Source organism: Carassius auratus, unplaced genomic scaffold (assembly GCF_003368295.1).
Source record: "Carassius auratus strain Wakin unplaced genomic scaffold, ASM336829v1 scaf_tig00001753, whole genome shotgun sequence".
NCBI lineage: Eukaryota > Metazoa > Chordata > Actinopteri > Cypriniformes > Cyprinidae > Carassius > Carassius auratus.
The window spans coordinates 1,497,717-1,641,895 of record NW_020523394.1 but is presented as its reverse complement, the minus strand read 5'-3'; positions in this window follow the sequence as shown (position 1 = coordinate 1,641,895).

Below are 144,179 nucleotides of genomic sequence, written 5' to 3'. Positions count from 1 at the left end.
CATTTCACAGGCCAGAATCAACAACCTGATCAACTCCAGCCAAAGAAGGTGTGTTGCACTGCGTGAGGCAAATGGTGGTCACACAAAATACTAACTGGTTTCCCTCAAATACACTATAAAAACTTCACATTTTATAGTGGCCATTTATTGTGGCCAGCCTAAGGCACACCTGAGCAATAATCATGCTGTCAAATCAGCATCTTGATATGCCACACCTGTGAGGTGGATGGATTGTCTCACCGAAAGAGAAGTGCTCACCAACACAGATTTAGACAGATTTGTGAACAATATTTGAGAGAAATAGGCCTTTTATGTGTATAGAAAAAAAAAAAAAACATCTTACATCTTTGAGTTTAGCTCATGAAAATTGGGGACAAAAACAAAAGTGTTGTTTATAATTGTGTTGAGTGTATGTAATAAATCTTCATTATTTGGTCTGTTGCTGCTTGCTTTCACAAAGGGCATTGACAGGTTTACTATTTTACTATTGCATTGCAGCTGTGGCTAGACTTTCCCTACTGTCTTCATTTACAGGCAACAGTATTGAATATAGTATTAAACTAATAGTAAATCTCAATTGAGCGGCTGAATTGTGGTGATAGAAAAACAGGAATAACTCCTCCAGGTGGCTCGAGTTACTAAAATGAGCACCACAGTGTCTTACATGACAACCAAATGTAGATTATTACATTATAAACATGTAGGGGTAGGATGAATTAATGTTAGCATATGGATATTATGTTGGGAGTAATTAGGGGCACATTTCCTTACAGGAGTGCATTTGCCCTTTGAATTGTTTTCATTCACACACCCAAATGGAGCTGTTCATAATAAATTAATGAATTAATTAATAAATAATAAATCTTGTGAACGTGCACCTTTCTATGTAATTAACCACAGTCTCTTGAGGTGGGAGCATGTGTGGAAGATGAACATAGGTGAATCAAGGATGAAAAATGAATTCATTACTGAATAAACTTAGATCTGTTCATATTTTTTAAAGCCTGAATATAAATGCCACAAACGGACAGTTAATCAAAATGATCAATCTTGCATTACTGACAATATGTAAATATATGTATTATTATTTATTTTTATTTTTTGACACTGTAAAGCTGCTCTGACACAAAGAGTATTGTATAAAACACTATACAAATAAAGGTAACAACTTGAAATGTAACGGGCTTAAAATCATCGATGGGATAAAACACCCTCTGTGCAGTTATTTAGGATGTGGAAGCAGTAACGAGATTCTGAAATGATACAGAAACATAGACTGAAAAACATGTTGAGTTTGGGTGTTTTGCTTAAATATGTACACTGCTTGCACAAGTAACAAGATGAAAGGCATCTGTTGTTTCTATAACAAAGAGGAAACAGCTGATCTTTTTCACACTCAGTTAAACCATTTAATGCCCTTGTCATATAAAATAGATTTTAATAATCACTCCAAAATGGGCCTGCTATATGGCAGGGGTTTTCAAAGGTGGGGTCTGAGGGCAAGGCAGGTAGATATCTTTAAGTTAGTATATTGGTCAGAAATCATGAGAATAATCACTTTTTTTTAAGTAGTCTAATGGTGTGAATAAACAAATAGCTTCAACCTATTTATTTTACAATTATACTCATGTGATATATTTATGAAATTTATTTATATATGAGAAGATATAGATGCCTATATCTACACTGCTGTTAATAAGTTTGGGGTTATTATTTAATTTTATATTTTAAATTAATACTTTTATTTAATCAAGGACATTTTTAAATAATCACCATTATGTTCTTCTACCCTGCATCCCAGTGTTCATACTATCCATCCTAAATAGCAAAAGTGGCAAAAGCATACACATCCTTCACTCAAGTAGAAGTACAGTCCCACCCAAATAGAAGTACACTCCTCCACCGGCCATTCCCGGGGCAAGTAAGCTGGCCGTTCCCGTGTTAGACCCGCTGGCTGTACTGTTGTCATGCCCGCCCTCCACCGCAATGACAATTTCCCAATTCACCCGTAACCAAGGGAGGAGGATGAAGAGGAAAATAATGTTTACATCCCTTATCCCAGCCCCAGAGCTCACTCCAGTGTCAGCTCCAGATCCCCAGTTAAGCCCACAGAGGGCTCCAGTTCCCAAATATAGCCCAGTGAGGGCTCCTGTCCCTGAGTTTAACCAGGTGAGGGCTTCGGTTCCAGAGTTTAGCCCATATGTCCTTGGATGTGGTGACTGAGCTGCTTAAGGTCACAGAGGATCCTCCATGGCAGCCTGAACTGCCTGTTCCACCATGGCCTCCTGAGTTTGTGAACCGTCCTGGAGGCTATCCTGGAGACCATCCACATCTGGAAGGGGGCTGATCTGTCATGTGTATGTTCCTGTTTGCCCTTATTTGGCCCTCCATGTACCTGTCCTTATTGTGTGTATTTGTCTCCAGCTGTGTTTGACTAATTCGTTTAGTTGCTCCCAGGTGTTTCCCATTGGTGTCATTGTATTTAAAGGGTTCTCAGTTCCCAGTTATTTGGTTGCTATTAAATGTCTTGTGTGTTTCTGTGTTTTCCCCATTGTTGATTCCATTAAATTCCATGTTGAAGTATTCTTCTGTGTCTCTTCCTTCCCCAAGTTTATCGTGACATACAGATACTAATGTTTAAAAAGACACTAGTAAAAGTTGAAGTACTGACTACAAATTTTTACTCAAGTTAAAAAAACAATACTTCTACCTGTTTTAGTGTTAAATTGGACATATTAATAGATTAATACAAAATAAATTACAAGTAAAATTTTGTTAGCTAATGAATTATCCAGGTTGAACAGCTGCCATGTAGAGTACAAGCAGAGAAAAGACTAAGATGTCAAGAGAGAGAGATAGAAACACTGTTTGCCATCACCTAGGCCACATCCTAGATTGTAGGGTGATTCTGCCTTTTGCCTTTGGAAGCAACCCACAATTATGAAATTTAATAGTGATTTTAAATATGAAATTTTATCATAAGCTTGGCAAACAGTTTTGGAGGATTTGATGATTCCCCATTCAAAGACACAGGAGCTGAACTTTCATGCCCAAGAGATGTTTCAAAGATGGCCACCGAGTGAAATGACTTCCCTTACTCTTTCTAGTCTCTAGATTCATTCTCATAATATTTCTGATATTATATATCAAACTAGTTTATAACCGGTGCGGTGGATAAGCATTACGCTTGCCTGTTAGCTTGTCATTCGTGCCTACTGTTTCTTTTATGAGGGACTCTGCTTCTTTACGTTCTCTTGCTGTTTGTCAAGAGTTCATAAAACGACTGCAAAAAGTCTAAATCATTAAAGTAAAGGGTCCCACTCTTGTTATTGACATTTGAACTGCTTGCCACATATATAATGTATCTTTCTCTGTCAGCAGTGAGGTTTTCACATGTGATAAATGCAGGGGGGGAAAATTAGGCTGATAAAGACGATTTTGGATATGCTTCGGATGCAACTAGCTTATAGAGTCTTGTACATAAGTCGGTCATGGTTGCAGAGCTCCCACAGCAGGGTGACTGGGTGACTGTGAAGGAGCATAGCTTTGGGACAAAGCATCGCTTCCATTCCATTTAAAACATTAAACAGGTTCTCACCACTCAGTGATGCACCCACTGAGAAACCTAATGAAACCAAATTATTGTACAGATCATGCAAACAGAGACACCAGTCACCATAGTCCAATGTTTATCAGAAGCCAGAATGCCTGACATCTTGGCAAATAAAAAAGTTCTGGCTAATGCTACATGTAAATTCATTAAGATTGTTATTCACATAGGCACTAATGATGTTTGACTTTGCCAGTCAGATGGTTCCTTACCACTGTCAGCTATGGCTTGCTTAGTTGAGGACACAATTTCTTGTATCTCTGTTAACTTGGCTGCACAGGCACTATTGAAAGAGAACTGAACTAAGCTGGATGACATCGCTGAATTAACTGCAAAGCTACTTTGATAGAATCTGTATTGTATAAAGCACTATATAAAGGTTACAACTTGAAAAAAAAAAAAAAAAAAAAAAAAACCTTGTCCAAATGCACACACTTGCAGTATTAGCACTTGACTACTTATATGATGCATTTCCTGCATTTGTCCCAAGTGTTCAAATGAGCATAAAGACCACAAGTATGTGTATAGCTTTTCATTACCTGATGGGACACACTTAGCTTGGCTACGTCAGACTTTGTACTTCCGCTCAATTTCAGTTCACTTCTGTACTCAGTCTGAAATAGCAACCATCTCCCAGTTTACCTCCGTCTCCAAACCAGCCGGCCAATCAACGAACAGAGGGCGGGCTGAGAGCCGTGACATAGACACTAAACTAAGAGTAAGAGCCGAATTTAAGATTTTAGTTTAGGTTAGGGAAATTGAAAATGACAGCGAACATGGAGACACGGGATGCTATTCGCTCTGTTGTGGAGAATATTCACGGCATTTGCCAACCGAAGCTGGAACAAGAAGAGTGTTTGATTCACATTTTTAATGGAGGTGATGTTGTGGCCCTACTACCGACAGGTTTTGGGAAAAGATTAATTTATTAAATCTGTAACCTCTCACATGATCTTGGCTCTGGAGCAGTCTTGTGGACTTACTTCCTGTCACGTGGATCCACTCTCAAGTGGCCAAGACCGCAAGTGTGGGTTTTTGGACAAGGGGAAAATCACTGAGTTGGAAAAAGGATCACCCCCTCCTAAAAATGGCTTGTAAACTCAATCAGATATAGCTAATCACCTTCTCAGTGGCACACAGCCATTGGACATTCAACTGTGATCAGCTGTGCTCATTTTGATTAGCTCAGCATGAAAATAGATATCCTGGAACATTTCAGTCCTTGGTAGTGCCACTGTCAATCAGCTCTGGGTTAAAGTTGCGAACAGGCACAAGTCAGGAGATTGACACAAAAAACAAACAAACAAACAAACAAAAAACAAAACAAAGGCTTTATCAATAAATAGTATTTTTTATTAAGAAGTGGAAGGTATTTGGTACAACAGAGACCCTCCATGGATCAGGATGTCGGTCCAAACTGGATGAAGGAGTCAGGAGGAAACTGGTCAGAGAGGCAATCAAGAGACCAATAGCAACTCTGAAGCATTTGCAGGAATTTATGACAAAAATAGTGGTCATTGTGTGCATGTGACAACAATATCACAAATTGTCCACTAAAGTGGCTTGTGTGGGAGGGTTGCGAGTAAATAGCCTCTCCTCAAGAAAGGCCAAATGCAATCGTGGGTGAGCTTTGCCAAAATGCACCTTCATCAAATTGAACTGAACTTGAGCAGTTCTGCAAAAAATAGTGGGCAAATACTGCAAATTCTAGAGGTGCAAAGATAATGGAGACAAATCCCAGCAGGCTAAAGGCTGTAATTAAATACTTACACAAGAAGGTGACACTTTTTTCTACTTATATGATTTTTTTGACATGATGGTTTTATATATTTCAATTGGTTGTTCACCCAAAAATTTACATTTGTCCTTGTTCTACTCACCCTCGAAGCATCAGTGTATTTGACTTTCTTTTTTTCGAAACAATCTAATCGGAGTTACATAAAAAATGCCCTTGCTCTTCCAAGCCTTTCAATAGGGTATAAGAGAATGTTTGTTGCCAACAGTTCAGAAGACTTGAAATAAAGTGCACGTATCTGTAATAAAACGTCCCTCACATGGGGGCTGGGGGGAATAAAGACCCACTATCTGAATAAAGACCCACTATACCGAATACATGTGTTTTTGTAAGATAAATATCCAGATTTCAAACATAACAAACACTTTTTTTCTCACATCTGCTGACTGTGGTATGCAGAAGACGTGCAGGCAGAAAATGAAAGGCGTATGTGTCGCGTGCGCTCGCCTCTGGGAAATGTAGGAGCAAACAAAACAAAGTTTTCTTACTTTAGCTAAGAAAAGCCAGTCTCTGCTTGGCTTATTTCAAAATCCTCAGACGTTTTTCTTTACAAATCCTTGTTCTGTGCTTCTTAATCATGTCTGCCATTTTGTTTTGTTCTCTCTCCACACTCGTCACTAACCATGCACTAACTAGTACGATACTGTGCCACTGTATAACAAGCACACTCACGCCTTAAGGAGAGCACCTGGAAAACAGAGCGGAGCTAGAACAACAGCAACAACAACAACAACAACAGCAAAAAAAAAAAAAAAAAAAAAGATTCATTTTATATTGTATGTAGGGAAGGTACTTCTACTTAAAGAACTGCTATAAAACTGCTAGATCTGCTTACTTTTAGCCTCTTTTAGAATTAAATAAATAAATATATATATATATATATATATATATATATATATATATATATATATATATATATATATATATATATATATATATATATATATATATATATATTTTTTTTTTTTTTTTTATATATATATATATTAAGCATTAACAGGTATAGACATTTCTCAACAGCACAACAGTAATGTCTTTATGAACTTTACTTCAAGATTAATACTATTAGACACATTTCTAACCATGCATCTGTCAGCAAGGGTATTCCATCACAGAGTTCCCTACAGATCCCCTGAGGGACAATTGAACTCATTCTCTGCTATAGAAGAGGAAGCATTTTTTTTTTCTGTAAACTTGTGCAATCATCAATAAGAACATGTATGTTAGACCCTATTCCATCTAAGCTTCTAAAAGAGGTGCTTCCAGAAGCCATATTTCCTCTTCTGAATATTATTAATCTATCATGCTTAATAAATAAAGCTTTTCCAAAATGCAGTAGCTAGAGTTCTTACTAGAACCAGGAAGTATGACCATATTAGCCCGGTACTAACAACACTGTACTGGCTCCATATTAAACATCATATACATTTTAAAACTTGCTAAATACTTATAAAGCCCTGAATGGTTTAGGTTCTCAGTAGTTCAGCGAGCTCATGTTGCATTATAGTCCTTCACATACGCTGCTATCTCAATAACTTTGACAATTTGATAATACCTAGAATATCATAATCAACTGCAGGCACAGATTATTTTGCTATCTAGTTCCCAAACTCTGGAATAATCTACCTGGCATTGTTTGGGAGGCAGACACACTAGTCAGTTTGAAGGTCCCATATTGTCAAAACCTTCCTGGATTTTTCACTATAACTGAAGTATGGGGGTTATTTACCTACCATATAAGTTTCAAAACTTTAAGTCCACAGTAAAATGTTCACAGTCTGCATAAAGTAGCTGTGATTTTTCATGATCCATTGTGATTCTGTAAAAAGTTGTTTTCAGAACCACACAGTGACCACCTCCAGTAACCACCACTAGCACCGCCCACCATCCCACTTCTACTTTTGTCAGACCCCCAGACAACCTTGTGTCCACGCCATTGCTGAGCATTGAGCAACAACAACACTGAAACATGTCAAAATGGTCAACCTGTAATATTATACTCTAACTCGAAGGATGGACAATCTGACAGGATTGTTACTATGAGGTGGATAATAACTAATGTGTATAGTTAAAACAAACTCACTGTGTCTATCTAGTCATGATGGAGATGTATTTCAGTAGGCAGCTATTTTTACAGCTACATTATTGTTCCACCCACTATTAATCACAACAATGTATACACAATAAAAAAATGATTATATATAATGTTTTACACGCATGCTCAAAGATATTTTTTCAAACACTTCTTAGTCGTGAATTGCCAGAAACATATGGCAAAAATATGTAGAATCGTCCATAACAACAAAAGACAATACTTTATTAAACATTTTCTAATAAGTGTGCACTGCAAACACAAGCATTTTTGCTGGACGTTTCTTATCAGTCCACTTATTACATAACATTTAACGACTCCTGTCATCTTTTTTATTTATTTTATTTTATTTTTATTTTTTTGTCTGGCAGTGGCAGCAGATATGCGATCAAATTTCTAATTTGAGGCGGCATTACATCGATTCTGGCACTCATCATCACAACAAGATGATATTTTAAGCTTCTTACATAGCCAAATCTACACTGATTTGAATAGGCCACCTTCAGTTTCCCTTTGTTTTGTTGCCTCCAGCTAGCATTGTGATGTTTGCTGACCCTAGTTACCTCTGGCTGGCCTGGCCGTGTGTCACTCAGAAAACAACAGGCCAATCAGAAGAGAGGCTCATAAATTTTAATTAGAAAGGCCAAAATAGTAATGTTTTTAGCAGACCTCCTGAGAAAGGAGCTGCAGAAATATAATGAGATGGATTTTGGTACTTATACCGCAAATGTATATTCGGCCATCAAAACCTAAAATAAAACTTTAGAAAGGTGTACAGTGTGTGACCTTTAAATCTAGATTGGAGAACCATGCCTTTAACCTGGCATACACAAAACACACCATCACATTTGTATAATTCGAAGCTGTTAAAGGATTGTCAGGCTGTATTAATTTAGGTCAACCAGAACTGGGAACACTTCCCATAACACCCAATGCACTTGTTACATCATAAGAAGAATAGCATCAGTGGTAATATTAGTCTTCTACATTCTTAATCCAAGGTAAAGTAGCGACTCATATCCAGTCCAGAGCCAGAACAGATGGTGGATCAGCACCTAGAGATGACCTCTACAGTCCTGAATGTCAGCAGAGACCATGTCAACTAGATGTGCCCCAGAGACAAATCCCCTGCGAAGGCCTCATCAACTAGACGGTCATCAGGACAAGACCACAGGAACCAGAAAAATCCTCTGCACAATCTGACCTCTGTTGCAGCCTGAAATTAAACCACACAATGTTGGTTTCGTCTGGCCAGAGGAGAACTTGCCCTCTGACTGAGCCTGGTACACTGGGGAGTCAACCCCACAACCTTTCCATGCGCTACCACTGAGCCACAAGAACACAGTATACTGTATATTGGTTTACTGTACCTTTTAAAAAGTATTAACACAATGGGATATTAGAAAGTGAAGTGACATTCAGCCAAGTATGGTGAGCCATACTCAGAATTTGTGCTCTGCATTTAACCCATCCGAAATGCACACACACAGAGCAGTGAACACACACACTGTGAGCACACACCCAGAGCAGTGGGCAGCCATTTATGCTGCGGCGCCCGGGGAGCAGTTGGGGGTTCGATGCCTTGCTCAAGGGCACCTAAGTCATGGTATTGAGGGTGGAGAGAGAACTGTACATGCACTCCCCCCACCCACAATTCCGTCCGGCCCGAGACTAGAACCCACAACGATTGGGAGTCCAACCCTTTAACCATTAGGCCACGACTTCCCCCAACATTAACCACCCTGGATTCGAACCCACGACCTCTCAGGTTTGGGACCAGTGTGTTAGCAGAGTGAGCCACATTAGATGGCACAAAAGTGTTATCTTATAGCACTGTTATCATTACCATAAATTAACACAAATGTATTGTTTTAAATCCTATAGTGTGATCTAGACTTTCTCATTACAAATGTGTTATTGATAGCTACATTTGTCACATATAAATGTTTCATATAGCAAAAATGACAGTTAGATTTATAGCAATCTGTAAGTTGATGTAAAATGTGTTACAATTGCCCCTGGTCTCCCCTCCTGTTCAATAAGATGACACATGTCAGATCTAATTTTCATAACCCATTATAGAGTTTCTTGACCAAATGTCATAAAAGAAAAGATAGAAGGTATTTTCAGTCTCGTGTCAATGATCCATACCAAGGAAACAGAGAGTTTGCCTTACAGTCTCGTTTTCATTTAGGTCTAATTATATCTGGTATGTATCTTGACAAAAATCCATCTCAGGTGAAATCTCATAATGAAATGTCGTATGAATAAGTAATAAATGTGCTAAGTAAAAAGTATTCTGAATAATTAACACACCGAGCAAAATGTTTGTCAGTTCATCGCGCCTCATATTAGTCACAAACACCTTCTCACTTGTGATATAAGGAAAATTGTTTTTTACTTTTTTTACTTCAGTGGAGACAGATGATTCCTAATCAAAATGCACAAGAACTGCAGGACGTAATTTCCTTAGTTTATAAGGTCTTCTTTGAGGCAGGTTTTTATACCCCATCCCATGTGCCAGAGAGAGAGAGAGAGAGAGAGAGAGAGCTAAAATACTCATTAAGCAAAGCTGTCTCCAGCGCTAAACTGCATCTCTTTGAAATCAGATGAAAGCGCCCATATTTCCATATGAATCTTTTGTTAATAATGCAGTGCGCAGGGAAGAAAATACGATAGCATTGTGTTCTTTCCGTCTCGGAGGAAACAGTGGATTGAGATTTCAAACAGGGGACGGATGCCAATTGAAGTAATGACAGATGTACAAATGTTACACATTTACAAAGGGTTGCAAGGGAAAGGCGTCTCTGAGAGCTAGAAGCTTATTTCTATGGTTTTTGTTGTCACCTTGCGGAGCTCAAACGTCAAAATGAATTCTGAAGTAGGCCTAATTAGAATGGAGGTAGTCTTGCAAAATTAGTAAAGCGTGCTACGTGCTTTTACTCAGTGTCACTCTCTCTTTCCTTCTTTCTCACTGGCTCTCTGGAACACCTGCCACTGCAGGAAAAGTCTGGGCTGTCCTGCAGAATGCTTCATTACCTGTATTGTATAATTTTCCATTAGTATTCCCATCACAAGGTTCTCCCCTCTCTCCAAGAGCTCCTCTTGGCAGGCTGCAATACCCACTGCGTCCCAGTGCGAGCCTGGCTTCTGGTTGGCCCGTGCGGCAGGCGGCTAATTGGTTTATTCAGCAGCGTTCCATTCGTACCCTGATTCGCTTTATGTCACTTGTCAGTATCCGAAGCCTCATCAAGCATTCAAGTGTCCAATTCACTCAGATCTAAGAGCCCTTTAGTACAAATCTCTCCATGCCACGTTTGACTAGCGGCGGATGTGAAGAGCACCGAGGCGGAGTAAGATTTGACAGCCTGTTAACATGCGAAACGCCACAAAACAGCTTTCTGACTTTAAATCATTAATAAAATTTGACTAGCATAGGGAAGAGCTTTCCTGCCAAGCTGCTGTGTTTAAATCAATATGGCAGCCTATTTTGCAAAGACTTGATTCCCATGAGAGAAAAACAACAGCAAATGAGCAGCAAAGTAGTTTTGGTAAAAGAAGCTGGTCATAACTGCTCAAGAAAGACTTATCTGCATGCATCAGTAAACCATGTTTTTGAATTTCATTGCAGCATCTGGAGTTGTGATCCAGGAAGTGACATTGAAGACACAGAATGGGATTGTTCTTTTTTTTATTTCTGAAGAAAAATAGCATGGATAACAAAAAGCCAGTCACATGTTGTTTTCAAACACTGTGAATACTGATGAAATGCTAAGATCTCATAAAACTGAATTATTGTTGATTGCATGAAACTGGTAAAAGAAGAAAATGTTTTAACATTAATACATCTGCTTACAATCCACTTTATGCTGCTTCTTCTTTTCCTCATATAGTTTTGTGTGTGTTAATGTTCTGCACTTCTATTACAGAGACATACATGTATCATTAATGCACCACGTTCGAGGGAGAAATTCAGTGAAATAATAGTTTTAAACGTCATAATGTTCCCCATACCCTTTTGACCACAGTAACCGCCCAGTTCCTGGTTTCGCTCTTATCTTACATGGATATGTTTTTTTTTTCGACTAACCCATTTTGTGATAACTGGGATCTGCTCTACAGTGCATCCAACACCATTTTCCATATTATTGCCTTACCCAGGAAATATATTCAATTCAATTCAATTAAAGTTTATTTGTATAGCGCTTTTTACAAGACAAATCATTACAAAGCAACTTTACAGAAAATTATGTTTCAAAATATTTAGTAATAGCTTATGGTGTTGAATGTCAGTTTGTGCACGTTTGACAGGATTTTTAGAAAAAATGAATACAAGACGTAGTCAGCTAGACGATAAACATTATTAATATTATTAATTAACAGGGGTGGTAAAAGTACTCAGAAGTTATACTCAAGTAAAAGTAGATGTATCTAAATAAAAAATGACTCCAGTAAAAGTAGAAAGTCCTCCATTCAAACATCACTTGAGTAAAAGTACAAAAGTATCCGATTTAAAACATACTTAAGTACCGGAAGTAAAAATAAATATTCAAATTAACTGTAAATATCAATAATTAAGCAGATCAGTTGTTTAGGGAGTGATATGCAGTGTTTTAATTGAACAAATGATGAGATAAGATACTTAAGAATTTGTTAGATTTACAAACAAAGGAGATAATGAAGAACCTTATCGCAGTATAGGGATTGAACTTTCAATAGACATGTTCCATAACATTATAGCTGCATCAAACAGAAGATGTGCAAGATACAAGGTAAGACTGTTTCAGAATATCAATGAGGAAAAACCACCTCTTTAAAGAGTTAGTTCACCCAAAAATGAAAATTCTGTCATTCGCATTTTAGGGGCTAAATATCACGTTATTGGTGTTGTCCCTTTGACCTGCGGACATGAAAAACAACCACAGACTTGGCAACACTCGTTGTCATATACTACACAGATCCGTAATTCACTGAAAATCTACACAAAAACAATTTTTTTCCCGATTTTGAAAGCGATATTGTGTTAGTTGTCGGTGGACTATGGCTCTGTGTAGTAACTGCCGCTCTACCCTAAGTCTGTGGTTGTTTTTCATGTATGCCGGTCGAAGAAACCCCAATCCCAAAAACTTGATATTTAGCCCCTAAAATGTGAATTTTACCAAGGCAACCCTTCCAATAAACCATAGTGGGAATAAATATTTTAACCCCGGGAAGCAATTTTTTATCCTGGAAACGCATTTGTGCTAGTTTTGGACTAGTTTTGAGAAGCAACTGGTCAGGATTTGTTGTGAAAACCTGGCAACCCTGAACTGAACGCACATGCTGGAGATATACTTCTAATTACAGGAGCATCTTTACTGATGAGATGAAAAACATATCCTTGAGATATGGCCATGGGTGATCCCTCTCGGGAATCTCAGGATCATTGCGGGCAGCAAGAGCTGCACTATCACCTGTTTTAGCGGTCATCTTCCACCTCGAACTAACTGCTGCGTGACCGTATGTTGGCAAAGAAGTTGTGCATTCTTTTTTCCAAAAGAAAACCTAATTTTTCATTGGTTGGTAAAATCTGTGTAATAAATACATGAAGCAGGCATGGGGAAAGTATCGGAGTAAAAAGTAAACTTTGTCTTTAATAAAGTAGTGGAGTAAGAGGGAAAGTAAATGAAAATAAAACATACTCAAGTAAAGTACAGATCCCTGAAAAAAAGTAGTAAAGTGTTTTTATTTTGTTACTTACCACCACTGTTAATTAATAATTATTATATGATGCAGTCACACATGTAGCAATAATTGTAAGTTCTGTTTGTTGATTCAGGGTAAGCATCATCTGAGGTCCTCTGAGGGTCAGCATCATCTCTTCTCAAGTGTTCTGGATCCAGACTGGAGCTTGTGTAAATCCTAGTTACAACATAGAAACAAAATAGAGACATCATTAGCATAGCTGCTGATCCAACAAAGTAAAATTAGTTTAACCCAAGCTAATGAATAAAAATGCACATTTGATCAGATGCAACTACACTCACAATTTAAGAGATACATTATTCGAATGCTTGGCGAAAAAGTTTTTAATCAAGATTTAAACTGAGAGAGTGTGTCTGAACCCTGAACATTATCAGGAAGGCTATTCCAGAGTTTGGGAGCCACATGTGAGAAAGCTCTACCTCCTTTAGTGGACTTTGCTATCCTAGGAACTACCAAAAGTCCAGTGTTTTGTGACCTTAGGGTGCGTGATGGGTTGTAGCGTGGTAAAAGGCTATCTAGGTATGCAGGAACTAAACCATTTAGGGCCTTATAGGTAAGTAATGATAATTTGTAACTGATACAGAACTTTATAGGTAACCAGTGCAAAGACTGTAAAATTGGAGTAATATGATCATATTTTCTTGACCTCGTAAGGACTCTAGCTGCTGCATTTTGGACTACCTAATTATTTATTAAAAATTATTTGTCATCCAATCTTTTACATTTTTAACACACTCTGTTAGCTTAGATAATTGAGAAGTTTCATCTGGTTTCGTTGAGATATATAGCTCGTTGAGTATCATCAGCATAACAGTGGAAGCTAATTCTGTATTTTCTAATAATATTACCAAGGGGCAACATGTATATTGAAAATAGAAGGGGACCTAGGACGGATCATTGTGGCACTCCATATTTTACTGATGATAAATGAGATGACACCCCATTTAAGTAAACAAAATGGTAGCGATCGGACAGGTAGGATCTAAACCAGTTTAGAGCCTGCCCTTGAATACCTGTATATTTTGTAATTGATCTATGAGTATGTCATGATCTATGGTGTCGAAACGTAGCACTAAGATCAAGTAAGACTAGAAATGAGATGCAGCCTTGATCTGACACAAGGAGCAGGTCATTTGTAATTTTAACGAGTGCAGTTTCTGTTCTACAGTATGGTGGGGCTTGAAACCTGACTGAAATTCTTCATACAGATCATTTTTATGCAGGAAGGTGCTCAATTGAGCAGACACAACTTTTTCTAAAATTTTAGACATAAATGGAAGATTTGAAATTGGCCTATAATTTGCCAGTACACTAGGATCTAGTTTTGGTTTCTTAATATGAGGTTTGATAACCGCCAGCTTGAATGGTTTTGGGATGTGACCTAAAGATAACGACGAGTTTATGATATTGAGAAGCGGTTCTTCGGCTACAGGTAACAGCTCTTTCAGTAATTTAGTGGGTACAGGATCTAATAAACATGTTGTTGGTTTAGATACAGTGATAATATATTTACCTCTTCCTGTCCTATAGTTGTAAAGCACTGCAGTTTATCTTTGGGTGAGATGGATGAAACTGAAGTGTTAGACGCTGTAGAATCTACATTCGCTATTGTATTTCTAATGTTATCTATTTTATCAGTGAAAAAATTCATAAAGTCATTACTATTTAACGTCGGTGGAATATTTGAATCAGGTGCTTCATCTACAGCGATTTCATTGACTTGATTGCAAATAAAAACAGACACTATTTCAACTGAACAGAGATGACATAACTGAATTCAATGATGAACTGCCTTTAACTATCATTTTGCATTATTGAGACACTGTTTTCCAAATGAATGTTGTTCAGTGCTTTGGTGCAATGTATTTTGTTTAAAGCACTATATAAATAAAGGTGATTGATTGATTGATTGAGGTGGTGTCTGGTAATTTGTTAATTTAGCCACTGTGCTAAATAAAAACTTTGGATTGTTTTGGTTATTTTCAATGAGTTTGTGTATATGCTCTGCCCTAGCAGTTTTTAGAGCCTGTCTATAGCTTGCCATACTGTTTTTCCACGCAATTCTAAACACTTCCAAGTTAGTTTTTCTCCATTTGCATTCAATACTACGAGTTTCTTTCTTGAGAGAGTGAGTATTACTGTTATACCATGGCACAGCAGGTTTTTCTCTAACCTTTTTCAATTTGATGGGGGCAACAGTTTCTAATGTATTAGAGAAAATAGTGCCCATGTTGTCAGTCATTCCGTCTAATTCATGTGTATTTTTGGGTACAAATAGCAGTTGAGATAGATCAGGCAGGTTATTTGTGAATCTTTCTTTGGTGGCTGGAACAATAGTTCTGCCCAGACGGTAACGCTGAGACATATAGTTAAAGTGAAGTGACATTCAGCCAAGTATGGTGACCCATACTCAGAATTTGTGCTCTGCATTTAACCCATCCGAAATGCACACACACAGAGCAGTGAACACACGCACACACACTGTGAACACACACCCGGAGCAGTGGGCAGCCATTTATGCTGCGGCGCCCGGGGAGCAGTTGGGGGTTCGATGCCTTGCTCAAGGACACCTAAGTCGTGGTATTGAAGGTGGAGAGAGAACTGTACATGCACTACCCCCACCCACAATTCCGTCCGGCCCGAGACTAGAACCCACAACCCTTCGATTGGGAGTCCAACCCTCTAACCATTAGGCCACGACTTCCCCAAATATCAGTTAATATCAGTTATACGCAGCATGCACGATACAAGGAAATGGTCTGTAATATCATCATTTTGAGGTACAATATCTATAGCAGTAAGATCGATTCCATGCGATATAATTAAATCTAGTGTATGATTAAAACGATGAGTGGGCCCGGTGACATTTTTCTTGACTCCAAAGGAGTTTATTAGGTCAGTAAACGCAAGTCCTAATGTATCATTTGTATTATCAATGTGAATATTAAAATCTCCCATGATTAGCGCCTTATCAACTGTAACTAGAAGGTCTGAGAGGAAATCTGCAAATTCTTTTAGGAATTCTGTATACGGCCCTGGTGGTCTATACACAGTAGCCAGAGCAAGAGATACATTAGATTTCTTTTGCATGTCTGACAGTGTAACATTAAGCAGAAGTATTTCAAAAGAGTTAAACCTGTATCCTGTTTTCTGGGTAACATTGAGAATATCACTATATATTGTTGCAACACCTCCACCATGACCAGTCTGACGGGGCTCATGCTTATAACAGTAGTTTGGTGGAGTAGACTCAGTTACACCAAAATAATCAGTTTGTTTTAGCCAGGTTTCAGTCCAGCAGAGTACATCAAAATTATTATTTGTGATCATTTAATTTACAATAACTGCTTTGGGTGAGAGTGATCTAATATTTATGAGCCCAAACTTTAAAAATTGTTTTTGTTCATTTACTTTACATGTTTCTGGTTTAATTACGATAAGATTGTTTCTAGATCCTACATTATATTTATATTTTGACCTCACTATTCGGGAAACAGACACAGTCTTAATAGTTTTTACAGCGCAAGTACTTTTATCATTTAAGCGGGTGGAACAAAAGTCATCATAATAGTTATTTGAGAATTGTTCTACGAGTCTCCGAGGATCACAGCGTCGCGTCCTGTCTCGCGGAGGGGAGCGAAGCTGTTCCGGATGGAGATCTCGAAGGCAGGAGGGGGAGAAGTCGTCGCCCGGGGCCCGGCTCACGTCCTCAGCTGTGGATGCACCCAGGGTCTGTGGTGTCCCAGCACCGGAGTGAAGGACATCTGGGAAGATCATGTCCTGGGTGCACTGGGCCTGTGTAGAGAAACACAGAGTAGACATGGTGGGACTGTTAACAGCACGCTGTATACTTACCCCGGACTTCTGAGCGTCAGCCCGGGATGATTCCTGCGCAGCTCTCCAATCTCTCAGCTGGGCCTGCCTCACCTCCAGGTCGTGAATCTGCTTCCCCACAGCCTCGAGCTCGAGCTGCATGGCGTGTCCCCACCTGCAATCAAAGGTAGACATTCATCCGCCATAAAAGCAAGTAACAGTGAGTACAGCAGTGGTAATGTGTGTGAATAGAGTATTAGCAATGTAAGCGCAGTTAGCTGAAACCACGCCGCTGATGCCAACGGGCTATAAGCTAATAGCGGACCCGGGAGATCAAAATAAAACTAGTGATAGCGAGGCGCTCTGATTGTTTTTGTTGTATACAATTGAGGATATATTCATACGTTATATAAACGGAAACGATGGTGTATAAAATTGATTTTTAAGTTTAAAATAGTCGATAAAAAGAATATAGTGACGGAGCTCAAACGCAGTACAGACGCCAACAGATATAAAATATAGACATTAGCATGGCTGTGTACTCAGAAAGTACATCTTGCACATTGGCATTTCCACCATCATTGCTTTTAAAATGTAACATCTCACTTCACATGCAAACCTTATATGCATAGAGAACATCCTGAAATAGTGTACTAGCATTTATATTTAAGAGTTGAATTCCATAGTATTGCTTAAGAAATTTCTGATAAAAAGCAGCAAAGCTGGGCACAGACTTAAGAAACACTCGGATGTGGACACCACAGTTCTTTTACCTGTGGAGAGATGTCTATGTTATATTTACGATAACAAAAAATACCAACTATGTACTCCGTGTTGAATTCCAATTGGCTACATCTTGGGCAAATTCCCACATGACTGTTTTCTCCCTGTGAAAGAGTCTTTGAGGACTTGGGAGCTTGTAGGAGAGCAGGAAGCTCTTACTGAAATAGGAAACAAAATCGAGGATTGATGTTTTGATTGGTTACCTTAAAGCAAAAGAGCTGCAGCATTATGGCTTGCATGTATCAACGATAATTTCAAAGGCTTTCAGTTGTTGAGAGGAAGAAAATACATTTTGAGCTTTTTCTTTTTCTTTTTGTAATATGTATTTTTATGACATTAAAATAACTTTTCAAGTGTGCTATTTAATAGCTGCTAATTAGAAAAGCTTTAAAAGTACTGACCTTAATGGAGTGTGTCTAATCAAATCAGGCAATAAATCCATATTATTAATCATTGTTTATTAACAATTATTATTATTATTATTATTATTATTATTATTATTATTATTATTATTATTATTATTTTATTATTATTATTATTATTATTATTATTATTATTATTATTATTATTATTATTATTATTATTGTTGTTGTTGTTTATTTATTTTATTTTTCATTTTTTGCTGGATTTCTTTGTGAGAATTCAGTAAATATGTCTTACTGTGATTTCAACATATCCCCTTTAACATATAGTATCTAAACCATGCCAATTCAAGGTTTAGATAATATATATCCCTTCCAAGACTGCATCGATATGAACCACTTGGTGGAGTGTGCTTTCACACGAACGCTGGCCACTTTAAAAATATAACAGAAATAAAATAAATTGAAATTTATTCTTACAGATGATTAACACTGAATGGCACACTGCAATGTAGATAATATTGAACCACTCCAATAAGCAAGATTTATACAAATTTATCAAAACATTGTGCAATAAATTGTATTCTAATATTATTTATTTATTTATTTATTTATTTATTTATTTATTTATTTATTTATTTATTTATTTATTCTTTCTTTCTTGTTTAATATATGGGTCACATCAGTCCATGCAGAGGCCACATGAACATGCAAATACTACCAAAATCTTAAATTATATTCTTTAATATATTGACTTGAGAAAAATGTGTGTTTAATAGAGGTAAGTTTGGTTTAAATATGCTGAAAATTTGAGGTTTTAATAAAAGTTATTTGTCTATGCAGTAGAAACACTTGACTTATTCTACTGACACTGCAAGGACAAATAGTTACTTGATATTTATTTGAACCTTTCCTTGCTGCAAAAGATAGTCATGAATTGGCAGGAAATATATATTTTGACACTGGATGTGTCCATTTGCATCTAGCTGTGTTGTTAATGTTTGTTCCACTACAGATATTCAACAAAGTATGAATATTTTGCCAACCAACCCCAGCTTGTTGAAAGGAGCTTATTCTGAAGGCTTAACTGGATCAAGATGTCAGCACTTGTGCGCACACATATCAATAACTGCTGCTCCCATTTGGCATGCTATGTGAGTTGGCTGCTGTTTAAGTTGGCTCAAAAGTACTGTTTGACCAAATCCTAAGCAAAAAAAAAAAAAAAAAAGAGGTCAATATTTATGCTTTCTTCAAGTGGTAAGATTATTTGGGGTTAACATTAAATATTTATAAATCAATTACATACATATTCAGAGTTAGTGTTTATATATGCAAAACAGCATGGTCAGTAGAAATGAGAAGGGTTCTAATCCATTAATCACACTGTTACAGCAGCAGGAATATTTTGCCTCTTTGCAAAGAGTAAATTCACAATTATGAAACGCAAGTGCTAGATTTTATACAAGCAGAACAGCTGATGAGAGTTTAGTTTGAGGTTTGAATCAAAACATGTTAATGAGCCCCCTAAGGGTGCTACTTATGAATGAGCAGTCATTATATTGTATAAAGTCTTCTAATGATCAAGTTACTAAAACTGTTCACCTCTGTGATTGCAGTAAACATCTGAATGTGTCCATTTCTGTGCTATTATTGAGGAACAATAGGATGCCTCATTTAAAAAAGCTCATATTTTACACATATTATAAATTATAAGTACATTTTAAACACTACAGAGATTACATGATCTTTTTAAATCATGTTTTGTTTTGTTTTACCCACCCTGATTATATAGATGTATAAATAAACATACACAAACAGACTTAAATGCGAAAGATTTTATATTTTTTAATTATTATTATTATTATATTTTTTTTTACCAAGGAAACCTCTAAGAGGCAATCACAGTCTCTACCATGAAATGAACTAAGAGAAATTAACCGGGAAAAAACATCACCGACGGTAATGTTTTCTCTTGGTTCTTGGTTCTTGGTTCTAAATAAATGCAACTTATAGTCCAGTGCGACTTGTTTTTTTGACACTTGACTATGTTTTTTTTCCTCGTCATGGGGTAATTTTGGACTGATGTGACTTATACTCTTATACTCGACTTATAGTCCGAAAAATACAGTACACATTTTACAAGATTACATGTTTGTCAGTGGTACTCAGGATCTTGTAACAGGCTACCACTAGCAAGCAGCTAACCATGTCCCTTTAGTGTCTCCGTAGAAAAATTATTTGTTTTATGTGAATATGGATTCACTATCTGGGCACATCCCTACTGATAATCACACTAAGCCATATCACTCATAGTTTTAACTGTAAGGAAAGGATCAGGGGCCCAAAACAATGTACATTCAAGGGACCGAATATCCTGGCTAAGGCCCAGAGGACACTTTTTTCTGTTTCCCAAAAGTGATTCACTCCACCCTGGTCCTAATAGATTTGAGAAACCCTTGATCTACAAAGCCCAGTTCTGCATCTCCTCTCAGTGGAACAGACAGAAAAGGACACAAAGAGTGTCAATCTCTAGCAGGTTTCCACGGGTACAAAAAGTAGGATAAGAAAAGTGAATCACTTCATCTAACAAAGAGCTCCATGTCTTTGAAATGAGTGCCAATCGATCTAACATTACAGCAAGACAGATTCTTCAAAGAACAGAGTGTGTCTGGATCAAGGATAAAGCCGTGAACCTGGAAACCACAATTATGTTTCATTAAATCATCAAAATGTGTTTGCCTCCTGTTATTTGATGTGGCACATCGCATGAATGGTAAGCAAAATGTAGTGAAGAAATAAAGCCTATATGAAAATCTAATTACATGTGACTCCTGCTAAGCTCAATGTCCACAGCCGTATGTTTCTAAACCAAAACGGCAGTGAGAGATGCCTGCTGATACCAGATCACAGTACACTGTTTCTCTGGATGTACTAGCTGGTCTGACTGTGTAGGTGTGTTCTCAACTCTAACTGTCTCACACTTCATAATGAAGTCTGGGATGTCTACGGCTCTTGTTTAAGCCAGGATGCACTGGAATCTGATTGTAACTCACAGTTTGAGCCTGAGAACATTAAAGTGGCAGCAGCAAATCTCATAGTGAATCCTATAAAGAATACGTCTTTAACTAGTTTATTAGATTTCAGAAGGATTTGATATCACTGGGCTATAATTTGGGATGACTTACTAAATTATGATCACAGAGGACATTTTTTATTGGCTCTGAGTTTAGGTGATTGTACATATCAAGAGAGCAATTTATTTTTACAGCGGAATTCTTTAGAAATTTTACCTGAGATCTGCATGTAAAAGGACCCTGACAGGGGAAGATTTGTGCCTGTACGATTAGTGTTATGTATCTGTCTGATGTGTGATGCAGTTTGTTATTGTGCTAGTAACTGGTGGAGGGAGGAATTTCATGGAATGTTTGCTACATTTGGATTGGATCTTGCTGGGCTAACATAAGCAAACTGTCCAACAAAATCAGCTAAAGATGCTAGGATAACAGTCAGACACCTGTTAGAGGGCAAGAAGACAGACCTCTAGAACACAGCCAGGAAGGACATGACTTCTCATTGGCCCAAATGCAGTTTCTTTAATTAATGCATGCATGACAGTCTTTTTCCATCATGTTTGGACTTAATACATTTCTAACATTGCCAACGGTATTCTAGTTTTGCTTTGTTCAGTGAATATCGCATCTGGAAAACTTAAGTGACACTTTTCTGAATGTGGGTTTGACTATGCAAAGAAGTTCCACAGGAGTAACGAAGGGTGGACCACACCACTTTCCCCCACTCTGATGGAAACAGGCAATCACAGCATGGAAATGGAAAGGTGCCAAATTGCAATCTTCTCCTCGTCAGAAAGGGATAAAGGTTTCCTTCCAAAAGACACTCCTTGTACTGAGTCTCAGTCAGCCTGTAAGGGGAGAGACAAAAGCAGATGCACGTTCTGAGCCTGTGGCCCAACACAGAGAGCAGTGAGACACTAACAGATGCATTCAATGTTCTGAGTCGCTGGACTGTGAATGTGAGACTAACAGATAAATTCCGTTTCTGAGCCTCTGGCCTATGAAGGAGAGATGACAAATAACCACACCCTGGATCCCCAGCTCTTGTGGCAGCATCAGACACAACAACTTTCTGAGTCTCCAGCCTGTAAGGAAAGAGATACCTTGTGTTTAGAGCCTTCATCCAGCGAGACAACAGCAGATGCAGCACGTTCAGTCTCCATCCTAGAAAGACAAATACTGACCAAGAGTCTCTAGCCCAGCGAGGCAGAGGGCATTTGTAAAATGGTTAAACTTTGGCGAGCAAACCTTTACTTAACCTTTACCGAGGTACTTTCATCTGCATATTCCAGGCTAAGGACCTTCTGCACCTACTCCAGGGCCATGTCTGCATTCCAGATTTTAGGACCTTTTGGTGCTCCAGGAGATCAGTGCCCTACAGTGCTTTTTGTTGAAATGGATTCCTGCTCTTTCCCTAACTGTATTGCTACCAGCACAACCAGTGGAAGAAGTCAGTGCCACCGGACTGCTCATTGAATCACAGGGAACGTAAATATCACTTATCCAAACCTCTTCCAGAGACCTTGGCACTGTCAGTAAATTATTTTCTGATTTAAATTTAGATGTTATATAACTGATGTCAGTTGATAACAAAACATTGATTTATTTGTTTAATACGTAATAAGGTTCTTCACTTCACCCTATTAGTTCAGTCTCGGTATCTTTTCAATATTTAGCGTAACTCACTTTTCATTCATGGAATTAACTTAGTAGTTGTTGATTTCATTAAAAAATCTTGCTGACTTTTGCATGAAAGTGTAGTTTACTTTACATATATATATATATATATATATATATATATATATATATATATATATATATATATATATATATATATATATATATATATCTTATTTCAATGTCATTTTTGTATTATTATTATTATTATTATTATTATGAACTAGGTAAAATATCTGATATTTTAAGGGACCTACATCACTGACTGATGCATTGTCTCATACTCAGCAGGGGCCTGGGTTATATTTACTGCCTTTTCTCCTCAGCATGTTTCTGAGGTACCCTTTCAGCCAGTCACTCTCTACGTCACGGCGGTGGTGATTGTGGAAGTGGGATTTCTACATACGTAACTGAGACATTTCTTGTGTTCGTTCAATGACATTTATATTGTTTTCTGTAAGTAGGCTACTCATAATAAAATGTAGTGCCTTGCTACTTTTACAACATTGTTAATACATTGTTTTCTGTTTTGTTTTTTATTGGTGAACCTGTTCATTCTGAATTTGTCGCATTGGAGCTGGCCAATGGGACTTTAGCTTGTGATCAGATGATCAGCTTACAGACCTTATTTTACATCAGAAGAATGAATAAATGCACTGAGAATGCATGCAGTTATCACACATGACTGAAGGTTTCAAAACTTCAAACAGACAATTGGTGAAAGCTGTGTTCTAAAAGATGAAACAACATGTACATTACCTTCGAATTATAAAAGAAAACTGTTCAAAGCCAGGGATGAGAAAACAAAGTTCTGTCACTAGTCTGTCTGTTGCCTTGGACCATCACTCAAGCTTTCATAATTGCTTCAGCTGGCAAGCAGTGAAATGATTAGATGACAGCAGTATAGATTTTCAGTTTCATTGGTGTGCACTCCACTGTTGTGTGAAAAGCATGCCAGATATGTTTCTGTCTTCCTAACTTTATGAACAATTTTACATAAAAATGTTATGGGGTGCCAAACAAGAAATTATATATATAGTTATTAGTCTGTATATATAACTGCAAACTGTGAATAAATAGTTATAAATCTGAACATATATTTATAATTCTGAATATGTAAATGTAAATCTGATTAAAACTGTTAATATATAAATGTTAATCTGAATATATGCTAATAAGTCTGAATATTTAGAAGTAAATTTGAATTTATATTTATAAGTCTGAATATATAAACATAAATGTGGAATATATGGAAGTAAATCTGAATATATACTTATAACTCTGAATACATAAATGTAAATCTGAATATATATAAGTAAATCTGAATTTGTAGATATAAGTCTGAATATATAGAAGTTAATCTGAATATATACTTATACATAATATATAAACTATATATTCTGTTATAAGTCTGAATAAACAGAGGTAAATGTGAAAAATAATGTAAATGTCGAATACATTAATGCAAATTGTGAATTTAGATTTATTATTCTAACTATATAATAGTAATTCACAATGTATGCTCATAACTCTTAAGTATATAAATGCATATCTGAATATACAGTATAAAGGCTACATTTTAAAATAAACATATCATTAGTATTAGGCATGTTAGTAGGCAGATGCTCCTTTTTTTTCTTTTTTTTGTGTGTTTGTGTGTGTGCTCTTGTTTTTATGAAATATCAGGACACAACTCTTTTTAATGACATGGGTATGACAGGTATTAAAACTACATATTCAGATTTACTTCTATATACTCGCAATTTACATTTATACGGTCAGGCTTATAACTATATATTCAGATTTGTATGCATATATTCAGAATTATAACTATAAATTCAGGTTTACTTCTATGTATTCGGACATAACAATATATTCACAATGTACATTTATATATTCTGATTTACATCTATATATATTCAGATTTTTATATAATTATTTCCTGTTTGGCACCTTATATATATATATATATATATATATATATATATATATATATATATATATATATATATATATATATATATATATATATATATATATATATATATATAACATTAACTCAGTTTTGACAGGTAAAGCAATGCTTTGGCATGCATACTATAGCATGAATTATTTGGCTTGCAACACTCACAGTATAATGAATTGAGTGGAGTGTACAGTTGAGCGAACATTCATGTGCATTCTCCATATGTGAACTGGCAGGTGCTGTGACCAGTATAATGAAACTCTAGAGTGCTAAGGACGCTTTCATGGATCAAGATTATATTCAGCACAACAGTAAGTGAGAGTGTGAATATTGATACTGCAGTATTGAGTCAGCAATAAATTCAGTCTGAGTTAATAGTACAGGACTAGATTCAGGCTGTCCATGGGATCTTTGTTTTCAGTCTTGACCTATTCACTCTTCAGCTATTCAGATGAACACATGCAAGTCCGAACACATGCTAATGAAGCTCAAAATAAGAATCTATCTAATGCATCTTGTTTCCTTCTGTATCATCAGTGAATGTTTATTTTTAACCTTTTTTAATAGTTGTGTTTGAGTGCCTCAACTGTCCTCAGTGTGAAAAGATGCATCTCAAAATCATACAGTCACTGCTGGAAAGGGTTCAAATATGCGAAAGAAGCAGGAAACTTGAAGAATCTGCAGGACCTTAAAGATTTGTCCGAAGAACAGATCTCAGTTTAACTGTTCAGAACAAACAAGGGACTCATGCACAACCATTACAAAACAGAAATACAGTCGTGGATCATCCAGGTAACAGCACACAGTATTAAGAAACAAGGGTTCCCAAACTTTTGAATGGGCTTATTTTAATAATTTCAGCAATTTTTTTTCTCTTGTGGACTAAATGTAAACATATTTTATGTACAATATCTTTCTCAGGACAGTACTAAATAAATAAATAATAATAATAATAATAATAATAATAACATGCATTCATTATGATCTCTCTTATTTTTTGAAAATTATTCACATTTTCACAGATTCTGCAAGGGGTGCCCAAACTTTCGAGCCCCACTGTATATTATCATCTTACATAGTCATATATACAGTACACAAAATTAAATGGTGTTTCAGCATAAAGGCATGACAACAAGCAATAAACAATACTCTCATCGTGTTCAAAAGTTTTCTTAATGCATTTTCTTAAAAGAAATACGCTCTGCAAACAATAAACAATAGACTATGAACAATAAGTGTTCAATAAAGAAGCAGCAAAGACTAAAGACAATAGGGTTCAGAGGTACAGTATAAGAGTAATGGAAGCCATTTGATCAAGGGGTTGGAGATGGGCAGGTTTAGGGGAAGAAAACATACAAAAACCTACAAAAAGCCAAAAAAGAAAAAAAAAAGATGGGTTTTCAAAAGAGATTTACAAGGTAATTTAAAGATTTTAAAACTAACAACAGATTCTTAAAATCAATCCCATAACTGACTGGCAGCCAGTGTAGAGAAGAAATGATAGAAGACATGTCTTCTGATGAGGCCCAGTCAATGTCCTGCTTTCAACCCAATAAAGTTGTTTTGCCATGATCTCAGGAGAGTGATTCACAGCAGACATCACAATAATACTGCTGAAGTGCAACTGTTTTTAGTAAGAGGAATGGTTCACAATTTCTCCTGATTCTAGTATACATTTGGATCAGGATATTGCTCGCAGTGTCAGTCAGTCATTTAAAAACAGTCTTAAATTGTCTGCCTTGCAAGAAAGGCTGTGCCATAATACAATAACTGACCAATTACAACAACCACAATAATCAACAACAATTGTTGTCACATGAATCACACTGAACAAATGATTGAGCTAAACTTGAATTATGTTGTGACAAATGTTTGGCAAATTATCATTGTGACTGATCTAATTTAAACACCATGATTTAAACCTTTACTGTAAGGGATTCAAGAAGGGCAAAAGCTTATATTATCCAGTGATTCAGCTAAATACATAATGCATTTGAATGAAATAAATGGTCTTTACATCAAGAAAAGTAAAAGTGATCTCTTAAGTGATCTTAAGTGTTCTTTTAAATTTAAATGTGTGGGGCTTGTTTATTCTCAGACGTGCATGTAAATGGATGAACTGTCTGCCATTTTATGTGTTACTTTGGTAATGGATGGAAGCTCTAGCAGACCTGAAAATTCCTGGCACACTGCAGCCCCTTAAGACTTTCAAAGTCTGCAGAACTTTAAGAGAGAGAGAGAGAGAGAGAGGGGGGGGGGGGGGTTATCTGAATTTATACATAGACTATGTAGACTATGTAATGATGCTGTGCTGCATAAAAAATGGCAAAACAGATTTGAATAACTTTGGCACTATATCACTTGTTCATCAATGGATCATATGCAGTGAATGGGTGCCGACAGAATGAGAGTCCAAACTGTTGATAAAAGCATCACAATATTCCACAAGTAACCCACACCACTCCAGTCCATCGGCTAACAAATTGTAAAGCAAAAAGCTGTGTTTGTATGAAACAAATCAAGGGTTAAGACGTTTTACCTTTACATCCTCCCTTCTGTACAACATATCAGTCTATAATCCATAATAACACTTTCTCCAGTGAAAAAAAAAAACCTAAAGTCTAAACAAATTATTGGTTTAGAACTGCTTATTATTATTATTATTATTATTATTATTATTATTATTATTATTATTATTATTATTATTATTATTATTATTGTTGTTATTATTATTGTTGTTATTATTATTATTATTATTATTATTATTATTCTATCGGAACCACTTTATATATTATATATATATTAAGTGGCCTTAACTACTATGTAGTTAAATTTTAATTATTAATTTTGTATAATGCACTACATGTTTTTACATTGTACTTATATTTGAAAAATATGTGCACATAATTACATCTGTAATAATTTCTGTAATTACATGTATAATTACACGTTGACCCATCCCTTACACCTTAACACACCCTTAAACTTACCCATACCACCAAATCTGTCCCTAACCTTACCTGTTTCCCACCTCAATAGCAGCAAAAAAAAAAAAAAAAAAAAAAAAAAAGTTGCAATACAATTTGAATACAAAAAGTACATTGTATCTATTTTTTGATGTAAGTACATAGTAGTTAAGGCCAATTAATATAAAGTGGGACCATTCTATCTATCTATCTATCTATCTATCTATCTATCTATCTATCTATCTATCTATCTATCTATCTATCTATCTATCTATCTATCTATTTTTATTTTTTATTTTTTATTTTTTTTGTTAAACAAGTGAGACATTTTAATTTAAAACTTACAACAACAACAAAAGTATTTCAGTACTTGATCGCTTGTCTGTTGTGAATTGACTCAGAGAACACACATAAAAAGAGAAAGCGAGTCCCATTGGATCAATCCTTATCAGTATTTTTACCAGTACATCATTTATTCCCCTGGCCTACAGGAATGTCTATATTTTTCCTGTTTATTAAATCAAACCAGAAGCTTTACACATACAGCCAGGTTGCCAAGGGGCTCCAGCGGCTGCCTGCTGAATGAAAGGCTGAGCAGAGATGACTACATCCATATATCATAATACAAACTGACAAACACAACTAAACCTGCAGACCTCTTCAGTCTACCCCAAAACATAGTTCAAACAGCAATGTATATTTTTTACATTATTTACTGTTTTACATAATCTATAAATTATGCTATTTTAGTGCTTTTTTTGTTAATTCTGTTGCCCCTGGAACTGTGGGGTAAGAAAGAAAGAAAGAAAGAAGGAGGCCACATTCATTTAAATGGTTGAATTATAGAAAGACAGGTTCATATACAGAGAGAGGAAGAAAGTTATAAATAAATAAAATTACTGAAATAATATATCTTTTCACTTTTTTTGCATAATAGAATGAGAAAATAAAAATGGAAGCAGAGACCAGATGAAAGTCATTGTGACTGAAAATGTAATTATTTCTGAATGGACAGCTGAAATAAATTTACACAGAGCTAAGTCAGCGTATGTCAATAGAAGAAATGAGATAACAGTTCAATGTATAATGATCACCGGCCACAAAATTTTACCCTGCTTGACTCTTCTGAAAGGAATCCTGGAAGACAATATGCCATTGTTTGCAGAGGTACATAATCACTCTCTCATCATCTTAGGAAACCTTCCTTAAAAACAACCTTATGTGATGTTTTTAACTCAGGGTTGGAGCTATGACAGTTGTGTGTGCCGTATGCATAAGAAGTTCAGTCAACAGTCTGAGGGTGAGCTCAGGTGAGAGATCACCAAAGTTATGGCAAAGATGCAATGATTGAAGGGGGCATTTCTAAATGATTCAGGGAAGATGGGGAAACCCAGCCAATATGGTATAAGGAGGGACATCCCATAGAACCAGTTAAAATATCTGTCCTCAAACAGCTTTGAAATTAAACAGTGGGGTATCTGCCTAAAACCCTAATATAGGAAGACAGCCCAAAGTATTGGAAATTCGGAGGACCGCCTACTTGGAAATGCCCAGAAATCAGGGAAGACCCCCGCACATAAAGGAGCACTGCCTATTTTAAAATCCCTAAAGCGAGGAGGCAGATCTCATTTGGCGGGGAATGTACTTCCTGAAAGCAGCCAACTGTGCCCTTGTCTGCCTGAACTTTTCAAGCACTACCTCAACAGATGTGCCAAAAAGCCCAGAGGGCAAATGTAGAGCATCAAGAAGAATTTGTATTTTCTTCCTTTCTCCCAATGTCCTCTAGATTCAGCCACAGATGTCTCTCCATGGCACGTCCCATAGCTGCAGCCGCCTGTTTAGTGGCAAGGAGAGCTAAATCCATAGTGCGGAGCAGCTCTTCGATCTGCCTCAGGAGACAAACCTTTACCTCTATCCAAATCCCTCAGCAGGTCTGCCTGCTAGGCTTGAAATACCGTAGTGTGTCCTGCTGTGTATACACCCTGCCACTCAGACACAGAGTGGTCTAAAGTGTTCTGGATGGCAGGACAGGACCCTTCAGTGACGATGACTCTCCCTGGGAGAGATAGCTCGTGAACGTGTCTTCCACAGGGGGCATCCTCACATATACATGCTCAGCTAATCCGTCCACATTAGCGTAATCCTCATGTTAGAAGGAATGTAGCCGAGCTGAATATGGTTTTGCCTACAAACTCTAAAGATGTGCATGGAGATCAGGTAGAAACGGAAGGATCTTGGTGGAAGGTTGATCATGGCCAGATAAAATAAAGCTCATTCAATCTTGCCACAAGCAGATTTCTGTTCTCAGCTCGAGCCATAACCTCTAACATTTCCCGGGATGTGGGTCTGATAGGCTGAGACGTCTCACACTTTCCTAGCCATCACCGAACACATCCACGCACATCGTCACTCTCACAGCCAGGATCCAAAGATATAAAATCAAAAAAACATCTGGAGCTTCTCCGCAATCTCAACCTGTGAACCCCACACTGCCAGTTTACACTGTTCCTTTGGATAGCAGCGTGACTCGAGCCGCAAGGTGCAGGGGCCTGCCCCACATCCTGCGAGAATAGGGACAGGCGAGAGCAGACTTCCTCACTGAACATTTTTCTCAGTGAATTAATTCAGAACACTCGAGCACTGAACACAGGTGCTCCTTGCTGAGACACATTACACAAAGGTCATGTTTGTCCTCAGGTGTGCTGGTGGCATTCCCCAAAGTGTCCCCTAGGCCTAGGGGACGCAGTGTTGAGTTCCCTAGAAGTGAAACTACGAGCATGCAATATCGTAGTTGTGTCATTAGTTAAATCATCAAGTTACCAAAAAGGCTATTAAAGCTGCCTTAAAACTTTGCATGCATGTAAGTATTTATATACGAGTCAAATGTATCTGAAATGCAGTTTTAAAAACTCATCTTGAAGCACACCTGCTTCAGCTCATCAGCTCATTATAGAGACTTTAAGACCTGAAGTGGGTCAGTAAAGGTAAATAGTTTTTAGAATATAGGATGCATGTCAGATCCGTGTCATGTTCAGCAGTGGCAGCTCTTAAAGCAGCCAAAATAACTTAATAACAACTTCTGTGAAGACTGTTAATCAAAGAGCAAAAGAAGAAAAAAAAAATGATAAGTTTATTCCATTTCTGTATATGTCCTGCTTTCTAAAGGGCACCGGTTGCTAAATTATAACATTTATTATAATGGGTTTATATGAAAATTGTTTTGTTTGAAGTTCACTTAAAGGGGGGGGGGGGTGAAATGCTCGTTTTCACTCAATATCCTGTTAATCTTGAGTGCCTATAGAGTAGTAATGCTTTCTTCCTAACTCCAAAAAGTCTTTAGTTTTATTATATTCATAAGAGAAAGATAGTCTGTACCGATTTTTCCCGGAAAAACACGACCGGCTGGAGGCGTGACGTGTGGGCGAAGCTAAATAATCACGAGCGCGAGTAAGCTTTTGCGTTGAGAGCGTTTGGAAGCTGTCACAGCTGTAAAGGCTGAAACTGAACGAGAGCAGCAGCAGCAACGACTCACTCCAAGCGGGGCTTGAACCCGGGTCTCCGGCAGGGGAGGCGGAAGCACTAACAAGGAGGCAGAGATATTTTAAGCAGTTTTACTCACCGCATGCGGTTCCAACACACGATCGTTAACCTTTTTCGTTGGGACTGCATTATCCTTAAGAAATAAACGATACGCAAATCTGGCGTCAAACTGGGCCTTGTTTGTAATACAAGCATCTTCGAAATGCAGGGAACAAACAAAAAAACACTTGCACAACTCCGTTGATGCTCTGTAAAAATAAACTCCATCCACTGGTCCCTTAATGCAGTTTTTTTTGGTAATCTGTGCAGGGTTGTCTTGCCCTGGCAACCAAAAACACACTCCTTTTGTGACATTTCGCAACGCTCTCGCTCTAATCAGTGAATGCCTGTGCTCTCTCAGTGCTCTGCTATACAGGAGCGCACGCTCTTCTGGCAGAAGTGCCCTTATAAGGAAATTCCGCTCCATCTAACGTCACACAGAGCCATACTTGAAAAAAAAACTTTCCGAAACTTGTGACAAACCGGAAGGAGTATTTTTGGAACAAAAATACTCCTTCAAACGTACAACTTAATTTTTGAAACTTTGTCCATGTTTAGCATGGGAATCCAACTCTTTAACAGTGTAAAAAACTCAGTATGCATGAAATAGCATTTCACCCCCCCCCCTTTAAATTAGAAGTTATTTTTTAACAACTAGTAAATGTTTAAATTGATAGCTCTCAATTATACTGCAATGTTGTATGGTTAAAGTCAATGGTTAAATTTAAATAATTTAATGATAATAATAATAATAATAATAATAATAATAATAATAATAATAATAATAATAATAATAATAATAATAATAATAATAATAATTAGGGGTGCTCCGATCACGATCGACTGATCGTTAATGCGCATCTCGTCAGTAAAGCCGGTTCTCTAATCAGCTGTAAATTCCCTCAGTTGCGTCATTTCACATAGAGCAGCTGTTACAACACAGAGCCATTGTTAACTGTGTAGTAACAGCTGCTCTATGTGAAATCACGCACCTGATGGAATTTACCGCTGATTAGAGAACCGGCTTTACTGACGAGATGCACATAACGATCGGACGATCGTGATCGGAGCACCCGATTAATAATAATAATAATAATAATAATAATAATAATAATAATAATAATAATAATAATAATAATAATAATAATAATAATAATAATAAATTAAAACTAGAGACATCAGTAGCATTGGTATCAGTAATAAAGTGATTTTTTATTTTCTTCTTAATGATACTATAATGTGCAAATGAGAGTGAGAAGACGATAACAGAGAACGGTGTGAGCAAATGTTGCAGGCCAGACTCAAACCTGTATCACTCACATGATTAACCACAGCTTAACCACAGCTCCTGAAAATAAATTCAATATATTTTAATATATTTTAATTATTATTATTATTATTTTTTTCTCGCAATTTATAAGACACTTCCTATTACTCGGCTGTAGTATAATCAAATATAAATAATTAGATATCTAATATTAGATCAGTTTGGGAATCTTACCTTCACTTTTTATTTTCATAATTAAATATTCTTGCTTGTGCTTAGCATACCATGTTGCATTAATATTTGAGAGCAGCAAATACTAGGCAGCAGTATTTACTTTTGCACTATTGCTAGAACATTTTACATTTAAATGTAAAGAATGCTAGAACATTTAAATGAGCATATTCTCAATATACAAAGCAGATATCTATACAGTAATATTTAATATTTCATCAACTTATTTCATGTGCATTATTTTCATTAATTTAAAAAATATTGCACTTCTCCACTATTAACTGTTTGATGAAAAACCATTAAAAAGTTTTACCTCTCCAGCTTTTCTTGTGGAATTTTAAGAAATAAAAAAAGAGAAGCAGCACTGGGACAGGACAGATCTCTCCTTTCAAAATCAGTGGTGACAGTGAACAAGAGAAAGTGAGCCCTGAGCCGTGTAAATACTGGGCAATATTAATGCAGTTGAAAAATTAAGTTGGTGTCCTTGTGGTGTAGGTGGAGTGGAGCAGTTGGAACTGGACTATTGGCACAGAAGTGCAGGCTAAGGATCCAAATGAGTTTAGTCCCCATCCACCATGACTGAAGAAAGCTTTCCTCGATTCACCGAACAGGGACACTGGCATCTCTTTATTCTTCCCAATGTAACAAAAGGAAAAATTCTGAATAATCTTTATGCATCTCTTTTCCATGCAACAAAAATGCATAGTTGTCATATCTATTAAGCTTCAATAGAAGAGAAAAGACTACTTTATGTATTTTGTATTACTGTAATTCAAGTCTGTGAAGTACAGCTGTAAGATGATTTTATCTAAAATGACATACAGTACATTGCCGATCATAAGTTTGTAAGACTTGAGTTGGTAATTTTCACCAAGACTCAATTTATTTGATCAAAAATATAGTAAAAGTTGTGAATAATTATTATAGATTGAATATATTTTAAAATGGAATGTATTCCTGTGATACAAAGCTGAATTTCAGTGTCACATGATACTTCATAAACCATTTTAATATGATGATTTGCTGCTCAAATAATATGTCTGATAATTATCATTGTTGAAATCAGTTGTGCTGGTTCAAACTTCAGATTCAGTCTCGAGTTGCACAGTCATATGGTTTTGTTTGTCCCTCTCCATGGTTCTGAATCCTGCACAGATCGAGGGCACGAGCACAAACCAGTTAATGACACACACCTTTTTAATTCTAGAGCACTTGCTCGCAGCCTCACTCAAATTGTTCCTACTGATGGTATGTTTTCACTAGTCATTCCAAGTAACACCACTCTCTTGCAAATATCAAGGAACTATGTCTTCAACCACAATAACACAGCAACACAGGCTTAAGAATAAACACCTGATAGGTTCGCCATAGCAAAGGGTAAATAATAAATGTGGTCAATAACAGCTGATATATTTTACTTAAAAAGTTGTCTGAACCCATTTAATCCACAAACAAAAAAATGTCCAAGTAAAAATGATGTCAATGCATCAGACTTTTCATGCTGGGTGGTCTTCATGTTTTAAAAATGCATTGTGGAAGAACTGATAATCAGTGTTCTCTTTAATTGGCTGCTATTTATTATCAGCCACTGAAGTGTCTTATGCTTTTTGACATGCAGCAGTGTCCTGCTTTAGGGGATGTGCTGTCATAAAACATGTGAGGCAATTTCTTTCTTAGAAGAGCATTCCTGTGTACATCAAAATGGGTATCCTAGCTCCATACAAAACCCTGCGGACCGTAAGATTTGATTTATGACACATTAGATATATGGGTGTCGCGTAAGCATATGGTTCCTTCAGCAGGCCCATCGAGCACAAGACAAAAGTGGATATGCAGGATGTATTGGGATGGTGACTTCAGTGCTATGCGGACGTCTTTTTGGCAGAACTGGGGGAGACCATCCCTCAAAGACACTGGCAGGAGTCCACCAGGCTACAATAATTCATATTGCATGCCAGACATTGTCATTTCATTTCAGAAAATGAAATTAATTACTTTTAAAAGCAGGAGGGGCTTGGAGTAGTCAAGAGCAGATCTAAAACAATGCCTGAAATTAATGAGGGAAACTTAGAGAAGTGTAATAGCTCTGGATGTGACGTGAAGGTGTACAGATGTAAAGAAATTCAGAGGAAAGGAGGAGGATGATTTGGATCACCGTACAATCAAAGACATGCATCATCTGAATGCCACTAAAGGGTTAGGAAGAATTACTTTGCGAGTCCTAAGGTCCATCTTTCTAAGCCTGCAAATGGATCATAATCATTATTGAAAATCAGACCAGCCTTTGTTTGTAATTTGCAATCATCATTAAAGGGTTAGTTCAAACAAAAATGAAAATGTGTCCATGTTTCACTAGCATGTATGTGACTTTCTTCTTTCAGGCGAATCCAATCAGAGTTATATTTAAAATTGTCTAACATTTTTCTTTACAATTCCTCGTTTTGTGTTTTTAATTTGTGACCGGCATTTTGTTTTGTTCTCTCTCCGCACTTGTAAATAGCCATGCAGCGCTATGTCTTCTGTCATCCGCCTGCACATCTTCCGTGTCCCAGCAGTCAGCAGAAGTGAGAAAAAAAGTGTTTATTATGTTGAAATCTGTATATTTATCTTACAAAAACGCAATTGCAATATACATCTCAAATATACATCTCTGTGGAGAAGCGGGCAAAGTGGGGGAGGGCGGGGAGTGGCAACTGACAGACCTGCGAAAGCTGCCCAAATCCGAGAGAGTCAGTCGCCGTTGGCGTTGGCCGTCCCCGCTCGGGGTTGCACGGTGAAGTTGAAGTCCTGGAGCACCAGAAACCACCGCGACACTCTCAAGTTCGTCTCCTTGGCCCAGCCATCCACTGCAGGGGGGCGTGATCTGTAATGAGAGTGAAGGGGCGGCTGAGGAGATAATACCGGAGCTCCTGGACTGCCCACTTGACGGCCAGCACCTCCCTCTCCACCGTAGCATACCGTTGTTCCGTGGGGGTCAGCTTTTGGCTTATGTAGATCACCGGGTGTTCCTCGCCATCGTGGACCTGCGAGAGGACGGCTCCCAACCCGGTGTCGGATGCGTCCATCTGTACCAGGAAGGGACAGTTAAAGTCGGGCGCTCGGAGTACCGGCTCCGTTGTGAGGGCTGCTTTTATCCGGTGGAACGCCGCCTCCGTCTCGGGGGTGTACGGGACCTTCTCCGGTTGCCCCTTCCTGGTCAGATCTGTCAGGGGAGAGGCTAAGGAGGAGAAGTTTGGGATAAAGCAGCTGTAATGTCCTGCCAACCCCAAATAGGCCGTACCTGCATCTTGGAGGTGGGCCGCGGCGCGGAGAGTATTGCTGCCACCTTCTCCTGAGGTCTGATCAGGCCGCGTACCACCTGGTACCCCAGATACTTCGCTTCCGAGAGGGCCAAGTGACATTTCCGGGGGTTGGTGGTCAGGCCAGCCCGGCCCAGTTCCAATAGCAACCTCTGCAGCCACTCCAGGTGGTCCTCCAAAGTCTCAGAGTGTATGACGACGTCGATGTAGGCCGCTGCATAGGCCTGATGCGGCCGGAGGAGGACGTCCATCAGCCTCTGGAAGGTGGCCGGTGCTCCGTGGAGGCCGAAGGGAAGGACCCGGTATTACCAGTGTCCATTTGGGGTCGAGAAGGCCGTCTTCGGCTTGGCCTGTTCCGAGAGAGGGACTTGCCAGTATCCCTTGGTGAGGTCGAGGGTTGATATAAACCGAGCCCTTCCCAGACAATCCAACAACTCACCGACGTGGGGCATGGGGTAGCAGTCAAACTCTGAGAATTCGTTGAGGCGGCGGAAGTCATTACAGAAGCGGAGGGTAGCGTCGGGCTTCGGAACCAAGACAATGGGGCTGGACCATGGGCTGTGAGATATGGATGTCGTGTTCCAAGACGTGGGTCCGCCCAGGCTGGGGGGAGAACACATCCGGAAACTGACTGACCAGGTGCTGCAGCTCGGTCTTCTGTGCGGTGGAGAGTTAAGGGTCCATGTCCACAACCACGGGAGATGCCTTGGAGTAGGCCGAGAGCTGAGGCCCAGTTCTGACCCAGTGCTTCAGGAGGTTAATGTAATAGAGGTGGTCCCTCCTCCGTCTTCCGGGCTGTCGCACTCGGTATGTAATGGGGCCAACCTTTTCTGTAATGGTGTATGGGCTCTGCCATGTGGCCAGGAACTTGCAGGCGACCGTGGGGACCAGGACCAGGACCAGGACCAGGACATGGTTTCCTTGCTGGAACTCCCATGGTTGGGCAACACTGAGCAGACCACGGGGCTGGCGGCCGAAGAGTAATTCGAATGGTGTGAAGCCGGTGGAGGCCTGAGGGTCCTCCCGAACACCGAAGAGGACGTATGGCAGTATCTTGTCACAGTCCCTTTTATCTTCGGCCGTCACTCGACGCAGCATCTGTTTTAGGGTCTGGTTGAACCGCTCGACGAGCCCGTCGGTCTGGGGGTGGTACACCGTGGTACGGAGATGCTGGATCTTCATGAGTCAGTCAGTATCTAGGATGGGATGCCGACCAGACTACACAGCAGGAAGAGTTCCTGGGCGATGGCTTTGGTAGTTGCTTCTCGTAGGGGAATGGCCTCAGGGTAGTGGGTGGCATAATCCACGATGACCAGTATGTGTTCGTGCCCCCGAGCAGACTTCGGCAGCGGCCGCACTAGGTCCATCCTGATCCACTCGAAGGGCACCTCAATGATGGGTAGCGGTATCAAGCGGGCTGGGGGGAGGGGTCTGTGGTGAGGTCCTCTGGCAGGTTGGGCAGGCCTGGCAGAACCGCTGGACTTCGGCGACTAGTCCCGGCCAGTGGAACCGGTCACGTAGGCCCTGGACGGTGTTCTGAACCCCTAGGTGTCCTTCCATAGGGTGTGCGTGGGCTATCTCCATTACTGTTCCGGTCTTGCTGCGCGGGATGACCAGCAGCGTCTTTTCCTCCTCCCTCCGCTGTGCGACACAATACAGCAGGCCATTTTTCACTATGAAGAGTGGTGTTGGGTGGGGTGCCGGTTGGATTTCTTTTCAGTCTACCACTCTCACTTGGCCCCAGCAGTGTTTTAGACAGTCATCCACGTGCCTGGTGTCGCGTGCACACAAGTGATGGAGAGCTTCATTTTGGCTTCAGGCCACGGGGGCAACACCTGCCGGCGGTGCTCTCTCCCCAACCTCCGGTAGCTCGATGGCCTCCACCAGCTCGTCCACGTTCGCTGGGTTCCGCGGGAGGTGATCCACGACGACACGCTCCGCTACCTGGTGTGCGGTGGGACCCCCGGTCAAAAAAAAAATTAAACAACCAAACCAGTCCAACTGGGGAAACACCGCGTGGGAAGGGGACGTCGGTGTCTTCTTCACTGTCCTGCCCACATTTTCCACCAGTGTGGCGGGGTGAAGAAGGCCACGACAAGGAGGTGCCAGTTGAATTCCCCGAAGGGTGTATTTTATTAACAAATATAAGGGTAGAAGGTGGTGGCGTGAGGTGGCTTGGTGCAGGGTGCTCGGCTTCCTCTTCGGTCTGTGCACTGTGGCAGTGTGGGTCCGTTGTGCTCTCCCGTGTGTGGTGGGGCTGGCGGTCACACACTGCTCTCTGTAAACAAGCAAGTATAAATAGGTTTATCCGGGTCTCGTGGTGGCATCGCTCACCTCTGTGTTCGTTTGTTGTGCTTAAGAAGGCAGCTCTTGATGGTGCGCAGGTGTGGCACAGTATATATACTTCTATTAATATATATATATATATATATATATATATATATATATATATATATATATATATATATATATATATATATATATATATGTGTGTGTGTGTGTGTGTATGTATATTAGTCATATATACACACATACACACACACACACACATATAGTATATATATATATATATATATATATATATATATATATAGAGAGAGAGAGAGAGAGAGAGAGAGAGAGAGAGAGATTCCAATAATTATATATAAATATTAATAAATATGTGATTCAACATAAATGTATTAAACTTATAAAATTAGGTTATACGACCAAATCAAAATGTCAGACTGCTCTCTGCTTCATTGTGACTAAATATTAGCTGTTGTTGTTTTGTTATTTATTTATTTTTCCTATTATATTTTATGGTACTTGTGACATGTTTCACAGATGTTCACAATAAAAAAAGACTGTCCAGAGATCATCAGGTGAACTTGAAAACACAGCATGCACATAGTCATTCATTTCTGTGCACATTTATGGCCTCCTGTAGCAGCCACAAGCCGTCTGACCTTCCAGAGGTCTCGCTCTGCCAGATCTCCTTCAATTTGACCAAAATAAACAGTATAAGCAATGTTCCTTCACTGAGATAAATCATTCAGGGTTAAGCTATTGGAATGATTTAGTGGTCCCCATGATGATATAAGACAGCCAAGGATAGGGCCATGAAAAGCCTGGGATTCAAGAGCCAGTGAAAGTAGGTGCACATGGCTGATAGCGCTTAGCGGGAGTACATGGATAATGCTAAAGGCTTGGGCATCAATCATGCTTGGATTAGTTAATCAATCTTGCAGCCTCCCGTATGGGCGGAGATGCAATTCTGAAAAAGAGTCCCGGCCAAGATCTGACAACACAGGATACATCTTAAGGAGAAATAGAGGAGGTTTAGGTTGTTGACGAATACTGCTTGCATCAGAGAAAAACTCCACTTATTTTCAAGCAGCACATGCCATCCGAACATATGAAACAAAACGCAAATTTGAACTAATGAGCAGTTCATGCTGTCAAGAAAAGTTTTCCAAAAAAAAAAAATTGGGGCATTTTATTGTAGAGTTTCTGAATCATGAATGTTCCAGGCTGCATGATAAAGAACACTTGGTCATCTGTCTTGAACAGACGGGACAGATATGGATTACAGGTTTGGCCGGCACTTGGGCCTGCTCGATATTTGGCAGAATTATCTTCACAGTTCTTCACACACCTTACACAGACAAATCTGAACTCAGACGTGATTTATGTGGAATAATTTTGCACTGAAAATTTGATTAATGCTAACGACCACTACAAACTCAGTTGAGCATAATTTTCTCAGCAGAACCAAAGTTGGAAAAGAAAGTTTTTCTTCAACCGAGACCAATTTGGATGAAAATGAGGGATGCTTAGAAGGATCCGCATAATTATGGATTTAATCGCACATCTGGTGACCATACAGGTTCCTGCAAATTACAGATGAATGATCAGACAATTTCCCCAAATGAGCCATCCATCAAAACCGACAGCTAAGATATCATCTAAATTATGAGTAGATTTGGGTAATGACTTTAGATGGGGAGCCGCATGTAAAACTGATCATGTGCTTCCCAACTGAGGAGTTTATACAAGAACAATCATGCCGCAACTGACAGTTCATTAAGAAGTTAAAGGCCACTATTTTCTGGTCAGTGGTTTCTGTATAAGGCATAGGCTTTGTGATCGAGAGCCGGATAATGTGAGGAAATGTTACTTGCCTAACGAACTGTCTCCTTTTATGCTTTTTATAGTCCTTTTGTAGTGTGACTCACAGCCGAAGAGCCAGTTGTGGATGCCATCTCAATGCGTGCAAGGAGCAAGCCATGTTCTTATCAAAACAGTAATTATAAATCTAACAGCGCTAAGTGATCATGACTCCTACTGCTTTGGTGATCTAATGTGCCTCAGCTTCTGACACGCAGTAAAAAGAGCTCTTCTAAAGAGGGTTGCCTAAGTGCATTATAGGACAAGCTCTAAATAGAGACATGTTGAGAGTGCAGCAGAGCCCTCAGCTATCCTAGTTTTTACAGGGTGCTGGACAATAATTTTAAGGTCACTTCAGGATGATGGTTGGACAGTGCTTGGGTTGAAAGTTTATTTTATATTATTTTATTTTTAATAAATGCTGATTCGTCGAGCTTTATTATCATGTATAAATCTCGATCCACTCACAGTGAGTGTACAAGGGTTAGGTCAGGACGGGTAACTAAAGGACAAAATGAACTCTAAAGGGAAGAAAATGGAAAAGAACAGATGATAATACAGTACATCAGTGGCTCTCAACTGCAAGGTCACAGATCTGGTCTGATGGGGTTGAAGCAGCAGAGAGAGAAATGTTAAATGCAAAAAAGTAAAGTGCACAATCAGTAACTCATTTTTCTCATTTGTTAATTCATTAGCAAATGTAAGCTAACTTAATGTTAATTTAATGGTTTATGGATAAAATGGTTATATATATATATATTAGTGCTAATTCAATTTATTACAAAATTAACTAATCACACTTTATTTCTGAAGTTATTTGTGATTAATTGCAATTAAAGCTTTTAAATATACGTTTATATTGCTAAAAAAAAAATATATATATATATATATATATATATATATATATATATATATATATATATATATATATATATATATATATATATATCTTCTAAGTAATATACAAATGAGATGAAGAAAGTATATTTTTAATATTTGTTTAATGGTACCTTTATTTTATCACTGATACCAAAGCTACTGATGTCTCTAGGATTTTATTTTTATTATTTTTATTATTATTATTATTTAACCATTGATTATAGCCATTCAACATCACTGTATATTAGAGAGCTATACATTTTAGCATTTATTAGACCTTAAAAATAGCTTATAGTTTAAGTGAACTTAAAACCATTTTCTCATATTTAGCTGCCTGTTCCCTTCAGAAAGTAAGAAATATACAGCAATTGAATAAAGCTATCAAACGCAAAATGTTATATTAAGTATAGAAGAATCCTAAAAGCTACAAAAGATATTGATTTCCTCTTCATCCTTTTGTTCTTTGATTACAGTAACAGGCATCACAGCAGCTGTTATTAGGTTATTTTGGCTGCTCTAAGAGCTGATATGACACACATCCTATCTCTCATACCTCTTTACCTTTTCTGACCCACTTCAGGGCTGCATCCGAAAACTTTGCCAGCTGACTTGCTGCCGTATGAGGCAATGACTTTGCAGGCAGCATTTTTGTACAAAGCCACCTCATGTATCGGATTTCGGACAGGCTTCTGAAGTAAAAATATAGAGGGCTTTGGTGATAACTAAGTGAATATTTCATTACTGCTATATTAATTTATTGCGAGAAATGACACCAAAAGGGGAAAAAGTTGATCAAAAACATACTTTAACACACAAACTTACCACAGGCTGCAACTTTCATATGCCATCTTAATTTTTAGCTTAACTGTCATGGAATGGAAAGCACAGGATTGTGGGATATCAAAGGCAGCATAGGATATATCTTTGCTGCCTTCAAAAATCCTTCCAAAATGTCTTCCTACCTTTGAAGGCAACCTTCGAAGGCAGCATTTTTCAGTTTTCGGATGCAGACCAGGTCTTAAAGTCTCTACTAATGAGCCGATGAGTTGAATCAGGTGTGTTAGAGGAGGAAGACAGTGCTGGTGCTCCAGGACAGTTTTTAAAACCACTGCATTTCAGAGACGTGACTCATTTATGCTTTCCAGTTATATATAGGGTTACCAAATTAAGTTAGTAAAAAATACATTGAGTCTTCTGTACAAACATATCTGATAGACATCTTTAAGATGTCAGTTTTACAAACATTGTAAATAATACACATTTGAAAGACATCTTCAAAATGTCTACTTGACATCTGATAGCCAATCTATCTAGCCAAGTTTTTTTATGAAAGTTTACCCCCTTACAGTAAATGCGAACGTCTCAAATACCGGAAGCCCACTCTCACATTGCCTGAAATTTGCAAACACCATCTTGTGCATGAATAGCTTGAAATCAGAAAGTGAAAATAATAATATTAAGAAGAAGACGAAGAAGAAGAAGAAGAAGAAGAAGAAGAAGAAGAAGAGGAAGAAGAAGAAGAAGAAGAAGAAGAAGAAGAAGAAGAATTAATAATAATAATAATAATAATAATAATTATACTTATTATTATTATTATTATTATAAAATCAGGGATTTAAAAAATATGTGTGCATGTAGATGCAGAAATAGACTTAATGAGGAAAAGCATTTGGGACTTCTGCTCTGAGCTGTAGAGGAGCTATAAATAACCAGAGCTGAGCTCACACACACACACACACATGCATGCGCACACGTTGATCTAGAGCAAGGGATTCAGATTCATCACAGCGGCGATGTCTTCCACATGTCTAATGCCCAAAGTTCTCAATATCTCGCTGAGTGCCTGCGTAGGACTGCCAGAGATGATAGAGAAGAGGAATAAAAATAAATACCAGCACACATATCAAAGCTCTCAACATAGCAAACAATCCTATCCATTTACCTCAACAATATTTAGCAGGAAAATCCGCTGGGAGACTTGAAATGCAGACAATCACCCGTTGCTAAGTAAGCCGCACCTGCGTCTGGTTAGCAGTGATATCGAGAACTCCTGCAACAGTTCACTGCAGGCTGTAGAGAGCAAGACAAAGCCATGTTAACCTGTGTGATAAAAAAAAAAAAAAAATTAAAAATTATTTGCTGTTGTACCCATATATAGTTGACTGTTTCAGTATTTTAGCTGCTTGCATGTCTTATTTTATTTTTTGAACTGCTTTAACTTGATACAAATTGAATTAAGACCACCCACATAATCTGCTTAATCATATTTTAATTTTAGAGTTAAACTGGCTGACAGATGGTGTGGCTTTGATTCTGCTTCTAGTTTTACACTTGTGTTGTTTTTCTGTGAGTGATTCTACAACCGGCTGTTGAGGCTGCAAAGCCCAGAAGTGACCACAATTGGCAAACTGATCTAAATTCATGCCGTCGCAGCTATATTTGGTGATAGTTGCAATATTCATTGTGCACCTCTTATATCGGTATTATTGTATGATTTATTTATTTTTTTCAAGTACCTGACAAGGCAGTCCTTGAAATCTGTTTAATGTGATATTAAATTATACACAAGAATGTTACCGTTTTATTAAATTATCTTTATGTTCCTCAGTTATGTTACTAAATGTTGGGTCAAATGAAACGGAAATATTTAAAGGTGATCACAGAGCATATATATTTTATGCTTCTGGAAACATCAAACAGATTAAACTGTTTTCTGTAAGTCGCTTCATGTAATCAGGAAAAAAACAGAGATATCAAACTGGGAATAGAGTAAAATTGCTCTCTCACTATGCAAATTGTTCACTGTAATAGAGCCTAAAACTGGTTTCTTAACAGGTCTGAAAGAACAGGGTTGGAAATTTAGCCTAAACGAAGCTGCATCTTAGAGACTTACTAGTTTGGGACCAATATATTAAATGATAGTTTTGTGTTAAACGTCTATTTCCCTACATTATATAAAATATTTATTTTAATGAAAAAAAAATAAATAAATAAATACATACAGAGCATACATTACATAAGATAAAACAGAGAAGTAGAGAGATAAGTTAGCTGAATTTTATATTTTTTGTAAATAATATTAGTTGTTAATTAGTATTATGATTACTACTACTACTACTACAATTATATCATTGTCATTTAAACAGGTTATGTCACAAAACTATGACACTATGTGTGATTCTAAATATTAAGAAGGTCAAGACCTCTGAGATATGACCTGAAAAGCATTTAAAAGTAGGAAAAAACATCTCATATAAATTATTCTGTCCAATAATGGATTGCTTGAGTTGCAAAGTGTTTAAATTGTACTTCTACTCATTGAAATTGATGAACTTCTTGTTATGTATTACATGTATAAGTTTGGTGGGTGGATTTGTATTTATGTTATTAGTACTTGTCAAGCACGTCAAGTTTCTTTTCTTTTTTTTTCTTTTTTTTTTTTAAGTGTACAATATTACGCAAACGTTATTGTGTTTATCATTATGACATGAATATAGAGATTGGAAATTATGTATACACTATAGACTCAGGTAAACATGTATAATTCACAATTCATAGGGCTATGCTTCCTCAACGAATACTGATTTTTATGTTTATTCTGGTGTGATGCCTTCCCCCATAGACTTCCATTATGAATGCATAAATGCGTTAGGTTTGTTGTTTTGCAAACTGAGGGCTGAAGCTGCTTTCTGTGTCATTTGACACATGCTGTCAAACGCTTAACTTCTACTGAACCCTGAGCACTTCTTTACAGTTATTAGAGTTTAATGCTAAGTGTACCACTATTAGCATTGTATCCCCATCCCTCTTTATTGTCTCACTCTGGAATATGTGCAATGGTCTCGGCAAGCAACATATGTACATGCCATTTCTCACCATGTGAATAATGATCCATGCTAATTTAAGCAATTACAGTGACCTTTAAAGGCATATCCAACATTACAATAAGACATTAAGACAATTAGTATAATAGGCCATTATTCTAAATCAAATATGACACGGGGAATGTGAAATTGTACCTCGTTAAAAAATAAAATGTCAAGACAGCTACACTGAAATCATTTGTTGTACTGCTGTAACTATAGGCATTAATGGGTGAAAATGTACATTGACATTTTTTTACTTTAAGTGAAATACCATGATTCAGGTTTATGTGGATTTCAAATAAACTGAGAGAGGGAAAGAGACAAACTAAATTAAATAAGTCAGCACCAAATTTAAATCAAATATATTACATTTCTTGTGCACGTTAATTTTGTTTGACTCATCTGTGCACATTATTCTAAAGAGGGGGCAAAAATATTTACTTTTTTCTGTTTTTGTTCGATGCCACCAATGCCTTTATTTCTTTTCAACCACTGACCTCCAATCATATGGGTCCATTATGCAAGGTTGGAGACCACAATTTCTTCCATGAGTTCCCAGTCCTTCAAAATTAATTAGATTTTAAAACCCATTTCATAAAGATTGAACTAGATCAATTTCAAGCCAACGTAATAGTTCAGGGCTAAGCATAATTACAAAGATAAATATTTGTTAGATGTTTCCAGGCCTTTTGTTTTTTTTTCTAGGCTTGGAAATTTCTGATTCCTCTGAATTTGTTCCTCATGGAATATCCTGTTTGACTCAGAAATACATAAAAAAAAAAAAAAAAAAAAAAAAAAAACTTACATTTAATGAACAAAATTACATTTAATGAAAATGTATTTACCTTCAGGTTATCCAACATGTAGATTAATTATTATTATTATTATTATTCATCAAAACAGATTTGGTGAAATTTAGCATTACATCACTTGCACACCAATGACTTGCCTGCAGTGAATGGATGCAGTCAGGATGAGAGTCCAAACAGCTGATCAAAACTTAAAAGTAATCCACAAGTAATCCATACGACTCCATTCCATCATTTAATGTTTTGGGCAGTGAAAAGCTGTGCGTTTGTAATAAACAAATCCATAACTTTAACTAACCTTCAATAGCCAAAATACTAATTCCATTATCCAAAACAACTCCTCAAGACAAGACAACATTTTCACTGGAGAAAGTAATATTATGGGTAGAGAACTCATATTTTATCCATAAGCGACAATTTGAAGATCTTGACACATTTTGACCGATTTGTTTAAAAACAAACACATCTTTTCACTAAACAAGACTTTCATTGGTGGACTGGAGGGGTGTTGATTACTTGTGTATTATTGTGATGTTTTATCAGCGGTTTGGACTGTCATTCTGACGGCACCCATTCACTGCAGAGGTTCCATTGGTGAGAAAGTAATTTAATGCTAAATTCATCCAAATCCTTTCTAATGGAGAAACAAATTCATCAACATCTTGGATTGTCTGAAGGTGAATACATTTTCAGCTAATTTAATTTTTTGGGTGATGTATTCCTTTAACAGAGAAGTGCAATTTTGGGTTGTAGATTTTTCATGTTGGCTTATGTGTATAATCCATTATCCTTTCCCCTAAAAGCTTCTCTCAGGAGGCCACTGAACAAATGATGATAAATGAGGAAGGTCTTCTATACCAGATATAAGACAGTAGCTCATTCTCTACACATCTGAACTGTACCGGAAGAAAGGTCCTGTTCCTCTGACCTCATTAGTACTGCTTACATGTGAGCATTCTACATTTGTGGGGCCATACTGGATGTGCTGATGGAAGGATGTATGATCTCCAATAGGTGTATTTATATGTACATTAAATGATGCACTGTTTTAATGCTCAGAGCATTAACAAGATTGTAAATATATATATATATTTTTTATATTTTCGGCCTTCATACCTCCACAGTGAATGTCACATTCAGAGTGAAACTGGATATTTAATTAAATAGGTTATCTTGAAGCTGGCTAAATAAAATAGCTATGTTTCCGAACAAAGTTGTGAAATGCAACTTGTGCTCAGAATTAGAATATCACATAAAATCTTTGCAAATATGGAGCTGTTTCCGTCCCATGTGGTCAAGTGAATAAAATCTTCACTTCCTGGGAAACTGGCATAAAATATCAATAATAAAATGATATGCTGCAAGTTGTGGCACTTTTTTCCTACATAATAAACATACATAATAAATATATATATATAAAACAAAGACAATGCGACAACAGACAAAATTACTATTGGAATGAAAACATGCTCTCAGCTTTTAAATGTTACCATTATTATTATTATTATTAGTAGTAGTAGTAGTAGTAGTAGTAGTAGTAGTAGTAGTAGTAGTAGTAATAACAATTAGTACCATTTTGTCTAATGTATTTAATGTGTTGTGACAGATTGTCACTTTTTTATTTTATAATAAAATGCATAGTTTAATGTAAAGTATACATTACTACTACTACTAATAAAAATATTTGTTATTATTTATTGATAATGTACAAAACTTTGTTATATTTACAATATCAATAACTGTGGAAATCTCTGATCATAGTTTTTGAAAAGTGTTTAGAGGCTAAAGGGATAGTTCACCCAAAAATGAATATTCTGTGAACATTTACTCACCCTCATATCGTTCCAAACCTGTACAAGCTGCTTTCATATGTTGAACATAAAATAAGATATTGCGAAAACTGTTTGATTACCAGCAATCTTCAAAAATATCTTCTTTTGTATTTAACACAAGAAAACAACTAATTTTTTAACAAGATGAGGATGAATAAATTATGACATAATTTTTATTTTTGGGTGTACTATCCCTTTAACATTACACAATAGACCACAAAGTCTAAGTGATAAGAAATTAATTTACATTTCAATTAATGATTACAAAAGAAAACCTTTTTTTTCCTCTTTTTTTTTTTTTTTTCAAATGAATCGGTCACAATGAGTCCTAGGAAATGCATTAAGAAAGTACAAAGAGTCAGTTTTATTTGACTTTACATTTCGAGGGCCTCAAAAATAATGTGTTACATCTAGTTTTGTTAGTAAGAAAGCTCAAAGCACTACCACCTCAACACAAACTGAAGATTCAAATGCCATTTTGAGGAAAATTACAAGTGTATACCATTGCTAGTCTCTGAACCCCAGGGTTTTGTGAAGAGGAGACAGCGACTTTTCATATTGGGCACATAATGATTTTCAGCCAGGTGAAAGCCAATGAGCAAGGAACAAAAAGAAAGAGAGAGGGGAAAGAGAAAGAGAGGAGATATAATACGTAAGGTTGAGGACTGCCACAGGGATATGACGGGTCATTGATCATAGGCTGAGCTCTGAAAGAGGAAGCGGCTCTCAGGAGACCGAGCTAAATAAACATTTTCCGGGAAGAGAGTGGTTCAAATCTGCAGTTCCGCACTATCAAGGTCCTGTGAGTGGCACTGGAGAGAGATAGAGTTACCACATCGGTGATGAGAGACAGAGCAGAGAGGTTGGGAGGTTTCTGATATCACAGTGATGGTGGAGGATTGTAGTAAGGAGAGACTGAGAGTGTTTCCAGCTAAATACCTTTGTGGGTTTCTTAGGGATTCACATTTTTGATTTTGGGATATGCATGCTTTCATGAAAACAGTCAATGACTGAGAGCAGTGTCTTTTTCAGCCTTTACACGTGCGTGTGCTGTTCATGGGAGGCTTTGAATTTGTGAATTGGGAATTTTCCAGGTGCAGAATCTGTGGCCACAGAAATCTTGGTAGATTTCTGCAAATTAGATTATGCATCATTCACAAAGTTTGATGTTAAGCAGCTCTGAGTGTAAGTGGATTAACTGTGTGGACTGAATTAATTACAGTACGACATGAAATGCAGTACTGCATGGCAAAATGCTCTGATCAGATGTGTTTTGTTAGAATCCCCTCAACTCTCAAAATGCTGAAGTTTTCATTCAGCATTGAATTATGCTCACTCCCGTTAATCCTAATTTATAAAAAAACAACAAAGTAAGTCATTCATTAGGACTTGGATCTTGTGCAGCGCCCCTGCCTGGGAGTCTCCTGTATTTCCTATCTCCCACCTCCCTCCTGTTTTGTTATTACTCCAGGGAAACTCCTAATTCCTAACTAATTTGTATGGCCTGCGTAATATGAATAATCACATCACCATATTATTCCAAGGTTGCAGAGGTGTTAAGTAATGAAGTACAAATACTCTGTTACCTTACTTAAGTAGAAATTTGGGGTATCTATACTTTACTTGACTAATTATTTTTCAGTCGACTTTTTTTTACTTCTACTCCTTACATTTTCACACAAGTATCTGTACTTTCTACTCCTTACATTTTAAAAATAGCTTTGTTACTGCTATTTCATTTCGGCTTGTTTTAATTCCGCCTTGACATAAAAAAAAAAAAAAAAAAAAAAAACTATCCAGATAAATAGCGCCATTAGAATGGAGTTAATTGGATTGTGGTTGGATGAGAATCAACATGTAGCCTACCATTCCGACACCCTATTGGTTTGTACGCGATCCATCGCACCTGCACATGACACAAATCACATCACATTCCAGCAAGAACATAGCCAGTTTTGGGCTCGTTTATCAAAAAATATATTTCTTAAACGCAGGGTTGGGTATGGAACCGGTACCCGATCACCTCATAGTCAGTCCTCTTAAATTTCATATGAAACCAGCGTCAGACCGGTCTCCTCTCCGTCTTTCATCGCACATTCTTCAATCCACAGGCCGCGGCGGAGCAGCGCAAGTGCACTTAAACACAAACAAAGTACAAAAGGTATGTGTTTATCGATAGATTGTTAGAATATCCATATCTGTGCAGTTCTTTGTCATAAATACAGTTTACAAAAGGTCACGAGGGAGTAGTCGGATTCTCATCTAGTGTAAAGTTTTCACTTGCCACCGCCCATCACTAAACAGCTGTTTCCTACAGCGAAAATCTAGCCCTTAACACGTATGAACGAACATATACTTTAATTACACTTTTTAAATATGCTTAATTTAATCATACTATATACATACACTACTGTGCAAAAGTCTTAGGCACGTTAGTATTTTCACTTAAAAGAATGGTGTTTGGCCAGTTATTTATACTTTTTTGGGGTGAAAAAACTAATGTGCCTAAGACCTTTTCACAGTACTGTATTTTAAAAACGACATTGTTGCTACTTTATAAAGAATGACCATACAGTAATTCAAAGGACTGATTAAAGACAGTGACAGTCACCACTACTTTTAACTAAATATCAGAGCGATACAGAAGAAACATTATGTGTGGTTTGGTTTTAAATAATGACCCAGATTGTGAAATACATCTATTAGCCCATTAAGGGAAGCACAACTTGGGAAATGAGAGCATCCAAGGTGAAAGCTGTGGATTTATTGTAAATATTTGTAATGTTCTGTAATGTTATCCATAGTTTTTATTTTTTTTATTTTTTACTTTTTTAAGTATCGGTTCAGGCATCGTTTAGGTGCTGGTACCGTTTTGAAAGTATCGAATAGGCACTGGACCCCACTTAAAAGTTATTATATCTCACTGGCTCATTTACCAAATGGGTGCTTTCTCTTAGTCCTCCACAAATTTAGCTACTGTAGGCAGTTCGGTTGCGAGACATTTTAATAAATTATCATTTGCGATTGACGACGCGATTGACAATGTTATGATAAGTAGGCTATACCAACTTTGTAACTCGTGACCCCCCCCCCCCCCACATGCAGATGTATGTACCGAATACAGGAAGCTATCAATCAAGAAGGTACCAGGATTAGGTGTTATTTTTCATTTTTAGTTTTTGATTAATCACTTGGATTAATCATTCATTTTGACAGCACTAATGTTTATTGTAAATAGACAACTATACACAGGTAATTTTTACTAAGCCAGCACCAATGTTCTTGTCCATTGCCCTCAGAGATTCCTGCAGCTAAGCTTGGATGTACATTTACATTCCATTTAAGGTTATTGATGACATGCCTCTGAAGTTTTGACTTTTTGCACCATAACAATACTTATTGGCAACTTGGCGTTCAATGGGCATTTTAATATAACATTATAGTCAGTATGGCCTATAGCCTTTAGAAAAATGTTTTTTTTTTTTTTTTTGAGGAGGTGGGATAGTGCACAATAGGCCCCTGTGGCGCAGCCTAAGCTTTTGTTCTTAAAGGGGGGGTGAAATGCTCGTTTTCACTCAATATCCTGTTAATCTTGAGTACCTATAGAGTAGTACTGCATCCTTCATAACTCCAAAAAGTCTTTAGTTTTATTATATTCATAAGATAAAGATAGTCTGTACCGATTTTTCCCGGAAAAACACGACCGGCTGGAGGCGTGACGTGTGGGCGGAGCTAAAGACTCACTAGCGCCAGTAGGCTTTTGAGTTGAGCGTGTCTGGAAACTGTGACAAAGTGAGGGAAAAACCAACCAAAACAAACCAAGGCTAACAGTCAGATTCAGCTATATTTTTGATCCAGAATCAGATCCAGAGGCTGAAATTTAACAAGAGCAGCATAAGCAACAACATCTCTATGTGGTATGTACTGAAACTGTATATATTTGCTTAGCGATTTTGGAAAATGACTAAGTTCCACTTTGTCGTCTTTTTTTTTTTTTTTTTTTTGCAGTTTTTGCAGTTTGATGACAACATTGCATGTTTTTTTACATTATGTGCACTTTGTTTATTATTATGAGAGAACTTGAGTTTAAACGTGAGGACATTATTTTCAGTTTCAATGATTTATCTAAATCTCAACTCTAGTTGGCCACCTACTGTACGTAACCGAGATGTTCAGTGGTTCAAAATCAAGTTCAATGTATCATTAATTCAAAAGATTACACTGTAATGATGCAAAATAATTAAATTAAATTAGAATCACATTCTGGTTTAAAATGAGAGAATACAGTAGAGAATATCTGGTTCTTCGGATTTAATGTCATTCTACCTTCCACAGATACTCTTATCTACCTCAGTCTATCATATCCTTTGTGAAATAAGGCTATGAAAAGATAGTACTTTGGATACAGAGGAATAAGGAGAGAATGGCCCCACTGTCAGAGCACCTGTCACTCCAATGGTATCTCTTGCCAGCTGGTGCTGAAACGGCCCGTTGAGTCTGTATGCCTAGAAGCCGGACTGATATTGCTTGCATCTGGAAATCACCTACACTCAAAGAACTGAAACATCAGAACTGTTTTGACATGTGGCTTTTTTCATTAGATTTCTCATGGGACACTTCAGGATACGTTCATAGACTTTTAGGCAATAACTAATGTTGTCTGTTAACTAATCCATTTATTAACTAATCCATTTCTGAGTTTATTTAAAATGTAAAATGTTTTCATCCTGATGTGAGTTTGATGACATAATTGAAAATCATAAATATAATTTTGTATGAGCTGGCCTGTCAGATTCACATATTAGTCTTTTCAAATTGCGCTTGGGATGACTGCCCAGTTACATGTCTTGCTTCTGTTCAAATTTCTGTTCAGTGTAGTGCTGCTTTTTGTTAAAATCAAAACCCAGTCACCTTGTCCAATTTCCACCAAAGGAGCATATGAAGGAAACATTTGGGCCTCGCCCTGAAAGGACCATTCACCAGCTGGTATGGGAAATTAAAGGAAAGGTTGCCAGATCCTCTTTTACTTAATAAGGGGAGTGAGGTACGCTGTGCCAAGATATCCTATTGTTATGGAGAAATACAATGTATTATTATATTCATTTGTTATTATTATATCAAATTCTATTTAAAAATATTCAATATTATACTTAGATGTAAGCTGAACTGAGAATGAAAATAAATAACCCATAAGATAAGGCTAAAAATTACCCAGTACTAAAGGTATAATGCTTTGTGTTAGGTGGTCAAATTAATTAATAGGAAATAAATACAATTTTGCTTCTAACGGTATGTTGTAAATGAGTAAATTGAATATTTCTGTAATATAAGTTTCATAAAACAGTAATAAGTATAAGAAAGATGTATAACAACTAAATATATGGTCACATGACAAAACTTGCAGTTCCTATATCTGTCTTATACATCTTTAATTTAATGAGTTTTAAAATAAATGAACCCCTTAATGTTGCTAAAATAGGATCTCAATTATAATATCATAATATCGCTGACAAGTAATAACTGTCACTCCACATTGAGTTAATATTAATTTATTTGCACATTTCATAGGCAAATAAGGTTACCCCCAGCCAATTAGCAATGACCTTATTACAATCTCTACAATGTAGCCAAAATGGCAAAAGTCATTAGTATGTGCAGCACGGCCTGACATGAAAAATCTGTATTCCTTGTTCAACCACCCAAGTATATTAAATACATGTTTGACACACTTGTGTGCATGATGAACCAGAACAGACTGAAATTACTGTTCCTTGACACATCCGCAACAATTTCATGATACACTTTTGAATGCCTCCGGAATATTTCTGCAAAGAGATATTTTCAAAAATATTAAATGACTAGCAATTTATGAATGATGCATATTATGAAGAGACCAGAACAACACAAACCCATTATTTGTATGTCAGCATCCCACTCAAGATGCTTGACTAATTGTCAAACAAACAAATGATCCCCTCTCTTGTTTTGCTCTTCCATTTATCACAAATAAATGTGTTACTCATTTCAGAGAGGCAAACAAAGTGTAAAGAAAGAGAGAGTGTTTGTACATCCATCCCTCAACATAAAATGAACCCAAAAGTCTTCAAATCACTGAAGCCTGGATTCAAAATGGCCACAGTTATAGAATTAACTTTGATAATTGTAATCGTTTAGCCAACAGGAGCTTTCAACCATGAAAACATGTTGCTGGCCTGATATTGATTTGCTTGTTGATGCTTTGCATTATCATAAACTGCAAAATACATGCCTTGGGGAGCACCCAAAGGTCAATATTTGCATCAGACAATGTATTTGCGTTGAATAAAAACCAAGGCACAGGTGGGACTGTGCTGTGTAGCTTATATTGATGCCTGAATTATGAAACCGTACAGGGGAATGTGAATAAAAATGTGAAGAGGTTTGCACATATATTGTAATAAAGCCCTTTTTCATTATTAAAACACATATTTGATAATTCTCTACATTGTGTTTTATTTCTTTTTGTGATTTCCCTGAATCAACTGCATTGTAGTTCACAGCACATATAACTTCCTCTAATATTATGAGCGCATAATCTCTTATGTAAAGCTTTATCAAATCCAACTACAGACTGAGAGACGTACAGGTGCATCTAAAAAAAAAAACTGCTTCCTCAGGACACTTAAGTAGTTTAACCTCCTGCCCTCCTGGAGGCACTTCAGGAGCCTGCGGACAAGGACCAGTAGACTCAGGAGCAGCTATTTCCCTACAGCTATCTCCTTACTGAATTCTGCCCTCTGATACCTGCCCCCCAACCTTGCACTTGATAGCGCAATGCTCTACCAACTGAGCTACAGGAACACTATTGTTGTATTGTTGCACTATTATTGTTATTGATGGTTATAACAATGGTATAACACACTGGTTAGATGCTAACTGCATTTCGTTGCCTTGTACCTAACATGTGCAATGACAATAAAGTTGAATCTAATCTAATCTGATCTGAAAAGAAGACTTTGGACCACTGAGCAACAGTCCAGTTCTTTTTCTCCTTACCTCAGGTGAAATGCTTCTGATGATTTATTTATTTTTTTCTGGTTCAGGAGTGGTTTGTTTCTAGGAATGTGACAGCTGAGGCCCTTTTCCTGAAGACGTCTGAGTGTGGTGACTCTTGATGCGCTGAGTTCGACTTCAGTCCACTCCTTGTGAAGCTCTCCCAAGTTCCTGAATTAGCTTTATCTGATAATCTTCCCAAAGCTGTGGTCATCTGTTGCTTATGCACCTTTTCCTTAAAGGGGGGGGGGGGGGGGGGGTGAAATGCTTGTTTTCACTCAATATCCTGTTAATCTTGAGTACATATAGAGTAGTACTGCATCCTTCATAAATCCAAAAAGTCTTTAGTTTTATTATATTCATAAGAGAAATATAGTCTGTACCGATTTTTCCCGGAAAAGCACAACCGGCTGGAGGCGTGACGTGTGGGCTGAGCTAAAGAATCACAAGCGCGAATAGGCTTTTGCGTTGAGAGCATGTGGAAGCTGTGACATTACCGTGAGGGAAAACTCATCATCCAAAACAAACCAAGGCTTACAGTCAGATTCAGCCGTTTATTTATGATCCAGAATCAGATCCAGAGGCTGAAACTGAACGAAAGCAGCAGCAGCAATGACTCGCTCCGAGCGGGGCTCGAACCCGAGTCTCTGGCATGGGAGGGGACGCACTAACAAGGAGGCAGAGATATTTGAAGCAGTTTTACTCACCGCCTGCAGTTCCAACACACGATTGTGACCCTTTTTCCTTGGGATTGCATCACCCTTAAGAAATAAACGATACGCAAATCCGTCGTCAAACTGGGCCTTGTGAACAAGCATCTTCGAAATGCAGGGAACAAACAAAAACACTTGCACAACGCCGTTGATACTCTGTAAAAATAAACTCCATCCACTGGTCCCTTAATGCTGTTTTTTTTTTTTTGGTAATCTGTGCAGGGTTGTCTTGCCCTGGCAACCAAAAACACACTTATTTTGTGACTTTTCGCGACGCTCTCGCTCTGATCAGTGAATCGCTCTGATCAGTGAAATGTCTGTGCTGCTCAGCCTCGCTATACGGGAGTGTGCGCTTGTCACGGTTTACGCTGCCTGAAGGAATACGGAGTCGAGGATAAACAGAATTAGGCTTTTAATATATCCAACACAGGGGATATCCAACATGGAGCACAGAGGTAGACACACGTAAGTAGCAAGTGGTCACAAGTGAGAAGACCCGACAAAACAGAACTGAAGGGACAAGGCTTATGTACAACAGATAATTGGGGAAACACAGGTGGATGGAATAACTAAATTAACAGGGACATGGAACACATGAGGAATAGAATAGACACACCTGGGAACTAATTAAACTAAACACGGAAGACAGAAACTGGGTCACTGGGGCAAAAACACTGAATGAGTCCAGGTGTGTGACAGTACTCCCCCCTCCCGGTAGGTGCGTCCTCGCACCGTAGAAACAACAGGGGGAGGCGTGGGTGGGAACTTGGGAGGAGGTTCCGGTGGAGGACGGACTCCCAGGAGGGGCCAGCAGACAGGGACCACAGAAGGAGGAGCCAGGGAGGAGACGGAGGAAGGAGCCAGGGAGGAGACAGGAGCAGGAGGAGCCAGATGGTCCACCAGAGACCAGCCAGGACGGAGATCCAAGGTGGAGACGACGGCGGGAGGAGCCATGGTGAAGGAAGGGTCGACGACACCAGGGGGCCGACAGGCGGAGACTGCACCGGTGGGTGAGGAGCCCAAGATGGAGCAGCACAGCCGCAGAGCCAGGGGGACGTCGAGGTTCCGGAGGGCCTAGGTGGAGCAGAAGGCTCAGGCGACCAAGGCGGAGGCAGGGTCCTGGCAGACCGATGTGGAGCCGGAGCGACCGAGGATGGAGGTGGAACCGGAGGGAAGGAGGAGCCTGACAGAGCCGGAGGGATGGAGTGACGAGGTGGAACCAGAGGAGTGGAGTCCCGAGGCGGCGGATGGTCGACGACTGACCAAGGTGGAGCCGGAGGGACGAGGGAGCCCGGTGGAGCAGGTGGGATGACAGGCCACGGTGGAGACGAGGGAGCTAAGAGCCAAGGCGGAGCCGCTGGGTCGAAGGACCGAGGAGGAGTCCAGGGCTCGGAGGCTGGAGGCGGAGACAGGGCCTTAACACGCCAAGGCGGAGCTGGAGACTGGCAGTCCAGCGGCGAACCACCGCGCCCCGATGGCGCGGACTGAGGGTGAGCTGCGGGACTGGCTGGCACCAGCAGGGATGATGAGGAACTGGCTGGTCTAGGAGGAGGAGAGAGGAGAAGGATGGGAGGAAGGACAGGAGGATCAGGACTGGACGGAACCAGCGAAAGAGGAGTAGAGGGACCAGCAGGTTTGGGAGGAGGCGGGAGAGGGAGGCTGGGAGGGAATACAGGAAACACAGAAGATTCAGAGCTGGGCGGAACCAGCGGAGACACAGAAAATTCAGAGCTGGGCGGAACCAGCGGAGACACAGAAGATTTAGAGCTGGGCGGAACCAGCGGAGACACAGAAGATTCAGAGCTGGGCGGAACCAGCGGAGACACAGGAAACTCAGGGCTGGACGGAACCAGCGGAGACACAGGAAACTCAGGGCTGGGCGGAACCAGCGGAGAAACAGGAAACTCAGGGCTGGGCGGAACCAGCGGAGACACAGGAAACTCAGGGCTGGGCAGAACCAGCGGAGAAACAGAAAATTCAGGGCTGGGCGGAACCAGCGGAGAAACAGAAAACTCAGGGCTGGGCGGAACCAGCGGAGAAACAGAAGATTCAGAGCTGGGCAGAACCAGCGGAGATACAGGAAACTCAGGGCTGGGCGGAACCAGCGGAGAAACAGAAAACTCAGGGCTGGGCGGAACCAGCGGAGAAACAGAAAACTCAGGGCTGGGCGGAACCAGCGGAAATGGAGCAGAGGAAATGACTGGAGGAGGTAGGAGTGGGAGACTGAGAGGGTATACAGGGGAATCAGGGCTGGACGGAACCAGCGGGGAAACAGGAATATTAGGGATTACCTCCGTAGACCAGTCCATCAGATCCAGAACTTGCTCCATATGACTTTCAGAGACTGCATATAGCTCACCCTCAGTCGCAGGAGTGTGGGCAGGGCTTTCCTCCACGCCCTCGATCTCCACGAGGACTCCCACGATGCACAGTGTTGCCGGCTCACACACCTGGTCAGTCGCGCTCTCGAGATCCGGCTCCCTGTCAGTGGATGGCTCGGACTCTGCGGCTGCGGTGGGCTCTGGCTCCGTGCGGCGTGATGGTGGCTGGCTGGTCTCTGGGTCGGGAGTGGGGCTGGCGAGGTCCTCTATGGGGCAGACGGTGAGAGGTGACCCATTTCTCGCCAGAGTCCACTCCACGAATGCGGCGAAATCCTCTCGAGGACCATCTTCGGACAACAACGCTCTGCATTTGGAGTTCAGGCTGGTGTTGTAGAAGGTGCAGAGCGCGTTGTCCGGGTAGCTGGTGGCATTAGCTAATAGAATAAACTGTCTGGTATGGTCCTCGAGAGAACGTCCTTCCTGCTTCAGCAGAAGGATGAGGAATTCGGGACGATAGAGGGGATCCATAGAAACACTACAAAACAAAAAGACTGAGAAAAAACGAAAGCAAAACGGAGGGAAAGACGCAGTTTTCTACTTTCTCTTTTGTGGTCGGGTCTTCTGTCACGGTTTACGCTGCCTGAAGGAATACGGAGTCGAGGATAAACAGAATTAGGCTTTTAATATATCCAACACAGGGGATATCCAACATGGAGCACAGAGGTAGACACACGTAAGTAGCAAGTGGTCACAAGTGAGAAGACCCGACAAAACAGAACTGAAGGGACAAGGCTTATGTACAACAGATAATTGGGGAAACACAGGTGGATGGAATAACTAAATTAACAGGGACATGGAACACATGAGGAATAGAATAGACACACCTGGGAACTAATTAAACTAAACACGGAAGACAGAAACTGGGTCACTGGGGCAAAAACACTGAATGAGTCCAGGTGTGTGACAGTGCTCTTCCGGCAGAAGTGCCTTAGGACCCATATAAGGAAATTCCGCTCCATCCAACGTCACACAGAGCCATACTCGAAAAAAAAAACTTTCTGAAACTTGTGACAAACCGGAAGGAGTATTTTGGGAACAAAAATACTCCTTCAAACGTACAACTTAATTTTTTTAAACTTTGTCCATGTTTAGCATGGGAATCCAACTCTTTAACAGTGTAAAAAACTCAGTATGCATGAAATAGCATTTCACCCCCCCTTTAACACACTTTTTCCTTCCAGTCAACTTTATATGAATATATTTTGATACAGCACTCTGTGAACAGCCAGCTAATTAAGCAATGATCTTCTATGGATTAACCGATCCTTGTGTACCGTGTTGATTATTGTCTTCTGGACAACAGTCAAGTCAGTAATCTTTCCCAGAATTGTGGTTGCATGTTCTAAACTAGATTTTTAAAGAGCAACTGTAATTGATTAAAATGCAAGATGAGAACTCATCAGAGTCAGAGAGTGTGTTCTGACCTTTACTTTGAAATAGTGATGCATAGATGAAACCATGGAAAATCAGTAAACATCTTTATTGATTTTTCATGGAGAGTGTTCAAAACATACATTATATCCATTTTTTTATCCATCCATCCATCCATCCATTTTTTATTTTATTTTATTTTTTAGAAAAAAGGTCTAAACGTGTTCAACCTCTCACAGAAAGCTAATTTTTGAGATATCAACCTCAAATTTAGAACATAACTTGATCAGGATTTTGGTTTTATTTTCTAGCAGTTTAGAGTAAAACATGTTTTTTTAAATATATATTTTATATAAAATAGTAATATTTAAATTATTATATCTTACATTTTCATAAAATTAAACTTCCATTTTTTTTTTTTTTTTTTTTTTATACATTTGTTTCACTTCTACAATAATCTGCCAAGTGTCTGCTTTAAAAAGAGACCAACTTTAAGTCCGTGGAAAAAAAAACATTACCAAATTATAAAAGTTTAAGTTGGAAATGTAATTTTCATGTCTAAGCTCAAAAAGTGGAACCAATAGTTAACAGGTTAAGATCCTCTAGACAAGGTGTGATCAAAATGGATGAGCTTTGGCTTGACTGGAGAGAGTCATGCTTCATCTAAACAATGCCTACACTGTGTAATCACTGTTTAATCAGTTCTGATCTCTGCATCCAGAGAATTAGGCTTTCCAGGTAATTATGCTGACTTGACAGAGCCAACAAACTGTTACTGTGCAAACTTTATTATTATAAATAAATAAAAAATAAACTGACACAAAATCCTCCTAGAAATCACTCTTTATTTAAGATATGAAGACCATAGTTTGCAAAGTCCTTTGGCTTGTTCTGACTAAAGCCTGGCTCACACTGTTAGATTCTGGCCACGATTCGGTCGTCCGAGACAAATTTTTGAAAATTCTAAAAGATTCCTATAATATTAGGCTAAAATCTGTTGTCTTTGATCACTGGTTTGACATGTTCACTGACAGCCGATTAATGGCCATTGAGATTCAATTTTACCTCCGACAAACGTCTGGCAGTGTCAGAAGATTTGGCACATACAGTCTTGCAGTATGACTTTTCCTACAATGGATGTCCAACTGTCTTCATTTTTCAAGACAAGCCATGATCAGAATCAATGCTAGAGATTTCTCAGACGCTCTCGTGCTGTGCTCACTGAACTAACATGATATGTTGCCTTTGCTATTTTTACAGGGTGAATGAGACAAGAAGCATGTGGATCCATATGCAAGGCTTTATTTAGACAGAGACATGGTTATAAAACAGGCATGGGTCAGACAATTGCAAATAGGTATATTGAGGGCCAGACAGAAGAGTAATCCTAAATGGGCATGGTCGATCAGTGGTTAACAATCTCCAGAGGGCTTGACAACATGGGTAATCCCACAACATAAGCAATAGTCCAGACAAGGTGCAAACATAGTCCAAACGGCAAGATTAAAAAATACAGGATAATCCAAAATACAAAAGCAAGAATCTAAACACGGGAAAACAGGCAAGGCAAGAGTATGAATAGACCTTGACTAGAAAAAGGAACTAAAGACAAAACACAGTGATAAATGTTAAACAATACTCTGGGACTTTAGCAGGATCTGGGTGGGTGTTTTATAGTATGTATAATAGCTTTCAGGTGAGCTTGTGATTGGTTACAGCTGTGTGCAATCAGTGCAATGGATGATGGGAAATGTAGCCCAGGGAAGAGTGTAACAGTCCATGTAGTGAGCGGGTGACCTCTGGCGGTGAGTGAACGGAAGTTCACAGACCAGATTCATTACATAAATGGATACAACAGACACCTCTGCAGGACAAGGTCTGCAGTGGTTGCCGCCACTTCTGAAGGTTCTACGTCAGTATCATTAGGTGAGAGGGAAAGTTTTTTACAGGGTGCCACCACCATGCAAGAAGCCGAAGCAAGCACCACTGCCTAAGGAGGTTCTGTAGTAAGTACCGCCACCTCTGGAGAAACTGCAGTGGTTTGACGTTATGAGGTTTTGGAAGATCAGCTGAGGATTGACAAGACTCTCGAAGATCAGCTGTGACTTGACTTGACTCTGGCAGATCAGCTGAGGCGTGACGAGACTCTGAAAGATCAGTTATGATTGGACATGTCTCTGGATGATCAGCTGAGACATGACGTGACTCATGACAATCAACTTTGACTTAATTTAACTCATGAAGATCAGTTGTGACTTGACTCATGGCGATCAACTGTGACTTGACTTGACTCATGATGATCAACCGTAACTTGACTCATGGCAATCAACTGTGGATTGACTCATGATGATCAACTGTGACTTGACTTGATTCAGGATTGGCAGCTGTAACATAATGGGGTGCTGTTGTGTCCATCATTTTGTGAGCGTGCTCTAGTGTGGCCGCCATTACACGATTGAGTGCTGGGTCGGGTTCCTCCACGACACCCACAGTTAACATTGAACTAACAGTCAACAAAGCATTGTCCATAAACTGACTGAGAGATGAGCTGGGACTTTTACGGATTACACATGATTTGAGTGGCTGATTAATGCCCTCACAAAAGAAGTCTATGAGTACACAGTCTGGCAGATCAGAAATATTACCAAAGTTCAGATACTCTTGAATATAGTCCTTGAGCAATCGTGTGCCGTGTTTGAGGGCTAATAAACTTCTTGTAATGTCTATACCTGGCCAGTGTCTGCTGGATCCTTTTTTGGCCGAGTATTCTGTTATGGGGCGAACGAGACAAGAGATATGCAGATCCATATGCAAGGCTTTATTTAGACAGAGACTTGGTCATGAAACAGGCATGAGTCAGACAATGGCAAGAGTGTAACAGTCTGTGTAGTGTGAGAGTCCATGTAGTGAACGGGTGAATGGAAGTTCATAGACCAGATTAATTACATATATGGTAAACACCAGTTGTGCCGCTGTTTTCAAGTGGGTGTGTAGTCCAACTCTTCTTAAATATGCCGGTATTGCCGGCATTCATATACTTTTAATAATAGCCAACATTACAGCTCAGTGTGCAATACAGCTTGCAGTCACTGAATGTGTATAGGTTGATAAGGTAAAACTCTGGACAAGTTTTCTTGCGCGGACCAGTTTTAAACTAGTCTTGACTGTCGTACAGTCTGATATTAATGACAACTGAGATCCCACAGTGTGACATCATGTTAATATAGTCTGACAAGTACAATCATAAAGGACTTTTAAAAAAAAATCACAGTGTAAGTCTGTGGAAAGACTTCCATTTGAAACATTATGACCATAATATGTCTTGTAATTTCCATGTCAAGTCCACCACACTTTGTACTTGCTACGTAGGCTTAATGTTTTGGTCATTATGTAACTAATAATTTATATATATATATATATATATATATATATATATATATATATATATATATATATATATATATATATGGCTAGCAGGAGTTGGTGTTTATGAAAAGTTCAGTTCAGTTCTTTTATTTAACCAGGTTAAAACTCATTGAGATTAAAATCTCTTTTACAAGAGTGACCTGGCGAAGAAGGCAGCAATAAATAGTAAAAGTATACAGTTATATAATATACAGCAAAAACATAAAAAACACACTCATAAAACACAACAACAATTTACCAAAGTATAAAACATGTAATTTGTTAAAAGTATCTTACATATGTAGCATAAATAAAATTGTAAATAGAAGATAACCATAGCTATCTTTTGAAGTTTGATCTCATGGTCCATCTTTATTTTCATTTGTTCATTGATTTGTTATCGTATTACTAGTTTTCCTCACAGTGGTTCATGTTCATTTGTTTTGTTATCTGATGTAGCAGTAGTATATTTGCATTGGGTGTTAATAAACTGCACAAGGGGCAGAAAAATAAATAACCCTTGCAGCACTTAAATATATAAACACCCAAGAAATGCATTGATTTAAAGAAAAAAATCAAACCCACATTTAGAGTTTGACTGAAATCACAATACTGGAAATCAATCGAGTTTGTTCCTGTTTTATTAGCAATTTTTAAACTGACTGTTACTGCACTGACAACTACCATTTTATATAATTTGAAGATCTGTTATGCAGACGTAATTGTTTATTGATGCAAACAGAATACATACTCTGGCATTAGAAGTCTGACCAAGTTATAATTGGCCAAAATGCTGAGAGCTGTGAATTGTAAATTACATGATAAAAAAAAAAAAAAAAACAATTCAGCTTGAATGGTTCTTTTCTGCTGAGAGCAACGAAAATATGCAGCTCATTAATTGTACAAGTAATCAGTCAGAATATTATAATCATAAATTCAGTTTAAATCGTAAAAATGTAAGCAGATGTAAATATTTACAGTAGTCTTGGCAAGTGAGTCAGTTGAATTATTTAATTTTGTGTTCTCTTAGTTTTTGTTTTTTGTTTTGTTTTGTTTTTTCGTATTGTAGGTGGTTAGGGTTACATGTGTCCTATTGATTTCATGGCCACAAGCAATTAAACTGTTCACAAACCTGTATGAAACCTATATTTGATCATAGTTTTATTCACAGATGGGTCAGTAGTCAAGTATGTATTTTTTTTTTTTTTTTTTTTTTTTACATATTTTCAATTAGTAGCTGTATAGGCATTAGACAACAGATAATTGCATACAATTATTCTTGCCACAGTGTTCTAAAATATGATTATCAAGATAAATACAGGCCAATTCACTCCGTTTATCTCTAATGCACCAGGGGTGCTTTCTTCTTATAAATATATAATTAATTATACATTGGCAGGAATAGTGTAATTGCAATATATCACGATTAACAAAATTCCTGTTTATCATGATAGAACTATTCATTACTTGTTGCAAATAATGTGTATGCCAGTTTCCGTGTATTGTGAAAAAAAGAAACAGACAAAAAAAAAAAAAAACACCCATAAACACTATTAGGTAATGTCTACAATCTTCTTCATATAATATATGCATATAATTATCCATAGAGGTAATTTGCCCTATTTTATATTTGTATTTATTCATATTAGTTAGGATTAAAGTGACAATAAAGAGGCATGTATGGAAGGCACTAACTATCAATAACAGCTAGTTGTTAGCTGACTGAAGTTTATTTAAAAAAAGCATATTCCCCTACTGAAGTTTTTGAGAAGTTTAAAATTAATATATATATATGTATGTATGTATGTATGTATCAGGGCAAGATATAAAGGGGCAATTATCAGAACCAAAATCTCAATCTTGTAAAAGTATCAATTCCCCATTTTTTTATTTATAATTATTATTATTATTATTATTATTATTATTATTTTTTTTTTTATGCGCAAGCTGAATAAACAAGAATAAGCAATGCCCAATTTGCAAACGGAATCACTGTTTTGAAATGAAAAATTTGATTCCTTTACCTATAAGATATACTAAATGTAGCAATGTTACGGCTTGCATAATTGTGAGGTCTGCTACGGCCCTAGGTCTACATTTTCAGCTGGGACGCTACTTAGGACATATAGAGGGCACAGTTTTGGCCCACAGTATTACCAAACTTTCCCCACTGTGCCCACAGCCAGCCCACACTGTACCCACACTCTCCCTGATGTGCCCGCTACCAGCCCACACTGTACCCACACTCTCTCCACTGTGCCCACACCCAGCCCACACTGTACCCACACTCTCCCTGATGTGCCCACACCCAGCCCACACTGTACCCACACTCTCTCCACTGTGCCCACACCCAGCCCACACTGTACCCACACTCTCTCCACTGTGCCCACACCCAGCCCATACTGTACCCGCACTCTCCCCACTGTGCCCACACCCAGCCCACACTGTACCCACACTCTCCCTGATGTGCCCACACCCAGCCCACACTGTACCCACACTCTCTCCACTGTGCCCACACCCAGCCCACACTGTACCCACACTCTCCCTGATGTGCCCACACCCAGCCCACACTGTACCCACACTCTCTCCACTGTTCCCACACCCAGCCCACACTGTACCCATACTCTCTCCACTGTGCCCACACCCAGCCCACACTGTACCCACACTCTCTCCACTGTGCCCACACCCAGCCCACACTGTACCCACACTCTCCCTGATGTGCCCACACCCAGCCCACACTGTACCCACGCTCTCTCCACTGTTCCCACACCCAGCCCACACTGTACCCATACTCTCTCCACTGTGCCCACACCCAGCCCACACTGTACCCACACTCTCCCCACTGTGCCCAATCCCAGCCCACACTGTACCCACACTCTCCCCACTGTGCCCACACCCAGCCCACACTGTACCCACACTCTCCCCACTGTGCCCACACCCAGCCCACACTGTACCCACACTCTCCCCACTGTGCCCACACCCAGCCCACACTGTACCCACACTCTCCCCACTGTGCCCACACCCCGCCCACACTGTGTGCATACCTGTGGTCATGTTATGGGCACACAATTGGTCCTATTGGGGGCCCACTCAGATTTGAGTCCAATGTTTACTGCATCGTCCACAGACCTGTTTGCTCTGTAGGCAAACTGAAGATGATCCAGTAAGGGTCCAGTAATTTCCTTCAGTTGGGCTAGCACCAGTTTTTCAAATGGCTTCATGACCACAGATGTTAGTGCCATAAGCCTGTAGTCATTTAGTTCTGTAATGTTGGATTTCTTTGGGATGGGGATGATCGTGGAGCGTTTGCCTACCTCAACTGAAAAAGCTCTCATTCTGTTGTTTGCCAGCGATTAAAATTATGATCTTTATTAACTTCAACAGTGAATGTTCAGTACAGCATGTAATGTTTTTGTTTTTAGAGTCTTTATAAAAAGTTATTTTCCTAATACAAAGTGTCTTTTGACTGTGTTTGAGAACTGAAGTCTTTATTGCTATGTAAAGAAAAAAAGAAAGCACATTTTTCCTGTCCTGTTTGCAAGCAATTTTGCTTGGATTGACATGCTTGGATTGTTAGTTTTCTTTAAAGCAGGCAGCCTTTCAATCTCAGTATGTGGCCTGAACACTTCTTATGGATGGGCTGTTATTTTTAAACACAGCAAGAGAAATCAAAAACCGCATTGTGAGATAATGGGAAGGAGATTAGCGAGCCAACTTGGTTCAATGAAATCGACATTATTTGTAAAGCTTGGTGGTTTTCCGTTGATTTCAGATGCAGGGATGCAGAAAACACTAAGTGCTTGTGGGCCCTATCAATAAAACGCTGCAAGGTTGAATGATAAGATCAGAACATTAGGACCAGCACAAGAAACCTCATTATATTTGTCAATTTACAGTGAATCATTAAAGCTTGTTTTCATATTAATGTGTGCCTGTGTGTGTTATGTACTGCTCGGGTTGATTCACTGGTGTGAATTTGAATACAAGCCCATAATGCACAGTTGGCTTGTGACAGAAGACAATAAAGAAAGACTTAGGCGTTGTGCACTGTAGTCTCTTGTCTAACTCAATAGAGTTAAATAAGCTGCCTAAAGCAGCTGTACATTAGATGTGGTGACAAAAACGTATCTGCCTAGCTAGTTGTCATAATTACTGTCTCTCTTAGTACTGCAAGTTGTGTGCAGCCCATCTGACGGCATCCCATAACCCATATTTAATCTTCCAGGAAAGGGCCTGTTCAGGTGGGCCCCAGGGGCCAGCGTTTACTCCAGTTCTTAAGCTCCCGTCTCAATGGAGGTGTGATGCCGGAATGCCAAATATTATTTTCCTCATACTTGTGCCACAACACATGCCTCGGAGGATGACAACACTCATTCTGATTATGTGTTGATGAATGCTTTGCTTTAAGTTACACCTTTTGTTCCCTCTGAGCTTTTTTTCAGCTCCTATATGTGCCATAATAAGCACTCAGGAAAATGTTGGGGACTGCCATGAAGTCATTTATTTTCATATGGAATCTCTCTCTCTCTCTCTCTCTCTCTCTCTCTCTCTCTCTCTCTCTCACTCACTCTCTCATCACTGACTTCTTCGCAAGTGACATCTTAATAACACAATCCAAATTGTGTATTTCCAAGTGACAGCTGATAGAAGTGAAAAAGCAGTCTGAATAATTGCTGCATTGTATTTCAATGAACATCCACTATAAGATAAGTACATAAACAGGTCTTGGAGCAGTTCTGGTGAAAGTGATGCTTTGTTTAGTAGAACAAAAATGGAAAATAAGTTTTATCTTCCTTTGCAGACATATGTATTTTTTTTTTTTATAATAAAACGTCACTGAGAATTAGTTAGTGGACTTTGCATGTCTGAGCCACTCCCCGTGCCTATGGGTATAAATAGGCAACAGGTGCAGATTTTTGGTTCAGAGCAGAGTAGTCGATGCTCTATATTCTCTACAAAGCCATTCACCGTTCTGTTCGTGATGATCTGTTCCTGGCTGGTGTGATGGCGCAGTACAGCGGTGTCCCTTCAGCAGTGATTACACTGGGCATTTCAGCTGAAAGAGGTGTTTTTCCTAAAAGAACAAATCATGGACGATTTTTTTTTTCAAGATGCCATTTCATCCATGTCCATCTGGATGCGGTTATTTCCTGTCCTTTGTTGACGGTCACGAGCATTGTCTTGAGTGTCTTGGCATCCAACACGCTGAAGCAGTGCTCGTGGATGAGTCATGCGTATATTGTGGGCATATGAGCATGGCATCACTGCAATTGCATCTCTCAGTCCTTAGGTGCATGAAGAGGTGATGAAGTTGTGGACTGCCAGAAGCTGTTCATCTCCCTCTTCCATGACCCTGGCTGCACTGGCAAACAGCTGGCCATGGGATCTACACAAGTATGCATTTCCCCATGTGAGCCTGCTCGCACAGACACTATGCAAGGTCAGGGAGGATGAGGAGCCGGTCCTGTTGGTTGCGCTTTACTGGACCATCCAGATCTGGTTTTGGAACTCATGTTCCTCATGACAGACCCTCCCTGGCGCATCCCCTTGATGAGGGACCTCCTCTCTTTAGGCGCTGGACACCATATGGGACCAACGTCCAGATCTTTGGCACCTTCACGTGTGGCTTCTGGACATGATGCGGCAGACCTAAGTGATCTGCCACCACCACTATCACTCAGGCTGGAGCAGGTATATGCTTTGAAGTGGAGTCTGTTCAAGAATTGGTTTTCTTCTCACCGAGAAGACCCCCAGAGATGCTTGGTCAGAGTTGTGCTTTCTTTCCTGCAAGAGAAGTTGGATTGTAGGCTGTCACCCTCAACCTTGAAAGTGTATGTGGCGCCTTTCTTCTCCCAGTAGAGTTTCCCGGTTGGTGTACCCTGGTCGAGCATCCTCCAGCACCCTCGCAAATCAGACTTGGTGGAGCAGTCTGACACCAGGAACAGTACTGCTGTTAGCATGCCCCGATCAGTCTCTTTACTGGGCTAGGTGTTCATATTCCATGATTCTCTATGGCTAATCCCATATGTGTGTTCTTCCAGGGTAAGGTTTCCCTCTTGGTAAACCTGTGTCTTCCCTTGACAGACCCGCTCTGTCAGACTCTTTTGGCAGCTGTTCCATCCCTGCTCTTGGCAGGACCTGGCTCAGAGACCTATTCCATATGTAGTACTGCCCCCTGGGTCAGTCCATATCAATATCTTCACGTCACCTCCCTACGGGTAGGATGTGGTCTCCGTAGTGACCTTTCCCTAAGGCTTGCTTCCCCGTTGTCCTGCCAAGCTGAAAGAACAAATAGGAAAGATTTGAAGCAATCTTTCACTGAAGGTTGAAATCCCTTCCAAAAAACTTTTGTGGACGGAACAGCAGCATGGCCTTCTCCAGCAGTTATGTACTCACCCTTTTGGTCCCTTTCGTTACCAAGGTCAGTGAATTTGCGTGGAGGCTTTTGGAAGGTTACGACTTTAGCATAGCTTTTATGACACACCATGGCTTGTCGACAATTCTAGCACCACAGGGTTGTGATGGTGTTCAGGTTGTGGTGTTTTCCATGGACCCCATATGTTGTTCGACATGACTCTTAGTGACTAACATATAGGGAACATCTCAGTTATGTACATTACCCCTTATTCCCTGATTGAGGGATGGAGGCGTTATATCCCCATGCCACAAAGTTGAACCATTCGCTGTTGCCGGGACATGTTCTCGGCTCCACAGCATAAAACCTGAAGAGTGGATGCTCCTGTCACCTATTTATACCTGTAGGTACATGGAGTGGCTCAGGTATGCAGGTTTTGCATATATATATATATATATATATATATATATATATATATATATATATATATATATAGAGAGAGAGAGAGAGAGAGAGAGAGAGAGAGAGAGAGAGAGTACAGACCAAAAGTTTGGACACACCTTCTCATTAAAATAGATTTCTTTATGTTCATGACTATGAAAATTGCAGATTCACACTGAAGGCATCAAAACTATGAATTAACACGTGGAATAATATACATAACAGAAAAGCGTGAAACAACTGAAAATGTGTCATATTCTAGGTTCTTCAAAGTAGCCACCTTTTGCTTTGATTACTGCTTTGCACACTTTTGGCATTCTCTTGATGAGCTTCAAGAGGTAGTCGCCTGAAATGGAAAACTTTGTTGACTGTTTTCCAGCACGGAGACTGCTGAACACGCCTCTTGAAATGTTTTGTTGTACTTGTTGTTGCATTTTAAAACATAATTACAAAGTTTTCACCTGACATTATGGCATTTAATGTAAAATGATCCGAAATGTATCTAGCACGTGTGAAATAACCGACCATCGGTAGCTTTAATCGATTACATGCCTTATTGACAAAAAATTGATCCGGTCATTAAAAGTATTGATATATGCAAGTGTACTATGTATTCCTTTTACATTGTAGCAGTTAATATATTTATCAGAAATGTCAACTTATAACATGCAATCATATATATATATATATATATATATATATATATATATATATATATATATATATATATATATATATATATATATATATATATATATATATATATATATATACATACACACACACACATATACACACAGTGGGGAATATAAGAATTTAGTCAGCCAATTGTGCAAGTTCTCCCATTTAAAAAGATGAGAGAAGCCTGTAATTTTCATCATGGGTACACTTCAACTATGAATTTTTTTTTTTTGTTTTTAATTTTTTAAAAAGATTTTTAATTAATTTATTTGCAAATTATGGTGCAAAATAAGTATTTGGGAACCTACAAACAAGCAAGATTTCTGGCTCTCACAGACCTGTAACAAGTTCTTTAAGAGGCTCCTCTGTCCACCACTTGTTATCAGTATAAAAGACACCTGTCCACAACCTCAAACAGTCACACTCCAAAATTCCACTATGGCCAAGACCAAAGAGCTGTCAAAGGACACCAGAAACAAAATTGTAGTCCTGCACCAGGCTGGGAGCACTAAATCTGCAATAGGGAAGCAGCTTGGCATGGAACAATCAACTGTGGGAGCAATTATTAGGAAATGGAAGACATACAAGACCAATGATAATCTCCCTCAATCTGGGGCTCCACACAAGATCTCACCCCGTGGGGTCAAAATGACCACAAGAACGGTGAGCAGAAATCTCAGAACCACACAGGGGGACCTAATGAATGACCTGCAGAGAGCTGGGACCACAGTAAAAAAGGCTACCATCAGTAACACACTACGCCGCCAGGGACTCAAATCCTGCAGTGCCAGACATGTCACCCTGCTTAAGCCAGTACATGTCTGAAGTTTGCTAGAGAGCATTTGGATGATCCAGAAGAGGATTTGGACAATGTCATATGGTCAGATGAAACCAAAACAGAACTTTTTGGTAAAAACTCAACTTGTCGTGTTTGGAAGAGAAAGAATGCTGAGTTGCTTCCAAAGAACACTATACCTACTGTGAAGCATGAGGGTGGAAACATCATGCTTTGGGGCTGTTTTTCTGCAAAGGTACCTGAACGACTGATCCGTGTAAAGGAAAGAATGAATGGGGCCATGTATCATGAGATTTTGAGTGGAAACCTCCTTCCATCAGCAAGGGCCATGAAGAAGAAACATGGCTGGGTCTTTCAGCATGACAATGATCCCAAACACACCACCTGGGTAACAAAGAAGTGGCTTCGTAAGAAGCATTTCAAGGTCGTGGAGTGGCCTAGCCAGTCTCCAGATCTCAACCCTATAGAAAATCTTTGGAGGGAGTTGAAAGTTTGAGTTACCCAAAAACATCACTGCTCTAGAGGAGATCTGCATGGAGGAATGGGCCAAAATACCAGCAACAGTGTGTGAAAACCTTATGAAGATTTACAGAAAATGTTTGACCTCTGTCATCGCCAACAAAGGGTATATATCAAAGTATTGAGATAAACTTTCGTTATTGACCAAATACTTATTTCCAACCTTAATTAGCAAATAAATGCATTCAAAATCCTACAATGTGATTTTCTGGATTTCTTTTTTTTTTTTTTTTTTTTTACATTTTGTCTCTCATAGTTAAAGTGTACCTATGATGAAAATCTCTCTCATCTTTTTAAATGGGAGAACTTGCACAATTGGTGGCTGACTAAATACTTATTTTCCCCACAGAGAGAGAGTATCTTCATTGCCAAAACCATGTGCCAACAATTCTCAAGCAATATCAGAAGCACAGAAGTTGTGTTATTCTGAATAGCAGCTTAGCTATGTTTTGGCCATAAGCACAAGATATCAGATAGTCATACTATAAAATAATTATAGAATCAGGATAATCATATAGTCTGTGGCAGAATTGCTATTAACACCTGATTAATCCCTCTGATATAAGTAAGTACTAGGAAAAACACATTTGTTAATTTCAGGGACAATAAAACTACTTTTTAAATACTAAACGACCTGCTTAACTAGGGCTTGTAGTCAGGGCCATCGCTAGTGGGTGGAAAGGTGGTGACGATTATAGGGGCCCCATGGCTGAGCAGGGGCCTCCAGCGATCTCAACTAACTGGCTGAGACCAGCCTAAATAGACACTCGGGACAGTTTACAGGCCACTGCTGTGCGTCATCACAAAAATCTTATCATATTTCATATTTCATATTTCATTTTTAAACCTTGCCAATTCAATCATTCAAAATAGTCTAAAGCATTCAAACACAGGATGCGGCAAAGCTCCCCTGTGCTCACACGCTGTGTTCAGTGCGCACACAGGGAGCCGCGTCTCACAGATAGCAACACCGAACTGAGTTCTCCTTCAGGATGTTTGTGTCCTCCTGCACCTGAACGAACAAATAGAAATCACAGTTTAAACAAACAGAAAGATGTGAAAGAACCCAATTCAGCAACTGCAGTTTTCTGGAGTTCAGAGCTCATGTAGAGAGAGGGGTCTCAAAATGCTTGTACACTGAATTTGCCTCTATTTGCTCTTGTTCCAACAAATACATACAAAATGTCAAAAAACCTGTTTTGGAAAATGTGTTCGAAGAAACTCTCAGTTATGTCTTAAGTGAGAAACAGCTAAGAAAAGAAATTGAATGTGTATCATTATAATATCTGCATTGTCTCTTAAAGTGACGGCAACCAATTTACTATCTGCCGTAGGTGTCTTTAATGTTAATCCAAGAAAATCAATGAAAGAAAATCACTCTCTTGACTGAATTACTTTGTAGTTGTAACAAGAATTAGTACACAGTCAAACCAAAAAATATTATGACACCAGACATAATTATGACACCAGACATAATTTTTTATATTGTTTAACTAGTGGGTGCAGGACACTATAGTTCATTTATGTAAGTGAGTGTAACAATATAAAAACCCACTTTATTTTGCTTTCCTCACTGTGATGAGGTAAGTAATGATAATCTGTAACTGATACGGAACTTAATAGGTAGCCAGTGCAGAGACTGTTAAATAATATGATAATATATTCTTGACCTGGTAAGGACTCTAGCTGTTGCATTTTGGACTACCTATAGCTTGTTTATTGAAGAAGCAGGACAACCACCTAGAAGTGTATTACAATAGTCCAGTCCAGAGGTCATGAATGCAAGAACTAGCTTTTCTGCATCAGAAACAGATAATATGTTTCGTAGCTTTGCAATGTTTCTAAGATGGAAGAATGCAGTTTTTTTAACATTGGAAATATGATTTTCAAAAGACAAGTTGCTCTTTAATATGACACCCAGATTTTTGACTGTAGAAGAAGTAACAGTACGTCCGTAGTTGCAAATTGTAATCTACAAGATTCTGTGTACTGTTTTTTGGTCCAATAATTAATATCTCTGTCTTATGCGAATTTAATGTCAAATGAGCATGAGCATTGAGAATAGCTGGATGGCTGAAACGTCTGCTCTTGCTCTAAATAAATGATTGATTCTTTTTGTTAAAGACTTTGTCTAGTCTTTCAGAGTGCGAACCATCTACAGTCTCTTCTACATTTTACTGGTTTTCACGCACCTGGATTTACAACTAGCTTTCATCTAAGCACAACAATATTCCCTTGTCCCCTTATGCGAATTTAATAAAATAACATTATTGGTCATCCAATCTTTTACATTTTTAACACACTCTGTAGATTAGATAATTTAGAAGTTGAATCTGGTCTCGTTGAGATATATAGCTGAGTATCATCAGCATAACAGTGGAAAGCTAATTCCGTATTTTCCAATTATATTATCAAGGGGCAACATGTATTTTGAAAATAGAAGGGGACCTTGGATGGATCATTGTGGCACTCCATATTTCACTGGTGATAAATGAGATGCCTCCCCATTTAAATAAACAAAATGGTAGCGATCAGACAGGTAGGATCTAAACCATCTTAGAGCCTGCCCTTGAATACCTGTATAGTTTTGTAATCGATCTACTGTATGAGTATGTCATGATCTATGGTGTCGAACGCAGCACTAAGATCAAGTAAAACTAGTAATGAGATGCAGCCTTGATCTGACGCAAGAACCAAGTCAATTGTAATTTTAACAAGTGCAGTTTCTGTGCTATGGTGGGGCCTGAAACCTGACAAACAATAAAAGCTTCTGATGTTTCCTACAAATGGAGAGGTGAAAGCATAAAGACAAAGGTGATTTTAATAACTTGCATTGCAAATATGTGCTGTAACAATATCATGCATATGACATGAGGATTTCAAGTGTTCTGCAATAAGCACTGGTGTGTGATTAAACTTTAAAGCAACTAATGAAGAAAGATCAGCAGAAGCTTGAGGTGGGTTTTATTTAGAGCTTGGTTGTAGCCCAAGCTTCATATTAAACAGATATTAAGGATGGTAACATTATCGTTATCTATGTCAGAAAATTCCCATATCACAAAAAGATGTAAACAGGGTCTATTTAACAATTTTACAGTTCCTGCCTGCTTATTTAATAAACATGATGCAATATTAATATATTAGCCTACTTGAAACAAATAAAATCTGGTTTGTAACCAACACAGTAATGCACGTGTCAAAGTATGCAATTTTAATCTATCTGATAATGAACCATGGTTCATAAGCATAGACAAAGCACTAAATGTTACCCTGTTTCAGTACTATCAGCAGGGGTGGAGCCAGGCCACCCCACTGGCTACCCTGATCGTAATTGCGATCTATTATAAATAATTATAATAGTTTCTTAGATTTTGATCAAAATGACTTCGATCAATCATGGCAAAATGGTTCGGACTGCGAAACTATCGCGACAGTTGAATCAATCGTCACTTACAGGCAAATGCGCTATCGCAAGAGTTTCTGTAGCCTGCGTTTCTTTCCAGCATTTGTAAAAGGCGAGGACTGAGAGAGACGAGGAGTGAAGCTTCGCTTTTGTGCCTGGTTCAACTCGTGTTTGAGCACACAAACACATCTTTTCAGGTGAGTTATTAAAGTCAGATAAATTACTATTTTAGTTCTGTTCAACTATTTGTGTCTGAAGTTTTATTATTGTCCTGTGTAACAAACAGGTAACGTAAGGAGCAGTTAACTTAGCTAGCTTCAAATTAGCTGACTTGGATGCTCAACTATGTTATTTTATCTCTGAATATATAAATGTATGTTTTAATCATGAAACATTTAATGTGATTCAACATACCAATATAATTATTAGCTTCTAAGTTTATTTTATATACAGTAATGCTACTTTTCTATGTAAACACGCTAACGTTAGATGGATGCGAATAACCATTGCGCTCTCATCATATATTCGTCGTCACTCGCATGACACAGAGTTCTAGATATAGATAAAGTCAAGATAAAATTAGGCACCTACAACAAAAACATTGAATCTTTGCTCAATAATAATGCTATTTTTTTTTTTTTTTTGCTGTTTTTCAAACATGTTAATGCTGATATGTTTTGCTTATGTTTTGATTTGTATTCATGTCAGTCAGTCAGTGAAATGTGTTCTGTTTTCAAAATGAATTTCCTAAGTTTTATTTTATTAAATAACTTGAGGGTGAGTAAGATTATGACGCTCAGGATTTTTGTAAACTTTAATAAAAAAATGCCATTGTAGGCTAGCTATTGTACATTATACATCATTGTGATTTGGGCACATACAATACTTTAAAAAGTATTTTAAGGTTGGATAAGTGCTGTGTTTGTTTGCAAAATTATGCCACCCCAAAGTAACTACTGGCCCCTGCCTGGCGACCACTATGAAGAATTCCTTGCTCCGCCACTGACTATGAATAAACATGACTGAAATAATGCTATAAAATAAGGCTGCATGGTGAATCAAAATTGCAATATGGATTAATGTGATTATCAAATTCTGTAGGCTGCAGTTTAATTCAATAAATAAATTATTTACTTGTTTTTGATCTTTCAAAGTGGCTCTGTTCAATAAATTGTGGCTTCTCCAAAAACTCAGCATGTGCTCTGAATTTGAGTTGCTTGCAACATGCATTTGAGACCAGAATGTGCACCAACCATTCTCACAAACTCGTAATAATAAGTGCTTATAAATTGCCTGTTGATAATAAAAGAAAAGCTTTAAGGGCCCCCTGCGGTTTCCCGCCAAAATAACAACTTGAACATAAACCTTACTAATTAGTAACGAAAGACTAAAATGCTCTTCATGGAAACAGTGCAAGTGACAACAGTAACAGAAGAGGGAAAGCTGTTCAATGAAAAGAGTGAAACACTAAGGCATTGTGTAATAGGCATGCACAAAGCAGAATCCCCAGATATGAATGTGTAGAAATGACTGATGACCATACACAATTTAAAATGATGTTAACTGTAATAAGTCTATTATGTGAACAGTGTTAACTGTAATTCATAAACAATGCAATAGTAAACAATTTCCCAATGCAGTTTAAATATGTTACTAAAACACATTTACGTAGGCTGCTGTTTTAAGGTCTGATAGAAGTCATTACAGTTCATTACTTTTGTTCATTACAGTAGTTATGTCTGCCACTTTTAATGTTCATGTTTATTAAAAATACATTATGGTTAAATGGTCATGACAATGGTCATTTTATTTATCACTCATTACCTGGGAAAATAAAAGATAAAGAATATCAGTGATAACAACTAATGTAACAACTAATTTGTTGAGCGAATAACACAATGGCTGCTTTGTAAATCACATACTTTCCTTTTTTATAGTAAAATAATAACATTATATGTGCAGAGTAATATGTCAGAATTCACCGTATTTATGTTCCTGGAAGACCTACTACTTGTACTGAAATACACATCTGATGAACACTTTACTGTCCCATGAGACCATGGGAGAAGATATGTGCATGAAAATGAAGTGACGAAACTGATGTTGAAAGATCACATGACAATGACAACATGACAAATATAGTACAATCATACTAAACACGTTATAATATATATATATATATATATATATATATATATATATATATATATATATATATATATATATATATATTAGGTGTTTTTTTTTTTTTTTTTTTTTTTTTGTAATTCATTATTACAAAGAAGCACCTGCTCAGAGATTATGCAATTTCAGAAACAGCCAAGGATTTATTCATTATATCCATCAAGAAACTTAAAATAGTGAAAAAAATATTTTCACTTCTGTTTTATTTGTATAGTGATGTTCACAATTTTCACATCAGTTTAACAGAAAAAAAATAAGTATTTACATTATATTTAGGAGTAATTTATCAGTGGTGACTATGTCCATATGGCGGAAATGTACAGTAAAATTCATTCAGTTGATAATGACTTGTATTTAAACAAACAGTAAATACTGTTAAGATCAACGATTATATGCCTCGATCTAACTTGTAGCAAAATTTGGTAGTTTTGTATGTTTGTGGTTGTCTTTATCTCTTCTCAGGTGTTCAGTCATCTCAGATCATTGTAAGGGTTATATCCAGACTAGGCTTGTGTAATTCCTTGGTTACCTCGGGATGCCCATCCCGTGGCAAAAACAGAGAAGAGTGATGAATTGTTGCATGATAAAAGATTAGTTAGGTATGCAGGAGATAAGATTTTTTTTTTTTTTTTTTTTTGATCAATAAGTTATATCTCTGTTTTATCCAAATTAAACAGGATATAATTATTTGTAATTATTAGTAATTATTATAATTATTTGCCGATATTTTATATTTTTAACACACTATGTTATCTTAGATCATTTAGAAGTTTCATCTGGTCTTTTTGAAATGTAGTTGAGTATCATCTGCATAACAACATAAAATAATCCTGTAATAACGAAGGGCCTAAGACTAATCCTTGCGGAATTCCATACTTTACTAATTTTAATTGAGAAGATTTCCCATTTAAATAAACATAATGATAATGGACAGGTACAGATACAGATTTATAGTACACTAAGCAAACATAAGCTAAACAAATACTTTGCATTGTTTTATTTTTTTTATTTCCTTAATACACTTATAACTTAAATTACCTTATCCAAAACTCAAAGGCACCCACACAATTTAATATATATAAAACAGTGCTTACCAAAGTCATGACACTATCTGGAAAAACTGACAGCTAATGACTTTAGACAGCTCGAAGACAAAGCAGGAGAAGTTAAACTGACCAACTTGGAGCCCCCTAAGAAGTTGTACAGAAACACATATTGAGAACAAATACCATTCAGATCTCACTGTAAATTATTATCATAGAGCCTGCATACAACATTACCTGCCACAGCAATTGCACTGTCGAAAAAAAAAAAAAAAAACACAAAAAAAAAAACTGGCGCTCGTCTGACTAGAGGAAACTCATAAAACGAGATGGGAAAATTGAACTAACTTGCCGCCACCTATGTTGTACAAAAGTGCATATTGTGAACAAACTTAGTTTAAATCATATCGTTAATTGATACACATAGAACTACACTTACCAGAGTGATCACAATGATGGAATAAATGGGCGCCGCATGAGGCAAATCGAAAATGAAGTGAGAGAAATGAAAATGGCGTTGTATATAAAAAAGTGATCAGCCTTTGTGGGCAATACTAATAACCAGCTTTTAATATTAATTTGGTCAAACAAATTGATCTAAATTTCTAGTTTACTTACTTTGCTGTGTTATCTCAACTTTTTTAATGTTGAACAGTTGAATAAACTTTAAAAACTGAGTTTGTAATACAAACTGTAAGTTGGATTTGTTTACAGTGTATTATCATTTCGAAAATTCATAATGTCATTACTACTAAACTGTGAGATAATATTTTGTCCGGGTGACATCTAATTATTTGTTAATCTAATCTAAAATTAGCATTACAACAATATAAGAGTCTTGGAGAGTTAAGAAAATTATATTTACCTTAAAAGATTACACTTAAGATCATAGTCCCCCCACAAAAAAAAGTCATCATCTACTTACCATCATGTTGTTCAAAGCCTGTATGGATTTATTTATTCTGTTGAACACAATATATTTTGATGACCCAAACAGTTGCAGATAGCCTCTCATAGCCTTTCAGTTTATTTATTTATGTATTTATTTTTTTTCCTCCATACTATGGAAGACGAATGACTGCCAACTGTTTGGGTCTTCAAAATATCTTCAGGTTTGAAACAACATGAAAGTGAATAAATGACAACGTTTTCAACTTCCCCTTTATTGTTTCATTTTTAAATAAAATTATAATTCTGTCTTCATCTGCTACTGACCCTTAAAATCTGTATGATTTTAATTTCTTCCTTCATCAACTATTTCTGGTCTGTCCATCACACAGAACTATTTTCTGGCTCCAGAAAATGTATACAAGACTATACAAAACTAGGCTATTTTCCTATTAAATGTGTAATTTTTATTTCTCCTGTTTTTTTGTTTTTGTTTTTTTTTTACAGACACTCATCACAACACAAATCCATTCCATGGAAAATAGCAACTTGGATATATATTACGTGTTATCTATGGAAGAAATAAAATCATATGTTTTTTTTTAACTATGTCTTTGATATTTAAAACATACGTCTAATATACTGCCCACTTGTGAATTGTGTCTGATTGTCCATTTGTTCACAGCAGTCACTTCTCCACTCCTATCTGAGCAGATGTTTTTATTAAGAACACATGTCACCCAAGACAGACTAACTGTGACCCACAATGTTTTGTTATGTCGCAATGTGCCCCTTGGTGGTCACACAAGAACCATTCATGTTATGAATAGGAGCCAGTCTGTGTCCAAAAGTGCCATTGCCAAAACTCAGCAGATGTCAAGACCTTTGGGCACCATGTTGCACATAAACTTTCCCACCAGGCCACTCTCATCACTTATAATTGTGCATCTGGCCACATGGCACCTCATTAGTGGTAGTATAGGTATGAATATTAATGCCAATCTCCAAATCAACCTGGCTTCCCATCCAGTGTTAATGTTTCACATCTGTTTCATTAAATAAAAAAGAAAGAAAGAAAGAAAAATACATCGCTTTGCAGTAGCAGAAAGATTTCAATGAGTGCTAGCATGTGTAAAATATTCGCTAGTCATGATTTAAAATGCCTTGATTGGAATAATACATAAATAATCTTAATGGGAATTAAATAATTAAAGATCATACAGGATAATACGGCATTGTTTGATTCTTAGAGTTTTGATAAAGATTATACATACAACATCCAAAATTAATCTATTTATGTTGTGTTTGACTTACAGTGGTACAGTTCCACATGGAGCTATTTATCATTTATCCTACTGGGACAGTATGTCACAACACTCTGGTTGGGAACTGGGTGTTCTAAATTTTTTGTTGTTGTTGTTGCTGGATTCCTATTGTAAAACTCCCATAGGCTCCACTGGCTTCAGATCATAATGGAAATTTCAGTGGGAATTCTTTAGCATTTTTGACTAGGATTGAAAACATTTCAATCTGTGATGATCTGTGGTTGAAGAACAGAAAATTGGGCTTTCCAGAAAATATATTTCTTTAAAGTTCTGTGTAGTTAAACGCTGTTTTTGCCACAGGTCTAGTCAGAATCTGCTGACGTTTTCTGCATTGCTTTTGGGGCAAAGTGTGTGGAATTCTGCTGAATGGATTTAAATGTTAAAGCATGTTAAACAGAGCTAAAAGAATTGTATGCTGATTGGTAGCTGACAGCAAAATGAAATTAGCCAAACTATTTCATAAACAAACTTGCAAAGTAATGAACAATATAAAAGTTTCTAACTAGTGGGCGTTTCACTTTTATAAAAATAAACCTGCAGAGCTTTATGTAGTCATGTCTTCTTTACATGTCCACAAAAGATGTGCTTAGTTTATTACCACCCATTAAGTTAAGTAATGCTATTTACAGAAAACTGTACAGTATATCACACTAAAAGCACATTATTGGCATCATTGTTTTTTTGAAGAACCTTTATGAAAACGTTACACAAAATTATTTTTACTGTATTAAATCTTAGTTAAATAAATAAATAAATAAATAAATAAATAAATAGGATCTAAAATAATATGGATTGTGTAGCATTAATATGATATGAACATTCTTATAATGTCACCATCAAATTATAATTGTGCACAGTATATAGTACACTGAAGAAAAAATAAAATAGAAAGAAAGAAAGACAGAAAAAGATAAAGAAAGAAAGAAAGAAAGAAAGAAAGAAAGAAAGAAAGAAAGAAAAAGATAAAGAAAGAAAGAAAGAAAGAAAGAAAGAAAGAAAGAAAGAAAGAAAGAACAGTCACTCAGAAATTGAAAAAAAATCATGATTACAAAGAAATTACAAGTAACACATTAAACATGACATTTTGAAGCAGAAAAACAAACATTTTTTCGTAAAAATGTATTCTAATAATAACAATAATAGTAATAATAATAATAACAATAATAATAAGCATTATTATTATTATTATTATTATTATTATTATTATTATTATTATTATTGTATTTGTAAGCGTGGCAGCATAGGCCTCTTTTTTTCTATTATTATTATTATTATTATTATTATTTTGTAGCTGTAAATGCCATGCTTTGTTTGCTTGCTTGATTTAAGTCTTTGTATGGATCATTATCCTCAAAATGGCTCTCAAAATGTTTGTATGTCAGCGATATGTGTGTGTGTTTACAGTTTCTAAAATAAAAACTGCATGATTTAATAGTGTAGCTGACGGTATGGCAAATATGTAGTGCAATACAAACCAGCATGCCTCGATCTAAGATCCTGTTGAACTTTATGTTAGTACATTATGTTTGTGAACATTAAGTAGTGGGGGTAATTTATTGAATGCACAGATGATCCCTTGGTCCTCTCTTCAGGAACTCTGCTCTAGTTTCCTTCTCTCTCTTTATCTGCCTAACCCAAACACACAAACACAAACACACACACATACACACACACACACATATGCAGAATCACTCATGAACACATCACCACCAGCTGCTGTTCTACCCTCTAAAATGGTTACTTAGCAACTGCCAGTTTTCCTCTAAACCTTTCTATTCTTGCACAGTGTGACAAAACGCGATGGATGTGTTTACTTTCCTCGACAGTTAAGAACAGCATTTTTTTGAATCAATATAAAACACCTCAACACATTTCATGGGCTATGCTGTATAATGCTGAGGAGAATCAGAAGATGTATGTGACTGGTCGACTAATGTTCCTGTTAGAATGAGAGTTTACATTCTTGGGGAAGTCGTGGCCTAGTAGTTAGAGAATTTGACTCCTAACCCTAAGGTTATGGGTTTGAGTCTCGGGCTGGCAATACCATGACTTACAGGTGCTGGTCATATAATTAGAATATCATGAAAAAGTTTTCCTTTTCGAAGCGAGACGCTACTGAAACTGTCTGTTGTTCAAGAGTGGCTTGACACAAGGAATTCGACAGCCATGAAACCCATGTCTTGCATATATCTGTGCGTAGTGATTCTTGAAGCATTGACTCCAGATGCAGTCCACTCTTTGTGAATCTCCCCCACATTCTTGAATGGGTTTTGTTTCACAATCCTCTCCACGTTGCGGTTATCTCTATTGCTTGTACACTTTTTTCTACCATATCTTTTCCTTCCCTTCACCTCTCTATAAATCAGCTTGGAAAAAGAGCTCTGTGAACAACCAGCCTCTTTTGCAAATACCTTTTGTGTCTTGCCCTCCTTGTGCAAGGTGTCAATGGTCATCTTTTGGACAACTGTCAAGTCAGCAGTCTTCCTCATGATTGTGTAGCCTACAGAACCATTTATATGAGAGACCATTTAAAGGCTTTGCAGGTGTTTTGAGTTAATTAGCTGATTAGAGTGTGGCACAAGGTGTCTTCAATATTGAACCTTTTCACAATATTCTAATTTTCTGAGATTCTGAATTTGGGATTTTCCTTAGTTGTCAGTTATAAACATTGAAATTAAAATAAATAAACGTCTGAAATATAAAAGTATGCGTGTAATGAATGAATATAGCATACAAGTTTCACTTTTTGAATGGAATGAGTGGAATAAAAAACTTTTTGATGATATTCTAATTATATGACCAGCACCTATAGGTGCGCTTGAGCAAGGCACCTAATCCCCAACTGCTCCCTGGTTGCTGCAGCATAAATGCTCCAGGTGTATGTGTGCATTTTGGATGGGTTAAATGCAGAGCACAAATTCGGAGTATGGGTCACCGTACTTGGCTGTATGTGATGTCACTTTCTTAACTTAGTGGTAAGTTTAAGAACAGTTATGTTCCATATAGCTATCCTTAAGAAGATGAAAAAAACAAAAACAAAAAACAAAAAAAAAAAAACAAACCTTTATAAACAGAGCACTGCTATTAGGAATTAATAATAATTCAATAACAGTCCTGTAACTTTTATTTTCATTGTCTGTATACCATGCATTACAGAATATTTGACAGTGGACCATTGAATTATTGAAAATGTAATGTGTGCCTGAGGTGATATTGTACCTAAGCTGATATACTGATGTAACAATTTAACAGTCTGTCCTATAATGTTCTGCTCATACCACAGTTAACACATATAGGGTATAACCAGGCTAATGGTTCCCTGGTGAGAAAATAATAAAATAAAAAAATAAAAAACTGTTTTTTATTCCCACAACATTAAATAGCAACAAACAACCCCACAGCACTTTCCTTAACACATGTTTGTCGCCATTAACTGCAGAAACTGTCACATTTCATGAGCTCTTCTAGAAGTTTTTAAAATGTTGGCAATTTATTTAGAAATCAGCCTTGAGAAACCCTGTGACTATCAGACATATGATACAAAATATGACTTTGAGTTTTGATGGTGATTAAATCAGAAGTTTTTCAGTGACTGTGGGAAAAGTAAAAATATAATGTTCAAGGTACAAAAAATATACCTTTGATTTTGGCAGAAGATGAAAATGTAAATATCAGTGCGAATAAATTATGCTACTTTATTTCCATTTTTATTTCAATTATTTAATTATTATTTTAAATGTATTTTTCATCATATACTTTTGAAATGGGTAAAATGGATATGTTATTTAACATGCTTCTTAGCTTTTAGCCCTGATGTACTCTGTTGACTATGGAAGCCCATTTCTGTGACGGTGGGGTGAAGGAAGGACTGGAAACAATAGCGAGTTAAATGATTTAATGAAAATAAATAAATAAACAAAAAGGAAAAGACAATGATGCTGGGAAGACGACAATCCAAGATGGTGGTGAGGTGGTGAGGAATCCGGATGATGATGGTGAGAAGGCAGCAGGAGAGGATGGCACAGGAACTGCGGGGAATAGAGCCGAAGGTAAGTATTTGTAGCTGAGTGGAAGTGCGTAGAGTGGATGAGGTTCCGGGAAAACACGAACACTCAACGCAGACAACACTGAAGCCAACAAACAGGGAAATCGACGTGAAACAACGATCTCACAAACACAAGACATGAAACAAGCCAATATATAGGGAATGAGTAATGAGTGACAGCTGCTGCTGCAATTAACGGAGACACCCACAAACTTTCTCGTAATTTTGACTTATTTTATCATAATAATGGCTTAGTTTCTTATGATAATGACTTAGTTTCTCATAATAATAACTTTCTCGAATTATGACTTAGTTTTCTCATAGTTTCTTTCCCTCTCCTCCCCTTTACCTTCCCTGCTTGCTCTCTTGTCTCATCTCATCTTGTCTATTGTCTAATACTTGAGAGACTCTCTCTGCTCACTGCTCTCCAAACTGAAAAATCATGGATTTGATCAACTGGTCTCTTAACACAATTGACACCATCTTCTTGACGAGAAGTTTGGGTTCGGGGGAACCTGACTGCTGTGCCGGAACGTTCGCATTTGGCTACACGATGGACGCGTGGGAGAGGTGGTCGGTCATGTGTCTGGCGGCTCTTTCTGTGGAGGACATTGAAGAAATCTACCTATTTGGAACCATGATAACAGGTCTTCTGCTGATTGGATTATGCTTTGCCCTGGGTTATCGAAGAATTCAGAAAACGGAAACAGCTGTCAATCTGCAGACTGAGGCACCTAGATTTAAATGCCAGCTCTCTTAATCGATGCATGCACAATGCATGAGTGATGGCATCTGTTGGTAGGGTATCAGACCTGAAACAGACAAATTAAAGACTTGATCGGGAGCATGGTTGAAACATGAGGAGCCGAATTCCACAGAAAAGCTCAAAACGACAGGATGTTGTAAATCAATTCCTAGCATCACAGTCCGAAGCAAGCTAACCAACCAGATCCTTCACAGAACAGCGTTCAACATTAACACCATTAGAATTAAGTAATCAAGATTGATGGTCAAAGAGATGCACAGCATGACCATCACATAAAAACCCATGATATTATTCATGGTCACAAGATCTTTGGATTGACTTCCCCCACTGAAATTCCTTCAAGGAGACTTTTTAACCTCTGGACTCCACAGAATGTCCTTATGTCAAAGATTGACACATAAACTGTCTTTTACAGATGTAGATGCACCAAAATGAACTAAAAAAAAAAAAATACTTATAAAGGAACATCAGTCCATTGCTTAACTCCATATCATATACAGGTATGTAACCCACATATTTGACATCATGTTTCTAATCACTTTTTGTGTATGTCATTTTAATAACTATTGAATAGCTGAAGGATTCATATTCATGTTTAGTATGTGTGTGTTTGAATCTTCTTGCTTAAAACATTTCTGACCAAGAATTATTTGTCAAATGTATCATAATCTTGTTATAGGAATCATGTCCAAACTTATACCCTGCAAGAGCGGGAAAATTAGGACCACGTGATTGATAAGATAACATGATTTATGACACCCCGAGCAAAGACAATATCTAGACCACATTTTAGGTGTGGCAAAAAGGCCAATTTAAATACTCAGGACACCATCAAATTTTGCTTTAAGCTTTTGCTTTTAGTCATGCCAGCTCACTTTTTTGCATTTTTTGAGCACTGTTCCAGTGTGCTTCGGCCTGCATGCCTGCTGCTACTTAGCCACGATGAGAAGAAATACCACCTAGTCTCATCAAACTTGACCTCTATTCTATTTTTTTACCTTAGTTTCTTTTCTTTTCCATTTGAGCATTTCTTGTTCTGAGTTAAGTTTTGTAACTCCATGTCTCTGAGTCTGACATCGAGTGCCCGTCTGAAACTTCAACCAGCCCACAACTCTGCGTCAATTCAATGACTACTGAACTTCTGGCCAATCAGAAACCTTGGGAAGCCCCCTTTTCAATGGCAACAAAGGGAACCCCTTTACACAGTCAACACAAGTAACGTACCTCCAGACTGAGCTAAACTGGTGTATCTAATATAATGTTAACCTCGTTGAGGAACTCAATATGAGAATTAATTAAGTGATTGATGGTTGTTCATGTCTATGCAATTTCACGTATTGCTATAAACTTGGGATTTCACATTTTCATTCTCTTAAACTCATTCTTTCATAACTTTCTATCTTCCTGCAACTGGTGTGAATGTGAGTGTGTGTGTGCTTATGTGTTCGATTTTCATATTGAAAAGAACAGAATCATGTGTTTCGTGCTTACAAGTTAATGTCCTAAACTGCCGATCTTGTTACTGTGCTAATTAATAGTGTTTTCACTATACTTTGGACATTCATATAAATTGCAGAGTTGATGTTATACGGCTCGTTCAATGAATCCCTGGCTCTCTCAGGTGATCAACCGTAAAACAGTGATTCTGTCCAAAGTCCCTTTAAAACCTTGATTCCCTTTGAGCTAAATTGACCTAAAGTGTATAATGCTATAATCTGTCATTAAATAACGATTTCAGATAAATTATCTGCATGTAGGCTTTTGTTAATTTGTAGCACTTACCAACAAGTTACTCTGCCAGCATGATAGCTCATGGCTTCAGACATAGAGGAACATATTCCAACAAAAATCACATGCATTTTGTGAAGATACATATCTATGCTTCAACATCCTACACCGCTTCTTGCAGGACATGCGAGCATAAAAAAGCTTAATGTGGCTCAAAGTACAATGACAAATTCAGGATACAATATCACTGATCATGCATACAGGCAAGTATAAGAGCCCAGAAATTGAACACAACACCCAAAGTTGCACGTTAAGCATTGTCCTATGGAAAACCATTATAGAAAATACATGAGCATTGATATTTTGTGTTGCATTCATATTTTGGGTACACTTGAATGTCTGTATATACAATATGGATGTTCATTCATTTCTGTACTGATATAATCTGTCTTTGTACTTCAAGCCGTGTTAACCATTTTTCACATTAAGAGTTTGTCCTGCAAGAAGTGGGATGCTGAAGACCAAGAGGTTGCTGCCGTGGTAATGAATAAAAATGCTTTGTGCTTTTGAAATGAGATGAAAATTAAGATTTTTTTTTTTTATCTTTGTGTGTGGATTAAGTCAATATTTTGAGAAAGTTTCTCATTATTACGAGGAACTTTATCATTATTATGAGAAAGTTTCTCATTAAAATAAACTAAGTCATTATTATGATAAACTAAGTCAATATTACGAGAGAGTTTCTCAATATAACGATATACTAAGTCATAATTATGAGAAAGTTTTTCATTATTATGACTTACAGAATCATATCTTCTCAACTGTGGAGGAAACAAGCTTCCATAGTTGACAAGTAAGCTATATAGAAAAATTTCACCTACTGTCCATGACTTATTTATAGTCTCTAAGTGGAGAAGAGAATAAAAATACACATCACCTGTGTTTTCATATAGTGTGTAAAGATGTGTAAGCTATGAAATTGTGAACAAAAAAATAAATATAAAATACACGATTAGTGTCATAATATCCCCCAAAATAGCAAGGTCTATCAGTGTCTATTTCAGTCATGAAGTTCATGCATAATCAAGAGCTTTGCCAAAACCCCTAGCAATCCCTCATAGTGACAAGTGCTAAGCATAGTAAGAGAAACAGAGTTCATTGTGCAGTGAGTGACTAAGTATGAATGTGTGTGCTTGTTTCAATGTGTGAGAAAGAATTGCTGCATTGCAGTTCATAATGATCACATCCTCTGAAACCCCTCATGCATAAATGCTGTTACATGGACACTGACATAACATATTGACTAATACATTTTATAAATGTTTTGCATAGATAGATACATAGGCACAATTCAATAAGTTTGAATATATGCATATGAAAATGTGATGGATATACTCTTTTCAGTGAAATCATCTCAGGTTACTTTTGTAACCATGGTTCCCTGAGTAGGGAACGAGACACTACATCCTCTAGGGGTCGCTATGGGGAATGCCTCATTGTGACCCACAAAGGATACATTGAAAAAACACCAACAACATGTTGGCAGGGGACACCCCATGATGTCAATAACAGTGTGGCTATAGTATAAATAGGCGAAAACCGATTCCTTTAAAGGGATACGACCAAGAGCCTAGCATCGTACTAAGTCTTGGCCTGTCACACAGGGGCTACTGCCTGCTCTCGCATAAGCTTGCTGAAGGAACTGTCTCGACAGATCCCTAGTAACAACACCTGGGATAAATAGGTATCCTGAGGATACATAGGTGGAGTGGCGCCCAAGATGAATGGGACTTTTACCAGCTCAAGAAATGGCACGAAGCAACCGCACAAAGCCCTTAACATTATGGAATTTTAGAAAAAAATGCAGAGTACTAATGTGTAAACTTAACAGAAAGTTTGCTAAGGCTTCACATGCACACTTTCCATAATTTGGATTTTAGGAAACCATTCTTAGGTGCTCTCGTGGCACTCTGAAAGAGCAGCTTATAGATGGAAAGGTGCATCCCAAAACCAATATGTTTGAGAGTCATCAACTCAATTTAAGGTATAATGCTGGAGTAGCTAGCAGTAAATATCTATCTGAGGGGAGGGGTAAACACTCAGCTCTCAAATGAGAGTTGAGCTCGACCTACCACATGTCCCAAGGCTGGAAAAGCTAGTAGTAATTTAAGGACTCGAAGAGTCTCGCCATGAAAGTACCTCGCTGTGAATAGAAGGTGACATTTTCTCCTGCACCATCTCGCCGTTCTGTCTGCTCTTCGAGCTGCTGAGTGACCACCTCATCCCCTGCTGCCATCCGCAAGCCTAAAAAAGCTAATTTCCTCTCAAAGATACGTGAAATTGCATTGACATGAACAGCCATTAATCCCTTAATTAACCGAATGATGTTAAAATTATATTAGATACACCAGTACAGATCAGAGTCTGGAGGTTACTTGCATTGCCTGTGTAAAGGGGGTTCCCTTTGTTGTCTTTGAAAGGGGGTTTCCCGAGGTTGCTGATTGGCTGGAAGTTCAGTAGTCGTTGAAGTGACGTCTTGGGAAGTCTGTGGTTGGGGGTTGGCTGATGATGCGGAGTTGTGGGCTGGTTGAATTTGGACGGGAACTGGAGATCAAACTCGGAGACACAGCATTACAAAACTTAACTCAGAACACGTAACTCTCAAACGGAAAAAAAGAAACTAAAGTAAAGGAACAGAAGTAAAGTTTGATGAGACTAGGTGGTGTTTCTTTAAATATTAGAAGCCTACTTCCAAAATGTGATGAAATTAGAATTTTGCTAATTGGTTCCAATATTGATTATTTGTGCATAGGTGAAACATGGTTGCATGATAAAATTTCCACTTCAATGATAGATGTGCCTGGATATAAGTGCTATAGAAAGGACAGGGTTACCGGTAGAGGAGGAGGTGTTCTGGTTTACATTAAAGACTCCTTTAAGACCAAAGAAGTCCAACTAGATGAATCTCTATCAATTTAAAGTCTATGTTTAAATGTGGCTCTATCCTTACACATGATGATTAACATCCTCGTAGTGTATAACCCACCATCTAGCTGCCTACAAATTTTTTATCAAAATTTTGAAAAAATTCTTAAATATTTTAAACCGAACAGTGAGGTGCTAATTTATGGTGATACTAATGTTAATTGGTTAAATAAATTCAGTAGGAAACAAGTCAAATAACTAACATCAAAATATGACTTTCATCAATTTGTAAATGGACCCACTCGCTTGACAAAAACATCACAGACAGCAATAGATTTAGCTTTCTCAAATAAGCCAGAAAGAGTCTTAAAAACATACAATCTGGTGTGTGGCTTATCAGATCATAGCATGATATCAATTTCCAGAAACTTTCAAAAAAACGTCTAAATGAATATAAATATGACCGAAAGGCAACCAAGTTAATAATCCCCCTCAAGGATCTTATTAAATTTGAGAATGAGTTAGCAAACACTAATTGGGATGAAGTCTCACAACATAGTCAAGTGAACGAGTGTTGTGACATATTTACTTCTACAAAGAGTAACATTTTAAATAAGTCCTTAAAACAATGTAAAAGGCCACAAAGAAAAGTACAGCTTCCATGGGTGATGCAGTACGAAAGTTAATAAAAAAAAGAGATTTTGCTTTAAAAACCTATTTTAAAACAAGATATGACACAGATATGTTATTTAAAGGTTTACGAAATCAAGTAGTGAAAGAATTGCACAACTTAAAAGCAAACTATTATATGGAAATTCTAACTGAAGCTAAAGGAAATTGTAAAGTAATGGGGAAACAACTTAACAGTCTAATTAAACCTAATGCAAATACAAATAACTCATATGTACTAAAATGTGAAGAAAAAAAACATATCAGACCCTGTCCAAGTTGCTAATGCTTTTAATAAATTTTTTATTAAATCAGTACAAGATTTTGCTTCTAATTTTTTTAGATGACGAGCCCAATAGTGTCAACTTAAACATATTGTCATCAGCAAATGAGAATTCCTTTAAAATTAGAGAAGTGGATCAGGCAGTGGTACTGAAAGCTATTTCAGACCTGAATACTAATTTATCCAAAGACAACTATAACATAGACACAACTTTCCTAAAAAAAAAATATTCTCAAATTATCATTCAACCTTTGACCTACATTATAAATGTCTTGATTAAAACTGGAATATTTACAGACGCGTGGAAAAAGGCACTGGTTAAACCCATCTTTAAGTCCGGGAATACCACAGACGTTATTGGTATGGACCAATAAGTCTAGTTTCGTTAATGTCAAAAATACTAGAAAAAAAAATTCAGAACAGCTAACACAATATTTAGAAATACATCAGTATATACACTCTCAACAGTATGGTTTCAGACAGAACCATTCCACTGAATCAGCAATCTGCGCATTATTGGAAAATATTGTGCAGCCGCTTGATAGAGGAAACATCATGGGTGCTGTATTCCTAGACTTAAAGAGGGCATTCGATACAGTAAACCACGGCCATCTTATTTCAAAATTGTAATCTTATAATATGTCACCCCAAGCATTATCATGTTTTGAGTCATACTTGCAGGGCACAGAACAATGTGTAGTCATTGATCATGTAAAATCTGCCCCATGTAAAATTAAGACCGGAATCCCTCAGGGAACCATACTGGGGCCTGTTCTCTTCAACCTGTATGTGAACGAGCTGCCTGAAGTGTGTCCTGAAGATGGCCTTCAAATTTATGCCGATGACACTGTGGTTTATGTGTCTGGCAAAAACCCTGTTGTTATCGGCAATACACTGACCAAAAGTCTTGAGTAAGTGTCTAATTGGCTAAATAAATCATGTTTAACACTTAATCTGAGGAAAACTAAATCAATGTGTTTCTCTATAAAAAGAATGACGATAATAAATGACCATAACGTTAAAATGAATGGTGAACTCATCGATCAGGTAGAACAAGAAAGATATTTAGGAGTTTTTTTAGATTCTCAGTTAAATTTTAAAAGTCATACTAAAAATATCTCAAGAAAAATGAAGGCCAGTATGAACTGTTTCAGAATGATCAGGAACTGTTTAACTTCTTTGAATGTGCTCATGTCTTTCTGAACACTATGATCATGTCCCACTTGTCGTACTGCACCACTGTTTGGTCCCAGACTAGCCAAACTACTCTAAAGCCTATTGAGAGGCTTTATAACCGTGCCTTAAAAATTTTAGATAAAAAGCCCATTCGATTCCATCACTGTTACATTTTAAGTAAGCATACAATCTTAAATTTTGTTAATTTTGTTAATCTTAGACACATAAAGTTGTTTGACTGGACTTGCACCTGAGCCACTTTGTAAATTTGTGAATAGACTGGATACCTCCAGATCAACAAGAGCGGCTACATGTGGAGACTGTAAAGTACCGTTTTGTAAAACATATTTTGCCCAAAATGTTTTTTTTATGTGAAAGGAGCCATTTTGTGGAACTGCCTTCCTACAAATATAAAGACTTTAACTAAACTGTCCACATTTAAAAAACTAACAAAAGCCTGGCTCATAGAGCAGCAGAAGTGTGATCGTGCCATATGAGATGTGTAGCTGGGTGTATGTGAGGTGTGCATCTGTGTGAGTTTGAGTGAATGTGCTTATTTATTATACTTATCTTTATTGGTGCTAACTGGTTTCTGGACATTTCATTGTATTCGCTGTAATTTTAATTTTAATTTTTACATTTTTCTTTCCTCATTATCTTAACTGAAATCTCTTCTAGGGACAGGTGTTGCGAATTAGCCATGGCTATAAACACTGATACATGCATCAGATTGTTCTTTATGTAATAACCTATGTTTAATTTTGTATCTGTCCCTATTCAAATAAACAACAATTAAAATAAAATAAGTCCTGGTTAGCCTAACACAGTACATGTAGGTATTTTAATTTAATTTTAATATTATATAATAATATATATATATATATATATATATATATATATATATATATATATATATATATATATATATATATATATATATATATATTAGGGGTAGAGCTGTAGTCATGTCCAGCTTTGTCGAGTCCAAGTCAAGTCCAAGTCCAGGACTAGTCGAGACCGAGTCAAGACCGAGTCCAAAGAGGTTCGAGTCCAAGTCAAGTCCAAGTCCAAAAGTTTCGAGTCCAAGTCCAAGACCGAGTCCAAATGAAAGAAAAAAGGGTCCTCTTCAAGACCACATACTTAATTTCTGATAATGTTTGTGATGCGAGAGAAAGCATATCTCCTATTCTAAGAAAATAATTTTACATTATTATTTGTAATGATCAAAAAGCATGTGCAAAGTAACAACTCTGTAGGACAGGGGTCTCCAAACTAGATCCTGGATGGCCAATGTCCTGAAAATTTTAGCTCCAACTAGCCTTAAAACACCTGGAAGATTAGTGTGTCTAGTAAGAGCTTGATTAGGTTCAAGTGTGTATAATTAGGGTTAAAGCTAACAGGGGCGTTACACAAGATCCCAGGCCCTATGCATAGGCGATCCTGATGGGCCCCCATGCCCCCCACCCATGAGAATATCCAGGTAAAAAATATATATTTCAGATTCATACTTTTCAAGGGCCCTCTCTTCCTTTGGGGACCTGGTAATGAGTACTGGTTTTACCCCCAGTCCGACCCTGGGAGCTAAACTTGGATAAACAAACAAAGTTTGGAACTGTAAGGTCAAATATTTTTTATGTACTTTATTTTTTGTTGACATTATATCTGTGGTCAAAAATGTATATGACAGATGCCTTGGCACAGTGCACAGACACACGCAAAGCTCAGGATATGACAGATGCGCGCAGCAAGGCTAGAATGGATACATTTGGCTCTACTGGACATGCGCACATAAATACAGCGAAATTTTTGTCATACTGTACTAGGGCTTGCATAGACTAGTCGAGCTCTGTCGGAAACAATCGACTACTCCAGCATGCATTAACCATAATGAATACAAAGTGTTTGCAAGTACGACGTGAATTTTAGAATTACAATATTGCGTGGAGCTGTTACTATATGACCTTATCTATGTTGCATGTAAAAATAAAATATGTAATGTAATAATTAGGGTTGTGCCTGAAGACGAATATGGCACGGATAATGGCTTAAAAAACGAATAACGCTACTCGGCTGAAGCTGACACAGTCTGGTGTTTGCTAGATAACAGTTGAGCCAGGGCATCAGCGCCAGAAGTGAATGAATGTAAACTTTGAGTGAAAAGATCGCAAATCAAACACCGCATTGTTGTCGCCTCTCTGTGCATCTCTCAGAAATCAGAGCGTTGCAAGAGTAATTTTACCTATAATAATACATCATAGCTACACGTTATATTATTGATATATATTTAAAAGGCAAATATTTAAAGCGTAGGCTACGATATGATACGAATGAATGGAATAAGCACAGCGCGCTCGCCAATCAAACAGCCGCGCTGCGCGTCTCAGTCTCTCAAAAACCAAATCAGTTATCTCTCAAGAGTAGGTTAATAATCAGCTTCGATACGGATACATTGTCTACTTGTCCTACATGTTTGCATCTTTACCTTTTGCTGGTTTGCGCGGCACACACACATCTGTTTACTGAAGTTCATTAACATTAAGACTCGCTCAAAGTGTTCTGTAATGAAAATGCGTGCATTGAATGGATTCAGTCGTGTTCAAATGGTCACTAAACGTTTGTCATGACTCTCTGCTTGCATGATAAATATTATTTTAGAAATTAATAATTATTTCAGTTTAACACGACATACTTGTTCAGTGATAACTACGAAAAAATATATAAAAAGTCATAACAGTCTTATCAAGTAACTGTACGATGTTGTATCCGAATGCAGATAGGAAAAATGTTGTGATTTGTTACATATACAAATACTGGCTGTTACATGAAAATGTAAATATGTAATGTCATAATTATAAAGTTTTTAAAATTTACATTTGTAATTGTTGCATAAGGCTATACATTAATATGCGTTTATTGATTAAAAAAAAACTATTTAATGTGTATGCATTTACAATAGCATGAACCACGAGTATAGCCGAGTAACTCAAGCATTTTTTATTAAAAAAATCGACTAGTAGCTAATCAGTAGTCTTGCAACCCCTATACTGTACAACAATAATTAGTTTTTCGTTATTGTAAAGGATACGTTTAAGGCTATCTAGGTGTAGACGTAAATAAAACACAATCTAACAGGTAGAAAATTAAATTAGAAACATCTAAACTTTTCAGGTCGCAGTAAGTGCACCGTTGGTCATGCACATCCTTTCCCGGAACAATACTGAAAGCTAAGATGGAGAAACAGATGATCATAGCCTGTACAAGGATAGCCATTTTTGAAATGAATCTATTAGCAGAGCTACTGCAAGTGATTTTAAGTGCTGGAATTCCATTTATTCTTTGCTGAAACTTCTGCGTCATCATGGAGAGCAGGTCATGGTTGCCCAGCAACAGCAGACGACACTGGAGCGCAAACGCAGATTACAGAGTGCTTTGGAAAAAAGGAGAGTGGCGCGCCTAGCGTTTTTCACACGTTTTCAGTCGCGACATCATGCAAATGTGGTTTTGTTTTGAAGGAGAAATTTTTTATTTTATTTTTTTGCTGGACTCGGTCGAGACCAACTAGAAGACTTGGCGAGTCCAATGGCCAAGTCCGAGACAAGTCAGAGTGCAAATTCAACGAGTCCGAGACAAGTCCGAGACGACAGAAAAATGTCTCGAGTCCGGACTCGAGTCCAAGACCGGACTTGAGTACTACAGCCCTAATTAGGGGTGTAACGGTTCACAAAATTCACGGTTCGGTTCGATACGATACACTGATGTCACGGTTCCGTTCGGTTCGGTACGTTTTGGATACAGCAAAATGTAAAAACATCTCAACTTTTCAGAATGCCGCAAGTGCACCACGGTCATGTGACAAGAACTAACCAATCAGCTTCATCCTTTCCCGTAACAACATTGAAAGCTCAGCCAAGATGAAGGAACAGCTGATCATAGTTGTATATGGATTGCAATTTTGAAATAAATTTAGTAGCAGAGCTACTGCAAGCGATTTTTAGAGCTGCAAATCCATTTATCCTTTGCTGAAGTTTCCGTGTCTCATGGAGAGAGCACGTCATTGTTGCTTAGCAAAGACAGACGCCTAATGAGTGCTTCTGCCTGAGCGCTTTGGAAAGGAGGAGAAAGCGGCACGACTAGCGTTTTCCACGCGTTTTAGGCGCGATATCTGAATGGCCCCTAAGGCGCTCGCTCACTCAGCACGCGCTGAAGGCTCGTTGCAAAATGTCTAATGCATTTAACAGACCAGAAATAGAAGATCCTCCAATAACCAACAGGTCTGGTATTTGGGTGCACTTTGGATTCCCTGTAAGCTATAATGGTGTACCGGTGTCTAAATGCTGCCGGGATAGTTTGTTGCGTGTATGTTTCTCCTTTTTTTCGTCTTTTCCCAGATACTGACACAATAAGGTGATGTCGGCGTAAATGATTTGACATGTTTCAAGTATTCCCGCTGGTGTTTTTTTTTTTTTTTTTTTTTATTCCCGCTGGTGTACCCTATTGTCATGTAGCAGATGCGACATACCGTTGTTTTTTTATCCACCACTCTCTTGCCATCACCATTATAGCTTAAAGGGAATCCAAAGTGCACCCAGACACCAGACCTGTTGGTTATTGGAGGATCTTCTGGTCTATATTTCTGGTCTGTTAAACGCATTGGCCATTTTGCAATGAGCCTTCAGCGCGTGCTGAGTGAGCGAGCGCCTGACTGAGTAGCCTAACATAAACATATAACTATAAGTTGGTGTTTTTTTCTTCTTCACGAGTGTCAGGGGCGTTGCCTGTTACGTCGTTTGGGTTATTGGGCTACCTTGTTGAACGCATATCATTACATTTCTCTTTTTTTTTTTTTTTTAAATATAATTAATTAGTCCAACGAACCGTTCGTTATACATAATGCGTACCGCGTACCAATTCGAAAGCCAATACGAATACCCGTATTGTTACACCCTTAATATATATATATATATATATATATATATATATATATATATATATATATATATATATATATATATATATATATATATATTGTCACGGTAAAACTTGTCTCGGATGTTTCTCTATGTCGCTTTTTGTATAACTCTGTGTCATCGACACAAAGCTTCATTGCAGTTTCTTTCTATTGATTAAATGCTTCTCTGAATCTTTCTCTCTGTTGCTAGTGACTAGGCCGGAGATATTGCTGTCTCTTGCCTGACCTCCGTTGAATGACAAAAAAAAAAAAAAAACATGCCAAAAAGGGTGAGTTTCAGAAAACAGAAAGCTTGATTTGATCAGCTGTTTCGAACTGATTTCAAACTGAAGAATCAGGTAGAGCTTGAGACTTATACCGCATAGACAGCCATGTGCCAGTTTAAGCAGATAAAATCCAGGCGTGAAAGGCTGGAACATCCAAGTTATAGAACTTGGCAAAGGTGGACAGCGAGTCCGATATACAGATGCCTGCTATTGATCACTAGACCATGCCCAGGAAGAGGTAATGCCTCGAGTGGAATGGGCACTTACTCCAATGGGACTCTGAAGGCCTAGTAAGCTAGTGTGATAGTGTCAATTAACCATCCAGAGATACTCTGCTTTGTGACCAGGGACCCTTTGGTGTCCGCCAAATAATACAATGAGTTGTTCCGACTGCCAGAAGTGGGCGGAACACTCACTGAAAATTCTCAAAGCCCTAACTGGGCAGAGAAGTTAAAATTCCAGGTCCTCCTCAGGAGGAAGCATAGAGAGAGTAATAAGCTGGGCTTTAAATGGCATGTAGAGCACTTTAGGGACATACCCATGTTTTGACTTTAGGACGACTTTGGAGTCGTTAGCACGTGGTGACTCTTCAGGACTGGCAAGAAGGCCTGAATATCTCGACATACTGCCGTCAGTTCGAGGCAGTTTATGTGTAGCTGGCTGTAGTGTATCAGGACTATGGTTTAAAGGCTCATTATGCAGGCCTTTGTCTTCTCAGGTGTATATCACAATGATATTCATGGTAGTTGATGCCTACTCGCATATTTTACCAACAAAAAGAGTCTTAGAAAATTTAAATCAATATATTGTTTTCTGTAAGTGAGTAAACAAGATTATTTTCACATAATTTAGAAAGAAAAAATCTAGGCTACAAGCTCCAGTTCTCAAAAGTCCATTATTCAAGTTATTTAACATTTTTAGTTTTTCACCTACCACGCATAACATTTTTTTTTTTTCTCAAAAATACAATCATGTACATACATGCATTTCACATATTATTATAGCCCAGTTTGGGCTGATAACAGTGAGATTACTCTTTACACATTTAGATATTTATAAGAAACTGAAAAAAGCACAAATGTCAGGGCATGACAAAACTTCTCCAGGCCCCAAAAATACCCTTTGTCTACAGAGGGTTAACCCATCTGGGCCCCACGTCACTGCTGGCTGGGTATGTAAAGCTCAGTAATTAAACAAATTAAAGCGAGGACACTACACAACTCAACTCATGTCTTAATAGGAGGGTGTATTGGACATTTCACAGAGAGAAAGATATGTTGCAACTGCCAATAAAATGCCAGAATAAAATCGTTTTTTTTTTTTTCAGATTTTGCTTGACATTTCATCAGACAGCCATTCACTTTCCCTGTGGAAACATCATGGACTTGGCTGCAACATTCTGTTTGCCCTTACAGTGAAGGACGAGAGAGAGGACCAGGCCTGAGTTTTATTTTGTGTTTGGTCTTTGTTTGTGCGCGGCAGTCGTCTGCGAGGGGCTGTCGAGCTGTTTTGTGTTTATTTTATTATTAAAGTTTTAATTTTTATGTCCTTATTTTTATTTATTTATTATTATTATCATCATCAATGTTCTTGTTTGTGTTCCTCTTAGTCCTTGATCTTGTGCAATGCTAGTCATGTGGTTGTTTTTTGTTGTTGTTTTTTTGTCACTTGTGGGGTACGTGCTTGGTGGGGTGGGGTTGATCATTGTGAGCTGGAATGTGTGTGTGTGTGTGTGTGTGTGTGTGTGTTGTTGTGTTTTGTTGTGCTGATTTTGACCGTGATATTTGCTCTGCTGATTTGGTTCATTTTGCTTTGATGTACTGGAGGACCCCCTCGAAAACGAGATGTTTCATCTCAAGGGGTTAATCCTCGCAACAAAGATATGTTAATAAATAAAAATAAATAAATAAATTTTGAATGTCCGCCGGTTCCCGCCTTCTTCTTCCCGAGATTATGAAGTTTGTATATTGTTACTATATATATATATATATATATATATATATATATATATATATATATATATATATATACACACACATAAGAATATACAAATATATATATATAATGGCATTAAACTATTATACTAAATCCCTTTATTCTAAAATAGTTGTATGAATAATTTGTGTTCTTCATAAACTAATACAACATGTTAACTGTAGCTAGTCTTACTTTACTTGGCTATTTCAAGCACAAGAAAGAAGTGCTGAGCATGTCTCGTCTCTCTCATGTTCTATGGCTGCATACTATGTAAAAGGTCAAACTAGCCCTTTAGATAACATTTAGACCAACTCGATCATGAAAATATGGCCTCCATAAACTACTCGCCTTTTCATAAGAACCGCTTTTGTCTAGGCCATCGTTTCTTCCAGTGCAAATACCTATCCCTGGAGAGATTACCCACCGTGGCAAACATCAGTTCAAGAGTCTCTACTTGCCTGGACAATGGTCCCATTGAACTATGTCATCTTCCAAATGAGAAGTGACATTATCCACCGTGACCCAGACAGAGCTGATGAGAAGATGGAACAGGTCCAGAGGGTCTTTGGCTGTGTAGTGTGACCTACTGCTACAGTCCTCTTTCAAAACAAATCAGCCAGTATTGCGTAACACTGCTGATATGAATCTGATGTTTTGCTTTGTCGCCTCAAATTATGTATTTGGGAATTTTTTGTATAATTGATTTTCTGCACAACTACTCTAATTGACTACAGTTCCACAATGTTCACATTTCCTTGGAAGAAAATAGACGTTTTCTTACTCGTGCTTACAAGTAAGCAACCGTAGTAGACATGCTGAGCTTTGGTGCTCATTTGGGTGGCACAGGTTTGAGTGTGGACTGTAATCTTTCCCAATTCCACACCCTTTTCTCTTCATAAGAATTTGTATTTAAAGTGACAAAAAAGTGCTGTGCACTCTTCAAATATATTTAATATTTTGAGAGTTTCTTTGTAAACAATGGGGGTTCAAGAAAAGTGCTTTATAAATTATCTGCATTCGTATTATTAATACTGTTGTTGTTAATGTTGTTGTTGTCAATAGTTAAAAGTGCTCATATTTTTTAATATTTGCATTAACCATTTAAAAAATAAAATCTAATTTGTTAGACAAGTTATATTAATCCCACCATCATCATCATCATCATCATCATCATCATCATCATCTTACTTTTTTTCAGAGCAATGCATCTACAGTACAGCAGTTTTCCAGTAATCTAAAATTTCCCACCATTGTTAAGATATAAAACGGTTTATTTTATTTGTTTATTTATTATTTAGTCACTTTGTTATAGATTTTTCTTTTTTTCATACATTTTGTAATTGTAATATTTTTATATGTTCGAGAATTGTATTAATTTAGTAAATATTAGTCCCGTTTTGAAAAGGCATGCAATTTTTATCAATGAAAATAACATTTGAAATGACAGTGTACAAAATCATGAGGGTGTTCCATTTTAAAAGACCAGATTTTAGCTACATTTTAATTCAGGAAAATATGTGTATGTTACTCAGAAACCATACAGACATACAAAATTTCTGAAAAGATATCTATTATTTAGTAGATACTAATTGTTGCTATTGTTAATTCAATTCATTATGTGTAGTACCTAATTAACCTGCAAAGCAGGTCTTTCAGCTTGAGCAAGTCATCTCTTTACATAAAAGTGTGATTTTAGTTTTTGAAACCAGCCATTTTTTTTTTTCTTTTCTTTTTTTTCTGGCCTTTTTCTTCCGAACACACTGAATAATATTCACTTCATTGTTACTCACAGTGTTTCTTTTCTCATATTTTTGTCAACATTATGGTTTTAATTAAAACTGTTTACTTTTGGTAATGCTACATTTTGCATCTTGTCTTCATTATAGTTGGCATAATAAATAACAAAAAAAAAAAAAAAGCCTTCATCGAGTCGCATTTTCGTCAGTAGTTTCATTAACAAGATTAACGCTGGTTCCCCCAAACTGTGCAGTAAACAATGCCAGTGTCTAGAGGGCTGATAATTAGCGTCTCGAAAATGTTTCTCTCATTTGCAGAAGAGGAGAACACTCTTAATACACCTCCATAAAAAAAAAAAAAAAAAAAAATAAATAAATAAATAAAAAACTCTGCCTTTGGCAAGAGGACAATGTCATCGGATAATGATTGTGTAGAAATCCCCTGGAAAGGAAGAAAGCTATCAGCACTTGAGTCTCCTTTTGCGAAACCGAGAGAGTGGTTACATTCAACATTTCCTCAGGTAATTAAAGCGCAAGGACACAATAAAGGTTAGTTTAAGATCATAACTCAATTATCCAAGCCCTTTTCTAATCTTCTCATGAACCAGTGGGTTTTATTTGCAGCTTTCTGGGTCCGTTCCGACTAATAGTATGCAAAGGTGCTTTGAGGCACGTCACAGCTGGTGACGAAATACTGTTGGCAAGCTTTACGGCAAACTGCAATGGCAAATCCACAGATTAAGCCATAACTAATGATCTGCACATTGCCAGGCTTCTGACAGCTGCCCTTGTCATATGGAGGATGTAATTAAAACAAACATTGAATAGACCCTGTGGTCAGCGGCATTGCTGTGACTGCAATAACTTCTGACAGGTACACCGTAAGGGGCCCACATAATTTCACGCTACGCAGAAGCGTTTTTAGTTTGCCAAGGTAGTTCTCTAATGTTTTAAGCCCCTGAGCTCTTCATTCAAGAGTTAAGTTTGAAGAGTTTTCATTGATTTTCTACACAACCACACTGGAATCGACTGTTATGGTTCAGAAATATTTGCATCGGATCAATTCTCTATTTAGTCAGATGTCCAATAGAGCAGAAGCTTGTTTTTCTGTAAATTAGCTTGTATTTACCTCTTGTATAAAGTTTTCAAAAAGTGTTCAGGCTTATTTTATGCTTGTAGTCTAGGAGACTGTAGCTGCGTCATGACTACGACAAAGCCTAAAATAAGTTTGAACAGCTGAGATCAGGGAAATTCACAAGTAGTCTCAGGTGTTGTGAAAGCAGGCCACGGTGATGCATATCACTGCAGTGCCTGAATTACATGTTCAGTCGCACACACACACGCGCCTAAACCCTCTTGAGGATGTTACTCATGCTTTGTGTGAATTAATCATCATAATTAGCAGACCTTGTAGTATGCAACTTTCAAAATAGAAATGGCCTCCAAGTGATGTAGCACTTTCTATTTAAACCAAAGGGGAAAGTGATCATATTTGTGTGTGCTCTCCTCTCTGCTGTACCTTATCGAGTGGAGACGCTACGTGAAGACCTTGTATCCCTTTTGTGCTCATTTAGCGGTAAATTGGCACAAATGGTGTTTTCCTGTCCTCCCGTCCCACTGTGGTTCTGCAGTATATTTGTATCACATGTTAACCCTCCAACCCGCTGAAGCTATCCTACTCTGCAGCTCGCTTAATGTGATTTACTCAAATAGGACATATCCCTGTATTCACATCCTTGTTGGACATTGGACCAAATTCCTAGCTGGCAGTTCGGCTAAAGGTTGAGGGTTCAGCAGGACTTCAGCTGGACTGTTATAATTTAAGGGTTTTAGTTTGGGTAGATCCAATGACTGCTTGGTAATAATGTTCTTTTTTCAAGACCAATCAAGGATGTTTAATGAGGAATTTGTCCTTCATGGATATATCACAAGTGCATTTAAGCTGACTTTAGGTAAAACTTTATGTTATATTGTAGGATTTAAGTAAAGGTCAAGACTTTCTACAGTAGCTAATTAGATGTTATTTAGCACTTTTAGCTAACATAGGCTCACTGGAAAAATGTGTCTCTACATATGTTCACTGAATCACTGAATCATAAAGCTAGAGACGGTAAAACACCAACTTCTATTCACATAAATAATGATAACAAAGGCAATTCCTTTTTTCATAACCTAAAAAATGTTTACTTCAGTGCATCAATGATGAATTAATACATTTTGATATATGCATAATGTAACCAGCTCCATATTTTTAGCTTTTCTGATGGAGTAAACTTGCTCAGTAGCTCACCTGGTACATCATTGCCTTTGCGATGAACCTTTTAGTTCCACTCACTGGACATTTATTTTCTGAACAGCTGCGACATGTACAATAACCAGTAAAAATTTGTGAAATTAACGTGTATCTGTTTCAGATGAAATTGGATGTCTTTTAGCTCCACTCACTGGGTTTGTGTCATGATTCTGCCCTCGTGTCCTTGATTTTTCCTAGTCTTGAGGCAGGATCATGACAGACCCGTGTTTTGTGTACAAGCGCATAGCCTTGTCTTTGGGCCATGTGCTTGTGTTGTCTCGTTTCCTTGCCCCGCCCCCCTTGTTAACCTAGTCGTGTCTTGATTGTCCCATCTGTGCCACCTGTCGTGTCTTGATTGTTCCCCCTATTTAGCTTTCCTAGTGTGCTCTGTCTTGCGTCGGTTCATTGAGATTTGTTCCCTAAGAATTGTGATTGTGGTTCGTGATAATACCCTGGTAACCCCTTTAAGATACTGTGTCCTGTATACCGTGAGTGTTTATTTGTAGTCAGTGTTCTCTAGTTTTGAGTCTTTGTTTATCTTACCTTATCAGTCCTGTTTAGTTATTTTTGTATCTGCCCTAGTCCTTGTTTTCCCCCTCGTGGGTTTTTATTTTCCCCTTTTTGTAAATAAACCTGTTTGTGTTGTAAATCCTGTCTGCACCTGAGTTCCTCCTTGCCAAAAACCTGACAGTTTGTCCATTTAAGTGTCTTCCAGGAAGTAACTTGATATAACTGCAGAAATGTCACCTCGGGCATTTTTCTCCAATAAGCTTGTGTTGCTTTTGCCCATTAGCAACTCACAGTACTTGTATTACTGGGTCAATCCTCCAGAGTAATCTGGTGTTAAGTGTATTGCTCAAGGTCACAGTGCTCTCTGTTCATGAGTTACATCTTGCAGGGTTTGAACCGACAGCCTGTCAGTACACAGCCCAGATCTCAAACCAGATCGAAACCCTGTGGCATCCCCTTGTGCCTTGGCGATGTTAAGCTAAAGCTTCCAATAGTAAAGCAGTGTTGGGTAAAAATATTGCAATTTTCTCTAAGAAGCAGAAGCTTCTTCAGTTTATTTCTGCTGTAATGTTGTCTAATCACTGAGGCTACTTTATGGAGGAATTCTAGTTACGTAATTCCTTTGTCTGAAGTCAATTCCAGCTCTACAATGATTTCGTTCAGCCTCATCCCGACCCATTTCTCCATGTTCTATCTCTACTCTGTGCTTGCCTGGTGTCTTTGCAGAAAATCTGCATAGTTTTTTAGCATAGTTAAATTATGCACGCTTTATGCATGCACATTTGCATATTCAACTATTCTATTTAGTGTGCAAGATTACTATTAGATTGCAATAGTGAGTCAGAAGGATTTTGAATGCATTTTGAACTTTTGTATTTGGGTTTTCTATTTTATTAGCTATGTTACAAATTATTTATTCTCCAAAGGAGGAGCCTGTGGTGTTTTTCTTTTGAATTATTATATATTTTGTTTATTTATTTATTTATTTATTTATTTATTTATTATTATTATTATTATTATGTGTGTGTGTGTGAGAGAGAGAGAGATTTATAGCCTTGTACAGTCTGGAGATTGACAAAACTGTGATTACACATGTTGCGTAACAAACTTTGTGTATCAAACTACTTTAATGAGAAAATCTCCTCTGTCACTTGATTTCATCAGTCTATTTCAAAATCTAAGGGAAAAAAAGATATACTATTAAAAACTTAAGTACATTTAAACAGGGTTCATTTAACTTGCATTCAAGACTGTTTTGGTTAGACTCTTAGACCTTTAATTGCTTTTAACTACACTATTACTTTTTATATTAAAGGGATAGTTCGCCCACATCATTTACTCGCCCCTTTAAAAAAAAAAAAAAAATGTTCAACACAAATGAAGATATTTTGAAGAATGTGTGTAACCATACAACCACATTGTCGATGATTCTTCACATTCTAAGGAATTTACTGTAGTCTATCAACTGTTTGGTTAAAAACAAACAAACAAACAAAAATAATAAGTACAATACTTATTAATGTAACCCTGGTATTTATGTATTTATTTATTTATTGTTTTTTTGTTTGTTTGGTAATTGTGCCTTAAAGGGGGGGGGGGTGAAATGCTTGACTCAGCGTATATTTATGATCCAGAATCAGATACAGAGGCTGAAACTGAACGAGAGCAGCAGCAGCAGCAGCAACGACTCACTCCAAGCGGGGCTCGAACCCGGGTCTCCGGCATGGGAGGGGACGCACAAACAAGGAGGCAGAGATATTTTAAGCAGTTTTACTCACCGCCTACGTTTCCAACACATGATCGTGACCCTTTTTCGTTGGGATTGCGTCATCCTTAAGAAATAAACGATACGCAAATCCGGCGTCAAACTGGACCTTGTTGGTAAAACAAGCATCTTCGAAATGCAGGGAACAAACACAAACACTTGCACAACTCCGTTGATGCTCTGTAAAAATAAACTCCATCCACTGGTCCCTTAATGCTGTTTTTTCTTCGGTAATCTGTGCAGGGTTGTCTTGCCCTGGCAACCAAAAACGCACTTCTTTTGTGACATTTCGCGACGCTCTCGCTCTGATCAGTGAAGTCTGTTGTGCTCTCAGTGCTCTGCTATACGGGAGCACGCGCTCTTCCGGGAGAAGTGCCCTCAGGACCCATATAAGGAAATTCCGCTCCATCTAACGTCACACATAGCCATACTCAAAAAAAAAAAAACTTTCTGAAACTTGTGACAAACCGGAAGAGGTATTTTTGGAACATAAATACTCCTTCAAACGTACAACTTAATTTTTGAAACTTTGTCCATGTTTAGCATGGGAATCCAACTCTTTAACAGTGTAAAAAACTCAGTATGCATGAAATAGCATTTCACCCCCCCCCCCCCATTTAAACTAAATTGTCACTTTAATGTAATAATAAAACTATGTATAATAATAATAAAAACAAGTTATGATAAAGTGCTGGTTTAATGTTGTAATTCATAATTCATACATTTCATAATAATGAAACTGCTGTTAGCATAATCAGTTTACCATTAAGGACAACAACAAAATGAACAGTCTTTTGTGGAAAATTTGTAAAATTAGATAGAAAGATCAAAGACGGTGCTGCAGTAAACATTTTAACTAATTGAAAATATAATTGCTTCAAAATCGTAATGTCTTTAGCGTGGTGAATATGGCAAATGTGTTTGTTTCATTTGCTTCGTATATTCTCATGTGCATGAAAAAAAAAGGAGAACAATGCAAATAATTTCTTAAATGCTTAAATGAAGCAGAAACACTATTATTAATGGTATTCTCATGTAAATAGTCACCATGAGTTGCTTGGCTGCAAGCAGGTGTCAATCAATCACTGGGTGACGGAGCAGTGGTGTAGGTGGATTAATGGGAGTGTGCCGCTACTCTCTGCCATACCTCCTCTTGTGAGTCAAATATCCTGGCTCACAGAAGCTTGGATGCCAAAGGACAAGGCATCTGTCAGGTGGGTGTCATTGCTAATTATCAGACAGTGCCTGAAAATTGGGTTTTAATTTAAAGAAAAATAGGATACCCAGCATCCCCTTCAAAAACCAATTTGGAGGGCAGAAAGCCACATCAGCTCAGTCATGATCGAGTTAATGCCTTTGGAGTCAGTTATCATTAATCAGATTTGGTGGGAATTAATTAACTCACAGCTACTGGATGTCATCCAACCCTATAAGCTGTTTGCGTGTGAAGGGAGGTTCAAAAAGTATTAAAGACCACTCTAATGTGAGATGAACGTGCGTCAGTCACATACTGATCAGTGACACTGACATGATACTGGAACTGTGCGGCTGACTGTGAGATAATATGTTAATGTGATGCCATTACCAGAACTGATCAAAAAATCTTGAAGGTGAGACCTAATGGAGAAGATTTCATATCTGTCCTACCAAAACAGACAAAAGCTTTATCCATTATAACCATCACTTTTTAGAATGCAGTTTTAGGGGTACTTGATTCTTTTGGCAATTCTTTTAATTAATGCAATCATGAAGGACCTTTGTAATGTCTTCACAACAAATGGCCCACGGAGAACAACACGAAAACGATTGTCGTGATAATCTGCCCAAAAAGACATGGACAGATTTAATTGTCAAAGTTAAAAACACAATCATAGCCAAATTAACCTCTACTTCATCAATCTAATATATACATATATACACATACATATGTGTTTGTATGTGTTTGTGTGTGTGTGTGTGTGTGTGTTTGCGTGTGTTTGTGTGTGTGTGTGTGTGTGTGTTTGTATGTGTTTGTGTGTGTGTGTGTCAACAAAGCTTTTTTTTTTTTTTTTTTACGACTTTTAATATTGATTTTAATCTTTATATCCCACATGATTTGATGCCAGTTTGGGATATAAATTAACTGAAAACAGAACGCTTGTTTATCAACCCTTGTTACAACATGACTGCAGTTCCTGAACGCTCTGGAATACGGACCTAAGGTTGGTCTTTTTTGATCTGAGTGTTTTGTTTTGTTTCCCTCGTGTCCCATGTACCTTTTGATCTAGTTTTCCCCTGTGTTTTCCTATGCCCATATTTGTTCTTCGTGTTCCTGTTCCCTGTTTGTTCTATTTGATTCCAGGTGTGTCTAGTTTTCCCTGTTTGAGATGTACATTTAAGGATCATTCTGTTCCGAGCTTCTTCCTCTGCTGTTAAACGTCATTCCGTGTCTGTTCTCCTGAAGTTCTTCCTATTTTTATTTTTTATTATTAAAGATTGCTTATTCTATGTCTCCTCCTCCTTTCGCTCCAGTGAACTGTGAGAGTATCCCATGAGATACAAACATTTAGAGACAGATCACAAAACAAAATGTAAGCATTTAATTCATAAAATTTCAATGTAAAGTTGGGTCTTTAAAGGTTCTTTACAAGTCCTATTTAGAACCATAGCATCCCGAAGAACCCTTTTAATTCTGAAAATAGTTATTTCTATTCTATTCTATTTCTATTTTATAGAGAATATTATTCCTGCCCTATTGATTTTCAAATATGTAACTGTCAAAGCACTTCATTACTTAGTTTCTGGAGTCTAGTGATCCAACTACAGACAACCAACACAATCTCAACAGGTCCATTTTTTTCATTCTCAAATGTAAATAGAAATGTATCTTTAAAATTGTATCTGGTTTTAAAACAAACATGTTCTTTTCTCTTCTTTTTTGATCACGTGTAAGTGTGAGTAGGTCTGGCTAAGGATAATCCTCTTCTCTAGTAAGCAAGTAACAGAGACATTGAATTTATAATCCATATCATTAAATATATTTTATTTTATTATATAATTTATAATTACTTTATTATTACTAAGAGAAGCTACACTCTAAAAAAAAGATGGCTCATTAGTGCCACTGATTTTCTGGAGCTCAGCTATCCAACTACACAGACTGTCAACACACTCTCAGCAGGTACATTATTTTCTTTCTTAAAATGTCTACAACTTTTAACTTTCAATTTGTAACTGGTTTCTTACACCATGTCTTTTTCTATTTTCAGTTCAAGAGAACATCCAAGTGTGACCAGCCCTGTTCAGTTAAGGATACTTCTCTTATACTCACCAATAAGTAACAAAATATATTAAATTGATGGTCCTTTTTTTTTTTGCATTTTTTTTACAAAAACATATGGACGGAGACACATTGTAACTCAGAACTAAGTTGTGTTTTTTAAATTCTGTCACATCCTACAACCTCATCATCTGCAGAGAGAAACGCCCACACAGTCACACCAAAATACACATAATGAATGACTTATAGGCATCTCAGAGTATTATGAAAATACAGAACTCTGTAAAAAAGGGTTCTATTTAGCACTAAAAGACTTCAGCTATTGTTACAAGCCAAATAACCCTGTTTTGGTACTGTTTAGAACCATTTTTCTTAAGAGTGTAGATTTCCCACTACAGGCAATCGTGCAGTTTTAAATGCTGCTTGTGAGCTAAACAAAGAATGTATGAACAAAGTCAATATATCTAAATATTCACAACAAACACCCTTTTAACATGAAACCATGGAATGAGACCTACACTTTCCCTGCCTTTCCCCGCAGCCTCTCAAATGTTTGTATCCCACAGGATACATTGCCAGATTTAGGGTTAAAATAAATATGTGCATTAGTAATACAATCAAAGGGAATTCATTTGATTCACATTTTTAATCACCATATAACATGTGTTCTTGCTTGAACTTCCTTCTGAAGATGTTTGGGCCTTCTTTACAAAGATATTTTAACATAACAATTTAGTCCTAAATGCATATCTCTTTAAAAATCAAATTTTATCTTTAATTTAAGTGCAATGGGTAAAAGTGCATCAACTCTATTTATAGAATGATCACAAATATTCCTTTGTGGTTCAGAAAGTCAGTACATCATGGGCAAATGAAAACCCAAGCACACTCTCTGAAAACGTATTGTATATGCAATAGACGTGGCTAGGTTTCACATGTGTGTATATAGGCACAAATTATCCACCTTTTATTTCACATACGAGTGAGTGATGGAGTTTTACATTTTATTTCTGGCTTTCGGTATCATCCACTTTATTCTATTTTTACCTACTTGATATTACAAACTGGTGTGTCTTACCATATTATTTATTCACAAGCAGTTTTATAATTTGCTGCACTTTCTTATTCTTCTCGTCATTTCCCTACAGCGGCTAATGAACCTGAAGTCTCGCACACTCACAGAAAACCACTTCTGCGTTGAAAATTAAGGTGGATGCAATAATGCAATTTATTAATTTATGTGGTGCAATTATCACATACCAGATAATTTTACTCGTCTACACATAATAATATTAATAGATATCGGGCATTATTATTTAAGTATCTTCACATTTTAAAGGGATCCTATTATGCTCCGTGCCTTTTTCAGCTTTAGTTTGTGTTTAATGTTGCTGTTTGAGCATAAAAAAGCTCTGCAAGGTAACAAAGCTCAAACGAACAAAACAAAAGAAAGACAAAAATCACCCCCCCCCCCCCGTGAAACCACCATCCCCTCTAACCATCCCCTCTAGATTAATAATGTTGTGTATTATGTACAATTTATTGTGCAAATTAAACGTAAAAATTGTCTAATCATGATAATTCACGACCTAAATAACAATGACTGGCCAATCATAACTAGGTACTGTAACAAGATGCCACAAGCTGAAGCAAGTTTCCATCATTTTTCATGCAAAATGGTTGAAGTGAAACATTTGAAGTTCTTTAAAACTAAGACAACATAAAAGGTATAATTTTTCCTTGATTAGAGTTTAAAGACATTCCGCTGACATGATGTCAGTGTGCTGTATGCGTCACTGTGAGGGACTGTAGGACGATAGGAGAGCTGACAAGTGTCACCTATACTTTGCAAAAAACATATCTTGAGAGTCCAGAAGCATTCACTGCATGATGAAGCCCATTAGAATGCAGTCAGAATGCACTTATAATTCAAGCAAAGAAAAAAATAAACACGTAAGAGTCCTAAACCAGCTATGGTGCCAGGACAAAAACACATTCAGCTAAATATTGTTTAATTAGCAGTATTGCACCAAATCCCCCCCCCCCCCAAAAAAAAAGACATGTTACAAATAATAGTTTGTTTAATAAGGATATGTTTTTAATTGAATAAAAACCCTTTTATACAATTTTTGTAATCGTGTAAAATTAGCTATAGGACAAGCCCCCAGCGCCACCCATCCAAAAGAAATTTACCACACTATTCCTCCTGAATTATTTTTACAATTCGACCACTGCCAAAAACCAAATCAAGACTTTGTGAAAGGACATAATAATATACTAAACAATGTTGGATTTATTATCGTACTGGTATGAGTAGAACATATTTGTAAGCATGTTTGAGTCATAAGAGCATTTTCACATCAGTTTAGGCCTTTAAAAATCCAATTTGTTCCTCACTTGTGACGCAAGAAGAAATTCATAACATTTAGGATCAAATCCATTCATCTGTTAATTTTATAAACGAAGCCCCTGATTTCTGTTTGCTTGATTAGTCATTATAGGATTGTAGATACTGCAGTAGCATCACATGAAAGCGGCAAAGGGAAGGAACATGTGATTGATTAGTAATGGGCCTCACAGCCAGTGAAGAACAGGCCTGCGGTTTCTCCAGCTGCTTCTGTGACACAATGGAACTCAGCTGCTTTTGATCAACTCCACAGCGTGACACTCATTTGAGCAATCCATGTCTGCAGGCTTCCACTAAAGGCCAAGGTGTCTTATATGATAAGAGCCCTCTGATCCGGCTGATGGGGAATTCAGTCAGAGGCCACATAGCCTGTAGCACATGCTAGCAACAGAGCGCACACACGGACAAAACGTGGATGTTAGAAAAAAAACAACGACAAAAAAAAAAAAAAACACTGCTTTCTTGAAGACAGACACAGAAAATACTCAGATGAGGGCCATTAGCCCAGACCACATCCATAGATGAACCATTAATGATGGACATGAAAACACAACAGATGAATGTGGTATTTGAAGTCAACTATAGAGTAAAACAGAACTATTCAACTGTGCTACCTTTTATTTCTGTAGCCAAAGTCTGTTTGTCCAACACAGTCTCATCAGTATGTATAGGTATCCACAACCATTGTAAAACTACACAAATCTGTTGATGATGTTACTGTTCAAATGTTTGGTATTTATTTGTATTTTATTTGAATTTTATTTAAATTTATTCATTTTTATACTTTATATTCATTAACTGAAGTGACAGTACAGACATTTATAAAGGTTTTTTTTTTTTCTTCTTTTTTTAGAAACAGTCATTTTAGATTTAAGTAATATTTTATGATATAATTGTTTTTACTATATTTATGATCACAGAAATGCAGCCTTGGAAAGCATAAGAGACTTTCAAAAATCATTAAAAACAATATTATTTATGTTTCATAATTGTTGAACTTTGACAATAGTATAATATAGTGATTTAAAAAGTAGAAAAATGACCATGAAAAGTCTATTAATACTGGTAAATGAGAGTCCTGATGTGAAATGGTGACATTCATTTACATTGTAATTCCACGTCAGTTTGTCAGTATGTTTCAGTGTCTGATATATCTATCTGGTGCCGTTTTTGTTCAAATAATTTTAAATGTATAACTTATATATTTTTTTTTTTTTCAGAATCCACTCTATGTTTCTCATGCAAGACTGACACAGAAATAAGAACTACTGATAACTATGCAGTACACGTGCCTCTGAATAAAGTAATATGCATGTGATTGTTTAAAGTGGTCCACAGATGAGCTTGTCTCCAGAGCAGAGGAGTTGCAGAGGTAGGAAAAGCAATATAAAGGTACATCCATCATGTCTGCTCTTCTCGGTTACAGATAAACCAAACATAAAGGACAGTTTGGTTGGCTAATGTATTCAGTTTACTGCAGCAGCTTGATTGTTCTTCAGATTTATTAAAGTAAGCTATCCTCAATCAAGCCGTATGTTTTATTTACTTATGAAGAAAAACCTCAACTAAGCTATTCGTTACTGAGGTTAAAGTAAAGAGACAGAGCAAAAAAAATATATACTGTATTTTAAAAGTATTTCTTAAGTACAGTTAAAATAGGCTTTGTGTGGTTTTCTGAGTTAGTTTCTCACCAACATACTGCAAATTCATACAAAAATGAATAGTCCACGTTCAGTTGAAAGTGAAAAACTACAGCCATTTTCAAATGTCACTCCAAAGGTCCTCACAATACATAAAATATGCATGGCAGTAATGAATTTCACTTAGAGGTACCTAGATATATTGTACTCCGCATTTGTGTGAACTGCAAAAAATAACCACAGACCAAATCACAGTTTTCGGAGCTATCCTCAGCCTTTGCTGAATGAGCACATGAGGTGAATACAATTCATGCAGCATCATTATTCATTTCTCTGTTTTGTGCAAACCCAGTTTACATCTCGGGTTATGACAACACAATAAAACAGAATGTGTAACAGCTGAGTCTGGAAAGATTTATTTTGTGCACACAATATCAGGTGACCCTTCTGTGAGGGAGGCCGGATTCGGAAAGTGCTACTGAGCTGTAATGAAATATCTAAAAAGAGTTTCCCTTTTTTCATTGTGAGACAGGGGTTGAGAGATGAGTGGAGCATCAACATTTCTGACCTAGATAGAGCTGAGTGGAGGCAGAATGGAAGGGCTTTGATTAAAAAGGCTGCTGCAAGGCAATGTCGAGTCTGAGATTAGTCAAGACGCTTGAGCGGCAATTGATGTCTATTCTGAGTCTCCCTTATTCTCTCTCTCACTCTCCCTCATTCTTTCTGTCTGAGGCCTTTCATTCACCCTAAGTACAAATGTCATCTCATATGCAAAAACCATTATGTGCTTGGAGAATGTTTTGCAGGCTGTCTCTGTTACTGGCAAAGAAGATTTTGTTGAAGGAAACAGATAACATGTCTGTTCACTTTAATTATGTTGGTGAGCAATGCTGTTATAATGATGGTTAACCCCAAAATAAAAACTGTCTTTATTTACTAACACTCATTGTGCTCCAGAGCTCTTTGACTTGCTTTGTTCCACTAGAACATTAAAGTAGAACATTAACATCCTTTATTTTTATGCAGTTATATTGAGTGAGAACATTTTGTGTGTGTGTGTGTGTGTGTGTGTGTGTGTGTGTGTGTGTGTGTTGTTGTGTTGTAAAGTATAATTGTGTATGTTGTTCCGTAGTAAATATTTTTTTTTTTTTTTGTATGTGGCAGTCCTTATGTCAAAGACAAACTTCCCTCATATATGGACAAATAAAGTAATTCTAATCCTAAACTAATCCTAATCCTATATTTATTTATTTATTTTTTTTTACTGAATGACTAACAGGGTTGATAATTTAGCGAAGCATCAATAATTAGACTCAGTTAGATAAGCAGATGGTCGATTCAGTGGTGGAAATGTGGGACTTTATCATTAACCCTTGTAGTGACTTTTAAGGTGGATTGTGCTTGATTCAAAGCTTCTGATGTGACGAGCCGCAGCGGTTAAATAGTGTTAGATAATAGTTACACCACAAACTTCATTCAGATAACCACATTTAATTGCCTGACTAACTGCTTAGCTCTCGTCAAGACAAGAATATTTTATTTATATAACGCTTTGTGCAATACAGATTGTTTCAGAGCAATTTTTCACATCTTCTGAATATGCAGTGAATAATGATATTTTTTTTTTTTTGATCAAACAGTCTTCTCCTGCAAATTCAGGCATATACCAACATATACATGTGACAGGTTATCATGCATACAACTATACAAGGTAAATGAAAGTGTATATGAGTTGAAGTGAGGATAATTATGGTTTGCCAACCGCAATGTGCAATGTGTACAAAGCATGCAACCACTAGAAGAGACAAACCGAACACTCAAAGCCAATACATCATTATTAATACATGTATTTGTAAGTTATTTATTTGTGAATATGTTAAGTCTCTGCTTTCAAGGGCTTTTTGTTTATACTGTATTGACACTTCAAAATTTGGATCCTGAAGTAAAACCAGCTGAGAACTGCAGTCTTCACATATTTAGAAGATGTTTTTGAAACCTACAGGACTTTTTTACTGGATTTTGGTGGTCTTTCAACTGACTTTGAATACAAATATTCATAGAACTGTCAAGTTATTGCAGTATGATGATGCAACATCTGTGCTGGGAAAGATTTAGTCTCCATTTAAAATCGTTCTCAGTGTATTTAACACAATACTCATTCTGATTCACTGACAATGCTCTAGTGTTACAATTTGCCCAGTAGAAAATATATGAATCTGTTGTTGATTGTCTTATGCATCCCTTCTTATTGATTCCTGTCACACTAGAGATGAAGAGGCTATGGTATCCACCGTTAGATGATTGCAGAGATGTGCCAACTGACGAATACCAGTCCTTGAGGTACACCTTTATTAAAAACCCAATCAATGCAGGTGCTGCTCCTTATCGACTAAACTAACAACTAGGGATGCACCGAAATTTCGGCCACCGAAAATTTTCGGCCGAAAATGGCCTTTTTGGTTTTCGGCCGATAGACTTTTATCACCGAAACAACACGGCCGAAATGTTGTGATGACGCAAACAGAAACCGCGACCTGCACGTGCACCTGCAAAGCGCAGACCACGAGCTCCACGCGACATTCACTTCACACCAGTGAGAACATTCTCTCTCTTCTTACTCCTTTATTCGCAGCACTAAAGCGTCTCCTAACAAAGAGATTAAGACGGACCACGAAGTAATAACAAAGAAAAGTACAGTCTTATAGAGTCTGTTAGCACACGTCTCACTGAGATCTTGTCGGATCCTCTGCACTTCATCGCGAATGTGCTTGATCCGCGTTATAAAGAACATTACTTGGATGCGGAAATAAGGCAGCGCGCACGAGAAATGATCCAGGCCGCGCTGGATGCGGAGAACCCGCGTGGAGACGGAGAAGCGCCAAGCGCAGGAGACAGATCAGAGCGCAGAAAAAAAGACTCGTCTCTGCACCAGATGAGTGGCATGCACCCTCGTTGTCTGATATGTTCAGTGAAATTCTGCAAGAAAGTGCCTCAAATAATAATAATACGTTGGCTATTTTGTTCTTAGGCTACTATACACACACACACACACACACACACACACACACATACATACATAATATCAGATTGTAGCCATATTTATGCTAGATTTCTGCTTTAATTTGATAAAAATGTTTATTTATGCCCTGGCCCTATTTAAATACACTCTCTCAAATATTTCTCAAATGTCAGGCAGATGACAAGCTCAACTGCTCAACAGCTAGATGGTTATCTGTCTGAAGTCTCCATCCCAGAAGTGATAACAGTCTTGCCAACTGGAGAAGTAATGCACTTTCTAGTCCTACATAGAAAAATTTCAAATGCACTTCACCTAAATGCACTTTGTTTTTATGAGACAACTGTTCATTTTAAAACCTTTCTGCAGGCCAGTAGGCCTGTACATTATTATTAAATATACACATGAGTGGGATACATTTTTAGTTTGAATTTTATTTTATACTGTGCATTGTTGCAATGTGCTTAATAAATATTTGCATCATTTGTAATTATGTATTTTTATGTTTTTTTTTTTTTAAATAAGTTATGTAATTGTAATTATCTTTGAAACTTTAATATTAATTTATGCAATTGCAATGTCTTAATTTTAGTAAAGTTAGTACACGGTCATAGCAATAAATGCAATGGTACTAATAATTGACATAATTTCTTTCGGTGTTTCGGTTTCGGTTTTCGGCCTTGGTTTTCTCTTTTTCGGTTTTCGGTTTCGGCCAAGAATTTTCATTTCGGTGCATCCCTACTAACAACATTACGGCAGTCTCCAAAGTGCAGAACCTACATTTTAACAACATTTATATGTAGAGACATTGCATTGCTTTTGTCTAAGCAAATGTATTTTAGATCAGTCTGATGCAACAGACTGCTGGATAAGACTGTTGTATTTGATGGTGTTACACAAGCAGCAGAGCAAAACAAAGACTGATCTGACTCTTCTATGGAGTTACTTATACTGTGATTTATGTGACTTTGATTTATGTTGAGCAGAGTCTGGGGAAGTGACTCCGCCTTGAGCCTGGAAATAACCTGTGACAACCACCCTATGAATTAATCATTATTTGCCGTGTTTTGAATTCTCCATGCTAGACGTCTTGTCATGCATCAGGGTATGTCATTGTTGTTTAATGATGTGATTATGAGAATAGGAGAGGAAATCCCTTCCATTAGGGATGCACCGAAATGAAAATTCTTGGCCGAAACCGAAAACCGAAAAAGAGAAAACCAAGGCCGAAAACCGAAACCGAAACAACGAAAGAAATTATGTCAATTATTAGTACCATTGCATTTATTGCTATGACCGTGTACTAACTTTACTAAAATTAAGACATTGCAATTGCATAAATTAATATTAAAGTTTCAAAGATAATTACAATTACATAACTTATTTAAAAAAAAAAAAACATAAAAATACATAATTACAAATGATGCAAATATTTATTAAGCACATTGCAACAATGCACAGTATAAAATAAAATTCAAACTAAAAATGTATCCCACTCATGTGTATATTTAATAATAATGTACAGGCCTACTGGCCTGCAGAAAGGTTTTAAAATGAACAGTTGTCTCATAAAAACAAAGTGCATTTAGGTGAAGTGCATTTGAAATTTTTCTATGTAGGACTAGAAAGTGCATTACTTCTCCAGTTGGCAAGACTGTTATCACTTCTGGGATGGAGACTTCAGACAGATAACCATCTAGCTGTTGAGCAGTTGAGCTTGTCATCTGCCTGACATTTGAGAAATATTTGAGAGAGTGTATTTAAATAGGGCCAGGGCATAAATAAACATTTTTATCAAATTAAAGCAGAAATCTAGCATAAATATGGCTACAATCTGATATTATGTATTTATGTGTGTGTGTGTGTGTGTGTGTGTGTGTGTGTGTGTGTGTGTAGTAGCCTAAGAACAAAATAGCCAACGTATTATTATTATTTGAGGCACTTTCTTGCAGAATTTCACTGAACATATCAGACAACGAGGGTGCATGCCACTCATCTGGTGCAGAGACGAGTCTTTTTTTCTGCGCTCTGATCTGTCTCCTGCGCTTGGCGCTTCTCCGTCTCCACGCGGGTTCTCCGCATCCAGCGCGGCCTGGATCATTTCTCGTGCGCGCTGCCTTATTTCCGCATCCAAGTAATGTTCTTTATAACGCGGATCAAGCACATTCGCGATGAAGTGCAGAGGATCCGACAAGATCTCAGTGAGACGTGTGCTAACAGACTCTATAAGACTGTACTTTTCTTTGTTATTACTTCGTGGTCCGTCTTAATCTCTTTGTTAGGAGACGCTTTAGTGCTGCGAATAAAGGAGTAAGAAGAGAGAGAATGTTCTCACTGGTGTGAAGTGAATGTCGCGTGGAGCTCGTGGTCTGCGCTTTGCAGGTGCACGTGCAGGTCGCGGTTTCTGTTTGCGTCATCACAACATTTCGGCCGTGTTGTTTCGGTGATAAAAGTCTATCGGCCGAAAACCAAAAAGGCCATTTTCGGCCGAAAATTTTCGGTGGCCGAAATTTCGGTGCATCCCTACCTTCCATTATTGTTTTGTGACTAGAAGAGTATAGATTTTCCATTATTATTATTATTATTATTATTATTATTATTATTATTATTATTATTATTATTATTATTATTATTATATATATATTCTTTTTTTACAGTTTTTCTCAGTCGCTTTGGTACATTTCTTGAATCAAACTCACAATTTGCAAAACATAAAGTGCATTTCTCAAAACAACCCGTACAAATAGCAAATCACCATGAATTACCTGCAAAAGCCAGTCTCCTGCTCAAAATCCTTAGTTCATCTCTCAAAAGTAAATAGCTGTGTCAATGAACATATCAGTGCCATCAGAATGACAAGTCCTTGTGTCATAGTGTACGGATAAGACAGTCAAATTGCTTAGTCATGTTGTCAATATAACAGTTTACTCTGGAGGGATGATCTGATGTAAACCTCTGTATTGAACAATATGCCATATGCTTATGTATGCCATATCCATTTCAAACGTACACATTTACACATTACTGTATGTGGGATATTGACTGAAAGAGACTGGATAGAATTCCCAGTTACACTTTTACAAAGTCTGACCAAAAAAAAAAAACCTTTACAATGTCATTGTGATATAGAAAAGGAAAAACAAATATGGACACAAATATGAAAATAAGTCCATTTTCAGAATGTGTAACTCTTGTGTTGTCCTCTGTCTATACAGTATAAGCTTTTCAACTGAAGATTCATGAGATGAACCTTTGAGCTATTTCAGAGAAAGGGTTTATCATTGGTTTATCATCTACATTCTCTTCATAAGTCAAGATTCACTTGGACAATTCATGCCAAATGTACAAAAAGTCTAATAATAATGTGTAAAAATAAATATAAAAAGTGTGCTAGGCAGTTTTTGACAACTAGATTAACCATTTTGCATTTAATGACTTATATGATGAACTAAATACTAGATGTTTTGAAGGGTAAGACTGTTGCACAGAAAACTATGCAATACGTTTTGAGCAACATGACATGAGCAACTGATAATGTAGGAAACTGCCGATAAACATGCATAATCAATTGCATGAATGTACAAAAGCAATCGCAACTTGTTCAAAAGAATGAGAAACTGGTTTTATGATGTGTATAAATGACTAGATGATGTGGAGGTTGTACAAGTAGTTTTGAGAATTTCATTTCTGTTTTGAAAAATGCACCAAAGTGACTGAGAAAAACTGTAATAATGACTGGGATATTTGATGATCCTTCTTGATCGACCCTAACTTAAGACACTTCTTACAATATAGAAAGTATGCTAACCAAGGTGGGATGTAGGTACGCATTTAAAATAATAATAATAATAATAATAATAATAATAATACCATTACAATAAAAACAGTAATATTCTGAAATATTATTACAAATTGAAATAACTGTTTTCTTTTTAAATACATATTTAAAAAGGTCATCTGATTTTTAGCACCCATTACACACACTCTCTCACTCTCTCTCTCTCTCTCTCTCTCTCTCTCTCTCTCTCTCTCTCTCTCTCTCTCTCTCTATATATATATATATATATTTATTTGAAGTGTAAATTTTTTGTAACATTATAAAAGTCTCTGCTGTGACTTTTATCAGTTTAAAAGTGATAAAATATCTATGCTCTTTATACTATGATGCCTTTATATTCTAATGCTTTTAATAATTTTCTTCAAGATATGTCTTCTGGCTTTCTTCAGCAAATATTGATACAAATTAACTGTTATTAGTTTGAATAATCAACACATAATTTAATTAATTTGATTAAAAACAGTTAATCTTTCAACAGCCCTAATGATATGAAATAGTAGCGTCAAATAGGGCTGCGGAGGTTAATAAATGTGTTTTTTTTGTCATCTGTCTTGCTGTGACAGGCTCTATTTGTGCTATTGTTCAGAAATATCCAAAATAAAGTAACAAAGCCACTTCACCAATTGCCTATTTCTTTGCAGAAGCCTTCCCATGAACTGTGGAAAGCATTTTGAGTAAATCCTTGGCCTTTGGACCTGCAGGATTGTTCTTTGAAACAGCAATTTATTAGGAAGAATCCTCATCGTACCTTTGTGAAACTGGGTCAAGTTAAGCCTTGGGTGACACACATATGAATGCTCTAATGCAAGCTGCCTATTTTTTTTTTTTTTTTTTTTTTTTAGAAAGGCAAATTGCAAAATTAATCAGCATGAAACCTGAGAGTCAAGTTTATTGAATTAGTTTGCATTAAAGAAGAATTGGAATGGGTGAGCTCTACAAAACATAAAATATGCACAGAGGGTATGTGTTGTAGAGGTTGCATGGTTACATACAGTACATATACATACATATATTGTGCAGCCCTAAATTTGGTCACTATGATATTGTTTTCTTGCTCATGGTTTGAAAATGTATATATAATGAATAGTAGGGACCTTTTCATAAAATGTCACTTTAATATTCAGTAATGCTCTTCATTTAACTTTTTATTCTTCATAGAGTCATGAAAAAGTATCAGTTTTCACAGTGTTTTTACTTGTTTAAAGATACTTCTAAAGAACATTAAAGAGACTTCTTTCAAAAACATAAAATAATAATAATAATAATAATAATAATAATAATAATAATAATAATAACAATATAATAATAATAATAATAATAATAATAATAATAATAATAATAATAATAATAATAATAATAATAATAATTTTGACTGAGAATGTGTAAAAAGCTTATAATGTGATTACAGGTTAACACGTCAGCTTGATTTTGAAAGTTGCATTCTGGGTAATTTGATGGGATTTATGTTTTATTCCTACAGTAATGTTGATATATTTTCCAAACATACCCAGATTGTGTGTGTGTGTGTGTGTGTGTGTGTGTGCGCGTTCCAAACTACCTATTTGTATTACAGCATTCAGTTGTATGAATCATTTTCTGTCCTCCAACTGTTCTGGTTTTCCTGCATGAGGATAATTTGATTGCATTAATTGTAAACTGAGTAACAGTCCATACTTCAGCATATTATATTGTGGCTTTTTGTTTTAGGTTAGATTAGGTACCAATCTAACTTTAAAGGAAAGAAGAGTTTAAAGTTTAATGACATTTTGTAACTGTAAAACACATTTAAATATAAGCAAGAAAGAGAATATTAGTCCAATTTAGTAATAATCACTGGTTGGTGTTTTTATTTTTTTATTATTATCTCTAAAAAGCAGCACTGTGACCACTCTGGCATTTAAAGGCATTTCAAATAATATTTCCCTATTCTTGTGGATTACAACTAAGGATATAAAACAACATTTTATTATTATCTGTATTATCCGTGTTTGTGTGTGTTTGTTTGTGTGTGTGTGTGTGTGTGTGTGTGTGTGTGTGTGTGTGTGTGTGTGTGTGTGTGTGTGTGTGTGTGTGTTTAGCTAAGGTAGTTCAGTGATTAATCAAAACTAATGACCATCAGTGGACGAGAATATGCCAATTTGAGTGTGTTGACCCAACACATTTTTTTTTTTCTATTCCTTTTTTTTTTTTTTTTTTTTTACAGTTATATAAAACAGTGGCACATTCATAAATCTGCAGTGCAGGTACTGTATCTTGTTGTGCAATGTGTTGTCTTGAGTTCAAGACATTGTTAAATCACAGAGTATACCCAAGCTAGAAATTGCCACTTTAGGCCCGCATAGATGAGTTGAGAATGCCTGTGGTTATAGCTGTTAGAGAACAATTACCCCATGGTTTCTCTAAGGTGTAACTATTTTGTAGAGATTTGTGACAGACTTTGATTGCGCTGAAAGCCAGTCAGTTATGTGATTAAGACGGATCAGAGCTGAGCAAAACAAACCAAGAGAAAAAATATCACAATGTGTTTTCTGTGCAAAAGGTGTCACCCATATACAATTGAATTGGAGAAGACGAAAACTGTGAGCTGTGGCCTGAAAGATTGTATTGTATTTAACTGAATGATGCTGATTTCATACAGGAAAGCCACATCTCCTCTGAGCAGAAGGCAGGGAAATGCTCATTCTCCCTGCCAGCTGCTGAAACATACGCTGTAAAGCTGCTTGATATTTTTAAAGATTGCCTTAGAGAAAGTTGAGGTGCTCTGAGTGTTTTTATTTTTTTTTATTTTATTATTATCATTATTATTATTTTTTTTTAATTCTCTTGGCAGTTTTGAAAACAGAATCAGTATCCAGCTAATAGGGGTTTGGTGTTCTGCCTGACAGTTTGCAGAGTAATTAGGTTACAGACAATATTTCCAACGATAATATTAGAGAGATTGTGTAGGAAATTGATTCACTTCAGAATTAGACAGACAGACAGACAGACAGACAGACAGACAGATAGACAGACAGACAGACAGACAGACAGACAGACAGACAGATAGATAGATAGATAGATAGATAGATAGATAGATAGATAGATAGATAGATAGATAGATAGATAGATAGATCCATCCATTTTAGTTATACTTCCTTAAATTTGAATTTAAATCTAACTTTTGTATCCTGCAACCTTAATTCAAATTCAGGAACTTTATATTTTATTAATTGATAATACCTAGAATCTCAAAATCAACTGTGGTGGCAGATCCTTTTCCTATTTGGCATCTCTTTAACCTAGCTTTCACATAACATACTAATGTGCTTTTAATATCCAAATCCGTTAAATCCGTTTTTAGGCTGCATTTATTAGGTAAACCAGAACCGGAAACACTTCCCATAACACCCGATGAACTGGTTATATTATTAGAAGAATGACATCTACACTAACATTAGTCTGTTTCTCTCTTATTCCGAGGTCACCGTAGCCACCAGATCCAGTCTGTATCCAGATCAGACGGTCACTGCAGTCACCCAGATCCAGTACATATCCAGACCAGATGGTGGATCAGCACCTAGAAAGGACCTCTACTGCCCTGAAAGACAGCGGAGACCAGGACAACTAGAGCCCCAGATACAGATCCCCTGTAAAGACCTTGTCTCAGAGGAGCACCAGGACAAGACCACAGGAAACAGATGATTCTTCTGCACCATCTGACTTTGCTGCAGCCTGGAATTGAACTACTTGGTTTTGTCTGCTCAGAGGAGAACTGGTCCCCCAACTGAGCCTGGTTTCTCCCAAGGTTTTTTTTCTCCATTCTGTCACCGATGGAGTTTCGGTTCCTTGCCGCTGTCGCCTCTGGCTTGCTAAGTTGGGGTCACTTCATCTACAGCAATATCGTTGACTTGATTGCAAATAAATGCACAGACACTATTTAAACTGAACAGAGATGACATCACTGAATTCAATGATGAACTGTCATTTTGCAATTATTGACACTGTTTTCCTAATGAATGTTGTTCAGTTACTTTGACGCAATGCATTTTGTATAAAGCACTGTATAAATAACGGTGACTTGATTTGACTTGATTGTAATTCGAAGGAATTTTGAATACTGTACAGCACATACCAGCATTTATTTAAAATGTGAACAGTTAAAACAGATAAAACATGCTTTTTAAAATCATTATTTTATGTATTTATTTATTTAATTGATGTTGGAAACATGATAGGAAGCCTCATAGTCACATATTTGAACAAATAAACAGTCCTCTCAGTGACTTGTATTTTCTGCTTCACTATCACTCTCATCATCCTGAGCACAGTCACCCTGAGGACGTGAGGCCTCAATTTGCTGACTTGGTTTCTTTCCATTTTATTGATGCCTTAAACACCAGCACACATCATTTTCAGCTCCATCATCTACATTTTCATCTCATGATGTTTTTGGAGTCAGACTCAATATCTGCTAGTAAACATTTGAACAATGCTGTGAGTTCAAAGTGGTAATCATGGTTTGAGATTGAGTAAGGTGTATTTGTGGAGGAGGCATTTCATATATACAGAGTATGCATGTTTACAATGTGTCTTATGTATTTATATGTGGTTGTATAATAAATTAAACATATAACCATAAAGTAATACTGATTATTTTATTGTGTAAAATCCTCAGCTTTGGTTCAAGTGTTTTCTGTCAATCCATAAAACACAAACAGACATCATTCCTTAATATTGCCATTTTATATCAGATATACATACTCCCTTTGTGTATGTGCCCACAACAAGAACACATTACAGTTTACTGGCATCTATTTCTTGGATCTATATTCATTTCATTTATATCCAGCATAAAGGGTTTATGACATTCCCAGATGTTTTGAAAACGTATGCAATGTAAATGAAAATGAATGAATTTAAACTGCTATATTTGTTTTTAATGCATTTTTTTCCTTGTTCTTTCAGAACATTGCATACTGACATGAAAAAGATGAACTTCACTTTGACACCTAGTTTCTACAGAATTCAGTTCAGCCTGCCCCAATGAGCTGCTCACACAGTTCTTGTTTGCATTTATATATATATATATATATATATATATATATATATATATATATATATATATATATATATATATATATATATATATATATATATTGTGACGAGTCAGCTGCCTCCCTCCTAATTATCATCAGCACCTCATCCCAAGTTGTGTAATGGGGCTGTTTTGCAGAGGGTTTTTATATGCATGTGTTGTGATGATTTGCAGCGCGTTTCGTTATATGCATGTGTTGTGAGGATTTGCAGCACGTTTCGTTGTGTATGTGTTGTGATGATTTGCAGCACGTTTCGTTATATGCATGTGTTGTGATGATTTGCAGCGTGTTTTTTGTATGCATGTGTTCTGAAGATTTGCAGCGCGTTTCGTTATATGCATGTGTTGTGATGATTTGCAGCGCATTTTTTATTTGCATGTGTTGTGAGGATTTGCAGCGCTGGACTCCACACCTTACCTGGACCCTTCCTTCATGAACACTGCCCCACCTACACGAACCCCGCAGCACGACGAGGACACCAGATTGCCTGGTTATTTTGGACACTTCCCCTTCGGACTTCGCAAAGTGCCTGTGTGTGTGTGTGTGTGCATTATTCATATATCTTTATTTTATTTTTATTATCTGTGTTTTGTTGTCACTGTTTCTGTCACCAAAACACAGTCCTTGTATGTGCTAACTACTTAGCAATGAAGCTCTTTCTGACTTTTGACTATGGTCATTTTGACCTGGAGGGTTTTCTTTTTCCCAAAAAAAAAATGTAGTTAATGTAATCACATTATACTAAAACTCAATGACTTTACTTACACAGTGTGTAACACGTACAAGTCAGTGATGTGCGGGTCAGGCTATAAACAACCCGCACCCGACCAACGTTTTCAACTAACCCGCCCGGCAACTTGGACCGTAAAAAAAGCTAATTCAATTAAATTCAATTCAATTCAAGTTTATTTGTATAACTCTTTTTACAATACAAATCGTTACAAAGCAACTTTACAGAAAATTATGTTTCTACAATATTTAGTAGTAGCATAGAAGTGGTGACTGTCAGTTTGTGCACGTATGACAGGATTTGTAGAAAAATGTATAAGTCGTATGTATAAGTCGTAGTCAGCCAGATGATGAACATTATTAATATTATTAAAATTAATAATTATTATATGATTCAGTCGCATTTGTAGCAATATTTGTTAGTTATGTTGTTGATTCAGGGTTAGCATCATCTGGGGTCCTCTGAGGGTCAGCATCATCTCTTCTCAGGTGTTCTGGATCCAGACTGGAGCTTGTGTAAATCCTAGTTACCGCGGGATGTAAATCCTGTGGCAAAACATAGAAACAAATAGAGACATCATTAGCATGGCTGCTGTTCCAACAAAGTAAAAATAATTATTTTAACCCAAGCTAAAGAATATGAATGCACATTTGATCAGATACAACTATACTCACAATTTAAGATACATTATTCAAATGCTTGGCGAAAGAGATGCGTTTTTAATCTAGATTTAAACAGAGAGAGTGTGTCTGAACCCCGAACATTATCAGGAAGGCTATTCCAGAGTTTGGGAGCCAAATGTAAAAATCTCTATCTCCTTTAGTGGACTTTGCTATCCTAGGAACTACCAAAAGTCCAGCGTTTTGTGACCTTAGGGAGCGTGATGGATTGTAGCGTGGTAGAAGGCTAGTTAGGTACGCAGGAGCTAAACCATTTAGGGCCTTATGTTAAATGGACTGCATTTATATAGCGCTTTCAACAGACCACATGGCCATCCAAAGCGCTTTACAATTTGCCTCACATTCACCCATTCACACACCGACGGCGGTGTCTGCCATACAAGGCGCCATCCAGCTCGTCGGGAGCAGCTGGGGTTAGGTGTCTTGCTCAAGGACACCTCGACACTTGGTCAGGTGGAGCCGGGGATCGAACCACCAACCTTCCAGTTTGTAGACAATCTACATGAACCACTGAGCCACTGCCGCCCCATATCGGACTTATAGGGAAGTAATGACTTATCGGACTTATAGGGAAGTAATGATAATTTGTAACTGATACGGAACTTAATAGGTAGCCAGTGCAGAGACTGTGGAACGTCTCGGTTACGTACGTAACCCTCGTTCCCTGATGGAGGGAATGGAGACGTTATGTCGACCGACAAATGGGGTCTCACTTGGGAGGCCAATCATCTCTGATTTTAAGAGAAAACGCCAATGAAATTGGCAAGTGGATTAACACACCTGAGCCACTCCCCGTGCCAACGGGTATAAATAGGGCGACAGGTGCATCCACTCATTAGGTTTTACGCTGAGGAGCTGAGAACGTGTCCCGGCAACAGCGAATGGTTCAAGGTTGTGGCATGGGGACATAACGTCTCCGTTCCCTCCATCAGGGAACGAGGGTTACGTACGTAACCGAGACGTTCCCTATCTGTCGGTCACTACGAGTTATGTCGACCGACAAATGGGGTCCTATGGAAAACGCCATAACCTGAGCCTCGTCACAACCCTGAGGCGCTGCAATTGTTGACAAGCCTTGGCGTGCCACAAAAGCTACGCTTAAGGTCGTAACCTTAACAAAGCCCCAGCGCAAATTCACTGACCTTGGTACCGGAAGGCCCAAAGGGTGAGTACATCGCTGCTGGAGAAGGCCATGCTGCTGTTCCGCCCACATAAAGTCAATGGAAGGGATTTCAACCTTCAGTGAAAGATTGCTTCAAATCTCCCCTATTTGTTCTTTCAGCTGGCAAGACAATGGGGAAGCAAGCCTTAGGAAAAGGTCGCTACGGAGACCACATCCTACCCGTAGGGAGGTGACATGCGGATATACCGATATGGACTGACCCAGGGGGCAGTACTACATATGGAAGGGGTCTCTGAGGCAGGTCCTACCTTGGAGTAGGGATGGAACGGCTGCCAGAACAGACTGACAGAACAATCTGTCAAGGGAAGACACGGGTTTGCCAAGAGGGAAACCTTAACATGGAAGAATACACATATGGGATTACCCGTAGGGAACCCAGCCATATGGACACCTAGCCTAGTACAGGGGCTGACCGGGCTCCGGGCATGCTAACGCCAGTACTGGGCCTGGCGACAGACTGCTCCACCAAGTCTGACGCCGAGGGTGCTGGAGGATGCTCGACCAGGGTACGCCAACCGGGGAACTCTACTGGGAGAAGAAGGCGCTCACATCCCCGTGTCAGGGGGAATGGCGCAGCAAGCGAGACACCCAGCCAGCCCTTCCCACCAATTACCTGTTACCCAACACACGGGAAGAAACTGGCTCTACACGGAGGTTGTAAAACCTCGCAAAGGTGTTAGGTGTCGCCCAGCCCGCAGCTCGACAGATGGCTGCCAGAGAGGCGCTGTGCGCCAACGCATAGGAGGAGGCCACACTCCGTGTGGAGTGGGCCCTCACCCCCAGGGGGCACGGCTCGCCTTGGGAATGGTAAGCCAAGGCGATGGCGTCCACTATCCAGAGGGCCAACCTCTGCTTAGAGACAGCCTTCCCCTTCTGCTGACCTCCAAAGCAGACCAGGAGCTGCTCAGAGCTTCTGAAGCTCTGGGTGCGGTCCACGTATATGCGAAGCGCTCTTACGGGACACAGAACGACAAGGCTGGATCTGCCTCCTCCAGGGGCAGCGCTTGCAGGTTCACCACCTGGTCTCGGAAGGGAGTGGTGGGAACCTTGGGCACGTATCCAGGCCGGGGTCTCAGGACAACGTGAGAGTAGGCCGGCCCGAACACAAGGCACTCTTCACTTACCGAAAATGCTTGGACGTCCCCGACCCTCTTGATGGAAGTGAGCGCGATCAGGAGCGCTGTCTTGAGAGACAGGAACTTCAGCTCAATCGAATCCAGCGGCTCAAAGGGACCCCTCTGAAGTCCCGCCAGGACAATAGAGAGGTCCCAGGAGGGAATCAGGGGTGTCCTAGGAGGATGTAACCTTCTGGCACCCCTCAGGAACCCAACGATCAGGTCAATCCTCCCCAGGGACCAGCCATCCACTGCATCGTGATGGGCTGCAATGGCAGCCACATACACCTTCAGGGTGGAGGGTGACAGCCCACGCTCCAGCCTTTCTTGCAGGAAAGAAAGCACGATTCTGACCGGGCATCTCCGGGGGTCTTCTCAGTGAGAAGAACACCAATTCGTGAACAGACTCCACTTCAGAGCATAGGCCTGCCTCGTAGAAGGGGCTCTAGCCTGAGTGATAGTGTCTACCACCGCTGGGGGCAGATCACTTAGGTCTGCCACGTCCCGTCTAGAAGCCACACGTGGAGGTTCCAGAGATCTGGACGCGGGTGCCAAATGGTGCCAAGCCCCTGAGAGAGAAGGTCTCTCCTCAGGGGGATGCGCCAGGGAGGGGCTGTCACGAGGAGCATGAGTTCCGGAAACCAGGTCCGGGTGGGCCAGTAAGGCGCAACCAACAGGACCTGTTCCTCGTCCTCCCTGACCTTGCACAGAGTCTGTGCGAGCAGGCTCACTGGGGGAAAACGCATACTTGCGTAAAGCCAGAGTCCAGCTGTGTGCCAGTGCATCTGTGCCCAGGGGGGCCTGGGACAGGGAATAGTACAGCTGGCAGTGGGAGGACTCGTGGGAAGCAAACAGGACTACCTGGGCTTCCCCGAATCGACTCCAGATCAGCTGGACCGTCTGGGGTCTGGGGATGGAGTCGCCATTCCCCGGGGAAAGTGAGCTGTCGTGAGAGCGCGTCGGCTGCACGATTGAGCTCCCCAGGGATGTGGACAGCGCGCAGCGACTTGAGCCACGTCTGACTCCAGAGGAGGAGATGGCGGGCGAGTTGAGACATGTGACGTGATCGTAGACCGCCCTGTCGGTTGATGTACGAAACAAGCAAAGCAAAGCGCAGGAACGGTCTGTGACGAGGGAGGATAGAGACATGAAAGTACGCGTCTTTAAGGTCAATCGCTTTCATACAACCACTCGGCTCCGAACCAAAAATCTAATGAGTGGATGCACCTGTCGCCCTATTTATACCCGTTGGCACGGGGAGTGGCTCAGGTGTGTTAATCCACTTGCCAATTTCATTGGCGTTTTCTCTTAAAATCAGAGATGATTGGCCTCCCAAGTGAGACCCCATTTGTCGGTCGACATAACTCGTAGTGACCGACAAATAGGGAACTAGCTTTTCTGCATCAGAAACAGATAACATGTTTGTAGCTTAGCAATGTTTCTAAGATGGAAGAATGCAGTTTTTGTAACATGGGAAATATGATTTTCAAAAGACAAGTTGCTGTCTAATATAAGACAAAGATTTTTGACTGTAGAAGAAGTCACAGTACATCCGTCTAGTTGCAGATTGTAATCTACAAGATTATGTGTAGTGTTATTTGGTCCGATAATTAATATCTCTGTCTTATCCGAATTTAATTGGAGAAAATTATTGGTCATCCAATCTTTTAAATTTTTAACACACTCTGTTAGCTTAGATAATTTAGAGGTTTCATCTGGTCTCGTTGAGATATATAGCTGAGTATCATCAGCAGTGGAAGCTAATTCCGTGTTTTCTAATAATATAACCAAGGGGCATCATGTTGTCAGTCATTTCATCTAATTCATGTGTATTTTTGGGTACAAATAGCAATTGAGATAGATCAGGCAGGATATTTGCGAATCTGTCTTTGGTGACTGGAACAATAGTTCTGCCCAGACAGTAATGCTGAGACATATAGTTAATATCAGTGATATGCAGTATGCATGATACAAGGAAATGGTCTGTAATATCATCACATTGAGGTACCATATCTATAGCAGTAAGATCGATTCCATGCGATATAATTAAATCTAGTGTATGTTTAAAACGATGAGTGGGCATGGTGACATTTTGCTTGACTCCAAAAGAGTTTATTAGGTCAGTAAACGCAAGTCCTAATGCATCATTTGTATTATCAACGTGTATATTAAAATCTCCCATGATAAGTGCCTTATCAACTGTAACCAGATGGTCTGAGAGGAAATCTGCAAATCATTTGCAAATTATTCTGTATACGGCCCTGGTGGTCTATACACAGTAGCCAGAGCAAGAGATACATTAGATTTCTTTTGCATGTCTGACAGTGTAACATTAAGCAGAAGTATTTCGAATGAGTTATACCTGTATCCCGTTTTCTGGGTAACATTGAGAATATCACTATATATTGTTGCAACACCTCCACCACGACCAGTCTGAGGGGACTCATGCTTATAACAGTAGTTTGGTGGAGTAGAATCATTTAGACCAAAATAATCAGTTTGTTTTAGCCAGGTTTCAGTCAAGCAGAGTACATCAAAACTATTATTTGTGATCATTTCATTTACAATAACGGCTTTGAAACACAGATGCACTATCATAATAGTTATTTGAGAATTGTCTTACTAGTCACATGGAGCGAAGTGTACTGGAGATGTTGTCAGAGAGCAGCTCCGCTCCGACTCTGCTGGGCTGTAAGCCATCAGCGCGAAACAGCCTAGGACGCTCCCAGAAAAGATTCCAGTTATTAACAAATAGCAGTTTCTGTTCTTTACACCATAACAACAACCATTCATTTAAAGAAACAAGTCTACTGAACTTTTCGTGTCCTCGTCGATACGTGGGCAGTTGTCCTGACACGATATTAGTCGCCGCGGGCTTCGTGCTGCGAACCGTCTCGATCAGGCTGCTGAAGTCCCTCTTCAATGTCTCCGTCTGCCGCAGCGTGGTGTCGTTAACCCCGGCGTGAAGCACGACCGCTCTGGGGCTCTCGTCAGCCTTTAGTATCACAGGTAAACATTGAGAACACGATCACTAGGCAAGCAATGAGTGTGCACTTTACCTTCGGTTAACGCAGCACGGACGTGTCGGACGATGGAGTCTCCGATGATCACAGCGTCGCATCCTGTCTTGCGGAGGGGAGCGAAGCGGTTCCGTGTGGAGATTTCAAAGACTGTAGGGGGAGAAGTCGTTGCCCAGGGCCTGGCTCGTGTCCTCCGCTGTGGATGCACCCAGGGTCTGTGGTGTCCAGGCGCTGGAGTGAAGGACGAAGATCACATCCTGGGTGCACCGGGCCTGTGCAGAGAAACACACGGAGTAGACGTGGTGGGACTGTTAACAGCATGCTGTATAATTACCCCAGTCTTGTGAGCGTCAGCCCGGGATGATTCCAGCGCAACTCTCCGCTCTCTCAGCTGGGCCTGCCTCACCTCCAGGTCACGAATCTGCTTCCCCATGGCCTCGAGCTCCGAATGCAGCTCGAAAGTGTCCTCACCTGCAACCAAAGGTAGACATTCATCCGCCATTAAAGCAAGTAACAGTGTGTACAGCAGTGGTAATGTGTGTGAATAGAGTATTAGCAATGTAAGTGCAGTTAGCAGTAACCACGTCGCTGATGCTAATGGGCTATAAGCTAATAGAGGACCCAGGAGCTCAAAATAAAACTAGTGATAACGAGACGCTCTGATTGCTTTTGTCGTAGAATCCAATAGAAGATATACATGTATTCACATGTTATATAAACGGAAACGATGGTGTTTAAAATTGATTTTTAAGATCAAAATTGTCGATAAAAAGAATATAGTGACGGAGCTCAAACGCAGTACGGGCGCCAAGAACAAACAGGAAGTGACGTAGTGATCTGTCCGAAAAAGAAAATATTGTACTCGACCCGCTTTCTGAACCACGTTTTTAAAAGTAGCAAATGCTCATCGTACCATAATTGCATTTCATGCGTAGCTCAGTGAACCGGGTATCTGTGTTTGATTCTGTCAAAGAATTACTCAACCTTGAGCCAATAGCCTTCAAGTATGAGATGTGACTGGCATGTGATTTGTTGAATGTAGTGAACGAATACGCCCTTCACTGAACAAGTTTCATGAGCTCAAGAGATCTTGTTGTCGTTCATGAACGAAATGACTGATCTGATACCCATGTCTTTCGTGAACAAGTTGAATGATTTGGTACATCTCATTCGTGAATGAAATGACTGAACTGGTACATGTCATTCGTGAACGAAATGAATGAGAGTATACCGGGTCATTCGGCCATTTAGCATTTCAATCTCGCCAAGTGCAGTAGGCTATGTTTAATTCCTGATTTTGAATGTGAATATATAACATATGAACTGTCTGACCAAACAATTAAAATAATTATGCAAGAAAATCTCATTCTTTTTTCATCTGAACAACTTATTTAGACTTTATTTATTGAACGCGATTTTGCACACATTTTAATAAAGCCGTTCTTTGACTTAAGACATAACACATAAGACACTATTTTTCGCTACTTGCTGTGGCGTATTTCGTCTAATATGAAGAAATGGTCACTGACCAAATCATTTTGGTGAACGAACTGAAAATGAACGAATCTCTTAGAATCAAAATTTCCACCACTAAGACTGAGCTTGTGCGTCATCTTCACGCCAGTTATTCAGCCAATAAAGTGTAGGCCTATGTATTTCAAAACTGTGTCTAGTAGGCTACTATGTTATGTTATTAATAAAAATAATACTATGTTATTATTATTATTATTATTCGTAATATTAGTATTATACCTCAAACTGGTACTCTAACATGTTAAAAATTTACAGTTCATAATTCTCATGCACTATTTTTGAAATGTCAGTGAATTGGCTTGCAGAACAGTGTATGTTAATGTGCCTGGTTGGAGTACAAGTCATATTGTTACTCTGAGTCGGCTCATTTATTATAGGTGTTAACGCTACAAATGGTTCACAAGCTGTGCAATGCATACTAAGTTCAAATGGTACATTCACGGTTATAGTTCATTCTCCTGCTTATGGATTAGAATAGCATGTGAGTAATTACCAGCCCAGCCAAACAACATTCAATAAAGATTCTGTCCTAACCAGATTATGGGAAAGGATGCGTGACGTTTCATTTTCATACAAACACCATCAACCTCTAGCTTACAACTCCACAACGTTTTTATATTCTTCATTTAGTGTTTTTTTTTTTTTTTCTGATTTCCATTTTAATGTAACATTATTATACTATTACCAAACTGAGAATCTGCTGGTTCAGTTGCTACAGATTATGTCATCCCAAATCAACTATAACTTAGAAATTAAAAGATTTAATCTATCTATCTATCCATCTATCGGAATTGATTGATCGGAAGATGAGATGACAAAAAAAGCCATTTTGGTGGAACTGACGAACTGCAAGCTTTGAATGTTTATATCTTCTAAATGTGAATATTGTCACTGTTCTGGAGCACACTGCCTTATAGTTAACCTTAAGACTAACATATTGTTACTAACATCCAAAAAAACTTTAATTTGGATTTCATGAGGACTTAAGTAAGTACTAACAACTTGAATCACTCTGCCCAATTATGTTCATGCATGGTTCAGTACACATTTTAAACAGTTCTGCATACTATATAATCTTCAAGTATTTAGGAGATTTGTGCTGTGGAGACACTGGTTTATAATTAATTTCAAAGATCTTGTGTTGAAAATTATTTATTGTTTGTTTCGAGACCCACATGCTACATTTACGTGATTAATGCTCTGCAGCAAAACTCAAGTGTCATTTCACATCCATACAACACAGAACATTAATTACACAGTCCGGTTAGGCTGCTGCACTCTGCACATACCGTGTCACAGAGAAATCATGCAAAATTCATAAACCACATGTAAATCTGACACTAGACTCCTGCCAAGGGAAAGGAAGCTAAGTACCATCAAACATAGAGATTTTGGCAGCCATGAAACACAGAATATTGATCTGAATGGAGAGGACTACAGATGATAGGGGACCATAAGAAAAAGTTGAGACCCTTACAGGGAACATGATAAGTGAGACTTGCATGACCCATATGCCCTTTAAATTATGCTGACCCCTGACTTCAAACTTTTTTTCTTTCTTTTTTTTCGGTCAGCTCCAGTGTAGTCTAATGTTCAATGTTGCATGCATCATTGCCTATGCAACTTGACATAAGGTTTCAGCCAAGCAGAAAATACACTGTTTGTTTGAGGTAAGACTGAGTACCTAATGAGACCATAACAGACAGGAAACACATTGTTTTGGTGGAAAATGAGGTGGAAAAAGTCTGTCTGCAATTCAAAGTAGACATTTTAATGAAATCCTTGGAGTGGTGAGTTTCAGTTAGCAGTTAGCATGGGGCTATTTCAGTACACCGCTCTTCTGAAGGGATAGAATCAGTGAGTCACTCTTTAGGTGGAATTTGCTTCTTGGTTTTCCATTTAATTGAAACCCTTCAAACTCGGTGAGGAAAGCTTTGATCTTTCCAATAACAAGAGCAGCCCTATTGCTGATGAATAAGGCACTTCCAGGTGAATATGCTAAGTGAGAAGCGGCTGGGAATTGCAGCTGAATGACTTAATTTATAGTTAAATGATTCATCATGCATTAAATATGATTGGGGACCCCCTGAATCATGATTACCATGAGTGTGGCTTCAGAGAGAGACCTAGTTTGGAACTTTATTCCATTAGAATTAATGTGCACTCATAACCACCATATAACTTAAAGCCAGAAATGGCATACAGTCCCTCTCTGGGTTTAATGGGAGATATATGTCATCCGTAACTAATTTTATCTGTTTTAAATCAGGCTCTGCAAATTGCCAACTAGACGAGCTTTGCCACATACACTCGCAAAACCCATAGGAAAGGAAATTCACCAATGAGATTTCCTGAAAATCTCAAATCCTTATCCTACACTGCTATGAGATTAAAAGGGGAACAAATTCCGACATTTGTTTAACTTCATTTGTTTCAAAAAAAAAAAAAAAGACTAGTTATCTCACATAATGTAAATTCTAAAGTTATAGAAGAGATGTCAACAGCCCCCATAACCAAATATGTCCACATCTCTACTACATGCCTGTAGTTTAGTATATGTGGAAAGTGAAATGTCAGAAAGTATGTCTGAAAAATGCTTTATTCATAAAACAGTAAAAAAAAAAAAAAAAAAAAAAAAAAAAAAAAAAACTTCATCCAGTGCACTTTATGGAAGAGCAGTAGTCATATTTGTAAATAGTGAGAAATAGCATTTCCTAAAACAAATACTAATGCTGTATGTTAGCAATGGCTGCTTTCGAAAAACACTGCTTCAAGAAGATTCAAAACCTTTACAAATCTTTTGTTTCAAATATTTGGTCTGGAGCGCATATCAAACTGCCAAAGTCACTTTATGTCAGTGAACAAGGTTTTGTTACGTCATAACTATTATTAATTCATTTGACATTTCAATGTTTCACCACTAGGGATCAATCTCTGTGAAGACTGTGAATCATGCAGATTCACTGAGATCACCCCCAGCAGTGAACCATTGAACAAGTGTCTATAGTTTTTCGGATAAATACATTTATAGACATTTTAGAGTCATTAGTGTATAATAATAATAATAATAATAATAATAATAATAATAATAATAATAATAATAATAAAATAAATATATACCAACACTTAATATCTCATGGTATTAAACCATTAGTTAATTACATCTGGAAAATGATAATTTAAGTAAAACATTTGCAATGGGTTTGTAAAAGCTGTTTTAACATTTAATGCACATGTGAACAAAAATGTGATATGTGGGATTATAATGTTTAGAGTCATAAACAGAATTTGCAGAAAAATTGAAATCTGAAATTGGAATGGAATAATGAAAATAAGTGCATATAAATATATCTACTAATTATAATTGGTTGTCTTTGTTTTGTTGCATCGCACCACTCTTTTGTGTAGACAGTGTATTGTACATTGACAATTGTCATATGTCCATTTCTTTCTCTTAATGAATTAAAGAAGAAACATCTGAGACAAAGATGATGAAGTGTGACTGAGAAGTCCATTAAAGCAAATTGTTTATATTTTTTAGTGTCACATTTGTATTTTAAGATGAATGAGATAAAGGCACGTAAAAACAGATTATCTCAAGTAGACCTCTGAACTTGTTCTCTGAACAAAGAGAGAGAGGAAGAAGTGCACACACGGAAGTGAAGCGTGTAATGAAAGTGCCCAATGCAGCTTTCAGCTCCGGAGGGACCCTGCGTGGGTGCCTGGCTGGATGGTGAATGGCTCAATTTAAGAGGGTTAATTATAAGGTGCCATAGAGGTGTCAGAAGATTTAGAAGACTTATTACAAAATGTTTGTGCTAGCACGTACGTTAGCATTCTGCTTCATGGAATCGTTAGAATCATGTGAGGTGCTGAATGGATAATTATAACTACACCGCCAACTCCTCCCCCTTAGTTTCACGTCTTTAGACCTGTCTTACTCTATTTCCACCACTTTGCCTCATGGGCAATGAAAAACAAAAGACAAGCTTGCTGTAGCAAAGGAACATTTTTGAGTCCTATATTATTCCTTGGCTAGACAGTGCAAAACTGATTCAAAGCTTGTGAGCTAAATATAATTATCACTGATTAAACTGGTTAGCCACCAGCTGCTGCAAGAAAAATAAGAGAGGAAAGGAGCATTTCTTTCAACCTTATTAGCATTACCGTGCATTTTTTCATGCTAAACGTGTCAAACATGGGTTCTGTCAGGAATCGAGACTTTAAGCGCTTTACTTCTATAAGCTATTGTCCTCTCTCGGGGCCAGTTTGTGTAACGTATTTTAGAAATTAAGAAAGGGCATTCAAGACCCAACCACCTCCATCATAAATCATTATTCATAGAGTGTCAGCAAGGAAACTGTGATTGCTCAAAAAAACCTTGTGACTTTTCATGCTTGTGTGCTGTTGGCCAAACCAAGGGAAGCTGGCTGCCATCCAAATTGCAGAGGAAAGCGGCTATTGACGAGGAGTGAACTCCCACTGTTACTCGCTTCCTGTGTGTATAATGCCCACAGAAGTCCTTGCCCCCAATCTCCTGGGGCGTTTAAACAGTCAAAGAGGAACTTTCTGGCTCTTCATTATATATTTGAATTTAAAAAGAGATGAAATACTTGTTGGGCTTGTCTGGAGGTTTTCAATAGATCTTTACATGACTAAAGTAGACCCCCGGTCAGATACTTAGTAGGTTTGGAGCCAGAAGAGTGATCTGGGATGGGATCCAGTCAGCCAGGAGATAATAAAAGGAATATGGGCATCACAGTATGAAGAGCTTTGAAAATGTTACCATCTGTCGGAGCACATTGTCAACATGCTGTGAAGGTGCAAAACGGAGGCAGGTGATTATATCCTGTCCTTCCTGCCGCTTTTGTATGTGCTGAAAAAATACTTATGTTAATTAGGTAGAAAGCTGTAGACTTGTAGGAATTCTTACTGAATGAGCAATGTCTCTCGTGGATTGTTCAAGGTCAAGTGTGCAGGGCATATTCTGGGAGATGAGGAGGTTATATAATTGCTCGTGTGTATATAAAATAATGAGTAAGCAGTCAAGCTATAAAGAGAGTACTCATTAATTGTACTCTATGCATATCGGCCTGTACACAGTGACCAAATACTGCAATATCCAACTTTAAGTATCCTGAATGACAATTTAGAAACCGAACACTTAGCAAAAACTTAACAATTTAACAACTAGCAGTTAGCCAAGGGGTAATATGTCTTTTATTTTATTTTTTTTTCAAGTGAGACCAGTTGTCAATTTTATATAACCAACTTAAAGTTATGACCAGTCATAAAAAGTTATAACCAGAAAATATTGATGACTCACTTGTAAGTCGAAGCCTTTTATGCAACCATTCACTGGTCTTAAAAAAAAAGTAAAGGTGAAAAAGAGTGGTAGAACTTTTTTTTAAGGGTCCAGAATTATTAGTTAAGCATATACACACTATTAATTAATGTATTAAGTTTATGAATAATTATTTATTTATGTATTATGTTTTATAGTGCTGGTGTTATAGTGGGCCTGTTGGTGTCGCTGTTGGACAGTGTTTTCTCTACTTCCTGTTGGCCTTCTGTAGCTAATCATAGCTCCATGTAGCTGTTTTTATTTTATATTTTTTCTCTATAATCTTTCTTACTATCACTGTCTGTTTGTTTGTTTTTTTTAATTGTAAAATATAACTTAATTCACACCATATTTCTGATATTACCGATCAATCTTATCAGATTAACTTTGATCGTTCACTCTTCCGTGACTGCAGCACACCTGCAAAGCGTTAGCACTCGTTAGCTTGTCATTAGCGTTTTCTTTTCTCCTCTCCTCTCCTCTCTCACGCTGCAGTTTTCCACAAGTTCATCAAACAACCGCAGTAAGAATATTTCATCAAGCACGGTGAGTAATGGCTTCTCCTACAATTGTTATTTGCACCTCTTGCCACATGTACAGTTTATCTATCTCTGTCGCTGATGAGGGATTCACATGTGATAAATGCAGGGAAACAGTTAGGCTGACAGAGAAGATTTCAGAATTAGAGACACGCATCCAAACTTTAATTGAGGACAGTAAGAATGTTAGGGCTCTAGATATGGCTTTGGATGCGTCTAGCTCAGGGATTCCTGTGCATTGTTCGGTTCCGGAAACAGAGCCCCTGCAGCAGGGCAACTGGGTGACGGTGAGGCAGCATAGTCGTGGGTCAAAACACCGCTCTTCTGTTCCGATCAAAACATTAAACAGGTTCTCCCCACTCAGTGATGCACCCACTGAGAAACCTGATGAAAGTGCTCTAGTTATTGGCGATTCTATTGTACGGAACGTGAATATAGAGACACCAGCCACCATAGTCAAATGTTTACCGGGAGCCAGAGCGCCTGACATCTTGGCAAATTTGAAAGTGCTGGCTAATGCTAAACGTAAATACAGTAAGATTGTTATTCATGCCGGCGCTAATGATGTTCGACTTCGCCAGTCGGAGATCACTAAAAATAACTTTAAAGAGGTGTGTGAACTTGCAAGCACGATGTCAGACACTGTAATATGCTCTGGTCCCCTCCCTGCTAACCGTGGTGATGAGATGCATAGCAGATTGTCATCACTCAATGGCTGGATGTCTAAGTGGTGCCCACAGAATAACATAGGTTATATAGACAATTGGACGAGCTTTTGGGGCAGACCTGACCTGTTTAAAAGAGATGGTCTTCATCCCTCCTGGGGTGGCGCCACTCTTCTGTCTAGAAATATGGCAAATAGTCTTAGTGTTTATACTTGACTAACTGGGGCCCAGGTCAGGAAGCAGACAGACTGGCTAAACCGACCGTCTGCTAGCTGCCTCCCGTCACAGAGGTCAGTTAATTCTCAGCACATAGAGACTCTTTCACCTAGATATCACACTATAGAGACTGTGTCTGTTCCACGAACTAGAAAATACAAAAAACGTCCAAACCAAGTTAAGGTTAACAATTTAATTGAGGTTCAACAAATAAAAAACAAATGCAATATGGATAAACAAATGATAAAGATTGGCTTATTGAATATCAGATCCATTTCTACGAAAACACTTTTTGTAAATAATATGATAACTGATCATAATATAGATGTGCTCTGCTTGACAGAAACCTGGCTAAAACCTGATGATTACATTATTTTAAATGAGTCCACCCCCCAAGATTATTGTTATAAACACGAGCCGCGTCTAAAAGGCAAAGGGGGAGGTGTTGCTTCAATTTATAATAACGTTTTCAGGATTTCTCAGAGGGCAGGCTTCAAGTATAACTCGTTTGAAGTAATGGTGCTTCATATAACATTATCCAGAGAAACCAATGTTAATGATAAATCCCCTGTTATGTTTGTACTGGCTACTGTATACAGGCCACCAGGGCACCATACAGACTTTATTAAAGAGTTTGGTGATTTTACATCCGAGTTAGTTCTGGCTGCAGATAAAGTCTTAATAGTTGGTGATTTTAATATCCATGTCGATAATGTAAAAGATGTATTGGGATCAGCATTTATAGATATTCTGAACTCTATTGGTGTTAGACAACATGTTTCAGGACCTACTCATTGTCGAAATCATACTCTAGATTTAATACTGTCACATGGAATTGATGTTGATAGTGTTGAAATTATTCAGCCAAGTGATGATATCTCAGATCATTATTTAGTTCTGTGTAAACTTCATATAGCCAAAATTGTAAATTCTACTTCTTGTTACAAGTATCGAAGAACCATCACTTCTACCACAAAAGACAGCTTTTTAAGTTATCTTCCTGATGTATCCGAATTCCTTAGCATATCCAAAACCTCAGAACAACTTGATGATGTAACAGAAACTATGGACTCTCTCTTTTCTAGCACTTTAAATACAGTTGCTCCTTTACGCTTAAGAAAGGTTAAGGAAAACAGTTTGACACCATGGTATAATGAGCATACTCACACCCTAAAGAGAGCAGCCCGAAAAATGGAGCGCAGCTGGAGGAAAACAAAACTAGAGGTATTTCGTATTGCTTGGCGGGAAAGTAGCATATCCTACCGAAAAGCATTAAAAACTGCTAGATCTGATTACTTTTCTTCTCTTTTAGAAGAAAACAAACATAACCCCAGGTATTTATTCAATACAGTGGCTAAATTAACGAAAAATAAAGCCTCAACAAGTGTTGACATTTCCCAACACCACAGCAGTAATGACTTTATGAACTACTTTACTTCTAAAATCGATACTATTAGAGATAAAATTGCAACCATTCAGCCGTCAGCTACAGTTTCGCATCAGACAGTGCACTATAGACCCCCTGAGGAACAGTTCCACTCATTCTCTACTATAGGAGAGGAAGAATTGTATAAACTTGTTAAATCATCTAAACTTACAACATGTATGTTAGACCCTATACCATCTAAGCTCTTAAAAGAGGTGCTTCCAGAAGTCATAGGTCCTCTTCTGACTATTATTAATTCCTCATTGTTATTAGGACATGTCCCCAAAACCTTCAAACTGGCTGTTATTAAGCCTCTCATAAAAAAGCCACAACTTGACCCCAGAGAACTAGTTAATTATAGACCAATCTCGAATCTCCCTTTTCTGTCCAAGATACTAGAAAAGGTGGTATCCTCACAATTATATTCCTTCTTAGAGAAAAATGGTATATGTGAGGATTTCCAGTCAGGATTTAGACCGTATCATAGTACTGAAACTGCTCTCCTTAGAGTTACAAATGATCTGCTCTTATCATCTGATCGTGGGTGTATCTCTCTATTAGTTTTATTGGATCTTAGTGCTGCGTTTGACACAATTGACCACAACATTCTTTTGCATAGACTTGAACACTTTGTTGGCATCAGTGGAAGTGCATTAGCATGGTTTAAATCGTACTTATATGACCGCCATCAGTTCGTAGCAGTGAATGAAGATGTATCATATCGATCACAAGTGCAGTATGGAGTACCCCAAGGCTCAGTTCTAGGGCCGCTACTCTTCACGCTTTATATGTTACCCTTGGGAGATATCATCAGGAAACATGGTGTTAGCTTTCACTGTTATGCTGATGATACGCAGCTCTATATTTCCTCGCAGCCCGGTGAAACACACCAATTTGAAAAACTAATGGAATGCATAGTCGATATAAAAAATTGGATGACGAGTAATTTCTTACTGCTAAATTCAGAAAAAACAGAGGTGTTAATCATAGGGCCTAAAAACTCTACTTGTAATAACCTAGAACACTGTCTAAGACTTGATGGTTGCTCTGTCAATTCTTCGTCATCAGTTAGGAACCTAGGTGTGCTACTTGATCGCAATCTTTCCTTAGAAAGCCACGTTTCTAGCATTTGTAAAACTGCATTTTTCCATCTCAAAAATATATCTAAATTACGGCCTATGCTCTCAATGTCAAATGCAGAAATGTTAATCCATGCATTTATGACTTCAAGGTTAGACTACTGTAATGCTTTATTGGGAGGTTGTTCTGCACGCTTGGTAAACAAACTACAGCTAGTCCAAAATGCAGCAGCAAGAGTTCTTACTAGAACCAGGAAGTATGACCATATTAGCCCGGTCCTGTCCACACTGCACTGGCTCCCTATCAAACATCGTATAGATTTTAAAATATTGCTTATTACTTATAAAGCCCTGAATGGTTTAGCACCTCAGTATTTGAATGAGCTCCTTTTACATTATACTCCTCTACGTCCGCTACGTTCTCAAAACTCAGGCAATTTGATAATACCTAGAATATCAAAATCAACTGCGGGCGGCAGATCCTTTTCCTATTTGGCGCCTAAACTCTGGAATAACCTACCTAACATTGTTCGGGAGGCAGACACACTCTTGCAGTTTAAATCTAGATTAAAGACCCATCTCTTTAACCTGGCATACACATAACATACTAATATGCTTTTAATATCCAAATCCGTTAAAGGATTTTTAGGCTGCATTAATTAGGTAAACTGGAACCGGAACACTTCACATAACACCGTACTTTCTACATCATTAGAAGAATGGCATCTACGCTAATATTTGTCTGTTTCTCTCTTGTTCCGAGGTCACCGTGGCCACCAGATCCAGTCTGTGTCCAGATCAGAGGGTCACTGCAGTCACCCGGATCCAGTACGTATCCAGACCAGATTGTGGATCAGCACCTAGAAAGGACCTCTACTGCCCTGAAAGACAGCGGAGACCAGGACAACTAGAGCCACAGATACAGATCCCCTGTAAAGACCTTGTCTCAGAGGAGCACCAGGACAAGACCACAGGAAACAGATGATTCTTCTGCACAATCTGACTTTGCTGCAGCCTGGAATTGAACTACTGGTTTCGTCTGGTCAGAGGAGAACTGGCCCCCCAACTGAGCCTGGTTTCTCCCAAGGTTTTTTTCTCCATTCTGTCACCGATGGAGTTTCGGTTCCTTGCCGCTGTCGCCTCTGGCTTGCTTAGTTGGGGTCACTTCATCTACAGCGATATCGTTGACTTGATTGCAAATTAAAACAGACACTATTTCAACTGAACAGAGATGACATCAATGAATTCAATGATGAACTGCCTTTAACTATCATTTTGCATTATTGAGACACTGTTTTCCAAATGAATGTTGTTCAGTGCTTTGGCGCAATGTATTTTGTTTAAAGCACTATATAAATAAAGGTGATTGATTGATTGATTGTTACAGTCATATAACAGTGTAACAGCAATTTGACACCCTGTTCTAAAGGGGATGTAATATACACATGACTTATTGCACTTATTGAGTGATATTTAAGTTTATTGACTAGAATAAGTCGATGATTATGGCTAAACTGACACTAATACAAGATTCATGAGCTTTATTGTGACATGCACTAGTGCAATGACATTCTTGGTGGCCGACAATGAGATTTCTTTACAAAGGTAAGTCAAGGAATTATATTTACTTAATAATTAAAATGTTAAAGGAACTTGCTCATCATTGTGTCAGTGTTCTATTCGCAAAAACAACAAAGTGACGAAAAGTACTCTGTAGAGCAGTTTGTCTGCTTACTGTTCAATGTAAGACTACTGACTTCCATGTATGAGGACCCGCTGTGAATGTAGATAGAAATAGCTCAATCTAAGGAAATAAAAGCATAGCGTAAAAGCATAAAAGCATAAAAGCTTTATACACCTCTAGTTTTATATATATATATATATATGTAACATTGCATTTCTGTAAATAGATCATTGTAAATATTACAATATTACTAATTATATTAGTTTCATGTGGTGATAAAATGTCAGTGTAAAG